Below are 144179 nucleotides of genomic sequence, written 5' to 3'. Positions count from 1 at the left end.
ACTGCAGTGCCACTCCTAGATGGGCCAGGTGTTTGTGTCGGCCACTAGTGTCGCTTAGCTTAGTCATCCAGCGACCTTGGTGCAAATTTTAGGACTAAAAATAATATTGTGAGGTGTGAGGTATTCAGAATAGACTGAAAATGAGTGGAAATTATGGTTTTTGAGGTTAATAATAATATGGGATCAAAATGACCCCCAAATTCTATGATTTAAGCTGTTTTTTAGTGTTTTTTTAAAAAAACACCCGAATCCAAAACACACCCGAATCCGACAAAAAAAATTCGGTGAGGTTTTGCCAAAACGCGGTCGAACCCAAAACACGGCCGCGGAACCGAACCCAAAACCAAAACACAAAACCCGAAAAATTTCAGGCGCTCATCTCTAATATATATATATATATTGGTTAAAAATGAACGGCACTCACTGTCCATACATTCAGCCACCCAGGTGCCCTCCTTAGTAAAGATATGAAAGGTATGGTTCTCTGGTTAGGATTACTGCTCCTGTCCGTACTGCAAAGGTACCAGGCGGCACTCCGGGATTTTGAAAAAAGCCAAATGTGTAATGGTCACCACAAATACATCAAACAGGCATAGTGGTTACACCGACTTTTTAACGCCCTACCGGCGTTTTCTTCAAGGTGCTATACTGCAAGTGAAACACACCAAACTAAACAAAAAAACACTAGCAAGTGACATACCTTAAATAGGTGAAAGAGGTGATGTAGGACAGCCCCCTCCTGCCCCTTGCTGGTGTCTCCCTGGGTCCGGACATCGCCTTCCGTTGCATTTCCGGTCACGGCCGCAGGCGTGCTGACGTCACCCACCCCGTGTTTCCTCTATGCTCGGCTACAGCTCTCTATCCGTTGCCAGGGACGCCGTCACCTGGGGGAGGGCCGGAGGCTGAAAGAAAACAAAGTACTTAAATACATGACTTATGCGCGCTACATGCGCTAATAGTGAAGGTGCCTAAAGTGCAGACAAATAGTAAAACAAGATAAAAACAAAGTATCATTACAGGGCTGCCAAGCATATTTAAGCAATTAATGAGACTGGTCTAAACAACAAGCTATGCATTGTAACACATATACTGTAAATAATTACTCGAGAAATGCATCAGAGGTACCTTCCACTTATACATGCGGAGATCACTGGTAATACCCCTTCTACAGGGTGGTATAAACTACATGGGACTATTTAGGCACTGAGGCTGCTCAAAGGACACCTACTTAGTGAAGACTCATATTTACTGCCGTCAGCCAATCCCATGGCATAACTGCAGCAAATATGCCCCCCAGATGTGACAAACTATATAGATTGAGAAATACTGCTACATCGTATACTTGAATAGACTGCAGTCCAGTTAATGGAAGGTCTAGAGGAATACATTCCACTGGATTTGTTCATTAAGACCCTTCGGGGTCAGAGAGTCTAATTGATGAATCCATTTAGTTTCTTTTTGAGGTAGCATCCTAGCCCGGTCTCCACCCCTCAAAGGCTTTGGTACATGATCTATGATGGTATACTTTAAGTCATTCAGACGATGGTTGGCTACCTTAAAGTGTCTGGCTACGGGTTGGTCTTTCCCTTTTCCCTCCAGTGTGGCACGTATGGCCGATCTGTGGAGTGCCATCCTCTCACGGAATGTCCTTGTGGTCTGACCGACATATATTAGGCCACACGGGCAGACTATCGCGTAGATTACAAATGACGATGTACATGTGACATAGTGTCTGATATCAAATTTTTTACCTGTACCTGGGTGTACAAACGTCTGTCCCGGGGCCATGTAATTGCATGTCTCACACTTGAGGCATTTATAACACCCGTTCTTGTGAAAGATCGTCAGCTTCTTGGTTACATCCAGTTTTACTACCAGATCTTTGAGGTTACGTCCCCTTTTGAAGCTTGGCATTATCCTTTTCCCTTTAAAGCATGGTACTTTGGGATCTGTAGATACTATGGGCCACAAGGCCTTGGTGGCCCTTGAGAGGACTGAACTTGCTGTGGTGAATTCCGTAATGAGGGGTATTCTGTCTCCCTGCTGGTCCCTCTTAGCTGGATTGAGGAGGCTCTCTCGAGATGTCTTCAAAACCTCCTCTTTACATTCATGGAGGGATTTTCTCAGGTATCCCCCTGCATGAATCTGTCCACCACTTTGTCCAAGGCTGGTTCCACTTTCGTCCTGTCACTCATGATCCTAGCGGCCCTCATAAGCTGTGATTTTGGAAGCCCTGCCTTTAGGGCTGGTGGGTGGAAACTGCTGTAATGCAATAGGGTATTGCAATCCGTGGGTTTGGTATACACCTCCTTGCTGTGTCTCCTGTTGTTGATGGAGATATTAACATCTAGAAAATTGATGGATTTCTCACTCCATGTAGCAGTCAACTTGACTGGAGAGTCCCTAGAATCTAGGGAAGACAACAAGTCCTGAAAATCTACAGCCGTTCCAGACCAAAAGAGGAGCAGGTCATCAATATAGAGGAGGTACATTAGTACATTATTGCTGATGGCTGGTGAAGACCTGAAAAAATCATGTTCCACTGAGAACATGTATACATTAGCATACATAGGGGCCACTTTAGACCCAATGGCACATCCTGTCAGTTGAAGAAAATATTGTCCATTGTGTATAAAGTAGTTGTGCGTTAGGATAAAGTACAACAGTTCCATGAATAGCCGGATATCCATAGATGTAAACTCATTGTCCTCCAGGAACTTCCTCATCGCCTCCATACCCGCCTCGTGCGGGATGATGGTGTAGAGGCTTTTGACGTCCATCGTACTCATGATGGTATTCTCCGGTACCTCCTCTAACTCACCCAAAAGGGTCAACAGGTGTGTAGTGTCCTTGAGGTACGTATCTTGTGCAGATACTAAAGGTTGAAGTAAAATATCCAAATACTGAGAGATGGGTTGTGTGAGTGATCCCCTGGCAGAGATGATTGGTCCGCCAGGGGGGTTGAGGCTGTCTTTATGGATTTTTGGAACCGTGTAGAATATGGGAGTGATAGGAAATGGTGTGGTAAGGGCCTTCTGTAATTTAGAATCCATCAGGCCTTTCTCCACTGCTGCTTTAAGGAGTGTGTCCAAGTTCTTCTTAAATCCTGTTGTGGGGTCTCCCCGCAGCTTTCTATACGTATTCTGGTCTCTAAATTGGCTGTCAATCTCCTCTATGTATTTCACTTTATCTAATACCACTATAGCTCCGCCCTTATCTGCAGGGCGGATCACAATATCTTGGTATGCTGCTAGATCTTTCAGGGCTTTGCTTTCTTCCCAGGAGATGTTACTGTAGGTACGAGGTTGGGCACCCGCATATTTGGTGATTGAGTCATCTACTAGTCTAGTAAACGTCCTAACTGAACCAGCGGATGTTGGTGGATCAAAGGTAGATGTCATTAGTTTAGATAGATTGGGATTAAATTCTCTGTTAGGTTGATATTGGAAGAATTCCTTGAGTCTTAATGATCTTGAGAAACGGAATTCTTCTACCTTCCATTTAAACGGGTCATGGGGGTTCGTTGGTATGAAAGATAGACCTCTGCTCAATACTTTTTCTTTAGAGCTAAACGTATCCCGAGGGGATTCCGGGTTAGGAATGTTCCCACCATAGGACAGAATAACCCGGAACCTCTTTCACCTATTTAAGGTATGTCACTTGCTAGTGTTTTTTTGTTTAGTTTGGTGTGTTTCACTTGCAGCATAGCACCTTGAACAAAAACGCCGGTAGGGCGTTGAAACGTCGGTGTAACCACTATGCCTGTTTGATGTATTTGTTGTGACCATTACACGTTTGGCTTTTTTCAAAATCCCGGAGTGCCGCCTGGTTCCTTTGCAGTACGGACAGTAGCAGTAATCCTAACCAGAGAACCATACCTTTCATATATATATATATATATATAAAATTCCTAACAAATTGTAATAGCAGGAGTATGTGTGTGTGTGTGTGTGTGTGTGTGTGTGTGTGTGTATATATATATATATATATATATATATATGAGTATATGGATATATGTGGATATAAGTATATCTTGAGGATGGAAATAGATAATCATATCATGTGTGGGATCATATTGTTCAGAGTCACGTAAACATTAATCTGGTGGGAATAAGAATATTATCATATATTACCACATTAAGTTATTAATAATACCAGATTTATGTATGATTAATGTGATGGGTTTAACAGGTCATGGGGCGGGAACTCAGATGCAAACAACAGAAATCACATCTCAAGTCAGCCATCGTCCACTTCTTGAGCTGACCAATGATCCCCGGTGCACAGGATATGTCCCACCCCCGAACCAATGGAAGAAGAGCACACAGTGTCTATTGTATTATGTTTTGATCTACTGTATAAAGAGCCAGCTGCATGCCAGGTCACTATCACAGACGCTAAAGGTTATCTATCCAGATGACTGAGGACAAGACTGGGTAGCGCAGGCGAAAAACCAAACAAGTATGTACCATTGACTGTAGCCATTATTCTATTGTATTGTATTGCTTTGTTATTGTAACCCCCTTTCAGTAATAATATGTTGTGGTGTCGGAATCCGGCATTTTAAATACAAACTGGTGTCGTGTTTCCTTTCCCTGCTAAGGTATTAGAGTGTATTTTCAGCCACCTGGGCTGCTGCATTGTGCTAACAGCGTATAGGCCTGTGTACGCAAACTGTGTAGTCACTACGCCCTTTAGGCATACATACGCAGAGTACGTACACTGTGCGACTTTGTGTACATAAGGTTTGTGAATAACATAAAGGTGAAAGGTTAATTACTGCGGCCGCAGTTGCTCAATATTAAAGTGTATCAAATGTGTTTAAGGTATATGCTTTTTAGTCCTGTAAGTAAACCAGCATTTACAATTGGTGGCATCGTCCGGTTTCCACATGCTCACAGCCTAACAGGTCATAGCAGACTTTATCAGCAAAGGGCGGAAAGTTATCCTACGCAACCTTTTCTTGGTCGATGGATACGTTGAAAACCCTACTTGTGTGCTGATTAGATGGCGTCTGCTCTGTCTGGTCTGCAGAGGTGCTGGTAGAACCTGTAAAACACAGGAAAAAAGCTATTTAAAAATCTGTGACATTTTTTTTTGCACCAAAAAGCGAACACAAAGGGCACCCATACTTTGCATACCCTCTCACATTGTTGCCACAAGACTCAGATTGCTATATTCCTTTAGATCTGTGTGAAATCGGATACATTTGTTGCTATTTAGTTAAATTTGAAATAACAGTATTTTACGGAAGTAAGTGTAAAGACACAAACGCAGGTCTGCATAAAAGTTCATACAGAACAAGTTGTGTCTAGTGGGCAATAGTAATTAGTATTGTTCACATTTATAGAGTTGTGGGAATTGTTTTATTGTGGACGCACAGTTTTGTACACGTGTCTCAGACAAAGTACAGGACCGCGCATGCAGCGTAAAAGACACGCACGGTCGTGTGTTTACACAAAGTGCATAAGAGTGCGGGCGCTAAGTACAAATTACACAATAGTGTCATTTAGTTAAAGGTGGGATAGTAGCCATGCTACAATAGCAAAAAACTACCCGGTTTGTAAAGCAGATTAGGATAAAACTTTTGTTTAAACTGTATTGCCTCTGGAGGTAAAGCTGCCAATCAGAACAAGTGAAAATTTTCTGTACAGAAAAACAAAGTGTATTTGAGTGAGCGAACATAGGAGTGAGTGGATTTGAACCCCGGAAATCGGGTCCCGTGGTACACCAAGTAAGTGGAGGCTTGGTGGCGTGAGGCGGCTGACTCACGTTAATATAGATTGAAATACGCAAATCGTGAGATTTGCAGAGGAGTGTAATAGGGAATTGTGCAGTGTGTAGTATTGAAGTAAAAAGATTTTTTGTTACGCTCCGACTGAAGGGTCGCAGTTTGTACATCGACCCGTGGTTGTACGGCAGATAGGTAACAAGTACCTATACGCTGTGCGATTGGACCGCGCGTTTGTGGGTGCGATATATAGCGCAACTTGATACCCCTTTTACGAGCTTTTGCGTAAAATCGCGGTATCATTAGCGCTGTGTAGAGCATACGCAAGCGTGATTTGTGTATAAAAAGTGCATAGGGAGTTTTCGCTGGTCTCTCTCAGGAAAATCTCCAGCGGTGGATATTTACTGGAAAATGTAAGTCACTCCTAACACTTCCAGTAAATAGAAACCAATAGGGCCTCACTGGGCACGCGGTGTTCACTAATGGAGTGAGTCGTGGTACTCAGCGGAGAAGGAGCGAGTGAAAGCGCTAGGTGTCTTACACCGGCTATTTGCGGTGTGCATTGGGGATTGCGTTTATTGGCAAAAAGTCCGCGATGGGATCCAATTGCACAAGCAGTGGGCGTTTGGTAGTTAGGGTTCAGGCTGAAGAAGTGGGGCAGAGAAGGTCAAAATTGCGACCGAGAGGGTCAGCAAGGTTTATTATGTGTGAAAAATATGGATCACACACGGAGGCTTTTTGCAATGAATGGTTACTTATGACTGACAAAGATAGGGTACCATTCCCTAGGGTGGGCAGCTTTGAACCAGAGGTACTGCAGAAAGTAAGCAGTAAAATATGTCTTCTTAAATCCAGAAAACAAAGTATTAGACATAACAATTGTTTAAAATTATGGCAACAAGAGGGGGAAATGCAAAGGGAACAAACCCACAAAGCAGGTTCTAAACCTAGCAGGAATGAGAACACAAACACACCATTATTGACACAGGTCGAGAGGGAAAAGATGGCTACAGTCAATGGTATATCTGTGAATGATAGTATAATGCAAGATAAATGTATTAACCCTAATTTTTGCAAGATGTATTCTGTTTTGAAGTCTTTTCAAGGTTATAGGTCACAGGAAGATGAAGAACCCAGCCAAATCGCAGCTCTCATTCAGACAGTCGCCTTGCAGGAAACTCAGGTGGGGCCTGTCCATCCAGTTAGAGCAGTAACAGTATTCCCCACTGAAAGAACTGGTGAGGTCACAGCTACCGGTAAGTGTGAGACGGGTCATTGCACAGAGACAGCAACACCTTACAGCAAACAGATTAGGAACGGAATGGTAGGATTACATCCTGTCTTGGAAATAGTAACTCCTAATGGGGGAACCGATAGTCAGGGAGTAATCCTCACCAGGAATAATGCAATGTATTACCCGTGGTCCAGAGCTGAGCTGCGGTCAATCATTTCAGAATTCCCTGATCCCCGGAAGTATTTAGCCAGATGTCAGACGTTTATCAGAGATCTGGGTAATGCTCTTGAACCAGCTAACAAAGATTGGCGGATACTTTTAAAAGCGTGCCTACCCCCTAATATTGACACCCAAAAAAAAAAAAAAAATTTATCACTGATTTTAGATTAGAGTCGGATGGTCCTATGACTAGCGAACACAAGCAGTAGAATATAGAACAAATTAACAGGCAACTAGAGTTGTGTTTCCCCATTACTGTTAAGTGGAGAAGAATTTTCTCCATAAAACAAAGGGAAAATGAAATGGCATCTGAATATTTTCATCGTTTGCATTATCTATCCATTATTTGCATCCTGCAAATAATGGATAGATACATTGGGATATCAGATACAGGGAACGATGCGAATTACAGGGAGATGGCTGTCTCTGTGCTAATGGACGGACTCAATAAGGCAGTAAGGGACAGGGTACAAACATTTTTGCCTAATTGGAGAGAGGCCACAGTAACTTGTCTTAGAGAGTGTGCAACTAAACATCATAAGAATATTGCTAGGCGCAGAAAACAACAGGAGGAGAAGCTGATGACAATAAGTCCACAGGCTCTGGCAGCAAAGCCTCATCAGCCTAAACCCCAAAACCCTGGTAGTAAGAAAAGACCGAGAATATGTTACATTTGTAAAAAGAAAGGGCATTTTGCCAGAGACTGTAGGAGTAGTAGAACACATAGTCAATATAGACCCCTAGACAGAAAACACAAACCACATTATTAAACACATAGACGGGACCAAGGGACATATAGTAAGGAATCACAAGCCATATAGAAAACACAGATTCGGGCAATGGGAGTAACAGGAACGGTGCAACAATACCCTTTGAGTAGACCTGCAGAGATTACGATAGGGCCCTTGCAAACCAAACATTCTTGTCTGCTGGCTGCATCGGCTCCGACTAATCTACTCGGCAGAGACTTATTGTGTAAAATGCGGTGTGTCATATGTTGTACTCCTGAGGGTGTCTTCTTGGATATACCTGAGAACCATGCTCAAGAAGTACAAGATATACTAGACACCCCTCAAAGGCTAATGTCGCATTTTACTCTTCTAGATGCATGTCCATCACAGGTAGAGAAAATTATCTCACAGATACTGGGTTCCCTATGAACTTAGGATGGACAGGACACTGGATTGATGGCTAGGATAGTCCCAGTAGAGATATGACACATAGATTTTTTTTAGAGTATAGGCCGTAGAGAATCACTTCCCCATAGTGCCCAATCCAGTTGTCAAATTTTATAAAATCCTCTTTGCCTCTACAAACTTATCTGTTACTAACCTCTATGTGATTTTCCTTCAAAGTTTCCTCCTCATTTCTTACATTCACCGACAGGAGGGTACAATACATGGACCCGATCACAGTTCAAACGCCACATGCCTACGCGGTCCTTCAGAGCTCTGCCCAAATCCAGTATATCTCACCAGCACAAGGACATAAGGACACCAGTATTAATGCAGTGTGCTTGGTCATGCACAAAGGGTGAAGAATGAGAATACTGGTGAAGGGAGACTGTGTACAGACACCGATATGCATGATGTCACAGGAGTGTGAGTAGCTTCATACCTTCCATCTGATGTTTGTTACTTTCTTTTGTTTTTAACTTTGCATGTTTTTTGATGTTGGTGCAACTTTTATTCACATTGCGTGTGGATTTTTGTAACATGTTTTTATACGGAACATTTTATGGATTTTTAATCCAATAAATATTGCTTTTTCTGACTACCACGGACCTGAGTGCTCCAGTGCTTTGTATGAAGATTTTCACCAGCCGTGTAAAAGATACCTTTATGGGAGCACCAACACACTATGAACTGTGAGTTTGGGTATGCCATACCTTTAACAGGCCTCCAAAAAGATACCTTGATGTGTTTTCTTCCCCTCCTTCTGTTGTGAGTGTTGGGGTACGCTTCTGAATATTACAAATCCTTGGGTAATACCACTAAACTGGTTTTGCATCTAGAGAGTGAAAGACACCAGAGCGGTTTCTAAAGTGATTGGGGCACTATTTGGTTTTAAAGATACCTTGATGTGTGTACTCCCTCTACCTTTTGTGTGAGTGGGGTACGCCTTTTATTAAGTCTCTAAAACCCCATATTCTTACTCCCTGGTTGTTAAGGATATACTACACATTGTTTTGTTTGTTATCATATCTTTTCATATTTGGACACATGTCCCGGACATACATTATGAGAAAAAGAACCTAGGACAACATTCAACACAAAGATACCTTGATGCGTTTACCACCCTCCCTCTTGCTGTGAGTGTTGGGGTACGCCTTCTAATTATTGTAAGCTGACTACTTTTGGGTAACATCACCTGACTGGTTAGCACTTCAGAGAATGAAAGACACCAGACGGGACTTTTAAAGGGATCAGGGCACTACTCAGTTAAAAGATACCTTGATGTGTATACTCCTTCTATCCTTTGTGTGAGGGGGGTACGCCCTTGAGCAGCTTCTAAAAATCTGTATACTCACCTCGTTACTTGTATAAGAACAAACTACACATTGTATTTCTTTTGTTATAATTTCTTCTGGGGTACCCATTCCAGATATATATCACCTGAAGAAGAATTGGAAATACGAGAAATTCTCTGCACCTCTCCTAAAAAGGGATGTATTAGCTTCTTTCCTATTAAGCGCACCATATGTTATACAGGTCCAAAATTTGTGTTGTGTGAAATTGTGTTTTAAATGTGGTGACATTTATTATTTTGGACCTGAACAAACTGAGCTGCTTTGCGCCACATTGACGCACTTTCCCCCAAAAAACGTATACTTCACACAACTGATAACACACGACAGTAAATTAAAATGAAAAATTTGTGTTCCCTACAGGAAAAGGCAGTCTGGAGGGCAAAGGGGTATGACCAGGAGTCCTCAGGACTGTGGACAGGTGGACACGGTAAGCCAGTAGCCCCCAGAGCATACCTTCCAAGTCTAGCTGAAGTGGCACATGGTCTGACTCATCTAGGCAAAGAGGGTATGTGCAGGCTGATGAGAGCCTACTTGTGTGCGCCAGGATTCTATTCTCATGCAGGTAAGAGATCAATTACATGTTTTACTTGCTTGAGGAAGAATATAGAAAAGACAATACCAACAGAGCCATCCCATATCCCTCCTACAGACGGACCTTTTCAGGTAATACAAATCGATTTCATACAGTTACCACCCTGTAGGAATTTGAAATATGTGTTAGTTTGCATTGATGTATTTTCCAATTGGGTAGAAGCGTTCCCTGCTGCCACAAATACTTCTACGTTAACGGCAAAGAAAATAGTGCAGGAATTTGTGTGTAGATATGGTATCCCTAGAATGATTGAAAGTGACAGGGGTACCCATTTTACAGGTGAAGTCTTTCAGGTCATGTGCAAACTGATGGGAACAAGCTGAGCAGAGTAATGGCTGAAACTGGATTGTTGTGGCCAGAAGCTTTGTCACTAGTGTTGTACAGCATCAGAACCACTCCCAAGTCTCCACTTAACTTATCACCCTTTGAAATTCTTTTTGGTCGACAACCTCATGTAATGATAGACCACCAGGATGATTTGAAATGTAATAATGAAGTGACTGTGAAATATTTGGTTGTGATGAGCCAGCAGCTGAGAAATCAACAACATTTTTTAAAGCTGGTGATTCCTAAAGTACCGAACAGTAATTGTCATGACATTGAGCCTGGGGATTATGTGAGGATTCAAAATTTCTTACGCTCAGGTTGCCTCATAGACAGGTCGGAAGGACCATATCAAGTCTTGTTAACCAGCACGACAGCATTAAATGTCGCCGAAAGAGACTTGGGTCCACTCATCCCACTGCAAGAAGGTCGCTGGCCCGGAGAGAACTCGTGACAAAGTAGTTTGGTAACTGTATACATGAAGGGAGTTACAAGCATACAAGAAGGAACTGATCCAGCACAGGATGGTCCTTAATTATGCCACAGCCGTGACAGGTGGGGACTGTGTTACTCTGGCAACACTATGGTGTGAAGTGCTGTACATATATAACGAACAGCACTGACGACCCAACGGAGATCATCGATCAGAAGATGGACGAGATCTTGCAGTTGAAGTGGGAGTTCAGGAGGAAGCACAACCTTACCTTAGCGACTGTGAGTAATGAACTGACCGGCTGGGTCTCATGGTTGAACCCACGCAAATGGTTCTCAGGTTTAGGAGAGTGGGCTCAAAATGTCATTATGAGTGTGGGAAAGTCTCTCCTTTGTATCCTGGTAGTCGTCATAATTATTGGTTCGATATTTAGGTGTGTCCAAATTCTAACGCGGCGCAAGCACGGCAGAAATTTGATGTGTAAGGAGCGAGGGCGCTGTCATAGCAGCAGATTTAATCTACGATCCATCCATAGAAACAGCGTTATGATAAGGATTGCAAATTAATTTCATGACCTGTTTCTTTCACCCGTTTTTCTTTGTCTCCCCCTCTGCCCAGATACATCCAACTGGAAAAGACGTCAGCCCTACCCAAAATGTTTATGTGAATGTATTTTTATATATGTGTCTTATCTTCATCTCTCCAACCTCCAGTTAATGGAACACATAGTCGACAGGTGATATCCACATATACTAGCACTCACATATGTTCCCCCTCCAGGGGGTATATTTACTAAGGTCCCGATTTTGACCGAGATGCCGTTTTTTCATCAAAGTGTCATCTCGGTAATTTACTAAGCAAAAATCACGGCAGTGATGAGGGCATTCATAATATTTTGGGAGTCCTAGGAAAAAATCACGAATCAATACACCATCGGTCAAATACGCCTGCAATTTGCTAGAAATCGGGAATTTACTAAAAAGTGCAAAACACAAACACTGCCGACAATAGCCAAACACTGCCGTGCTAAAATACAAATCGTGAAAAAGTGCTAAAAAAAAACAGACCTGCTTTTTTATCGCGTGTTTGTATAGGCATGCACGGATCCATGAGATCCGTGCATGTTTTTCAGTGGGAAGGGGGGGGGAAATGTTATAAATTTTCAGAAAAAAATTTGCGTGGGGTCCCCCCTCCTAAGGCAAACCAGCCTCGGGCTCTTTGAGCCGATCCTGGTTGCAGAAATATGGGGAAAAAATGGACAGGGGTTCCCCCATATTTAAGCAACCAGCATCGGGCTCTGCGCCTGGTCCTGGTTCCAAAAATACGGGGGACAAAAAGAGTAGGGGTCCCCCGTATTTTTGAAACCAGCACCGGGCTCCACTAGCTGGACAGATAATGCCACAGCCTTCAATCAAGGGGTCCCCCACCCCAGCCACCCAAGGGCCAGGGGTGAAGCCCGAGGCTGTCCCCCCCATCCAATAGGCTGCGAATGGGGGGCTGATAGCCTTTGTGAAAAGTGATTGATATTGTTTTTAGTAGCAGTACTACAAGGCCCAGCAAGCCTCCCCCGCAAGCTGGTACTTGGAGAACCACAAGTACCAGCATGTGGCGGAAAAACGGGCCCGCTGGTACCTGTAGTACTACTACTAAAAAAATACCCCAATAAAGACAACACACACACACACCTTGAAAGTATAACGCAATTTGCGTATGGTCGCTTCCACGGTCCTGCGCATTAGAGCGTGGTATGAGTAATTACAGTGGAATTTGTACTCGCATGGAAAAGCCACAAAGACATATCATATAGCTAATCCATATATTGCATAAATCCCCCACTGTCTGCTTCCTCTTCTAATATCATGAAGATCGGTCACACATAAATTAAACTCCCAGAGACTCAAATACAATGGCCTTATTTACACAAAGCTTTGAAATTATTTGAAGAAGGCAAACACCTTTGTTTACTAGGGTAGCCCAGTTTCTATCGAAAGCAATAAGTACTGGATTGTCATGGTCTTACCTGAAGACAAGACAAACAAAGAGACAATACCCAGGAATCTAGGTTGAGGAGAAACTCAATTAGCAATAGCTAACAAAAATACAAACCAGACATTTAGAAATCTGAGGTATTAACATTCATAGTCTAAACTCTTGGAGATGTATATATTTGTATATATATATATATATATATATATATATATATATATATATATATATATACACATATATATATATATATATATATAATTCCTAACAAATTGCAATAGCAGGAGTATATGTGTGTGTGTATATATATATATATATATATATATATATATATATGAGTATATGGATATATGTGGATATATGTATATCTTGAGGATGGAAATAGATAATCATATCATGTGTGGGATCATATTGTTCAGAGTCACGTAAACATTAATCTGGTGGGAATAAGAATATTATCATATATTACAACATTAAATTATTAATAATACCAGATTTATGTATGATTAATGTGATGGGTTTAACTGGTCATGGGGCGGGAACTCAGATGCAAACAACAGAAATCACATCTCAAGTCAGCCATCGTCCACTTCTTGAGCTGACCAATGATCCCCGGTGCACAGGATATGTCCCACCCCCGAACCAATGGAAGAAGAGCACACAGTGTCTATTGTATTATGTTTTGATCTACTGTATAAAGAGCCAGCTGCATGCCAGGTCACTATCACAGACGCTAAAGGTTATCTATCCAGATGACTGAGGACCAGACTGGGTAGCGCAGGCGAAAAACCAAACAAGTATGTACCATTGACTGTAGCCATTATTCGATTGTATTGTATTGCTTTGTTATTGTAACCCCCTTTCAGTAATAATATGTTGTGGTGTCGGAACCCGGCATTTTAAATACAAACTGGTGTCGTGTTTCCTTTCCCTGATAAGGTATTAGAGTGTATTTTCAGCCATTGTGCATTGTGCTAACAGCGTATAGGCCTGTGTACGCAAACTGTGTAGTCACTACGCCCTTTAGGCGTACGTACGCAGAGTACGTACACTGTGCGACTTTGTGTACATAAGGTTTGTGAATAACATAAAGGTGAAAGGTTAATTACCGCGGCCGCAGTGGCTCAATATTAAAGTGTATCAAATGAGTTTAAGGTATATGCTTTTTAGTCCTGTAAGTAAACCAGCATTTACAATTGGTGGCATCGTCCAGTTTCCACATGCTCACAGCCTAACAGGTCATAGCAGACTTTATCAGCAAAGGGCGGAAAGTTATCCTACGTAACCTTTTCTTGGTCGATGGATACGCTGAAAACCCTACTTGTGTGCTGATTAGATGGCGTCTGCTCTGTCTGGTATGCAGAGGTGCTGGTAGAACCCATAGAACACAGGAAAAAAGCTATTTAAAAATCTGTAAGTTAACCAGCGTTTACAAATCCTCCACCATTCTTTCAATGTTGACATAATCATATGCATTGACAGTAGACATGTCAGTAATTGTTCGCAGGTCCTTCAGTCCGGACCAGATGTCAGCTTTCGCTACTGACTGCTCTGCATCACCACCAGCGGGTGGGCTAGGAAATCTTATCCTTTTCCTTACAGCCTCAGTGGCGGGAGAAATTGAAGGACGAACTGTTGACGGGTCAAGTTCCGCTTGAGTTGACAATTTTCTAACCAGCAGGTATTTGCACCTCTGTACACTTGTGTCTGCTGGAATGAGAGATATAACATAGGCTTTAAAACTAGGATAGAGCACGGCGGCCAAAATGTAGTGTTCTGATTTCAACAGATTGACCACCCTTGAATCCTGGAAAAGCGAATGAAGGGCTCCATCCACAAGTCCCACATACTTTGCGGAATCGCTCCGTCTTAGCTCCTCCTTCAATTTATCCAGCTGCTTCTGCAAAAGCCTGATGAGGGGAATGACCTGACTCAAGCTGGCAGTGTCTGAACTGACTTCACGTGTGGCAAGATCGAAGGGTTGGAGAACCTTGCACAAGACGGAAATCATTCTCCACTGCGCTTGAGTCAGGTGCATTACCCCTCCTTTGCCTATATCGTAGGTGGATGTATAGGCTTGAATGGCCTTTTGCTGCTCCTCCATCCTCTGAAGCATGTATAGTGTTGAATGCCACCTTGTTACCACCTCTTGCTTCAGGTGATGGCGGGACAGGTTCAGGAGTGTTTGCTGGTGCTCCAGTCTTCGGCACACAGTGGCAGAATGCCGAAAGTGGGCAGAAATTTTTTGGGCCACCGACAGCATCTCTTGCACACCCCTGTCATTTTTCAAAAAATTCTGCACCACCAAATGAATTGTATGTGCAAAACATGGGACATGCTGGAATTTGCCCAGATCTAATGCACGCAGAATATTGGTGGCATTGTCCGATATCACAAATCCCCAGGAGAGTCCAATTGGGGTAAGCCATTCTGCCATGATGTTCCTCAGTTTCCTTAAAAGGTTGTTAGCTGTGTGCCTCTTAGGGAAAGTGGCGATACATAGCGTAGCCTGCCTAGGAACGAGTTGGCGTTTGCGAGATGCTGCTACTGGTGCCGCTGCTGTTGTTGCTGTGGGAGGCCATACATCTACCCAGTGGGCTGTCACAGTCATATAGTCCTTAGTCTGCCCTGTTCCACTTGTTCATATGTCCGTGGTTAAGTGGACATTCGGTACAACTGCATTTTTTAGGACACTGAGGACACTTTTTCTGATGTCTCTGTAAATTCTCGGTATAGCCTGCCTAGTGAAGTGGAACCTAGATGGGATTTGATACCGGGGACACAGTACCTCAAACAATTCTCTATGTCCCACTGAACTAATGGCAGATACCGGACGCACATCTAACACCAACATACTTGTCAAGGCCTCAGTTGTTATTATTATTATTATTATTATTATTATCCTTTATTTATATGGCGCCACAAGGGTTCCCCGCTTTGCAAAAGGATGACTGCTGTCATATTTCATCTTCCTCACAAAGGACTGTTGGACAGTCAACAGCTTACTGGAAGTAGTACAAGTGGTCTTCCGACTTCCCCTCTGGGATGACGATTGACTTCCAGCAGCAACAACAGCAGCGGCAGCAACAGCAGGCGTACCACTCAAGGATCCATCGGAGGAATCCTGGTTAGGAGAGGACTCCTCAGTCTTGCCAGTGACATGGCCTGCAGGACTACTGATGTTCCTGACTGAGGAGGAAGTTGACGTTGAGGGAGTTGGTGGTGTGGCTTGCAGGAGCTTGGGTACAGGAGGAAGAAGGGATTTAGGTGTCAGTGGACTGCTTACGCTCTTACCCAAAGTTTTACAACTTGACACTGACTTCTGATGAATGCGCAGCAGGTGACGTATAAAGGAGGATATTCCTAGGTTGTTAAAATCCTTACCACTACTTTTTACAGATTGACAGAGGCATCAGATGGCTTGACACCTGTTGTCCGGATTTGTAGAGAAATAATTCTACACCGAAGAGGTAGCTTTTTTGGTAGTTTGCCCAGGCATCACAATGGGCTTCTTCATCCCAAGGACAACAGGTGTCTTCCCCGGTGCCTGACTTAAAAAAACCACATCACCATCAGAATCGTCATCGTCAACTTCCTCCTCAGCGCCAGCAACACCCATATCCTCATCCTGGTGTACTTCAACAGTGACATCTTCAATTTGAATATCATGAACTGGACTGTGGGTGCTCTTTCCAGCACTTGCAGGGGGCCTGCAAAAGGTGTAAGGAGTCACCTCGTCCCGTCCAGTGTTGGGAAGGTCAGGTATCGCAACCGCCGTCACACTTGGACTGTCCTTGGGGATTTGTGATACCATCTCAGATTGCACAGTTTTTTTCTGTGCTCTTTCCAGCTTAACTATTTTAATTTTTCTAGCTGGAGGATGAGGGCTTCCATCGTCATGTCAAGCTGAACCACTAGCCATGAACATAGGCCAGGGCCTCAGCCGTTCCTTGCCACTCCGTGTCATAAATGGCATATTGGCAAGTTTACGTTTCTCCTCAGACGATTTAAATTTCTTTTTATGGTTCTTTTTTCTGAACTTTGGCTTTTTGGATTTTACATGCCCTCTACTATCACACTGAGCATCGGCCTTGGCAGACGACGTTGATGGCATTTCTTCGTCTATGTCATGGCTAGTGGCAGCAGCTTCATCACTAGGAGGAAGTGGTTCTTCTTGATCTTTCCCTATTTTATCCTCCAAAGTTTTTGTTCTCCATTATTTTTTGGGAGTTATATGAGACAATCGGGGTCATTCCGACCCGATCGCTCGCTGCAGTTTGTCGCAGCGCATCGATCGGGTCGGAACTGCGCATGCGCCAGTGCCGCAGTGCGCCGGCGCATGGCAGCTTTCGTTACCTAGCGATCGCCTCTGAGACAGAGGCGGTCGCTAGGCGGGAGGGTGCTGAATGGCGGCGTTAAGCTGCCGTTTAGGTGGAGCAGTCCGGCCAACGCAGGAGTGGCCGGACCGTTGGGGGGGTGGGCCGTGGCAGCTGTGTGACGCGTCACGCAGCCGCTGTGTCCAGCGGGAGCGACGAAGCAACTCCGTTACTCCTCAAATACAAAGCAATGCTTTTGTATTTTGCAGGGGAGGCCGGCACTGACATGCGGGGCGGACTAGCCCTGTGCTGGGCGTCCCCCCGCATGTCTGAGTTAACGATCGTAGCTGTGCTATACTTAGCACAGCTACGATCAACTCGGAATGAAACCCAATATGTGGCACAGGAATGACTGATTAGAAAGGACACTAGCACTGGTCTGAAGCAGCACAACACAACAACACTGTAAGGGACTTGTGGTTGTTGTTATTATTATTATACAGCAGCAGTGGACATATAGCAGCATCATATATCGTCACTGGAATGACTGATGAGACAGGACACTAGCACTGGTCTGAAGCAGCACAACACAACAATACTGTAAGGGACTTGTGGTTGTTATTATTATTATTATACGGCAGCAGTGGACATATAGCAGCAGCGTATATCGTCACTGGAATGACTGATGAGACAGGACATTACCACTGGTCTGATGCAGCACAACACAACAACACTTTATACAGCCACACTGGATATATGGCAGCAGAGAACACCAACACTGTGACTGGCTGGACTGATGCAGCACAATACACTGACTCAGAGGCGGATTGGCCATAGGGTCTACAGCAGGGACGTGCAGTCAGGGGAGGCAGGGGAGGCAGTGCCTCCCCTGTCATTAATGACTCAAATAATACAAAGAAGATACTTATGACACAGATTTTGTGTCATAAGTATATTTGTATTATTTGAATCATTTTTATCCTGTAAAAATGTGTTACAGAGGCACCGCTGTCGGTGCCTCACGCTGACAATGTAAAATGGCCGGAAGCGGGGGGCGGGGCCAAGCAGCAGGGAGTAAAATCCCATTGAAAAAAAGCACTATAAGCGGCACTGGTATAAGTGCCGCTTTGACGGGGGCGTGCTTTCAGCCCATATGAAAGCACGCCCCTGTCACTGTTGAGGAGGTGATTGGCCAGTGGGAGTGTGCAGTGCTACGCTGAGCTCCCAGTCCCCAGCCGTACAGACAAGTTCCGCGTGAGCGTTTGCTCTGCCTGCATGCGACGCTGCCTGGGGCACTGGGAGCTAAGCTCCCGGACCTCAACACCCTGCACTGTTCAGGGAGCGGGTAGCCCGATCCCCCTGTGTGCCGCACACTCGAGCCGCCGCGGACCCTGCACTGATCAGGGAGCGGGTATCCCGATCCCCCTGTGTGCCGCACACTCGAGCCGCCGCGGACCCTGCACTGATCAGGGAGCGGGTAGCCCGATCCCCCTGTGTGCCGCACACTCGGGCAGCCGCGGACCCTGCACTGATCAGGGAGCGGGTAGCCCGATCCCCCTGTGTGCCGCACACTCGGGCCGCCACGGATCCGTCCACCCCCCGCCTTCTGATTTCAATAGTCCCGGGTGCCAAGGTATGTGGTTGCTGGAGTGGACGCAGCCACATTGAATTTGAATGTACGGACAAAAGTGTGGGCAAAATAAAAATGAGAATCTTGCTTAATTAATAATAAGTTTACTAAATTATGATGAAAATTAATACACCTAAAATAATCAGTTATATAATAGTGGTATAACTGATTATTTTAAGTATATTAATCTTAATCACAATTTAGTGAATTTATTATTAATTAAGCAAGATTCTCCATTTTATTTATTGATTGAATTAAAACACAATTATACTGATTTAAAGTGTCCACACTATTGTCGGTACATTCAGCGCACAAGGGGTTAACACTGGGTAGTGCTGCTGAGACTCCCTGCATGGAACCCCTGACAATGAGCATGAAACAATGGCAACTATCATGAAACCGCTGGCAACTAGCATGGAACCCATGGCATGAAAACATTGGTAACAAGCATGAGACCCCTGGCAACGTATATGGAACCGCTGGCAATGAGCATGGAACCCAGGACATGAAACCATTGGCAACGAGCATGAGACCCCGGGCAACGATCATGAGACCCCTGGCAATGAGCAGGTAATTTAAAAATAATTAGAGGCCTTACTGTGGCATAATTTTTTTGGGACATTATTGTGTGTGGAGCATAAAATGGTATCTGGCATAACTGTATAATGTGGAATGGGCATTATGGTATGTGGAATACTGTGGAATGGGCATTACGGTGTGTAGATTACTGTGGAATGGGCATTACGGTGTGTGGAATAATGTGGAATGGGCATTATGGTCTGTGGAATAATGTGGAAAGGGCATTATGGTGTGTGGAATAATGTGGAATGGGCATTATGGTGTGTGGAATAATGTGGAAAGGGCATTACGGTGTGTGGAATAATGTGAAATGGGCATTACGGTGTGTGGAATAATGTGGAATTGGCATTAAGGTGTGTGACATAATGTGTAAAGGGCATTACTATAAGGAGAAAAAAATGACAAATAATGTGGAAAGGGGATGAATAGTTTTTCCCCTGTGTTTTATTTTTCCTGTGTTGTATAGGGGGCTCTACCTTGCGTAATGTGTATAAAGGGTACTACTGTGTGGTGTAATGTGACTGACAGACACTACTGTATGGTGTAATGTGAATTGGTACTATTCTGTGTCCACGACCCTTCCCCATGAAGCCATGCCCCTGTCACCCACTGCTGCCACCCTCTCCCTAGTGTCACCCTCTCCCTGGTGTCACACTCTTCCTGACACCCTCTCCCTGGCGCCACCCACTCCATGTCACCAACAACTGTCACCCTCTCTCTGGTGTCACGCTTTCCCTGTCACCAACTGCTGGCTATTTTGTTGTCCAGAACTTCCATTAACTTAATAGTGCCACACCCACGGTGCTATTAAGTTAATGGAAGCCTTGGACAACAAAATTGCTTTCATGTTCTCCTCCCACTCCCTCTCCAGTCCCAAACACAATTTTTTTTCCTATAAAAATTTACAATATATTATCCGCCTGTTCATCACAATATATTATCCGCCGCATTGGCGGCGGTGGCGGCATCGGACTGAGATGCGAATTAGTGGTGGAGGGTCCGGGTAGTTGATGGTGGGTGAGTTTGTAAGCCATTGGCGGTGGCGGGGGTAGTGGGCATCGGCTCAGGGGCAGTAGCGGGCATTGGCTCAGCGGCGGTAGGGGTCATCGGCGGGATTTGGCGGACATTATGGCTGCAGTGCCTCACCAGCCACTGACCACACCGCACGCCACTGGTCTACAGGGAAGATTCCCGGTTGGCCGACGCACCCTCGGGGCCTGTTTTGTTTGAGGACATGTGGTCCTATTTATAGACATAATGAATAAGATGCCAAACAATTTGCATATATAAAAATGACTTTGCCACTTAGCCTGAGATTGCAGATGATCTAGTGCAGAGGTTCTCAAACTCGGTCCTCGGGGGCCCACACAGTGCATCTTTTGCAGGTCTCCTCACAGAATCGCAAGTGAAATAATTAGCTCCACCTGTGGACCTTTTAAAATGTGTCAGTGAGCAATTAATACACCTGTGCACCTGCTGGGTTACCTGCAAAACATGCACTGTGTGGGCTCCCGAGGACCGAGTTTGAGAACCTCTGATCTAGTGTATGCTCTGTCTGCCTGCTTGGCTGACATATAAGATTGAGTGAATAGTGATTGGGATACGGTTGGTGTAATAAGCAAGAAAATATATCTTTCTAGAGAATTATATAGTTTCCTAAATTCTAAAGGTGTATCATATAATGGGCTTATAACATTTAATTTTATTTCCTTTTAACTTCCCCTTGATGCTGGACATCCCCACTATCTGGAAAGTCTTGGGGGGAGGGTGCTGCTGCGATGGCCCATGGCTAGACCTTACACCTCTGGTGCTGCCCAAGTAGGGCCACTAGTACAAATTTTTCTAGGGCCGCTTTTTGTTCCCAATCCGCCCCTGCACTGACTACACTGGACTGAACAGCACAACACCCCACCACTTTATACAACTACACTGGCAGGAGAGGACACCAACACTGTGACTGACTGGACTGATGCAGCACAATACACTGACTACACTGGACTGAACTGAGCAGCACAACACAGCACAAGACTTGCCACCCCACTTTCCCGCCCCCACACAGACACTGGAGGACGGAGACACGTCCTCTCACTACACTCTCCGAGACTGGAGTTAAAATGGCTGCGATGCGCGGCTCCTTATATGGAATCCAAATCCCGCGAGAATCCGACAGCGGGATGATGACGTTTTGCCGCGTTAGGATTTTCGAGTCAAGCGGGAAAACCCGAGCCTGACTCGGATTCCGACTCGAATGGTGAAGTTCAGTAGGGTTCGGTTCTCTGAGAACCGAACCCGCTCATCTCTTCTTACTATTTCAAGGGGCCCTGGAGCCAAAACCATACATAACACAAATGCCCTGAGCAAAGTTAATGGCACTACAGGTCTGATGATTAATAAAGAATGTGTGCAGTTTCTTCCTTGTTACATATATAAGGCAGCTAAGATTAGCTGAAGGCTGCATAAGCCTGAGGCCATATAAGAGCCCATTTTTTTGTGATTGGTTGTTTATGACTAAGCAGTTGCTAGGTAGATTAGTTTTTCTCTGGTATTTTTCCTATAGGATTATAGGGCTGTCCGTCAAGAGTATAGGGGTTGGTCTTGGAATAATATATAAGCCACAGTCATGTGCCTCAGACTTCCTCTTGCCATTTTGGAATGGCCCAGGAAGGCTGAGTACTGATTTCATTATATACTGTTATAGTTATATATTTTTATTTTTTTTGTATTGTGTCCTCACTGCGCTGTGCTGGCTCCCCCCTCCCCCCTTCCACTGGTTTTATCCTTTATCCATTATAGTGCTTGGTTCCTGTTCCCCCCCTGCTGTGCCGCGTCCAGGAAGGTCTGCTCTACTCCCGCCCCCCTGTTGCTTAGCTTCGGCCTCGAGCTTCCGGCGCTCGTTCCCGGAGCGCGGCCTCCCCTTATCCCCGGCCCGGTGCCTGATAGAGCGCTGCGGGGTCGGACTGCTGCGGCCCGCGCTTCTCCCCCTGCTCTCGTCCGGTCGGGGCGCGCGGTGCCCCTGCCGCAGCGGTCCCTGGTGGTGTGCGGCCGCTGTCTCGGGGGTCACCCCCGGTGGCCGTGGGGATGCGGGCGGCTCCGTGCTTCGGCCCGGCTATTCTCCTGTTGCTTCCCCTGCCTCCTACCCGTTATGGCCCGGCTATAGGCTCCGGCGCCCACGTGGTGCCTGGCGGCCCGGGGCTGGCTGCGGGAAGAGAGGGGGCAGGTCCTGGAGGCCGAGGTTTGAGCTGGGGCTGCAGCTGTTCCGGGGTGCCCTCAGCTTCTACTGCACTGGGTGCCGGCAGGGTGTCCCCCATGTGGGGGAGCTGGTTTTTTGTGGTCCCTCACTGGGGTGGGGGGGCATGATGGCCTAGGCGCCCGGGTATTCAGGCGGGGGTCCGCTGGTGGCTGCGGGAGCGGCTGGCGTCTCCCTTGCTGGGGGTCCCCGACCGTGGTGCTCGTGGGGCGGCTCTGCTGTGTGTGACCCCCCCACTTCTCATTCGGACTGTTCAGTCCTCCTCCCTCCCCGTTTCCCGGCTTGCAGGTGCCCACGGATGGGCTGGTTTGGCCGGTGCAGGGGTGGCAGCGCGGTCGTCTCCGGCGGCATCTTTCCACCTGCCTGGTACTATGTTTCCCCGGCTGCGGGTTATTACCCTCCCCCCCCATGGCTTCCAGCCTGCATCATTGGGTACGCCCCGTGGGTTATGGCCGCCCTTCGGCCGCTATTTCCTCCCCACCATGCGGGGGTCCCCGTCGCTTCAGCCCGCTACCCCTTCCCCCCCCCCCCGGTTTGCGGCGTTTTACTTGCCCCCCTCTCCCGTCTGGGCCTCCTGTTTCGCGGTGGAAGCGCGGGCGCTTCCTGTCTTGTTGTCCCCTCTGTTTTGTCTGCTCAGGTGTCCGCGGGTCCGGGGGAGTCAGGCCTTCGGCGCGGAGGAACCGGAGGCCGAGGAGGGATGCGGCTGCAGCGGCAGCGGAAGGCGCACCGCTGAGATCGGTGGCGGTAGAGGCGGCTGATGGGGTTCCAGGTCCTTCAGGCACCGGTGAGCATGCTGTTGTTTTTCCTTATTATTACAGTACTTTTTAACCTTCTGTAGTGTACCTCCGGTTCTCCTTGGCGCCCGCGTTATTTGGCTATGCTCATTGCGCGGCGCGTGGCATTAGGCATCTCAGAAAGGCAAGGCACCGGCGGCTACTGTTCCCTCCGCCCCCTGCGGTTCGCGGAGAAGGCAGATGGGGGGGGGGGGCATTGGGGTGACGACTTTCCATACTTTCATCTGTGGTTACGGTTTTTGGATTTTACGGCTTGTTGCACAGGGTCGCGACCTGCCGAATATTCCCACATGGTGCAGTGTTTGTTTCAGCGCATGCAATTTAAATCCGAGGTTTACGCTTGGGGAGATTACGACGTGAGGTCCATCGTGTTCGGGGTGGTAACGTCATTTTTCTTGGGGTTGTGGTTGGGCATCACAGTGGGGTCCCAGGCCGCAGGCCCCTCGCAGTTGGCGTTTCTGTTTTGCGCTCCTTGGGGTGTGGTTTTTCGCTTATTGCAGGGGCGAGTACACCATAGGTCCACTCCCATTTTTTCGTCACTCCTGCAAATTTGCGAGGCCTGTCTCCCGTCCTGTGACGGTGCCCCAGCCACGAGCGGGTAACCTTAATAAAAAGCCCGTGGTGGCGCGCCGGTGTTGTGAGTCCGCTCACGCTTTCCCGCATCAGGCCCGGCGGACGGTGGACGCAGAACCGGCTTGGGGCTCGTGTGGGCCCTATGCCGTTTTTTCCTCTCTTCCCGACTTGTGCATCTTCCCTGTGGGGTTGGTGCCCAAGTACCCCGGGCTAGTTCCGCCTTATCCTACATTTGCTTACCTTCAGGGGGTTTTCTTTTCATGCTCCATTTCCGAGACCGTGCGCGGGGTGAGTATTAGTCTTTTATGGACTCTGCGTTTTGTTTCGTGAATATGGGCCGGGTACCTCCTTGTTGGCTAACTTATACGTTGGGTCGTGTTTTCGCAGCTTCCCCTGCGCCTCTATCACCTGCTATTTTTCGGGCCTAGGTTAGGTGCCAGTTTCATGCTGACAGGTGGGTGCCCCTGGGTTTTTCTCGCTCATGTGCCTTTTTTGAGAAATTCTGCACTTTCTTGCATTGGTGCGTACTGTCCGTCTCTTGCCCTCCCGGTGTATCTCGCTCCCGGGACTATTTTCTCTTCATGGATCTGGGAGGCATTTCGGTTTGCAGCTATCCTTCTGCAGGGTGCTAGGTCTTTGTTTGGGGTCCTGGGTGTTCCCTTTGCCCCGGTACGTGGCTAGGGCCCTACCGGTTGCCTGAGGTTTCAGGGGTTGGTGCTGGGCACAATTGCGGGTTGCTGTCCCCTCCCCGCTGACAAGGTACCGACACTTTTGGGTTTTATTAACGACTGCTTGGGGTAACGTGAAGTTCGGCTTAAGTGGGTACAGGCGTTGTTAGCTCCTCCCCTTTTGCGAGCAGGTTTATCCCCAGGGGTGACATAGTTTGTAGGGAACCTGCGGGCCGCTGCGGGGTCGGCCAGGTAGCATCCCGCATTTTCCCTTCCCGCGAGATCAAAGATGTTTGGTGGATTTGGTCTTCTTTCCTATAGTCTTATGCGGGGATGTTTTTTATTTGGGCCTCCTCCTCTTTGTTCCCTCCGGTCCCCCCAGGCTTTGCGATGGTTGCGACATCGGCTTGTCCGCTGGCGGTGCAGTTTTACCATCACGCTCCCGGAGTCGGAATGGGTTTGCGGAAGTTTTGTCTCTTTTCAGTTTGATAAGTGACGTGAGTGGGTTCCGGGGGTGGCGGCATAGGGTTTCTCATGCTCGTCTTCTGTCGGGCGGATTGTCCAGGCGGGTTGGCTACTCGGACTAGGCATGCATTGGCTCCTTCCTCGTTGGGGCGTCAGCTGCGTCCAGGTGTTTTTTCAGTAGGTTGGATACAGCAGGTGTGTCCCTGGTAGACGGTTTGATAGTTTTCGTGTTCGAGCATTATCTGGGAGGTAGGTCCTAGGCGGCCATGTATCCTGCCCTTGCGGGCATTTCCTTCCTTTCTAGGCTGCGCGAGCTTGTGGACCCTGCCTGGTCTTTCGCCCCTTTCATGAGCGCTTAAGGGTTGGGCTAGAGTGCGCCCGTGCCTGCGGATACCCGTAGGCCTGCTACGTGGCAACTTTTAGTGAAGTTGCTGGGTGTGCTGCCTCCTGTCGCCGATTCGGTGTTGGAGGTGGCCCCTGTTTAGATTAGCCTTTGCTTTGGCTTTCTTCTGGGTTTTGCGGGTAAGCGAGTGGTGGCGAGCAGCAGGCATTTCGGGATTCTGGGGCCTTTATTGTAACGCGGGTTGCAGGATGGTTGGGTGCTCTGCAGGATGGTGTGATCCAAATCGGATCAAGCAGCTGGGGGTCGCTAGGGGTCCTTGGAGGCCCAGGAGGTGGTGGGTGTCTGCCCGCTGCGCCTGGCGCTTGAGTATAGATGGGCCTCCGGAGGGGCGACCAGTTGCTGATACAGGCGCTCGCTGGTCCTCTCACTAATTTACAGTTTGCTGCTGTGTTTGGGTTCGGTACCCATTCCTTGCGGAATGGGGCGGCTGACCATGCGGCAGCCACAGGGTCAGCCACGGCTGCTGTTCAGGAGCGGGGCCGTTGGCGGTATACTTCTTAGGTCCTATTCCTTGCAGATTGGGGTGGCTACCATGCGGCGTCCACAGGGTCCTCCACGGCAGCTGTTCAGGAGCGGGGCCGTTGGGGGTATACTTCTGATAGGTCCTATTCCTTGCGGATTGGGGTGGCTGACCATGCAGCAGCCGCAGGGTCCACCACGGCAGCTATTCGGGAGCAGGGCCGTTGGAGGTGTACTTCTTAGGTCCTGTTTCTTGCGGATTGGGGAGGCTGCCATGCAGCAGCCACAGGGTCCTCCACGGCAGCTGTTCAGGAGCTGGGCGTTGGAGGTGTACTTCTTAGGTCCTGTTCCTTGTGGATGGGGGTGGCTACCCTGCGGCAGCCACAGGGTCCTCCACGGCGGCCTTTTCAGGAGTTGGGGCATTGGAGGTATACTTCTTAGGTCCTATTCCTTGCGGATAGGGGTGGCTACCATGTGGCAGCCACAGGGTCCTCCACGGCGGCTATTCAGGAGGTGGTCCATTGGAGGTAAACTTTTTAGGTCCTATTCCTTGCGGATTGGGATGGCTGCCGTGCGGCAGCCACAGGGTCCTCCTTGGCAGCTATTCAGGAGGTGGTCCGTGGAGCTATGCTTACTATAAGTCCTTCTGCATGTGGATAATGTTTAATCGCGCCTGTTGCGCTAACCCAAAAACTTGTTTACCCGTCGGTTTTTGAACGTGTAGCGTTCAGGAATCGAGGGTGTGAAGTGAATTTTTAAATTTTCCTCCGAGGGGGCTTAATTACAATTGGCTCATCAAAGGTCCACGGGACGTTTTTTGAGTTTTCTCCTTCACTTGGGTTAATTCTGTTCACTGTCACTTGGTTTTCCTATGTGAGGTATGTCAGTGTGATGATGTTAGGGTGTTTTTCTTTTGCAGCCATCGATGGTTTGAACAGGAGTGGCTGGTTGGCCACTCTTACATTTTTGGGCGGCAGGGCATTCCTTGGCGCGTAGGACAGCTGATGTTTTGGTCAGGGTGGTTTGTTGGTTGGGTGTCCGTGGTTAAGGGATACTGAGGGGTATTTGCACAGCTCCTTTGCCACCGTGAGCATAGTTGGGGTCGTCCTGGCGGTATTGTCCTGCGTTTTGGGTGGCGCTGATAGGGGTCGCGTCGACAGCACCTCAATTTGTTCATTAAGGCTAATTTCATGGGTCACGTTGTTACTGGCCGGAGATCCGTTTTGGGTGGTCAATTAGTCCAGCGTTTTTTCATTGGAGGGGGCGGTGCTTTTCTCAGCTATTGAGAGAGCCCGCCAGATGGTTATTCTGCTGTTTCGTTGTTGTTACGGCCTTTAGGTGGAGTAGTTGTCAGGCATTCTCTGCTTGTACTGCGTCAGCGGCAGTTCTACAAGGAGGATGGGGTTCGTGTTCTCCGGCTGGAGTTTTCGGGTTTTCTTAAATGGGGTTTTGGTCCTTTCCGTTAGCGAATTTTTTCCTGGTTTTTATTGGTTTGGATGGCGGGCGGTTTGTTAAACCTTCGTGGCGGGAAGTTGCTACCAACCAGCGGCCAGATGGGCATAAGTGGTCATTGTGGGGCACCCTCTTTAGAAGGACGGCAGGTGTGTCCTTACCTTGCGGTTGGACATTTAGACGTTCCCCTGTGGGAACCGAACGTTTGCCAGAGAAAAGAGTAGTGAGTCCTGCACAATGCGGGTTATGCAGGGAGGAGGCGGTGTTGTGGTTTAGTCCCCTCCTCAGTTTTTGTGTTTCAATCTAAATGACTGGAGCTGGTGTCTGGTAGCGACTTTTCCTTTGCCATCCTCCAATATAAAATCAATTCAATTACAATTATAGTTTAAAGAACAGGTCAGCGATCAATAAATATCGTCTGACCTTTAACTACAGCTAACCATGTCCGTGTCGTTATTTTAGTGTGTCGTTATTTTAGTGGTAAGCTAGCTTAAAGAAGAAGTGTTTATGTTAATCGCAATAAAATTATGGGCGCCTTAGATTAGCTGAAGGCTGCATAAGCCTGAGGCCATATAAGAGCCCAATTTTTTGTGATTGGTTGTTTATGACTAAGCAGTTGCTAGGCATATTAGTTTTTCTCTGGTATTTTTCCTATAGGATTATAGGGCTGTCCGTCAAGGGTTTAGGGGTTGGTCTCGGAATAATATATAAGCCATAGTCATGTGCCTCAGACTTCCTCTTGCCATTTTGGAATGCCCTCCCGCCCGCCCTGACTATATTTTTTCCTGCATCTTGTCTTTCTCGGTGGGCTCTTGACAGCCAGATTGGTGGGAAGTCGCTACCAACCAGCGGTCAGATGGGCATAAGTGGTCATTGTGGGGCACCCTCTTTAGAAGGACGGCAGATGTGTCCTTACCTTGCGGTTGGACATTTAGACGTTCCCCTGTGGGAACCGAACGTTTGCCAGAGAAAAGAGTGGTGAGTCCTGCACAATGCGGGTTATGCAGGGAGGAGGCGGTGTTGTGGTTTAGTCCGCTCCTCAGTTTTTGTGTTTCAATCTAAATGACTGGAGCTGGTGTCTGGTAGCGACTTTTCCTTTGCCATCCTCCAATATATTCAATTACAATTATAGTTTAAAGAACAGGTCAGCGATCAATAAATATCGTCTGACCTTTAACTACAGCTAACCGTGTCCATGTCGTTATTTTAGTGTGTCGTTATTTTAGTGGTAAGCTAGCTTAAAGAAGTGTTTCTGTCAATCGCAATAAAATTATGGGCGCCTTATACTCTTATTTCTGTCAAGCCCTGGGACAAAGCCTACTGTACTTGAAATTCATGGATAAACTATGGCAAAAGTGGTCATAGTCTATTAGCTTTGCATATACTGTACCTTTGTGTCCATATTAAAGAGTGAATTTAGGCCCTCATTCCGAGTTGTTCGCTCGTTCTTTTTCATCGCATCGCAGTGAAAATCCGCTTAGTACGCATGCGCAAAGTTCGCACTGCGACTGCGCCAAGTAACTTTACTATGAAGAAAGTATTTTTACTCACGGCTTTTTCTTCGCTCCGGCGATCGTAATGTGATTGACAGGAAATGGGTGTTACTGGGCGGAAACACGGCGTTTCAGGGGCGTGTGGCTGAAAACGCTACCGTTTCCGGAAAAAACGCAGGAGTGGCCGGAGAAACGGTGGGAGTGCCTGGGCGAACGCTGGGTGTGTTTGTGACGTCAACCAGGAACGACAAGCACTGAACTGATCGCACAGGCAGAGTAAGTCTGGAGCTACTCTGAAACTGCTAAGTAGTTAGTAATCGCAATATTGCGAATACATCGGTCGCAATTTTAAGAAGCTAAGATTCACTCCCAGTAGGCGGCGGCTTAGCGTGTGTAACTCTGCTAAATTCGCCTTGCGACCGATCAACTCGGAATGAGGGCCTTAGTCTACAGTTTGAATGGAGTAATATACTTTCCTGATTTGTTTTTGAAACTCATGTGGCAAAATTATGTAATAGGTGAAGGCTGTATTTTTTATCAAGAGAGTTTGCCATTGCAAGAGGAGCAGGTTCCAGGTATTCCTGTAAAGACTTATAATAAACAGCTGTGGGTGTTTTGCCTCTAGGATCTTATTTAAGGTTTTTGACATTTTATGACAGTGAATGGTTCCTACTGCTGCTCTGTTATTGGAGATGAGAGGTAGATTAAGCAGTTACAGGTAGTCATTGATCTTTTGCGTATGAGTGTCATCTTTGCTGGAGGGTAACTGGAGCTGTGATACAATTCTATACAGTGTTTGACAAATGCTTGGCAATGTCTCTAGATCTTCATCTTGTGCCAGTAAGTATCCACTATTTTGTCAATGCAAGTGAATTTATATTTATATTTGTACATCTATGAGTGTATGAAGAGACTAGTTTATATTTTAATGATGGGTTTGATGAGAAAGGCATGTAACATTGTAAGCTTGTGATGGCATTCAAAGACTTTAAAGGTCATGGAGTTGAATTTCTTGTTTTCATTTCTTTTTTTACTATTGCACCTTTACCTATAAAAAAAGCCCTCTAACAGTGCTTTTATGAGCCTCTGGTGTGTGAGGCTCTCATTTTCTTGGAAAAAAAATACTGTAGGATAGTTTTGATAGTTCCTCATCTGTTAGCAATGAGACAGTATCTTGTTTCCAGGGAAGACACCTAAGATGGGCACTTCTGGTGCTTGGCCTGTTTATGTTCTATTCCCTCTACTGTATGTACCTATTGAATGTGATGTAACTAATGATGGAGCATAACAGCATAAATCTAGCATAAAGTACAAGTGCTGTTGAGAAAGTATGTAAAGTCGTCAACACCAGATTAAAATCACTTAAAGGATAGAATCAAATCTATAAAGGTGCTATAAAATATGTATAGGCTATATATATATATATATATATATATATATAAATAAGTAAATAAATACATCTGTTAATATATTTAAGATGCTGGCAGGTATATTCCTATTGGGCAAAACATTTGCTGTATAAAGATTTCCTGCCTGAAGTTCTTTCATAAATTTATCCCTCTTATTTATTAGCAAAATAACCTGTCAGCAGAAATGGTATATGGCCCGCTACCATTATCAAAGTGCTTCTGGATTTAATTATATTGTAATGATAACTAAATATTTGTTAAGATTATGGAGATAATTTTGGGCTTTGGTTTTCTTTAAAAGAGCAGCATTTACACATTCTTGGCAAAGCAATGGTACAAACTGGTATTATTTGTCATAGATGATTTAACCTCAAATATTGAGGGACAAACATGGTGTAGCATTTTCCTGTATTGAACCATGATCATTAATTTGAGTTATTGAAATCCACAGAGAGCATAGGTGTTCTACTAACAGGCCTTTCTGAGCAAAAGAAGTCCATAATGGTAGAGGTGGGATGGTATCGGGATCCTGGCACCTGTATAAATACCGACAGCGGCAACTCAATGCTCAGGATGATGACACTTAAGCAGTAAGTTTACTACCCCTAACCTCCCTAATACTCCTTTCTGCAGCCTGACCCTAACCCTCCCCAGTGGTGCCTAATCCTGACCCCCCCCCCCTCCCTGCAGCCTAAACCTAATCCTAACCCTCCCCCCCTGTAGCCTAACCCTCCCCCCGCAGGCTAAACCTAACCAGAGTGGAGTCCCGACTGATCTCGTTTGGTATTCCGGTGTTTGGGATCCTGGCACCGGCATTTCATTCCGTGTTGGGATGCTGGTGCTGGCAATTGAATCCATAACGGGATGCTGGCGATGGCATTTTCAGCAGTGTCGGGACTTTGGCATATTCACCGGATCCCGTACAGGTGAGTGAAATTGGATAAGCAAGTTAACTTCAAAGAAGGAAGAGGAAATGTAATGCAACCATGGTTAAAAAGTGAAAGTTGCTTAATGTATAGTGTAAACTAAAGATGAGCGGGTTCGGATTTCAGGAACAAAAAAGCCCACCCGAACTTTCGGGATCCGAGGCAATATGAGCAGCGGTTCGAGTTTTTCCACCTTGCTCGGATTCCAAAACGAGGTAAAGTGTCATCATCCTGGCGGCTGATTCTTGTGGGCTTTGAATTCTGTATAAGGAGTTAAGGACCCTGTGGTAGAGATGAGCGGGTTCGGTTTCTCTGAATCCGAACCCGCCCGAACTTCATGGTTTTTTTCACGGGTCCGAGCAGACTCGGATCCTCCCGCCTTGCTCGGTTAACCCGAGCGCGCCCGAACGTCATCATGACGCTGTCGGATTCTCGCGAGACTCGGATTCTATATAAGGAGCCGCGCGTCGCCGCCATTTTCACACGTGCATTGAGATTGATAGGGAGAGGACGTGGCTGGCGTCCTCTCCATTTAGATTAGAAGAGAGAGAGAGAGAGATTGACCTGATTTACTGGAGCTTAGGAGTACTGTAGAAGTGTAGAGAGTGCAGAGTTTACTAGTGACTGACCACAGTGACCACCAGACAGTGCAGTTTTATTTAATATATCCGTTCTCTGCCTGAAAAAAACGATACACACAGTGACTCAGTCACATACCATATCTGTGTGTACTGCTCAGCCCAGTGTGCTGCATCATCTATGTATATATATCTGACTGTGCTCAGCTCACACAGCTTATAATTGTGGGGGAGACTGGGGAGCACTGCAGTGCCAGTTATAGGTTATAGCAGGAGCCAGGAGTACATATTATATTAAAATTAAACAGTGCACACTTTTGCTGCAGGAGTGCCACTGCCAGTGTGACTGACCAGTGACCTGACCACCAGTATAGTTAGTAGTATACTATATTGTGATTGCCTGAAAAAGTTAAACACTCGTCGTGTGACTTCACTTGTGTGGTGTTTTTTTTTTTATTCTATAAAAAACTCATTCTGCTGACAGACAGTGTCCAGCAGGTCCGTCATTATATAATATATACCTGTCCGGCTGCAGTAGTGATATATATATATTTTTTATATCATTATTTATCATCCAGTCGCAGCAGACACAGTACGGTAGTTCACGGCTGTAGCTACCTCTGTGTCGGCACTCGGCAGTCCATCCATAATTGTATACCACCTACCCGTGGTTTTTTTTTCTTTCTTCTTTATACATACATACTACTACATCTCTTTATCAACCAGTCTATATTAGCAGCAGACACAGTACAGTACGGTAGTCCACGGCTGTAGCTACCTCTGTGTCGGCACTCGGCAGTCCGTCCATAATTGTATACCACCTACCCGTGGTTTTTTTTTTCTTTCTTCTTTATACATACATACTACTACATCTCTTTATCAACCAGTCTATATTAGCAGCAGACACAGTACAGTACGGTAGTTCACGGCTGTAGCTACCTCTGTGTCGGCACTCGGCAGTCCGTCCATAATTGTATACCACCTACCCGAGGGTTTTTTTTCTTTCTTCTTTATACATACATACTACTACATCTCTTTATCAACCAGTCTATATTAGCAGCAGACACAGTACAGTACGGTAGTTCACGGCTGTAGCTACCTCTGTGTCGGCACTCGGCAGTCCGTCCATAATTGTATACCACCTACCCGAGGTTTTTTTTTCTTTCTTCTTTATACATACATACTACTACATCTCTTTATCAACCAGTCTATATTAGCAGCAGACACAGTACAGTACGGTAGTTCACGGCTGTAGCTACCTCTGTGTCGGCACTCGGCAGTCCGTCCATAATTGTATACCACCTACCCGAGGTTTTTTTTTCTTTCTTCTTTATACATACATACTACTACATCTCTTTATCAACCAGTCTATATTAGCAGCAGACACAGTACAGTACGGTAGTTCACGGCTGTAGCTACCTCTGTGTCGGCACTCGGCAGTCCGTCCATAATTGTATACCACCTACCCGTGGTTTTTTTTTCTTTCTTCTTTATACTTATACATACTACTACATCTCTTTATCAACCAGTCTATATTAGCAGCAGACACAGTACAGTACGGTAGTCCACGGCTGTAGCTACCTCTGTGTCGGCACTCGGCAGTCCGTCCATAATTGTATACCACCTACCCGTGGTTTTTTTTTCTTTCTTCTTTATACTTATACATACTACTACATCTCTTTATCAACCAGTCTATATTAGCTGCAGACACAGTACAGTACGGTAGTCCACGGCTGTAGCTACCTCTGTGTCGGCACTCGGCAGTCCGTCCATAATTGTATACCACCTACCCGTGGTTTTTTTTCTTTCTTCTTTATACTTATACATACTACTACATCTCTTTATCAACCAGTCTATATTAGCAGCAGACACAGTACAGTACGGTAGTCCACGGCTGTAGCTACCTCTGTGTCGGCACTCGGCAGTCCGTCCATAATTGTATACCACCTACCCGTGGTTTTTTTTTCTTTCTTCTTTATACTTATACATACTACTACATCTCTTTATCAACCAGTCTATATTAGCAGCAGACACAGTACAGTACGGTAGTCCACGGCTGTAGCTACCTCTGTGTCGGCACTCGGCAGTCCGTCCATAATTGTATACCACCTACCCGTGGTTTTTTTTTCTTTCTTCTTTATACTTATACATACTACTACATCTCTTTATCAACCAGTCTATATTAGCAGCAGACACAGTACAGTACGGTAGTTCACGGCTGTAGCTACCTCTGTGTCGGCACTCGGCAGTCCGTCCATAATTGTATACTAGTATCCATCCATCTCCATTGTTTACCTGAGGTGCCTTTTAGTTGTGCCTATTAAAATATGGAGAACAAAAATGTTGAGGTTCCAAAATTAGGGAAAGATCAAGATCCACTTCCACCTCGTGCTGAAGCTGCTGCCACTAGTCATGGCCGAGACGATGAAATGCCAGCAACGTCGTCTGCCAAGGCCGATGCCCAATGTCATAGTACAGAGCATGTCAAATCCAAAACACCAAATATCAGTAAAAAAAGGACTCCAAAACCTAAAAAAAAATTGTCGGAGGAGAAGCGTAAACTTGCCAATATGCCATTTACCACACAGAGTGGCAAGGAACGGCTGAGGCCCTGGCCTATGTTCATGGCTAGTGGTTCAGCTTCACATGAGGATGGAGGCACTCAGCCTCTCGCTAGAAAAATGAAAAGACTCAAGCTGGCAAAAGCAGTAGCACCGCAAAGAACTGTGCGTTCTTCGAAATCCCAAATCCACAAGGAGAGTCCAATTGTGTCGGTTGCGATGCCTGACCTTCCCAACACTGGACGTGAAGAGCATGCGCCTTCCACCATTTGCACGCCCCCTGCAAGTGCTGGAAGGAGCACCCGCAGTCCAGTTCCTGATAGTCAGATTGAAGATGTCAGTGTTGAAGTACACCAGGATGAGGAGGATATGGGTGTTGCTGGCGCTGGGGAGGAAATTGACCAGGAGGATTCTGATGGTGAGGTGGTTTGTTTAAGTCAGGCACCCGGGGAGACACCTGTTGTCCGTGGGAGGAATATGGCCGTTGACATGCCTGGTGAAAATACCAAAAAAATCAGCTCTTCGGTGTGGAGGTATTTCAACAGAAATGCGGACAACAGGTGTCAAGCCGTGTGTTCCCTTTGTCAAGCTGTAATAAGTAGGGGTAAGGACGTTAACCACCTCGGAACATCCTCCCTTATACGTCACCTGCAGCGCATTCATAATAAGTCAGTGACAAGTTCAAAAACTTTGGGTGACAGCGGAAGCAGTCCACTGACCAGTAAATCCCTTCCTCTTGTAACCAAGCTCACGCAAACCACCCCACCAACTCCCTCAGTGTCAATTTCCTCCTTCCCCAGGAATGCCAATAGTCCTGCAGGCCATGTCACTGGCAATTCTGACGAGTCCTCTCCTGCCTGGGATTCCTCCGATGCATCCTTGCGTGTAACGCCTACTGCTGCTGGCGCTGCTGTTGTTGCTGCTGGGAGTCGATGGTCATCCCAGAGGGGAAGTCGTAAGACCACTTTTACTACTTCCACCAAGCAATTGACTGTCCAACAGTCCTTTGCGAGGAAGATGAAATATCACAGCAGTCATCCTACTGCAAAGCGGATAACTGAGGCCTTGGCATCCTGGGTGGTGAGAAACGTGGTTCCGGTATCCATCATTACTGCAGAGCCAACTAGAGACTTGTTGGAGGTACTGTGTCCCCGGTACCAAATACCATCTAGGTTCCATTTCTCTAGGCAGGCGATACCGAAAATTTACACAGACCTCAGAAAAAGAGTCACCAGTGTCCTAAAAAATGCAGCTGTACCCAATGTCCACTTAACCACGGACATGTGGACAAGTGGAGCAGGGCAGGGTCAGGACTATATGACTGTGACAGCCCACTGGGTAGATGTATGGACTCCCGCCGCAAGAACAGCAGCGGCGGCACCAGTAGCAGCATCTCGCAAACGCCAACTCTTTCCTAGGCAGGCTACGCTTTGTATCACCGCCTTCCAGAATACGCACACAGCTGAAAACCTCTTACGGCAACTGAGGAAGATCATCGCGGAATGGCTTACCCCAATTGGACTCTCCTGTGGATTTGTGGCATCGGACAACGCCAGCAATATTGTGTGTGCATTAAATATGGGCAAATTCCAGCACGTCCCATGTTTTGCACATACCTTGAATTTGGTGGTGCAGAATTTTTTAAAAAACGACAGGGGCGTGCAAGAGATGCTGTCGGTGGCCAGAAGAATTGCGGGACACTTTCGGCGTACAGGCACCACGTACAGAAGACTGGAGCACCACCAAAAACTACTGAACCTGCCCTGCCATCATCTGAAGCAAGAAGTGGTAACGAGGTGGAATTCAACCCTCTATATGCTTCAGAGGTTGGAGGAGCAGCAAAAGGCCATTCAAGCCTATACAATTGAGCACGATATAGGAGGTGGAATGCACCTGTCTCAAGCGCAGTGGAGAATGATTTCAACGTTGTGCAAGGTTCTGCTGCCCTTTGAACTTGCCACACGTGAAGTCAGTTCAGACACTGCCAGCCTGAGTCAGGTCATTCCCCTCATCAGGCTTTTGCAGAAGAAGCTGGAGACATTGAAGGAGGAGCTAACACGGAGCGATTCCGCTAGGCATGTGGGACTTGTGGATGGAGCCCTTAATTCGCTTAACAAGGATTCACGGGTGGTCAATCTGTTGAAATCAGAGCACTACATTTTGGCCACCATGCTCGATCCTAGATTTAAAGCCTACCTTGGATCTCTCTTTCCGGCAGACACAAGTCTGCTGGGGTTGAAAGACCTGCTGGTGAGAAAATTGTCAAGTCAAGCGGAACGCGACCTGTCAACATCTCCTCCTTCACATTCTCCCGCAACTGGGGGTGCGAGGAAAAGGCTCAGAATTCCGAGCCCACCCGCTGGCGGTGATGCAGGGCAGTCTGGAGCGACTGCTGATGCTGACATCTGGTCCGGACTGAAGGACCTGACAACGATTACGGACATGTCGTCTACTGTCACTGCATATGATTCTCTCACCATTGAAAGAATGGTGGAGGATTATATGAGTGACCGCATCCAAGTAGGCACGTCACACAGTCCATACTTATACTGGCAGGAAAAAGAGGAAATTTGGAGGCCATTGCACAAACTGGCTTTATTCTACCTAAGTTGCCCTCCCACAAGTGTGTACTCCGAAAGAGTGTTTAGTGCCGCCGCTCACCTTGTCAGCAATCGGCGTACGAGGTTACATCCAGAAAATGTGGAGAAGATGATGTTCATTAAAATGAATTATAATCAATTCCTCCGCGGAGACATTGACCAGCAGCAATTGCCTCCACAAAGTACACAGGGAGCTGAGATGGTGGATTCCAGTGGGGACGAATTGATAATCTGTGAGGAGGGGGATGTACACGGTGATATATCGGAGGATGATGATGAGGTGGACATCTTGCCTCTGTAGAGCCAGTTTGTGCAAGGAGAGATTAATTGCTTCTTTTTTGGGGGGGGTCCAAACCAACCCGTCATATCAGTCACAGTCGTGTGGCAGACCCTGTCACTGAAATGATGGGTTGGTTAAAGTGTGCATGTCCTGTTTTGTTTATACAACATAAGGGTGGGTGGGAGGGCCAAAGGACAATTCCATCTTGCACCTCTTTTTTCTTTTATTTTTCTTTGCGTCATGTGCTGTTTGGGGAGGGTTTTTTGGATGGGACATCCTGCGTGACACTGCAGTGCCACTCCTAAATGGGCCCGGTGTTTGTGTCGGCCACTACGGTCGCTAATCTTACTCACACAGCTACCTCATTGCGCCTCTTTTTTTCTTTGCGTCATGTGCTGTTTGGGGAGGGTTTTTTGGAAGGGACATCCTGCGTGACACTGCAGTGCCACTCCTAAATGGGCCCGGTGTTTGTGTCGGCCACTAGGGTCGCTTATCTTACTCACACAGTCAGCTACCTCATTGCGCCTCTTTTTTTCTTTGCGTCATGTGCTGTTTGGGGAGTGTTTTTTGGAAGGGCCATCCTGCGTGACACTGCAGTGCCACTCCTAGATGGGCCCGGTGTTTGTGTCGGCCACTAGGGTCGCTAATCTTACTCACACAGCTACCTCATTGCGCCTCTTTTTTTCTTTGCGTCATGTGCTGTTTGGGGAGGGTTTTTTGGAAGGGACATCCTGCGTGACACTGCAGTGCCACTCCTAAATGGGCCCGGTGTTTGTGTCGGCCACTACGGTCGCTAATCTTACTCACACAGCTACCTCATTGCGCCTCTTTTTTTCTTTGCGTCATGTGCTGTTTGGGGAGGGTTTTTTGGAAGGGACATCCTGCGTGACACTGCAGTGCCACTCCTAAATGGGCCCGGTGTTTGTGTCGGCCACTAGGGTCGCTTATCTTACTCACACAGTCAGCTACCTCATTGCGCCTCTTTTTTTCTTTGCGTCATGTGCTGTTTGGGGAGTGTTTTTTGGAAGGGCCATCCTGCGTGACACTGCAGTGCCACTCCTAGATGGGCCCGGTGTTTGTGTCGGCCACTAGGGTCGCTAATCTTACTCACACAGCTACCTCATTGCGCCTCTTTTTTTCTTTGCGTCATGTGCTGTTTGGGGAGGGTTTTTTGGAAGGGACATCCTGCGTGACACTGCAGTGCCACTCCTAGATGGGCCAGGTGTTTGTGTCGGCCACTAGGGTCGCTTAGCTTAGTCATCCAGCGACCTCGGTGCAAATTTTAGGACTAAAAATAATATTGTGAGGTGTGAGGTATTCAGAATAGACTGAAAATGAGTGGAAATTATGGTTTTTGAGGTTAATAATAATATGGGATCAAAATGACCCCCAAATTCTATGATTTAAGCTGTTTTTTAGGGTTTTTTGAAAAAAACACCCGAATCCAAAACACACCCGAATCCAACAAAAAAAATTTGGTGAGGTTTTGCCAAAACGCGGTCGAACCCAAAACACGGCCGCGGAACCGAACCCAAAACCAAAACACAAAACCCGAAAAATTTCAGGCGCTCATCACTACCCTGTGGCAGTGCAATTTTTCACTGTCCAGTGGCTGCTGTGCTGTGTGTATCCACTCCCTGTGTCCAGTGGCTGCTGCTGTGTCCATCCACTCCGTTTTCATCCACTTTAGTTGCTGTGCTGAGTCCATTGGATGCTGTGCTGTGTGCATCCACTCCCTGCATCCAGTGGCTGCTGCTGTGTACATCCACTCCCTGTGTGGATCCATTCAAATGCCTGTGCTGTTTCCAGTGGCTGCCGTGCTGTGTGCATCCACTTCTTGTGTCAAGCAGCTGCTGCTGTGTCCATCCACTCAAGTGGCTGTGCTGTGTCCATCTTTTTCAGTGCTGCTGACATATCTGTCCAGTGTTCATACACTCCAGTGCTGCTCACGTACGTCTCCAATGTTCATACACTCCAGTACTGCTGATGTATCTGTCCAATAACTATCCCAAAAAGTTTAACGAAAAGTTAAAATGATCAAAAATAAAAAAAGTAAAAAAATAAAGTTAAATAAGTATAAAAAGTTTAAACTTTTTTGTACAACTTGTTTGTGCTGCTCACATAACATATAAGCTGTGTTCACATAATATATAACATATAAGCTGACCTAACTGTTCACATAACATATAAGCTGACATATCGTCCAGTGTCCATACACCCAAGTGCTGCTGACGTATCTGTCCAGTGTCCATACACCCCAGTGCTGCTGACGTATCTGTCCAGTGTTCATACACTCCAGTGCTGCTGACGTATCTGTCCAGTGTCCATACACTCCAGTGCTGCATGTCCTAGTTTTTTAATATTTAACATAAAAGTGGGTGGGAGGGCCCATGGACAATTCCATCTTATAACTTTTCATTTTTAAAGTGGGTTGTTTTTTAGGGATGCATTGGGGTTAGTCTATTTTGCATAGAAAAAACATAACCTCTAATAAAGGGAAAGTTTACTGCTGAAGAATATAAAATTACCAGCACTGAAATCCACCATTACAGAAGTCTCTGTACTTTGTTACATTGGGCAGCAAAGTTCTTCCTCATAGAATATGTAGTTCAGTTTTTTGAACATTTGTCTCCACATTTCATTAGTTGCTACTTCAAATGTTTTTTTTTTTCAGTAGCTTGCATAAAGCAGAGAGTGTGCTTGAAAAAGGTACCTCTTCTCCCTGTAGGCTTAATATAGACCTGATCACAGCAGCAAATTTGTTAGCTAATGGAAAAAACCATGGCCCTCATTCTGAGTTGTTCGCTCGCAAGCTGCTTTTAGCAGCATTGCACACGCTAAGCCGCCGCCTACTGGGAGTGAATCTTAGCTTATCAAAATTGCGAACGAAAGATTCGCAATATTGCGAAAAGACTTCTCTGTGCAGTTTCTGAGTAGCTCGAGACTTACTCTTCCAGTGCGATCAGTTCAGTGCTTGTCGTTCCTGGTTTGACGTCACAAACACACCCAGCGTTCACTCAGACACTCCTCCGTTTCTCCAGCCACTCCCGCGTTTTTCCCAGAAACTGTAGCGTTTTTTCAAACACTCCCATAAAACGACCTGTTTCCGCCCAGAAACACCCACTTCCTGTCAATCACATTACGATCACCAGAACGAAGAAAAAACCTCGTAATGCCGTGAGTAAAATACCTAACTGCATAGCAAATTTACTTGGCGTAGTCGCACTGCGGACATTGCGCATGCGCATTAGCGACTAATCGCTCCGTTGCGAAAAAAAATAACGAGCGAACAACTCGGAATGACCCCCCATGTGCACTGCAGATGGGGCAGATAAAACGTGTGCAGAGAGAGATTTAAGTGGGGTGTGTTTAAACTGAACTCTAAATTGCTGTGTAAAAATAAAGCAGCCAGTATTTACCCTGCACAGAAACAAAATAACCCACCCAAATCTAACTCTCTCTGCACATGTTATGTCTGCACCCCCTGCAGTGCATACGGTTTTGCCCATTAGCTATCAAATTTGCTGCTGCAATCAGGTCTGAATTAGACCCTATGTTATAGCTTCCTCTTGTGTAGGTTTTAATGGCTTGTTTCTGTTCCTCCATTCAATGAAGCATATAAAGGGTGCATTTCCATTTGGTCACTACCTCTTGCTTTCGTTGGTGGCATGGGAAATGGAACTGAAACATCTTCTACATGTGGTTGCTTAACAAATGTCGAAAATGTCCAGAAATTTTTAGGGGTACGGACAGCATCTCCTGCATTCCCTGGTCATTTAAAAAAAAAAAAATCTGAACCAACAAGTTTATCATGTGGGCAAAACATGGGACGTTTTCAAATTCACCCAGTTGTAATGCTCTCACAAAGTAAAATGTGTTATTGGAAATAACTAATCCTGAGGAGAGTCTTAGCACAGTAAGTAATCTTGCTATGACATCCCTGATTTTTCCTAACAGAGTGATACTGGTATGCTGACTAATCAATCCTTCTTTCTTACTTTTACAGTAACTAGGGCAGTATGGATGGTGTAATACTTAGCATTACTGCCTCACAGTTCTGAAGTCATCTCTTCGAATCCCACCATGGCCCTAACTGTGCTGCGTTTGTATATTCTCCCCATGCTTGCATGGGTTTCCTCCGGGTACTCAGGTTCTATTTCATCCCACGGTCCACAAAAGTGTGTGTGTGCACTAGATGGACCAAGTGGCTCTTAGTTGCAATCAAATTGTAAGCTAATCCTTCTCTCTCTTTTTCTTTCTTTCCTTTTCTTTTCTTTCTTTTCTTTTCTTTTCTTTCTAAGGCGATGAAAGAAGAATGTTCGACCATTACAGTCCATAATGTTCCCCCTTGATTAACATTTTTGGAACTACATAATTAAATGAAATTAACTTGCAAATCAATCTTTCCTTCCTTCTGATCTAGTAATTAATGAAAACATTATTGGTTCATTTTATGGGGTTGTACTTTACAGTTTATTAAACTGTCTTCCACTGCACTGCCATTCTGTTTCCCACATGTGCCATGTTTGAAGTTGAACTGCCACATGTTTGTGCCACCCTCTGCTGTCGCCTAGCTAAGTCAGGCCGCTAGTTCGGTGCAACCTTTTGGCCTAAACTAGATGAAAACATTATTGTGAGCAATGAGGTGTTCAAAATTGAGTGGGAATGGCTGGAAATTCATGTTACTGAGGTTAATAATGCCGTGTGAACAAAAAAAGGCCCAAATTATGTGATTTTAGCAGTTTTTATCATTTAAACAAAAAAATACAGATCCAAAAAGTGTGAGGGTGGTTGTCAAAACCAAAACACAAAGCTAATACTGATTTAAAAAAAAAAACACAAAGGTCAGCGCTCATCTCTAGTGTACACTATTACTATATACTGTATTGACAGTAGCAGCAAATGTCCTCAATAATCTAATTCTGTAGATAATAGAGTTACTCAGTGGCAAACACAGGATTTGTAGAGGGGGGTTTCCAAATGGCAGTCCACAATCTCCCACTTTGCGAACATTGGAGTATTAATGTAAATATTTGTCTTTTACTCTTTTTATACACTGTCTACTATATGGAATACACTATTAATATTTAACACTATAGATGGTCTTTAGTATAGGCTGTATCAATAAAGAGGTCAGGAAAAGGTAAAACATACCATAAAAAATGCACAAACATAATTAACCCAGTACTACACTTTCTAAGCACACATTCTCCCGCCTCATGTTAAGGCTTCTGTCTCTTCTTCCTGGTAGCTACTCTCTGGTCCAGTGCACTGATTGAGGACTGAGATCCACACACACAGCAAACTTGGTAGAAGAAGCTGCTCCCACTGGCCATGTGCAGAACCTCTGCCCTGTTCCTTACACTGCATGATGTGGCGGCAACTCTAGTAATCATATTACTGTATATACCATTGCTATTGTTGTCATAATGTGAGCCACTTGTCAAGAGAATGGGAGTTTCTGGGCAACCAGAACCCCCCCCCCCCCCTGCGTGTGCCTATGTTACTGTACTTTTTCGTTCAACTAATGTTTTCCTTTACACGAAAGTAGCCATTGCAGATAATGGGCCTAATTCAGTAAGGATTGCAAATTCTGCTACTTAGCAGAATTTTCAATCCTCCTGAATGCATGTTGGGGGCCGTCCATCGCAGAGCAAGGCTGCCCAGCATGCTGACTGCCGCCTCCCCCTTTATCAAGCAGAAATTGCGATCGCATCGCAATGTCTGCTTGATAGCAGAACTTAAAGATACCTCCCGCTGGCGCAGCTTAGCTGCGCCCGCAGGAGAATCGTGGCCATCTTTCTGATCGCGGCGGCAGCATGTGACGTCATGCAGCAGCCTTGATCACGCCCAAGTCACGCCCCCGTTTGCGTCACCACACCCCCTGTTTTCAGGCCATGCAACGCTCCATCTCAGCCTAGGAAACGGAGCTTTGCCGCCTCCCGCCCCGCAAATGCCTCTGTCTGATTGACAGGGTGGGTGCTGCACATGTGCCTGTTTAGCCCCCTCACAAAAAAGCACTTACTGCCTAATGTTTAATAAAATAAAGATTAAAGACTTGATGCAGATGTGATAGCAAAAGGTGAGCAAATAACTATAAAAAAGGATGTGTAAAATATGCATATTTCAGTCTATACAATATAGGGACATGTACAGTATATCAAACTGACTTTGGGGCAAATCCCACAAAACCAGTAATTTTCAGGGGATCCCTACAAAAGCTAAAGCACACAAGGCCTAATTCATGATTGTATGTACATGGCAATTTTCGCTGCTTCATGACTGCTGATATTAGCAAGTGAGATGCCCAATGGAGCCATCACAAACTAATTTGCAATTGCATACACATTCACAGCCTATGTGCAAAAATGAGGAACATCGGGTCTGTGTGTAGGCCTATGGCTATGCAGACTGGACACGGCGGTAGCGACACAGGCCCCATAAATTTGTAAGTATGAGCCCGCAGCTGACCTGAAAATGACAATGGCATGTCTGCATTTTTGCAACCACTCCCTGTTAATACCTCACTTCCTGTCAATCACTGTCCCATAAAATCCTCATTGCGAGGGGGATCACAGCAGCACCTTAACCGATGCGATCGCTAAAAATCAGTTGCTACAATCAAATAGTTGCTGGCCAGAAATAGAGAAAAATCGCCCATTGCAGAAATTGCGAATGCAACGCTAACGCTGTATGCGGTCTGATCGCAAAAAAACATATGCAATTCCTGAAACAGCAAAAATTGTTCCTGTCTGCGCCAGGCAAGGTCATCCACAATTCTTGCGACACAAGAGGCTGGAAGTGGTCATCGCTGACGTCAGACACCCTCCTTAAAAAAGCCCTGGCATGCCTGTGTTTTTTCAGACACACCCAGAAAACGGCAGGTTTCCACCAAGAAATGCCGGCTTCCTGTCAGTCAAACAGCGGCTGTATTGCCATCATGATGTGTACACAATTTCTGTTGCTATTTTTACTAGTGCATGCGCAGTCGTTCGATGATCAGCTGGATTGTGATTCGCAAATTTTGCAATCCTTACTGAATGAGGTCCATAGGCCATAGCATACAAACTACAATACAATACCACTATACTATATATTATGCAATATTGGTAGTTTTGACCAATCTGTATACTCAATCTATCGTAAACACACGTTGTTCATCGGGTATGCAGTTACCATAATGCCCGTCTGGATCCCGGCAATTGCAATACTGATGCCGTTATCCCGACAGGGTACAATCCCACCACACCCATAAAGGGAGAATATAACCTGTGGCGAGTGAAGCAAGCCACCGTGCCTGCAGAGTGGTGAGCGCAGTGAGCCCACAAGGGGCTTCAATGCACTCGCCCCACTGCTGGATTTCTGGCGGCCGGGATGCCCATATGCCGGCGTTTCATGCCGATCCCGTTCACTGCATCATTCCATCTGATGTGCTGCACGTCAGATTGTACGATACAATGAATGATGTGGTTCACATTTTGTAGTGTACAGGAGCAACAATTAATTGGATCCGATCACCCAACACAATATATCATACATCATATGGCAGATCATGCAATGTGTTTGTGGACTCGATGGAATACATATGTATTACTGGCAAGCGGGATTCTGGCTGTCAATATACCGACAGCGGCATCGCATCTGTCAGTATCCTGGCAGTGAGGCAGCGAGTCCCCTTGCGGGCTTGCTGCACTCGCCATGCTCCAGGCCCGGTGGCGAGCTTTGCTCTCCACAGGTTATATTGGGTTCACTACGGCTGGCCGGCGGTCGGGCTCCCGGCGACCAGCATCCCTGCGCCGGGAGCCCGACCGCCGGCTTACCGACAGCTTGGAGAGCGCAAATGAGCCCCTTGCGGGCTCGCTGCGCTCGCCATGCTACGGGCACGGTGGCGCGCTACGCGCGCCACACTATTTTATTCTCCCTCTATGGGGGTCGTGGACCCCCACGAGGGAAAATAAGTGTCGGTATGCCGGCTGTCGGGCTCCCGGCGCCGGTATACTGAGCGCCGGGAGCCCGACCGCCGGCAAACAGAAGACCACCCGTTATATTCCTACTCTGTTATATTCCCACTCAGTTAGTGGTGTGGACCTACCAACCGAGTGGGAATACCAGGTGGTGATCGGGATTCCGCCTGTCGGTATTTCACCAGCTGTCGTGATTCTGCCATTTGTCTCCCTAACGCCGGTATTTTGACGGCATCCTTACTCGATTTATCATTACCTTGTATCGCTATATATAATTCAGGTGTTTACCGTGTACACAGCTCTAGTATCTCCTGTATGTAACAAGGTACAGTAGGACTGCAGCAGATATCTCTGATATATCAGGTAGCTATAACGTTGCTTCTAGAGATGTGCACTTGAAATTTTTCGGGTTTTGTGTTTTGGTTTTGGGTTCGGTTCCGCGGCCGTGTTTTGGGTTCGACCGCGTTTTGGCAAAACCTCACCGAATTTTTTTTGTCGGATTCGGGTGTGTTTTGGATTCGGGTGTTTTTTTCAAAAAACACAAAAAAACAGCTTAAATCATAGAATTTGGGGGTCATTTTGATCCCAAAGTATTATTAACCTCAAAAACCATAATTTCCACTCATTTTCAGTCTATTCTGAATACCTCACACCTCACAATATTATTTTTAGTCCTAAAATTTGCACAGAGGTCGCTGGATGACTAAGCTAAGCGACCCTAGTGGCCGACACAAACACCGGGCCCATCTAGGAGTGGCACTGCAGTGTCACGCAGGATGGCCCTTCCAAAAAACACTCCCCAAACAGCACATGACGCAAAGAAAAAAAAAGAGGCGCAATGAGGTAGCTGTGTGAGTAAGATAAGCGACCATAGTGGCCGACACAAACACCTGGCCCATCTAGGAGTGGCACTGCAGTGTCACGCAGGATGGCCCTTCCAAAAAACACTCCCCAAACAGCACATGACGCAAAGAAAAAAAGAGGCGCAATGAGGTAGCTGTGTGAGTAAGATAAGCGACCCTAGTGGCCGACACAAACACCTGGCCCATCTAGGAGTGGCACTGCAGTGTCACGCAGGATGGCCCTTCCAAAAAACACTCCCCAAACAGCACATGACGCAAAGAAAAAAAAAGAGGCGCAATGAGGTAGCTGTGTGAGTAAGATAAGCGACCCTAGTGGCCGACACAAACACCTGGCCCATCTAGGAGTGGCACTGCAGTGTCACGCAGGATGGCCCTTCCAAAAAACACTCCCCAAACAGCACATGACGCAAAGAAAAATGAAAGAAAAAAGAGGTGCAAGATGGAATTGTCCTTGGGCCCTCCCACCCACCCTTATGTTGTATAAACAGGACATGCACACTTTAACCAACCCATCATTTCAGTGACAGGGTCTGCCACACGACTGTAACTGAAATGACGGGTTGGTTTGGACCCCCACCAAAAAAGAAGCAATTAATCTCTCCTTGCACAAACTGGCTCTACAGAGGCAAGATGTCCACCTCATCATCATCCTCCGATATATCACCGTGTACATCCCCCTCCTCACAGATTATCAATTCGTCCCCACTGGAATCCACCATCTCAGCTCCCTGTGTACTTTGTGGAGGCAATTGCTGCTGGTCAATGTCTCCACGGAGGAATTGATTATAATTCATTTTAATGAACATCATCTTCTCCACATTTTCTGGAAGTAACCTCGTACGCCGATTGCTGACAAGGTGAGCGGCGGCACTAAACACTCTTTCGGAGTACACACTTGTGGGAGGGCAACTTAGGTAGAATAAAGCCAGTTTGTACAAGGGCCTCCAAATTTCCTCTTTTTCCTGCCAGTATAAGTACGGACTGTGTGACGTGCCTACTTGGATGCGGTCACTCATATAATCCTCCACCATTCTTTCAATGGGGAGAGAATCATATGCAGTGACAGTAGACGACATGTCCGTAATGGTTGTCAGGTCCTTCAGTCCGGACCAGATGTCAGCATCAGCAGTCGCTCCAGACTGCCCTGCATCACCGCCAGCGGGTGGGCTCGGAATTCTGAGCCTTTTCCTCGCACCCCCAGTTGCGGGAGAATGTGAAGGAGGAGATGTTGACAGGTCGCGTTCCGCTTGACTTGACAATTTTCTCACCAGCAGGTCTTTGAACCCCAGCAGACTTGTGTCTGCCAGAAAGAGAGATCCAAGGTAGGTTTTAAATCTAGGATCGAGCACGGTGGCCAAAATGTAGTGCTCTGATTTCAACAGATTGACCACCCGTGAATCCTTGTTAAGCGAATTAAGGGCTCCATCCACAAGTCCCACATGCCTAGCGGAATCGCTCCGTGTTAGCTCCTCCTTCAATGTCTCCAGCTTCTTCTGCAAAAGCCTGATGAGGGGAATGACCTGACTCAGGCTGGCAGTGTCTGAACTGACTTCACGTGTGGCAAGTTCAAAGGGCAGCAGAACCTTGCACAACGTTGAAATCATTCTCCACTGCGCTTGAGACAGGTGCATTCCACCTCCTATATCGTGGTCAGTTGTATAGGCTTGAATGGCCTTTTGCTGCTCCTCCAACCTCTGAAGCATATATAGGGTTGAATTCCACCTCGTTACCACTTCTTGCTTCAGATGATGGCAGGGCAGGTTCAGGCGTTTTTGGTGTTGCTCCAGTCTTCTGTACGTGGTGCCTGTACGCCGAAAGTGTCCCGCAATTCTTCTGGCCACCGACAGCATCTCTTGCACGCCCCTGTCGTTTTTTAAAAAATTCTGCACCACCAAATTCAAGGTATGTGCAAAACATGGGACGTGCTGGAATTTGCCCATATTTAATGCACACACAATATTGCTGGCGTTGTCCGATGCCACAAATCCACAGGAGAGTCCAATTGGGGTAAGCCATTCCGCGATGATCTTCCTCAGTTGCCGTAAGAGGTTTTCAGCTGTGTGCGTATTCTGGAAACCGGTGATACAAAGCGTAGCCTGCCTAGGAAAGAGTTGGCGTTTGCGAGATGCTGCTACTGGTGCCGCCGCTGCTGTTCTTGCGGCGGGAGTCCATACATCTACCCAGTGGGCTGTCACAGTCATATAGTCCTGACCCTGCCCTGCTCCACTTGTCCACATGTCCGTGGTTAAGTGGACATTGGGTACAACTGCATTTTTTAGGACACTGGTGAGTCTTTTTCTGACGTCCGTGTACATTCTCGGTATCGCCTGCCTAGAGAAGTGGAACCTAGATGGTATTTGGTAACGGGGGCACACTACCTCAAGAAATTGTCTAGTTCCCTGTGAACTAACGGCGGATACCGGACGCACGTCTAACACCAACATAGTTGTCAAGGCCTCAGTTATCCGCTTTGCAACAGGATGACTGCTGTGATATTTCATCTTCCTCGCAAAGGACTGTTGGACAGTCAATTGCTTACTGGAAGTAGTACAAGTGGGCTTACGACTTCCCCTCTGGGATGACCATCGACTCCCAGCAGCAACAACAGCAGCGCCAGCAGCAGTAGGCGTTACACGCAAGGATGCATCGGAGGAATCCCAGGCAGGAGAGGAATCGTCAGAATTGCCAGTGACATGGCCTGCAGGACTATTGGCATTCCTGGGGAAGGAGGAAATTGACACTGAGGGAGTTGGTGGGGTGGTTTGCGTGAGCTTGGTTACTAGAGGAAGGGATTTACTGGTCAGTGGACTGCTTCCGCTGTCACCCAAAGTTTTTGAACTTGTCACTGACTTATTATGAATGCGCTGCAGGTGACGTATAAGGGAGGATGTTCCGAGGTGGTTAACGTCCTTACCCCTACTTATTACAGCTTGACAAAGGCAACACACGGCTTGACACCTGTTGTCCGCATTTCTGTTGAAATACTTCCACACCGAAGAGCTGATTTTTTTGGTATTTTCACCAGGCATGTCAACGACCCTATTCCTCCCACGGATAACAGGTGTCTCCCCGTGTGCCTGACTTAAACAAACCACCTCACCATCAGAATCCTCCTGGTCAATTTCCTCCCCAGCGCCAGCAACACCCATATCCTCCTCATCCTGGTGTACTTCAACACTGACATCTTCAATCTGACTATCAGGAACTGGACTGCGGGTGCTCCTTCCAGCACTTGCAGGGGGCGTGCAAATGGTGGAAGGCGCATGCTCTTCACGTCCAGTGTTGGGAAGGTCAGGCATCGCAACCGACACAATTGGACTCTCCTTGTGGATTTGGGATTTCGAAGAACGCACAGTTCTTTGCGGTGCTACTGCTTTTGCCAGCTTGAGTCTTTTCATTTTTCTAGCGAGAGGCTGAGTGCTTCCATCCTCATGTGAAGCTGAACCACTAGCCATGAACATAGGCCAGGGCCTCAGCCGTTCCTTGCCACTCCGTGTGGTAAATGGCATATTGGCAAGTTTACGCTTCTCCTCCGACAATTTTATTTTAGATTTTGGGTCCTTTTTTTACTGATATTTGGTGTTTTGGATTTTACATGCTCTGTACTATGACATTGGGCATCGGCCTTGGCAGACGACGTTGCTGGCATTTCATCGTCTCGGCCATGACTAGTGGCAGCAGCTTCAGCACGAGGTGGAAGTGGATCTTGATCTTTCCCTAATTTTGGAACCTCAACATTTTTGTTCTCCATATTTTAATAGGCACAACTAAAAAGCACCTCAGGTAAACAATGGAGATGGATGGATACTAGTATACTTATGGATGGACGAGCGACTGCCGACACAGAGGTAGCTACAGCCGTGGACTACCGTACTGTGTCTGCTGCTAATATAGACTGGATGATAATGAGATGAAATCAATATATATATATATAATATCACTAGTACTGCAGCCGGACAGGTATATATATTTATTATGTAATGACTGATGACGGACCTGCTGGACACTGTCAGCTCAGCAGCACCGCAGACTGCTACAGTAAGCTACTATAGTAGTATGTATAAAGAAGAAAGAAAAAAAAAAAACCACGGGTAGGTGGTATACAATTATGGATGGACGAGCGACTGCCGACACAGAGGTAGCTACAGCCGTGGACTACCGTACTGTGTCTGCTGCTAATATAGACTGGATGATAATGAGATGAAATCAATATATATATATATAATATCACTAGTACTGCAGCCGGACAGGTATATATATTTATTATGTAATGACTGATGACGGACCTGCTGGACACTGTCAGCTCAGCAGCACCGCAGACTGCTACAGTAAGCTACTATAGTAGTATGTATAAAGAAGAAAGGAAAAAAAAAAACCACGGGTAGGTGGTATACAATTATGGATGGACGAGCGACTGCCGACACAGAGGTAGCTACAGCCGTGGACTACCGTACTGTGTCTGCTGCTAATATAGACTGGATGATAATGAGATGAAATCAATATATATATATATATATATATAATATCACTAGTACTGCAGCCGGACAGGTATATATATTTATTATGTAATGACTGATGACGGACCTGCTGGACACTGTCAGCTCAGCAGCACCGCAGACTGCTACAGTAAGCTACTATAGTAGTATGTATAAAGAAGAAAGGGAAAAAAAAAACCACGGGTAGGTGGTATACAATTATGGATGGACGAGCGACTGCCGACACAGAGGTAGCTACAGCCGTGGACTACCGTACTGTGTCTGCTGCTAATATAGACTGGATGATAATGAGATGAAATCAATATATATATATATAATATCACTAGTACTGCAGCCGGACAGGTATATATATTTATTATGTAATGACTGATGACAGACCTGCTGGACACTGTCTGCTCAGCAGCACCGCAGACTGCTACAGTAAGCTACTATAGTAGTATGTATAAAGAAGAAAGGAAAAAAAAAACCACGGGTAGGTGGTATACAATTATGGATGGACGAGCAACTGCCGACACAGAGGTAGCTACAGCCGTGGACTACCGTACTGTGTCTGCTGCTAATATAGACTGGATGATAATGAGATGAAATCAATATGTATATATATAATATCACTAGTACTGCAGCCGGACAGGTATATATATTTATTTTGTAATGACTGATGACGGACCTGCTGGACACTGTCAGCTCAGCAGCACCGCAGACTGCTACAGTAAGCTACTATAGTAGTATGTATAAAGAAGAAGAAAGAAAAAAAAAACGGGTAGGTGGTATACAATATTATATATATATTATATACAATTATATATATATATTATATATATTAAACTGGTGGTGATTATTAAACTGGTGGTCAGGTCACTGGTCACACTATCAGCAACTTGCAAGTAGTACTCCTAAGCAGACAATCACAATATATATTATACTGGTGGTCAGTGTGGTCACAATGGCAGTGTGGCACTCTGGCAGCAAAAGTGTGCACTGTACGTTATATGTACTCCTGAGTCCTGCTCTCAGACTCTAACTGCTCCCCACTGTCAGTGTCTCCCCCACAAGTCAGATATACATTATACAGTCACACTATCTATCTATCACTTCAGCAAGTAGTAGTAGTACTCCTCCTAATGCTCCCCAAAATTACTACTGTGTCTCTCTCTACTCTAGTCTCACTCTCTTCTCTATAAACGGAGAGGACGCCAGCCACGTCCTCTCCCTATGAATCTCAATGCACGTGTGAAAATGGCGGCGACGCGCGGCTCCTTATATAGAATCCGAGTCTCGCGATAGAATCCGAGCCTCGCGGGAATCCGACAGCGGGATGATGACGTTCGGGCGCGCTCGGGTTAACCGAGCAAGGCGGGAAGATCCGAGTCGCTCGGACCCGTGTAAAAAAACATGAAGTTCGGGCGGGTTCGGATTCCGAGGAACCTAACCCGCTCATCTCTAGTTGCTTCTAGCCAGGGCCATCTAGCTGAGGGTCCCTTCTTTCCAGGGGTACCAGATTTTTGAAAATTTGCCCTGGGGAACCGGAGATATCCGACTTGAAAGCAGTGGTCCCTGAGATATCTGGCTGGGAAGAGCAATTAACAGGCTTGGATAAGCCTGTTAATTGCTCTTCCCAGGCAGATATCTCGGTTTCTGTCTGACTTAGAATTTTTCTGATGGTATACTCCAAAAGCTGTGACTCTCCCCTTTTGGTGGACACTGGCAGTTTGTCTTTACTATGTCCAGAACCAGAGATATCAGCCTTCAAGCAGTTGGTCCCTGCTCCAGCTCCACTTGCCTAATATGCAGTTTTAGATTTTCGTTGGTGAATTGCTTTGGCTCCTGAACTCTGATCCCCAAGTTCCCAAAACCTTCTGAAAGGTGGGACTCTCTAGTATTTTATCCCATTCAAGCTAAGAAATATATTTTCAGGAACTTGAGACATCTGCAGTCAAGCAAGCTGCCCTCCCACCTGAAAATTATAAATATTAAGTCCACTCCACTATCCACCCCTCCCCTACGTATTAAACACCCCACCCCACCCTGGAAGTCATGTACCAGGGCTTCTTAATTCAGCCCATTGCCCCTTCTACAGTTTAGCCCTATCTGTGCAGTAAAGGAGTAATTAGCAGAAATTACTGCTCCAGGTCCTACATGCTGAGCGGAAGATAGAACACCCCCTACCGCCCGTGGGACATCAAAGCTGCCACTGATAGCACCCCCCACCCCTACCACTGGAGGATGGGTAGGGGGCCCAGAGCATTGCTGTGCCCAGGGGCCTACACTGCTGTTAAGACGGCCCTGCTTCTAGCCATCATCGGAACTGATTTTTTTTTGGCAACAAATTTTCTTAAATACAAGCAATGATTTACAACACCCCAATATTGTCACACTCTAATTTTTAATATAGTTTGTGGTAAATATGCCCCTTCAAAATGTTGAAGGGGTCCCCAATACTTTTAGAAAGACACCTCTCTCTGCAGTGCTTTACTGGAGATTTTTATTATGTTGCCTACTGGATGAACTAACCCCTTTTATTCTATCTTCTATATTAAATATCCCCTGTACTTCCAGTTTCCTTGTTTATTTTCCCTACATACTGTAGTTTAATAAATCAGGATAGCACAAGCATCTAAACTTAATTTACTGCATGATGTTTACATAAAATGTTTATTTAAGGCTTATTCTATAATGTGACTATTTAATGCATTCTGGCATTGCTCATCATTGGTTACATGATAACACGGACTTAAGGCACTTAGTAAGTATCCCGATTCCCGAATAACAAAATATCCCACAATACTTTCTCATGTCTCTTACAGTGTCCACCATTAATATAGTAGGTCCCAATAATGTCTCTTTTCAGTAACAGTGTACCCCAATAAAAACACCCAAACCTGCCTCCTAGTGATCCTCCTGTCAATGTGCGCAACTTAACGTGGGCACGGCCCACCATGCCCCCTGTAGCAATGGTGACCGAGGTATTAGCATAAATGGCCTATGCCTTTTGCCTGCTCTGTGTATCTGCCAAGTAGCTGCAAAGTGCATATCCGCCAAGTAGCTGCAAAGACCACATATCAGACAAATACAGTAGCTGCAGAGCGCATATCTGCCAAGTAGGTGCACAGTTGTGCACAGTATTATAGATGGATGGTGCACAGCTGCCAAGTAGGTGCACAGTTGTGCAGGGTATTATAAATGGATGGTGCACAGCTGCCAAGTAGCTGCACAGCTGTGCAAAGTATTATAGATGGATGGCGCATAGCTGCCAAGTAGCTGCACAGCTGTGCAAAGTATTATAAATGGATGGTGCACAGCTGCCAAGTAGCTGCACAGCTGTGCAAAGTATTATAGATGGATGGCGCATAGCTGCCAAGTAGCTGCACAGCTGTGCAAAGTATTATAAATGGATGGTGCACAGCTGCCAAGTAGCTGCACAGCTGTGCAAAGTATTATAGATGGATGGCGCACAGCTGCCAAGTAGCTGCACAGCTGTGCAAGGTATTATATATGGATGGTGCACAGCTGCCAAGTAGCTGCACAGCTGTGCAAAGTATTATAGATGGATGGCGCATAGCTGCCAAGTAGCTGCACAGCTGTGCAAAGTACTACAGATGGATGGCGCATAGCTGCCAAGTAGCTGCACAGCTGTGCAAAGTATTATAAATGGATGGCACATAGCTGCCAAGTAGTTGCACAGCTGTGCAAAGTATTATAAATGGATGGCGCATAGCTGCCAAGTAGCTGCACAGCTGTGCAAAGTATTATAGATGGATGGCGCATAGCTGCCAAGTAGCTGCACAGCTGTGCAAAGTATTATAGATGGATGGCGCAAAGCTGCCAAGTAGCTGCACAGCTGTGCAAAGTACTACAGATGGATGGCGCATAGCTGCCAAGTAGCTGCACAGCTGTGCAAAGTATTATAGATGGATGGCGCATAGCTGCCAAGTAGCTGCACAGCTGTGCAAAGTATTATAAATGGATGGTGCACAGCTGCCAAGTAGGTGCACAGTTGTGCAGGGTATTATAAATGGATGGTGCACAGCTGCCAAGTAGCTGCACAGCTGTGCAAAGTATTATAGATGGATGGTGCACAGCTGCCATGTAGCTGCACAGCTGTGCAAAGTATTATAGATGGATGGCGCATAGCTGCCAAGTAGCTGCACAGCTGTGCAAAGTATTATAAATGGATGGTGCACAGCTGCCAAGTAGCTGCACAGCTGTGCAAAGTATTATAGATGGATGGCGCATAGCTGCCAAGTAGCTGCACAGCTGTGCAAAGTATTATAAATGGATGGTGCACAGCTGCCAAGTAGCTGCACAGCTGTGCAAAGTATTATAGATGGATGGCGCACAGCTGCCAAGTAGCTGCACAGCTGTGCAAGGTATTATATATGGATGGTGCACAGCTGCCAAGTAGCTGCACAGCTGTGCAAAGTATTATAGATGGATGGCGCATAGCTGCCAAGTAGCTGCACAGCTGTGCAAAGTACTACAGATGGATGGCGCATAGCTGCCAAGTAGCTGCACAGCTGTGCAAAGTATTATAAATGGATGGCACATAGCTGCCAAGTAGCTGCACAGCTGTGCAAAGTATTATAAATGGATGGCGCATAGCTGCCAAGTAGCTGCACAGCTGTGCAAAGTATTATAGATGGATGGCGCATAGCTGCCAAGTAGCTGCACAGCTGTGCAAAGTATTATAGATGGATGGCGCAAAGCTGCCAAGTAGCTGCACAGCTGTGCAAAGTACTACAGATGGATGGCGCATAGCTGCCAAGTAGCTGCACAGCTGTGCAAAGTATTATAAATGGATGGCGCATAGCTGCCAAGTAGCTGCACAGCTGTGCAAAGTATTATAAATGGATGGTGCATAGCTGCCAAGTAGCTGCACAGCTGTACAAAATATTATAGATGGATGGCGCATAGCTGCCAAGTAGCTGCACAGCTGTGCAAAGTACTACAGATGGATGGCGCATAGCTGCCAAGTAGCTGCACAGCTGTGCAAAGTATTATAAATGGATGGCGCATAGCTGCCAAGTAGCTGCACAGCTGTGCAAAGTATTGTAAATGGATGGTGCATAGCTGCCAAGTAGCTGCACAGCTGTGCAAAGTATTGTAAATGGATGGCGCATAACTGCCAAGTAGCTGCACAGCTGTGCAAAGTATTATAAATGGATGGCGCATAGCTGCCAAGTAGCTGCACAGCTGTGCAAAGTATTGTAAATGGATGGCGCATAGCTGCCAAGTAGCTGCACAGTTGTGCAAAGTATTATAAATGGATGGCGCATAGCTGCCAAGTAGCTGCACAGCTGTGCAAAGTATTGTAAATGGATGGCGCATAACTGCCAAGTAGCTGCACAGCTGTGCAAAGTATTATAAATGGATGGCGCATAGCTGCCAAATAGCTGCACAGCTGTGCAAAGTATTATAAATGGATGGCGCATAGCTGCCAAGTAGATGCACAGCTGTGCAAAGTACTACAGATGGATGGCGCATAGCTGCCAAGTAGCTGCACAGCTGTGCAAAGTATTATAGATGGATGGCGCATAGCTGCCAAGTAGCTGCACAGCTGTGCAAAGTATTATAGATGGGTGGCGCATAGCTGCCAAGTAGCTGCACAGCTGTGCAAAGTAAAGTATTATAAATGGATGGTGCATAGCTGCCAAGTAGCTGCACAGCTGTGCAGAGTATTGTAAATGGATGGCGCATAACTGCCAAGTAGCTGCACAGCTGTGCAAAGTATTATAAATGGATGGCGCATAGCTGCCAAGTAGCTGCACAGCTGTGCAAAGTTTTGTAAATGGATGGCGCATAACTGCCAAGTAGCTGCACAGCTGTGCAAAGTATTATAAATGGATGGCGCATAGCTCCCAAGTAGCTGCACAGCTGTGCAAAGTATTATAAATGGATGGCGTATAGCTGCCAAGTAGCTACCCAGCTGTGCAAAGTATTATAAATGGATGGCGCATAGCTGCCAAGTAGATGCACAGCTGTGTAAAGTATTATAGATGGATGGTGCACAGCTGCCAAGTAGCTACACAGCTGTGCAAAGTATTATAAATGGATGGTGCATAGCTGCCAAGTAGATGCACAGCTGTGCAAAGTACTACAGATGGATGGCGCATAGCTGCCAAGTAGCTGCAGAGCACATATCTGCCATGTGACTACAAAGCTGTGCAAAGTACTGTAAGTTTCCATTTTGATGAGTTCCTTTCTCCCAGTCTCGCTCTCTAGGTATTTCATGGTGATCCTGAATCAGAAGTTGTTTCTTCTTCTAGTAAGGGGTGGTGCTAAAAGGGGACTTCGCTCAATGCAGGGTTGCCTACTTTCCCGGATACTGCGTGAGACATCTAATTTTTTGTGTAGTCCCCCAATCACCCGGAAGAGTGGGCACCCCTCCCGCATTCTGCCCACTTCCTAGTGAAGCGGGCAGAATGTAGAGGTAAAGTAAATACAGGTAATCCCGCTGTCACTGCCTAGAGGCATGGATTAATGATGCGATTATATGCTAATCGCGTTATTTAGCCCTGTCCCTAAGCAAATATAGGCAAATCGTGGCATAGTCTCCGCGAAGGGGCTGGGCCTAATGGCACCATTAGTCCTGCCCACCCCTTGCAACCACCCATTCATTTTTACTCTCCGGGCATCTCCCGGTGATGAAATCCTAAAAGTAGGCAAGTATGGCTCAATGACCTCTTCAGAAAGCTGCTGAGGCAGTGTGGGTAATGACGGGTTACTTGAATTTTCATGTGAGAGGAGAACAAGCTTCCCAGAGATATCATAGTTTGCAAATTCAGGGTTGGATTCATGTTTGTAATTAAAGCAAAAAAGCAAGCAACTGGGAAAATCCATGCTGCACTGCAGGTGGGACAGAGGTAACATGCAGATACACTTAGATTTGGGTGAGGTGTGTTCAAAATTAAAATTGCAGTGTAAAAAATAAAGCTGTCTAACATTTGTCGAATACATGCACAGAAAAAAGACAAATGTAATTGCCCCCCTTGCATTGCAACATGGTTTGTTCTAGACACAAAGGGGGTCATTCCGAGTTGTTCGTTCGTTATTTTTTTTTTTGCAACGGAGCGATTAGTCGCTAATGCGCATGCGCAATGTCCACAGTGCGACTGCGCCAAGTAAATTTGCTATGCAGTTAGGTTTTTTACTCACGGAATTACGAGGTTTTTTCTTCGTTCTGGTGATCGTAGTGTGATTGACAGGAAGTGGGTGTTTCTGGGCGGAAACAGGCCGTTTTATGGGTGTGTGTGAAAAAACGCTACCGTTTCTGGGAAAAACGCGGGAGTGGCTGGAGAAACGGAGGAGTGTCTGGGCGAACGCTGGGTGTGTTTGTGACGTCAAACCAGGAACGACAAGCACTGAACTGATCGCACTGGCAGAGTAAGTCTCGAGCTACTCAGAAACTGCGCAGAGAAGTCTTTTCGCAATATTGCGAATCTTTCGTTCGCAATTTTGATAAGCTAAGATTCACTCCCAGTAGGCGGCGGCTTAGCGTGTGCAAAGCTGCTAAAAGCAGCTTGCGAGCGAACAACTCGGAATGACCCCCAAAGGGCGTAATTCAGAGTTGATCACAGCAGCAAATTTGTTAGCAGTTGGGCAAAACCATGGAGGTCATTCTGAGTTGATCGCACGTAGCAACTTTTTGCTGCTCATACGAACAACTAGAAGCCTCCTATGGGGGAGTGTATTTTAGCATAGCAAAGCTGCGATCGCTTGTGCAGCCCTGCTATGCTAAAAAAGTTTTGTATGAAACAAGACTAGCCCTGCAGTTACTTACCCTGTGCGATGAATCCAGCGATGATGATCCCTGAATTGACGTCAGACATCCGTCCTCCAAACGCCTGGACACGCCTGCGTTCGCTGCTCCACTCCCAGAAAACGGTTAGTTGATGCCCCGGAACACCTTCCGCCTGTCACTCTTCTTACGATCGCGGCAGCAATCGCTTTCTTCGTTATTTTTGTCGTTGACCAGTGATGGCCGTCGCTGGGCAACGAAGCGCTTGCGCATTGCGGCTGGCGCACATGCGCAGAACCGACCCGTTCGCACTGCTGCGAAGAACCGCAGTGTGCGAACGGGTCGGAATGACCCCGTATGTGCACTGCAGGTGTGACAGATATAACATTTGCAGAGAGTTAGATTTGGGTGGGTTATTTTGTTTCTGTGCAGGGTAAATACTGCCTGCTTTATTTTTACACTGCAATTTAGATTTCAGATTGAACACACCCCACCGAAATCTAACTCTCTCTGCACATGTTATATCTGCCCCCCCTGCAGTGCACATGGGGGTCATTCCGAGTTGATCGCACGTAGCAACTTTTTGCTGCCCGTGTGATCCACTAGACGCCTCTTCTGGGGGAGTGTATATCTGCACAGCAGGGCTGCGAACGCTTGTGCAGCCCTGATATGCAAAAAAAGTTTCCTGTAAAAGAAGACCAGGGTAATAGTTACTTCCCCTGTGCGATCGTTTCAGCGATGCAGGTCCCGGAATTAACGTCAGACATCCGCCCTCCAAACGCGTGGACACGCCTGCGTTCGCCGAACCACTCCTGGAAAACGGTCAGTTGACGCCCACCAGAATGCCTTTCTCCTGTCAATCTTCTTGCGTTCGCCGCTACGACTGCTTTTGTCGTTAACGCCGTCACTGTCGTCGCCATGCAGCAACACTCCTGCGCAATGCGGCTGCCGTGCATGCGCAGAACCGACCCGTTCGCACCGCTGCGACCAACAGCAGCGTGCGAACGGGTCGGAATGACCCCCATGGTTTTGACCAACTGCTAACAAATTTGCTGCTGCGATCAACTCTGAATTACCCCCAAAGTTACTGATTTATTTTTTTCACTATACTTAAAAGGAATCAAGTCCCTAATAACTTCCCCTATTTCCTGAGATATTTGCCAGTCATAGACAAGCACTTTCCTTTGCTTATGATCACATAATTACAGAAATGAGCAGCTCCTCCTTTAATACATGCAGGTTAACAGCAAGCCAAACACAGCCTATGTGTTATATCCCATTGTATAAGACTGAATATTTTGCAGAATCATTTGTAGTCTTTAATTTCGGGTGCATTAAACACATTTGCAGAAAGTAAAATTACCCTATGACATACTTGATCGTGTAGTACAAAGAGAAGTATGACATGACAGTGTAGGGTAGAATATGTTTTCTTCTAATTGGAATTCTTAGAACGCTGTGACCATAATTGATTGAGGACACTGACACAGAGGTCACTGCGTAATCTGCTGTAATGTTATTTCCATAGTTGGCTGCTTCCCTTTTTTTAATTACTCTGAACAGAAACATACATATTTTCAATCTATCCATGTTTATTCATATGCGCTCAAAACCATCATACTCCTTTGTCGTCTTTCCTGAGCTGTTTACTTTTCAGAATTTACATTTCAATTGAGCTCTGAAAACAAATCTAGATCGTTATTTATGTTTTACAGTTTCATAATAATACTAACTGCAGCCAGGCAGAGGTTTGTTTACAGAACACTTCCCTTAAACCACATGCAATAAGTACAATATTACTTCTGCTCCAACAAACATCTGATTTCAGAGATAATTCTATTAGTTTTAGTTATGATGTTACTGATTATATTTATTAATTAATTAATTAATTAATTTATTTATTTATTTATTCATCCTAAGGTGAAATTGGCCTAGGGAGTATCAATTAGCTGCGGTAATTTTTTGCACTGATAAAAAATGTGCTTTTATCTAAATGTTTTCCCCGATGGTCATTACCTGGCTATTCAATATTACCGCAATGTTTTTCCCGATGGTCATTATCTGGCTATTCAATACTATCGTAATTTTTTCCCCGATGGTCATTATCTGGCTATTTCTGTGCATAGGATCCACAAAAAGTAAGAACAACGGAAAAGACGGAAAAATGGTTACTTATCTGGGATTTGGCTCAGGGTGACTCAGTTAGCCGCGGTATAATTGGATACCTCCCTGTCCTAAAACACATAACTGTGCAACCCACAAGTTAGTCTCTCTCTAACACATTTCTTTATACAGTACCTGTATAAAGAAGTGGCAGAGAAATATGAACTAACAGAAAAACAGTTAAGGAATGAGACAATAATAGAGCAATAGTAACAAAAACTGCCTAAGAAAAACATACCATTCATAAAAAGTATACAACAAAGTATAAGAAAAGTTGTAGATAGTTACTCATATGTGCAATCCAGATAGCAATCTAGACTGACCAACACGTTTGTATATTTTTTGGACATTTGAACATGCAGTGAAAATATACAGATGATCTGTTTTAGCATTTGCAAATTATTATCTTTAGCAGTCTCAGATGAATGATTTAAGCTTATTATAAATATTGTCAGAAATATGCGTTACCCTGCAGACTTTAGAAGCCATGTTCAGATAATGTGACTATTGCTATGGTGATTATTTTTATAGGAGATCTGCAGCAAACACACATCTGAAGTGCATTGCTAGAAGAGAGTTTTATTTATGTTCTACCATTTTTTTTTTTTTTAGTTTTCCCAATTTCCAAGTTTCATGCAAGGTCAAAGGAAGTTCAGATCAGACTTGTTGCAGTATATGTCGTGATGGAACAGTTAAGTATGGTGATTGGATTTATTATTGCATTGTTTCACAGTCAGACATAGTATTATTTATTCCTTTTACAGTATGTTGTGGCTATTGCAAGAATTATTCAGCTAATCTTTTATCACTGTTTGACCAGCAGAGCTCTATACCATACCTCCCAACTTTCGACTCTAGAGACCCATGACATAAAAGGAGGCAGGGCCTTGGGAGTGGTGGATGGGGACTCAGGAGGAGGGGCGGAGCCTAACGCAGTGACCCCCGTTTTCGTAATTTTGGTGGCGTGCTCAGCGCTCCCTGGGCACGCAGGGGTCACATACTACATACAGCACACAGACTACACACATGGCAGCAGGGAGCACATAATCACATACAAGGCCGGGGGTGACGAGCACAGCAGCGCACTCACACACACACATAACTGGGTGATAACGCCAGAGACCTAGTTCTATGTAAATAAAGGCCAGAGCGATATGTCGCTTTGTCCTTCAGACATTGTTCTAATGTACAGTATACCCAGGATCCAATATGCTGGCCTGTCATATCGGCTGGGGCCATATCACTCGGTGTGTACCCAGCTTTATTTTATCACTCACCACTTTATCACTCCTAGTACAAGGCTTAGTCAGTGCCAGACTAGGGCAAGAAAGGGTACACCAGGGAAATGCTATGATAGGGGCCCATACATAGGGGTGTGTTCAATCTCCAGATGGGGGTGTGGCCAGCCTCCAAATAGAGAGTGCATGGTCTGGGCCCTTTTCTAGAGATATGTATAGTAAATACTGGTAGTGAATGCATGGTATTGTACCAGATTAATAATAGCAATGTACTGCAGTGAGAACACCATAGCCCTGTGCAGTATAACATATATAAAATGTATAATTCAAGTGCACAGTTTCAGCAGCATGGCATCCCTAGCGACAGCCCCAGTTCTTCTTGTGTGTACCAAAGAGCTGAGTGCGTGCATCGGCATCGTGAAAGTGCGTACAGACGGCATTTTTTAAACGATCTGTAATTCTGAACAGTTGAAAACGGCCAAATTGTTTAAAATCTCGTCCCATGTGTACGCACCTCTAGAATACATCTATCCAAGAGTTTGTTTCTGTTGCATTTCAAACTGCAGTAATTCTACACAACAAAATAAACTGGGCAGCTGTGACACAATGCATTCTAAAATATAGTTTTGCAATAATATTTGCATATCTCATGGCTGTCTTTGGTGATAGAAGAGCTTAGACATCAGTGTATTTTACAGTAGGTACTCTTGAGTGGGTGAGATTTATTAATGGGGCATTTACAGAGAAAACTAAATTGTATAAAATCACTAACAAAGAACAAAATGCTCCTAAGATGCATACAGTATCATTCAAGTAATGATAGTACCATCCTTTATTATCAATATTCATTTAAATTTAGGTCTAAGTGTAGGTTATCAAAAGTATGAATAATGTAACAAGCTGCAACAAAGTATCACTGAAATGTTGGTACCAAACCTGAGCAGTGGTTTGGTACAGTAGTTCTCATCTCTTTAATCTTTTTTATCACATAGATATAAGTAAAGCATCATGTGAAATCAAATGGAAAAGATCAGGGAAATCCCTGAGGTACTGTATCATTCTAAAAAGGAAATGCATCAAACCTTCTACAATGTACTTGATAAATCAAGGGGTCATCAAGGGAAAAGACTCATATTGGAAAACCCCCACCCCCCAATACTTGCTGATAATGATCACCCTTGGTATGCTTAAATACAGCATCAACATTGTAGAAACTAAAATCTTTGTAGAGTGAGGGTAAAACAAATTTTTAGTTGTGTTACATTGAGTGACAATGGGGTATATGCAATTGCGGTCGAATTCCCGAAATTGTCGAATTTCGGGTCATTTTCGACCAAAAAAAAAAATCGCCTATGCAATTCAGTGCTTTCCGACCAAAAAACGGACTTTCAAAATTCGACTTTTTGAAATTCGAATTTTTGCAAATTCGACTTTTCTGCAATGATATAAGTGCTGCAATTCGACCAAAGCATATTCAATTCAAGTTTGGAAATTCGACAGCAGTGCTTTTAGACAGCAAATTCGTCATTTTCAATCCGCCACACTTTGGAGGGTGAAAACAAATAAAAAAGGTTTTTTTTGTGTTTTTTTGGGGGGAATAGCAGATCTATTTATATTAGAAGGGATTAGGTACTTTTTTTTTTTTTTTTGGAGGCACAAATATTATTTATATATTTTTTAAAATATTATTTTTTTTTTATTTTTTTTTTATGCTGGAACGGTGAAATCATAAAAAAAAATGGCGTGGGGTCCCCCCTCCAAAGCATAACCAGCCTCGGGCTCTTCGAGCTGGTCCTGGTTCTAAAAATGCGGGGAAAAAATTGACAGGGGTTCCCCCGTATTTTTAAAACCAGCACCGGGCTCTGCGCCTGGTGCCAAAAATATGGGGGACAAAAAGAGTAGGGGTCCCCCGTATTTTTAACACCAGCATCGGGCTCCACTAGCTGGACAGATAATGCCACAGCCGGGGGTCACTTTTATGCCGTGCCCTGCGGCCGTGGCATCAAATATCCAACTAGTCACCCCTGGCCGGGGTACCCTGGGGGAGTGGGGACCCCTTCAATCAAGGGGTCCCCCCCCCCAGCCACCCAAGGGCCAGGGGTGAAGCCCGAGGCTGTCCCCCCCCATCCAATGGGCTGCGGATGGGGGGGCTGATAGCCTTTTGTGATAATAAAAATATATTGTTTTTTCCAGTAGTACTACAAGTCCCAGCAAGCCTCCCCCGCAACCTGGTACTTGGAGAACCACAAGTACCAGCATGCGGGAGAAAAACGGGCCCGCTGGTACCTGTAGTACTACTGGGAAAAAAATACCCAAATAAAAACAGGACACACACCGTCGACAGTAAAACTTTATTACACACTACCGACACACACATACTTACCTATGTTCACACGCAGACATCGGTCCTCTTCTCCATGTAGAATCCACGGATACCTGAAAAAAAAGATCAATATACTCACCTCAGCCATGGTCCAGAGATAAATCCACGTACTTGTTAAAAATAAAAAAACGCAAATACCCGCTCCATAACGGACTGAAAGGGGTCCCATGCTGACACATGGGACACCTTTCCACGAATGAGACCTGTCAGTGACAGCTGTCACAGAAAGGTCTCTAAGCCAATCAGGAAGCGCAACTTCGTTGCGCTCACCTGATTGGCTGAGCGCTGTCTCTACTGTGACAGCGCATCGCACAGCTCCCTCCATTATATTCAATGGTGGGAACTTAGCGGCTAGCGGTGAGGTCACCCGCCGGTCAGCGGCTGACCGGCGGGTGACCCCACCGCTACCCGCAAAGTTCCCACCATTGAAAGTAATGGAGCGGCTTTGCGATGTGCTGTCACAGTACAGACAGCGCACAGCCAATCAGGTGAGCGCCACGGAAGTAGCGCTTCCTGATTGGCTGAAGGGACGTCAGTGACAGGAGTCACGTGATGTCCCGGCATTCGGGAGAAAGGGGTCTGATGTGAAAGCATTGGACCCCTTTCTAGTCCGGTATGGAGCGGGTTTTTGCGTTTTTTTTTTTTTAAACAAGTACGTGGATTTTACTCTCTGTACGTGGATTTATCTCTGGACGCTGGAAGGTGAGTATAATTTTTTCACAGGTACCCTCGGATCGTCGGAGACCGTGGCAGTCGGCGTGTCAACATAGGTAAGTATGTGTGTGTCGGTAGTGTGTAATAAAGTTTTACTATCAAGGTGTGTGTGTCCTGTTTTTATTTGGGTATTTTTTTCCCAGTAGTACTACAGGTACCAGTGGACCCGTTTTTCTCCCGCATGCTGGTACTTGTGGTTCTCCAAGTACCAGCTTGCAGGGGAGGCTTGCTGGGACTTGTAGTACTGCTGGAAAAAACAATATCTTTTTATTATCACAAAAGGCTATCAGCCCCCCCATCCGCAGCCCATTGGATGGGGGGGGACAGCCTCGGGCTTCACCCCTGGCCCTTGGGTGGCTGGGGGGGGACCCCTTGATTGAAGGGGTCCCCACTCCCCCAGGGTACCCCGGCCAGGGGTGACTAGTTGGATATTTAATGCCACGGCCGCAGGGCACGGCATAAAAGTGACCCCCGGCTGTGGCATTATCTGTCCAGCTAGTGGAGCCCGATGCTGGTGTTAAAAATACGGGGGACCCCTACTCTTTTTGTCCCCCGTATTTTTGGCACCAGCACCAGGCGCAGAGCCCGGTGCTGGTTTTAAAAATACGGGGGATCCCTGGCCAATTTTTCCCCTGCATTTTTAGAACCAGGACCAGCTCGATGAGCCCGAGGCTGGTTATGCTTTGGAGGGGGGACCCCACGCCATTTTTTTTTCGGGTTTTTCACGTTTTTTTACCGTTTTTTAAAATCGCGGCAAAATCCGCCAAATCGGCCGATTTTCGCCCGCGACTCTGGCGAATCCGTTTTTCATTGAATATGGTGAATTCCGGAAGCCACCTTCCGGGATTCACCTGTCGAATTGAGTCGAATTAAAAAACGGCGAAAATTGACGCGAATTCGACCGCAATTGCATATACCCCAATGCCTCCTGCATTTATTTTGTAGTTCTAGGGGGTCTTCTCTTCCCTTACAGGCTCCACTGTATAAGACTTAGGACTCAGAGTATGTATTGCTGCCTTTTCTACACCACCTTATCCACCACAGAGCATTGCAGCGACTATCATACAATATAGAGAGCAGCAGTGACTGCCATAACATGCAAAGAGCATCAGTGTCTGCCTTAAAATACAGAAAGCATCAGACATTACAACAAAATACAGAAGGTATCAGTAATCACCACACAATGCAGAAAACATAATTGACCCTACAGAACAAGGAGCATCAGTGGCCACCATTAAATACAGAGAGCATCAGTGACTGCCATATAATACAGAGAGCATCGGTGACCACCATATAATATAGAGAGCATCAGTGACCACCATATAATACAGAGAACATTAGTGACCACCATAATATACACAGTATTTTTTGATTGCTTCACAGCATAAATCTCTCATTAAAGATAAACCCATCTTTAAAAAAAATTAGCTGCTTCAGTATCACAGTAACAACCTACTGTCATGAATCTGACTGTATTTCTCATGTTCTGTGGCTTACCTCAGCATATTCTGTAACCTGTATCTGCTTCAGCTCAGCATTGTAGACTGCAGTCTGTGTTGCTTACTCTTGATTAGCCACCTGAGTAGGAATTCCTCTGTAATCATCAGGATCCTGTGTGCAGCATTTGATTCTCTACTGTGCTCAGCTCTCTGGTGTTTGGGCTTAAAAGCCAGCATCTGCTGTTTATTTGTAGAAGTTTAGGCTTCAGTGTATTTCTGGCCTGCTAGACCTCACTCTACATCAGAGCCTAACCTGATGTACTGACGTGACAGGGTTTGATCACCTGAACCAGCCCGGTCCAGTCATATCCAGTAACCAGCCCGGTCCAGTCATATACGGTAACCAGCCTGGTCCAGTCATATCAGGTAACCAGCCGGTCCAGTTATATCTGGTAACCAGCCTGGTCCAGTCATATCCAGTAATCAGCCCAGTTCTCAGTTACACCGGTATCCAGCCCGGTCCATAGTGCTCAAGTAACAAGCCCAGTCCAGGCACACCGTTAACCAGTCCAGTACTCAGTTACACCGGTATCCAGCCCGGTTCATAGTGCTCTAGTCAGCCAGTCTGGTCCAGCTTATCTTCAGCCGGTAGCCAGTCCGACCCAGTTTATCCTTAGCTGGTAGCCAGTCTGGTCCAGCAGCGTACCACCAGCTGAACCCCGTTTGTTCTCACCATCCTGTTATCAACACCAAGTCTCTGGTGTTCCAGTGGTCAGGGGACGGCTCCCTCTGCTGAGGCCCGGGTTCGACTCCCGGTTAGTGGTTGCTCCTTACCTGTTCATCACACTGTTTCCCACAGACCAGCCAATTATACACATACTGTAGTCCTCCAGTTACCCGCATGGACTTCACATAGACGCCGGGTTCACAATTAAATATAACATAATTATCCCTTTACAATCATTACCTTTATACTCCATATTAATAATTAACATAATATTAAAAAAATTAACACCTTATTCTTACTGTTACTACCATAATCTGTACCCCACTCCCAAAACTTACTTCAATGTTGGAGTAGATCCGTAACTAGTCATTTTGGTGCCCTGTGCCAAAAAAGCATTGTTGCCCCCCCCCCCCTCCCCCCCATCCATATTGTAAGTAGGGATAGTGGATGGGCTTGTGAGGAAGGGGCATGGCCACACAATAGTACCCGCAATTAAAATTATGCCACACAGTAGTGCCCCTTAGTCACATTACACTGCACAGTAGTGTCCCTTATACACATTATGCCACATAGTAGTAATGCCCCTTACACATTACACCACACAGTACAAGTGCTTCCTACAGGTTTTTCCACACAGTAGTAGTGCTCCTTAAATGTCTAGCCACACATTAGTAGGTCCACACAGTAATAGTGCCCCTTACACATTTAGCCAGACATTAGTAGTGCCAAACAGTAGTAGAACCCCTTACACGTTTAGCCAGACATTAGAGGTGCCACACAGTAGTAGTGCCTTTAAAATGTTTAGCCACACAGTAGTAGTGACCCTTACACATTATGTGCCCCATAAACATTATTGCACACAGTATTAGTTACCCTTATACATTTAGTAGTGCCGCCCTCTTATCTCCCTACCTATATGCAGCCCTCACCCAGATAGTGTGTCTCTACCTACAGACTGTAGCTGGGGGGAGGCCATTGCAGAGGTCAGTGAGGGCTGCTGAGGCAGGGCTGCAGTGAAGGAGTTGCAAGCACCGCTAATAATATACATAGCAGCGGGCATCCGGCAAAAAGACACTGCAGGAGACGAAGCGGGAGCACAGCACAGTCTGAGTCATTCCCACTCCTCGCTGCAATGTATACTTGTAGCGGTGAGCACGGCAGGGATGTAGTCAGGTGAACTGCTACTAATATACATTGCAGTGGGGAGCAGGAAGTGGGGGCACTTACATATAGTGGTGGTGGTGACCAGTTCTGCCTACAGGACATCTGCGCTATAGGGGTCATTTCCAGTTGATTGCACGCTGCCGATTTTCGAAGTGCAGCGATCAGGTAAAAAAACGGTAAAACTATGCATGCATATGCACCGCAATGCGCACGTGCGTCATATGGGTACAAACAGCATTGTTGCTGTGCAATGCTTCTAGCGACGAATCCATTTGCACAGCCGATAGCAAGGAGATTGACAGGAATAAGGCGTTTATGGGTGTCAACTGACCATTTTCTGGGAGTGATAGGGAAAACGCAGGCGTGACCAGGCGTTTGCAGGGCGGGTATCTGACGTCAATTCCGGGACCTCCATCACTGGAATCATCGCACAGGATAAGTAACTACAGGACTGGTCTTGTTTTGCACAAAATGTTTTTGTACCACTCGGCTACACATGCGATCGCACACTTGCAAAGCTAAAATACACTCCCCCGTGGGCTGCGACAATGCGTTTGCACAGCTGCTAAAAGTAGCTAGCAAGCGAACAACTCGGAATGAGGGCCTATGTGCCATGGCATTGGCCGCACCACCTAATTACAGCCCTGTGTTAGAGATCTCTTCTGATCGTCTTACAGCCAAAGTAGCATTCACTATGCAGCAATATATCAGGCCAGCTGAGGCTGAAAGGAGTAGAAGCAGGGAAGACAAGGGCCATGCAGCCTATTACAGCAGCAAATGACCTCTAGGAGAAGATAAGCAGGACTGCCGAGGGAGGCCATGGGCCTGGGTAGAAGCATGGCCAAATCCAGGGAGACGTGACCATGCCCCCTCAAAAATGATCATCCAGTAGAACAGGAGGACATTTGTCCCCCTCAGAAGCACTGCAAAAGGGGACAATGAACCCCTTAGCAGTTGACCTGGGCACCTTCAACAAGCCCAGGCCCTGGTTATTAGCAACCACTCCCCACCTTCATGGTACCAGTGGAGATATGTATATGCTGCTCACTGATCCCTCCCTCCTCACTCCCCTCTACCTCACTCATAGTTTTAAAATACTGGCTGGATCGATGCCATTCCACCTGTGTGGAGACTGGTCCATACAGTATATTCAAGAACTAGGACTAGTTTTTAGTACTGTATGTAATCAGACATAAAATACATAAGTGAATTGAGGGCTCTTTACTATGTATCCAAAATGTTTTGGGTTTAGGACACCTGCTGTCACAAATGCCAATTAAAATATTTGCTCATGGCACACTGTTCTAAATAAAAATAGAATCATGACTAAATATCTGCATATTTGAGGAACAGCTAATTTGTATCATTTACTATTAAAATCTGGTACATATGCCATCTCCAGTGTTCATACTGCTGTAATTGTATTACATTTGTTTTCTATGAAATCGCTCAAGTCTCATAACACCATTGGTATAGCAGCACCAGCCAAAATTCAGGTCTGTCATTCTCTGACATTGTGATAAGTAGCCACAATATGCCACAATTTAATAAGTAGAAAACCCTTCTAATAGCTGATATCTATAACTATAACTAGTAGTAGATGTTGCATGGTGAATTAATTACCTTGAGAGTCTGGATTTCTGGGAGTTTCATATAAACTTATGAAGGAAAAACATGTATTCATTATCTGGCATACAAAATAAGTAAAATGTAGAACACCAAAAATATTATTGCCATATTAGAAACAGCAGTAGAAAATAACAGATTTAGGTCATAAAAAATGCATTAGGAAACGCTATGCTCTATATGTATTTTCAAACTGCTCCTACAACAACAAAAAAGTCAGGAAACCCTTTTGGGAAATAACAAATATTCATGTTTTAAGCTCCATGTTTTTCCCTCTTGATAATGCAGTATGGCATATTTATGTTTAAATGAACGTAATAACTGCCAGCGCTTTGCTTTTAAAGGGTCCACCAGCAGTGCATAGTGAATTAAGACGTTATTATTTGCGCTCACATGCAGCTGAGTCTTTGGATGTTTTGTGACTTCATGTTGGTAGAACTATCATTAAAGAACACAGAATTGTTGCTCTGGTGACTAAAGAAATAGGAGGCTACTGGTGGGAACACCCTGAGGAACCTTTCTGGCATGGTTTCCTGTACTTTTATTTTTATCACATCTTAAATTCTCAGAACTGCTTACAGTATTTGCTCTATGCATTCTAAAAAAGTCAATCAAAGAAACTGTTCCTTCCAGCTATTTATTATTCTTATCTGAAGGAAGGTTTCCCATTTTTTTCCCAAAAAAAGTTTACACCTTCAGCTGTATGTTTATAATCAATTCACTCCGCCAACCAAATATAGGAATACTATCTTAAGTTGCTTTTGATAATGATCACGGTCAGGGGCGTAGCCAGAACTTTGCGGGCCCAAGAGCAACATTTTGAAAGGGCCCCTGTCCCAATGACTCCCTGCAGCAGTTGTTTATTTTATGTCCCATAATAGCGCCCTAGTTCATTTTGTGAACCATATTAGTGACATAGTAAATATTATGTCCCATAATAGCGCCCTAGTTCATTTTCTGAACCATATTAGTGAAATAGTAAATATTATGTCCCATACTAGCGCCCTAGTTTATTTTATGAACCATAGTAGTGCCTAGTTCACTTTTGTCACATTGTAGAGCCAGTACACATTATGCATCACCGTATTCCCAGTTTACATTATGACATCGTGTCCCCACTTCATATTGTGCCACATTACAAGATAATAGTATATAGCATTATAATGCCCTCCAGTTCATTTTATATCACATAGCAATGAGCAGGCCTAGGCGCATACCTAGATATAGTGTAGACCCCAAGGCAAATGTGTGTAAGGGCCTTTATGTACCGCCCAATGTTTAAAATGTAGATACAGTAACACATATAACAAACAATTTTACCAGGGAAGGTGGGCCCCTCTCAGTTCTGGGCCCCATAGCAGCTGCACTCCCTGCACCTATGGTAGCTAGATCATTGTTGATTAAGCAAGTGTCTTCATCTCAAAGTCAGATGACATGGGTTTGTGCTGTAGTGAGGTACAGTATATTTTATCGACATTCATAATGTAGACATGAGAATATCAACATGGATGTAATGTCATCATGTACTGTAACATTGACATGCTTGGTGACACTGATGAAATGTCGACATGATTAGAATGAGGATAAAATGTCCCCGGTGAACTAGTGGTGACTCACCTGATACAATGGATCCGGCAACTCCAGTGGTGCAAATTATGCAGTAACTGTGACTGATCCTAACCCCTAAATCGTACCTTCCCCCCCTAGTGCCTAAGCTTAACCCTCCCTGCTTGTAGCCCAACCCTATCCCTTCTCCACTAATCCATGCACAATGTTAACATTTCACTTGTGAACATGTTAATATTCTGTGCAAGCTTGCATTTTGAATATCAACATTTTTTACAATATCGAACTCATAACTGCCGACATTATGACTACCTTTCATTTGGGCCCATTTACTAAAGTCTGACTAGGAGAAAACCTGATGTAGTTGGCATTGCATGAATGATCCCCACTGTCATTTGAACATCATTAAACATCTATTTAGAATATTAATCAATTACTTTCATTTTAATTGTATCACACATTCATATATTTTGCGCATATATTTTACCAGTTGTACTGATCATTGTAAGCCTGATGGAGAGACATAAGTAAACTTTATTTGCTACAATTTTGTCTTGTAAGGGCGAACTTGCACCTCCAGTTATATATTCACTTATGTCCAGCACTGCATAACCCACAATTGATTTGACACCCCCTCACTCAGCTTTGTCATCATGAGAACATCCCATTACAGGGGCAAACACAGGATTTGTAGGGGGGCTTCTGCATCTCCCATGAATATCAGCAAAGCATGGTGTGTGGGTAATATATATGTGTAATAAAACAATGTATTGGCTGCACCCACATGTCTTAAGTCTCTTAAAGTTCTTAAGATAGCAATTTATTAATAAAAATAATATGCACAGTAAATAAATGACTTATTCAGATGTCATAAACATAAATAAATGTACTGTATGAAAAATTAGATCCGGCTCAATATCTCTCCCAAATGTGACTATATAAACTCCACTTGTATATTTTAAATAGGTTGATCCAGGGGCGTAACTAGAACCTTTGGGGCTCCATAGAAACATTTTGAAAGACCCCGCCTGACCCCATTTCTTCTCCCACAGTAGTTGCTCTTTTCATGATCATAGTTGTGGCCTACAGTAGTTCATGCTATGCCACACTGTGGTGCCCCCAACAGCAGCTGTATTTTTAATTATCTATGAACACACAAAAACATACTAACATTGCAATTACATAAAGGATAGTAATGATATCTGTCACAGGTTTCTATACGAAATGTGTATGTCTGTCAGTGAGGCAGGAATGTCTGTCCCTTAGTAGATTCTCTGCGAGTGATGCTGTTCTTTATAGTTGGGGTTGTTTACAGATGGTCATGTGACAGTTGGAAGTGTGCAGTTACTCTTAAGCTGGCCATACATTAGACATTAGGACGACCAGCATCCATGGCAAAACATCTCACAATTTCTCTTGGAACTCCCCGACAGCTCCCTGATAGTCCCGGCATCACGAGTGACACACGACGTGCTAACAACCCGATTAAACAATCGATCGCGTGCCTAACAAAAAAAAAAAGTCCACGCAAGTGCCACTCAAAATCGTACGACGCATCGTATGTGCATAAAACATGGTACCAGTGGCGTAACTATTGAGGATGCAGGGGGTGCAGCTGCTATGGGTCCTGAGCTGCTTCAAGGGCCTGCTGCTCCCCCTGCAGCCAAGGTTTGGAGTTCACATTCACCCCCGCTAAGAACGGCCGCTGCTGATATCAGAAAGCAAGCCCCCTTGTACAGAGGCAGAGCAGCCACACGGAGGATGCAACAATGGGGGTCTACCCGGCCGGCTCCAAGTCCTTCAATTTGTGAGTATTTAGGGTGCGGGGCCTGATGGTGGGAAGTTGCAACCCCCATCAAGGACCTCTGTTGGACTCGGGTAGTGCTCGCTCCTCCTCCCCCTCTCTCGCTCTCGCTCTCTCTCTCTCTCTCTCTGACACTCTATCCTGCTCCTCTCTCTCTTTCCCTCTCCCTGATAGTCTCTCTTCCTGATGACACTCTATCTCTCCCTCACTCTCTTCCTGACATGCTCCTTCTCTCTCTCCCTGAAACTGTCTTTCTCTCTCTCTTTCTCCCTGACACTTTCTGTCTTTCTCTGATTCTCTCTCCCTGACACTCTCTCTCTCCATCACTGTCTCTATCTATCTCTCCCCCTGACACAGTCTCTCTCTCTCCCTGACACTGTCTCTCTCTTTCTCTGCCACTGTCTCTCCCTCTCTTCCCCCGACACTATCTCTCTTTCTGACTTTCTCTCTCTCTCCCTACCTGACACTGTCTCTCTCCCTCTTTGGCACTGTCTCTCCCTGACACCCTCTCTCTCCCTCTCTCGCTCTCTCTCTCTCTCTCCTACACTGTCTCTCTCTCTCCCTGACACTGTCTCTCTATATATATCTCTCTCCCTGACACTCTATATCTCCCTGACACCATCTCTCTCTCCCCCTGACACTATCTCTCTCCCCCTGACACACTCTCTCTCTGACGCTGTCTCTCCCGCTCTCCCTCTGACACTGTCTCTCTCTACCTGACACTGTCTGTCTCTCCATGACACTCTCTCTCCTCCTTACACTGTTTCTCTCTCCACCTGACACTCTCTCTCTGACGCTGTCTCTCCCTCTCTCCCCCTGACACTGTCTCTCTCTACCTGACACTGTCTGTCTCTCCCTGACACTCTTTCTTTCTCTCTCTCTCTCTCTCTCTCTCTCTCTCTCCTGACACTGTTTCTCCATCCTTCTCTCTCTCTCTCTCTTTCTCCCTGACACACTTTTTCTTCCTGACACCCTCTCTCTCGTACTCTCTTGATCCCCTCTCTTTCCCATTCCCTCCCTGAGACTCTCTACATCTCTCATTCCCTCCCGCTTCCCTCCCTTTCTTGCTCCCCCCTTCTCTCTCTAACCCCCCCCCCCCTCTCTCTCCCCCTCTCATCCCTTTCTCTCTTTGGGGTCCTTCTCTCTCTCTCTTCTTGCTCCTCTCTTTTTCTCTCCCCCCACCCACCTTACACCACTTTGTCTCTGTCTTCTGCTACCCTAAGGGACTTTGCAGTGACAACACCAGGGGGGTCCTTTCAAGATTTTGCTATGATGCCTGCAAACTTCTAGTTATGCCTCTGCATGGTACGATGTGCAAATGATTATGACGGATAATATGGGCTGCATGTATGATCTGAGGATGCGACAATCGACCCTCGGTACTGCGCATCGCATTGTAATCATACCCAAAACATGTACGATGTGCACACGATGCAGCATATGAGGCATCCAAATTGTGTATGGTGACCTAGTGTATAGCCAGCTTAAGAAATGTGCAGACATTGGGAAATAATGTCATGTAATCTAATGAGTCCAATCACGTAACTGAGTTTTCTGTCATTATATATATATATATATATATATATATATATACACATACATACATACACACACACACACACACACACACACACACACACACACACACACACACTAGAGTATGCTGGATGGAACACACACACATGTGCGTGTGTGTGTATGTTCCATTCCATCCAGCATACTCTGCTTATATTTATGAGAGATGTTCACTGATGAAGGTGGAGGGGGATAGTGTCGGGATCCTGGCGATTGGAATGCCAGCAGTCATAATACTGACCGTGGCATCCCAACGCTCATGGTTCTGACACCTATTAGAGAAGAATTCTATCACTAATCCTTCTTTTTCGCAGCCTGACCCTAACCCTTCCCCACGCAGCCTAACCCTACCTAGTGGTACCTAACCCTAACCACCCCTTCCCGCAGCCTAACCCTAACCTTACCTCCCCAGGAGCCTAACCTTCCCTGGAGGTGTCTAATCCTACCCCTTTCTCCCCCGCAGCCTAACCCTAACCACCAACCCACAGCCTATCCATAACCCTCCTCCCACAGCCTAAACCGTAATACCCCCTCAGCCAGTGGATTATCACTCAGAAGCCCCGACAAGCCTTTGTTGGGGATCCCAGTGTGGGATTGAGATCCATGTCCTTATCCCGACACTGGCATTTCAAGCAGTGTTATATTTCCTGCGTTGGTATTCTGACTGCCGGAATCCTAAGTATGGCATCCTGACCAGATCCTGGTGGAGGTGCGGATGGGTGCTCTGCGTTATTAGAATCATTGCATCATTTTTGCCCATCCACACAGAACTGTGAATCTCAGCATTATGTTGTGAGAGGGGCAGTGGCAAGCAGTTCTATCTCAGAGAAAAGTAACTGGACTGTCAATGGGGCTTTCTGGGTAGATACTGTACATAGATGTGCCACTGCATTACAGTTACAAAACAGTTACATCTATTCAGTCACTAGTGTAGATGCGATTGGCATATGTGTATGATTCAGCATCACCCATACTTGCTGCACACAGTGACAGAGCATGTGCAGTGTGGAAACATTCACGCTATGCTCTGCAATAAAGGTATACTTTTAACATAAAAAGTAGTCAAAATGTTGATAATTACAATGCTGGAAATACGTCGACAGTTATGATGCAGACATTGTTAAAAAGTTAGCATTGACCATTTTGGCATGTGCAGCATGGGAGGGTTAGGGTTAGTAATACTTACTGCTGGAATTTCTGCAGGATCCACTGGATGTCCTCAATAGCTGACCACTGGACCCTGAAGACATCACTGGAGCCGTCAGACTTGCCAAACTACATAAGTCACCACTAGACAAACTGGGACATTCTAATCATGTAGACCTTTCATCAGTGTCGACATAATGAATGTCAACGTCATCAATGTGGACACTGCAAGCTTGTTGACATTATGACCTTGTCAACATTCTCATGACTACATGGAGAATGTCAACATGATAAATGTCAACATATATAGAAAAACCATTCTACTCTGCATAAGCTCTGTAGGGCTGCTGAGAGGGAGGTAGCGGGTACAAATTACCCAGGCATGGCTTCTTGGGAGGGGCCCAAAAGCCGCGGCTTCCCCCCTCTTACCTTTCAGCAGCAGCCCAGCACATGCTGCTATGTGCTGGGCTGCTGTGTGGCCATGAAGGGTAGGGTGGGCGGTCACACTGGTCACCCTCCTACCCCACTGGATTTGCTGCTGGCTTGGGGCTCATGGCTTACGGCACTGCAAATACTTTTTTCTTTTTCTAAGGGGGCATCACCACACCTTTCATGATAGGGCCACGCCCCTGAGAAGTATTGGGGTCTGGCACAAATCTCCACAGCCTTGAAGCTCTGCAAGTCATTAGGCAGCACAACAAAAACCCATAAAAAAAGATTTAGTAGTTGTCATTTTCTCAGTCTACTATTAAATCTTTTTTATGCTCTTTCCATGCCTGTCAGGAAGAGCATTTGGGTCTTTATATTTGAACCATTATCTCTAAATAACGGTTATAAATTGAACAACAAGCTTACAGTGCTTAGAGATTCCTCTAGAGCTAAATGTGTGAATAATATAAAACTGTGATACATACAAAATGGCAGCCTGCAGTGCAATACACCTGTTTAGTGTATAAAAATATATAATGGGATACCCAACAGTGTATTACAATCATAAAAATTGCATATTTACACAAATATTCTGTATCAGGTACGTATCTAGAGAATAGGAGGCCCGTGTGCAGGCTCCGGCTGTGCCCTCTCCTATCTAGCCGGCAGCGCTGTGTAGACTCTGGGCACTAGAGTCCCTAGGGGCCTGCCCTATCCCTAGAGCTGTCCCAGAGTCTACAGATCCTTGGGAAAATGGCGGCGTGGGACTCCGGAGGGTAAGTATTCCAAATAATGGGTGCAGGGTGTGCGGTGTGGGCCCCCCTGCACCCATTATAAATACACCAGTGCTCAGTATACTAGAAATAAATGTGTGTTACTGCAATAAACTGTATCCTAGTCTTTGCAGATCCTTTAGGCAAGAACCATCAGTAGGCAGTATCAGCATTGTCATACCTCCCAACTTTCTTGTAGTGCAGATCATGACCTTTGTCAGAACCTTCAGTGCATGCCCGGGAAAGTCAACTTGGTCTTGTGAGAAGGGGCATGGCCTTGTGTGAAATGCTGAGCCTGTGAGTGATGTCCCCTGTTTTCCTTGTGTTGCGGGCATGCCCAGTACTCCGGTAGCTTCTGGGCATGCCCCCCAGTCCCTTTCTTCAGTGCATAGGTGCTCTGCATATGCACATGGAATCTATTCACCACTTGCACTGCTCAGCAAAGCATAGGTAAGAATGGGCATCCCAATCCCATACCCCCACCATCTTTACGGGACACGGCTGCCAGTGGGTGATATATAGGGACAGTGCCCTAAAAGTTGGACTTGCCCACCAAAGTTGGGACTGTTGGGAAGTTTGTATTGTGCCTCAAACTTTAGACAGGTCAAGGAAAAATGATTTTATTTTGTGTATGAAATATTTATGTTTAAATTGAATGATACAGTACTATGCTTGGCACCCCTTGTGTTTTCTAACCAATAGAAATGGCAAGTTCCCACTGGAAAACTTAAAGTATAATTACTCATACAAAAACAATTCACAGTGGCCATGAAATAATAAAATACAGAAGGAGCTAGATTATTTTTTTAAATTCAACTGGAAGGTTATTTGGCATGATTCATTCAGCATGTGTTCTGCAGTTATTGGATCAGATGTACTTGTCCCAGGTTTGTGACCTACAGTACATGTTTTAAAACCCAAAGAAAGAGTTTAAGGGGGTCATTCCGACCCGATCGCTCGCTGCAGTTTGACCGCCGGCGCATGGCAGCTTTCATTACCTAGCAATTGCCTCTAAGACAGAGGCGGTCGCTAGGCGGGAGGGGGCTGAACAGTGGCGTTAAGCCGCCATTTAGGGTGAGTGGTCCAGCCAACGTAGGCGTTGCCGGACCGTTGGGGGGGGCCGCGGCGGTTGCGTGACGTCTCACGCAGCCGCTGCGCCCAGTGGGAGTGACGAGCAACTCCCGGCCAGCCGCAGGAGCTGCGCTGGCCGGGAGTTACTCTTTAAATACAAAGGCATCGCCTCTGTCCGATACTTTTGTATTTGTGCGGGGGGGGGGGGGGGGGCGGCACTGACATGCGGGGCGGACTAGCCCTGTGCTGGGCGTCCCCCCTCATGTCTGAGTTTACGATCGTAGCTGTGCTAAATTTAGCACAGCTCCGATCAACTCAGAATGACCCCCTAAATTGTGTTCCTAAGAGCTTTTGGGCACTGGCAAAAGCCAGCTAAGTGTTCCTGTGGTTGGACAGTGAGGGCAGGCTCTATCCATTAGGCCTATTCCAGGTCTTCAGGGCCTCTAGCCTAAGATTGAGCTAAATAACATTTTCACCTGGGTGAGTGGGATAAAAGGCTGTCAGGCTGGAATGCACTCTCACACTGGCCCTCATTCCGAGTTGATCGCTCGCTAGCTGCTTTTAGCAACAGTGCAAGCGCTAAGCCGCTGCCCTCTGGGAGTGTATCTTAGCTAAGCAGAAGTGCGAAGGAAAGGATCGCAGCACTGCTACAAAAAAAGATTGGGCAGTTTCAGAGTAGCTCGAGACTTACTCCTAGCTAGCGATCACTTCAGTCTGTTTAGTTCCAGTTTTGACGGCACAAACCTGTTTTGACGGCCAGCCATGCCTGCGTTTCCCCAGCCACTCCTGCGTTTTTATCTGGCACGCCTGCATTTTTACACACACTCCCCGAAAACGGTCAGTTACCACCCAGAAACACCTACTTCCTGTCAATCACTCTGCGGCCAGCAGTGTGACTAAAAAGCGTCGCTAGACCTTGTATGAAACTGCATCGGCTTTTGTGAAAGTACGTCGTGCGTGCGCATTGCGCCCCACATGCATGCGCAGAAGTGCTGCTTTTTTACCTAATCGCTGCGCTGCGAACGAAAGCAGCTAGCGAACAACTCGGAATGAGGGCCCCTGTCTGGGAGAAAGAGACTGCAGAGTGAGAGAAACCTGCTACATGGTGCAAGTGAGCAATACTGTACCTGCTGAAACTTTCAAATGAGTTTGTAGTGGATACTCAGGAATGTTTCTGTTTAGTTAGTACTGGACAGGCGAGGTGTTTGTTCGGGTTTTTTTTTTTTTTTCAAATCTTTCTGCTTAATAAAACTGTCTGATAAAAGTTGCACCAGAAACCTTGAAATTTGTGTGATTTCTTGGCTGCTGTTCACTTCTGTCTTCCCCAGGAGATGGTACATGTTCCTATAACCCTGTTATAATATATGTGTGTGTTTGTGGCCCTGAGAAACATGCTTATCATGGCACCAAAACAACTATTGGGAATGAACATTTCTCACTTCATCTTCAGAGTACTTTATTGCTATGTTGCCTTTCTATTTAATTTTTGTGTGCTTTTTATATCTAATGAGGGCATTCATCTAAGGGAAAATTTCCTGATGCCGATCCAATTTGGTGATCGATGGACTCTGATGCATTGACCACTTTTGTGGGGGGATCTGAAAAATCCAGCATATTAAAATCCAAGACTCGCTAATTACGATAATTTTTGGATTGGAATCAAGATTGTTGGATTTTTCTGATGACCTGACCCAGGCATTGGAGAATGGGGAATTGCCCCAATAGATGCCTGATGTATGGGCCACTTAAGTGGTGTGCTGGCTGTGAAGATATATGATTAACTTATCCATATACACACAAGTAGTTTGCTATTGTTATAGCACATCCAGATAACCGTATGAACTCTTAGCCCCTGGCTAGAGAGGTCTTCATCTATAGCAGCAACCTTTCCCATAGAGATTGATAATCTCACTGGTACTTGAGTACCCCCAGGACTTAAACTCAAGGTAGGATGAGTTTACGGGGTCTATTTACTAAGCCTCGGATGGTGATAAAGTCGCTGGAGATAAAGTACCAGCCAATCGGCTCCTAATTGTCATTTTTCAAACACAGCCTGTGGCATAGCAGTTAGGAGCCGATTGGCTGGTACTTTATCTCCAGCGATTTTATCTCCATCCAAGGCTTAGTAAATAGACCCCTATATCGGATAAACCAGATGGATACAGTGGGAGTGGCTTGAGTAGGTCTGACGGCTATACCCAGAGTCAGGACTGAGCTCCAGTCACCAGTTCCCAGTAACAAGGATGGAGTAGGATACAGGAACCAGGATAAAGATGGTCGCCAAACAAATGCAGATAGCAGCAATGAGTAATACTGAAATGCTGGCAGGTGTGCTGCTAAAATCCATTGTTATACTGAGGTACTGTGGTGTAACAAGATTCTGCTGACTGGCAATAACACCGGCTAGAATCCAAAGAGTCACAGCAGTCAGGACAGGAGCATAGGCATGTCAGCTTTTATGCAGGCCAGGGATGCTATAACCGGCAGGGAGGATAAGCCCTCCCAGCTTTTTACCATGTAATGGAGTTAACCAGAATTGCCAGCAGGGACAAGCAACTCTAAACAAATCATGCTGTAGTCATAAGGCACAGTAGAAGTGGCACAGAAGGCATCACGGCTGCTTAGTAACAGCTGAGAACAGCGGCCAGTGCCCCCACCTGGCTGGCTATCAGTGGTCAGGAAGGAGCAGACAGTGTGAGCAGGTAGGGCTAGTGCTCATACCAGCTATCACAAATGAGTGTTGTTCAATACTTCTTCAAGTACACTACACAAACACACTCACGTGTGTGTGGGGATCTGGTTGGGGTCCCGACAGTCTAAATACCAAAGCCAGAACCAGACACTGGTCAGAATGCAGCTCCGGCTTCCCAACTGGGATCGCAATCCCGGCGCCGGCATCCTGGCCCCCCCGGATCCCAAGTGAGATACTGCCGGCCGAGAGGTAAGCTGCATGGGCGGGAAGATAGGTTTATGATGTGGGGAGAGGGGTAGGGTTAGGCTGCGGGGAGGGGGGTTAGATTTAGGCTGTGGGGAGGAGGGGTTAGGTTTAGGCACACCCAGGGAGGGTCAGGGTCATGCTGTGGGTGGGGGTGGGCGGTTAGGTTTAGGCTGCAGGAAAGGAGTGTTAGGAGTACACTGGAGGAAGGTAAGTATACTCAGGATTATCACAATTGGGATGCCGCGGTCAGTATTCTGACTGCCGGCATTCCAAACCCTACCCATATGTATGTGTGTATGTGTGTGTGTGTGTGTGTGTGTGTGTGTGTGTGTGTGTGTTTATTACAACTTTTCTAGTGTGCCAGTGCCATTTTATTTGTACAATATATTTCTAGGCTTTTGTAGGTTATTATAAGACACACACATGTTCCTTATATGAGACATGATATTACTTTTTTCTAGTATATATGTAATTTTAAAAAAAGAACATGGTAAGGCAAACTCGCAAACTTAAAAAATACACATGCAGATGTCAATATGTGCCCTGAGGGCTGCACTCTGCTTCATATCCTCACTAACATTCCATTCTGTGTCTTCACGGGACACAACACTGCATCACAATAGCCTTATTCAGTTTTATACAAAAGTAAGTCCATACAACTCAGTTGTGTTACACAAAATAGTTACTAAGATACACATTGAAAATAAAAGTTTTTATTAAATAATACACTGTAAAGCCTGTGTCAATGATGTTATTAAAACATTGATCTGAGTAAAGATACTGAACTTAAGTTGGGTGAATTCAATCTGCTGATACCCATCCAACATCAACTAGTGAAGATTAGAAAGGAGCAGAGTACTGTGTAAGACAGTAATCTGTTTCTGTTGTATCTGGCCTTTATATTTTATTATTTTATAATAAAAATATGACATCACTAATTCCCATATTACCATTTTATCGACCTTTGCTGGGACAAGTACATGATCATTTGCACATGTTGATAAGACACATTCATATCAGTTAAAAGAAACAGGGCTGTAATAATATATAAGACTAATAATACTATGCACAGTCATTTCAGTATTTACAAAGCAAAACTCTGGGCACTGCGATATTAGGAGCCAGGACTGACTTGTGTAATGCTACAATCACTGATATCTTCCAATGATGCTGTCCAGACTACAAGGGACAAGAGTGGGGTAGGGAGTGGTTGCTGTAGGAGGAAGCAGGCGGAGACTGTCAGTGACTGATGTGCTAGTAGTTGACTAGAGGTTTTCAGACACACACATACCAGGAGAAAGGTCTGAATTGTTCATTACACTGATGTCCACTCACACATTTCAGAAGATTTTCTGCCTCGTATAACTCCCCAGGACAACTCACAAGCTGGAGAACTGTGTCAGTTGATGTATTGGCTGCTTCACTACTTCACACTACTAGTAGCAGGACATATAATTAAGGTACTTTTTTTGCATCATCATTATTATTATTATTATTATTATTATTATTATTAGCAGAAGTACGTTTAAATGTATGTTTTCCTTAATTATTTTGTGATAAACACTTTGCGATAAATAGCAGATTAGTATTGATTTATTTAATATTTACTAAGAAAATTACTCCCAAATAACTCATATGAAGAGCTACTACACACACACACACATATATATATATATATATATATATATAATTTATAGTAGATAATTAAAAGCAAAACAATGATAAAAGTAAAATATTTTTTTTGTGTAGAATTCTGTATATCAAATGGTTTCAAATTGTATAATGCATTTTTAAACTTGCTAATAATTAACTCTGATTTTGGCTAATGAGATATTACAACTTATACTGCAGAAAATGAGAAAAGTACATACTAAGTAGTACAGATACCGTATTTGCCATTTTTTATTTTTATTTATCTTTTTATATAGGTATATACAGTAATTGCCAATTTCTGTAAATATCCCCCAATTTTACAACCAGAAACACCATGCATTGTCTACGTATGGTGGCTTTGTTGCTAGCTACAGCTGTTGTCTTTGGAGAAGAGAATGACCCATCCCTTCAACCATTATCTAATGAAAGGCTGTCCATTTTAAGAAGTGTTTCTACTACAGTTAAGTCAACTGATTTCAAGACTTCAAATGCTAATATATCAAACCACAGTACATTTCAAAATATAATGTTTCAATCTGGAAAAAACAGAGAACCTCCAAGATGTGATGGACAGATTGAAATCTATAATTCTTTCAAATATATTAACACATTGGTATCATGCCTGATATTCCTAGTTGGGGTTATTGGTAACTCAACACTGTTGAGGATAATTTATAAGAATAAATGCATGAGAACTGGCACCAACTTGCTGATTGCCAGCCTGGCACTGGGAGATCTACTCTACATCATCATTAATATCCCAGTCACCATATATAAGGTAAGGACAGATATACTTATCATAATGTACTGACCTATGTTTCTCCGCACCAATTGTTTTTCTTTCGGATTTTTATCATATACAAGCTAAACATGACAAAATATTTTAGCAATTTTGGATAATAATGTTGCATATTTCACCTAGGGGCATATGTATCAAAGCTTGACAAGCAATAAAGTAGAGAGAGATAATGTAACAACCAATCAGCTCCTGTCATTTTTCAAACACAGCCTATAACATGGCAGTTAGGAGCTGATTGGTTGGTCATTTATCTCTCTCCACTTTATCTCACTGCAAGCTTTGATACATATGCCCATAAGTGTAAGTTTATTCAGACTCATAAGCAACTGACATATTGGTAAATTAGGGTGAAGCACTAAAAGTGGATATATGGAATATAGGATTGGAATTTTGCTACAGAAGAAAGATTTATCTTAATTACTTATCACCTGGCTTTCCCAGAGGCTTCAACTGAATTATGGCATGCAGCAACTGGGCATATTCACTGATAATGCCTCAGATAGCATCATGTGTACTTATGCTGATTGTATTAATATGACTGTTAGCATCTTGGATCAGATTGCACTAATGCAGAAATAACTTGGCCAATACAACAGCATGCTGGACTGAGTTCCCATCACTTTATAATAAATAAATAACTTTTTATGCTGAGAGATAAAAACAGTTACCATTGTATTTGAACGCAAACTGATGTAAGCTGGGGTTCCAGTAGTAGCAAAGGAACTGATGAAGTTATTCATCATAATTTGTTTAATCTTATATGTCATGATGCTATAAACTTTCTATACAAGAGGTAAACAGTATTGTAGCGCATATGAAAATATTCTCATTGAGAAATAGTCTGTGACTTGTGTCCTGATCTAACAGGAAGGAGTAGGGCATTGAGGGGTACATGTATGAAGCAGTGATAAGAATGGAGAAGTGAGCCAGTGGAGAAGTTGCCCCTGGCAACCAATCAGCATTGATGTAATATTTATAATTTGCATACTATAAAATGATACAGAGAAGCTGATTGGTTGCCATGGGCAACTTCTCCACTGGCTCACTTCTCCACTCTTATCACTGCTTCATACATTTACCCCTGAGTACTGTACTGTACATGCACTCAGCCTGACATTGTTGTAGCAGAGAGGAAATAACCTTAGACAAGTCATCTATAGTGCGGAGCATGAATCATATTACATAACAGGATTAACTCTGCTAACTATGGCCCAAATGTACTAAGCCTTAAAAAATGACAAAGTGGAGACGGATAAAGAGTAATAAATGACCAGACAACCAGCTCCTGTCATTTTTCTTAACACAGCCTGTTACATGGCAGTTAGGAGCTGGTTGGCTGGTCATTTATCACTCTCTATCCAGCTCCACTCTATCACTTTTTAAGGCTTAATACATGGGACCTATGCATGAAAATAAGGGTGTGCAATGCTTACTGTGATGTCATGGATTTTTTTTGTATTGTCAGTATAAAAAAATTATTATATAATAACAAAATAGGTAAGTCAAGGTCATTTTTGTCCCCATTTTTTTATTTTCTATGCATTCCATGCAAAATGTATATATGGCCCCGTGAGTGTGATGATTGTTAAAGTAATTTCATTACCATGCTTACAATTGGTAAGTATAATGCAGCATAAACCTTATTCGATTGAAATAATATAATTTATTGTAGAAACAATAATGTAGTATATGATATATATATACACTTTATAGGCACATGTTACATTCTAAAATGACTATCAAATATTTTAATAGATAACAGCTATTTATCACCTATTAATTAAAAGCCTCTTTTTTTATATTGTCCCTGCAAATATGTATGTGAAAAAAAAAGTTTCAATAATAATGAAATGTTGACTTATAATGGGATAGTTCATCCATGTAGTATAAAAGTAACAAAAGCGCAGAGATTTAATTAACGCACCTTATATCCTGGTTGTAACTGCTCAGCATAAGCCTTCTATGTACAGACACTCCAGAAACACAGAACAGAGCACAGCGAGGTCAACTTCAGATAACAGTACCAGGATACCTAAAATATAAGGCAGGCGTTAGAAACGGAAATTAAATAAGTTTGAAATATTTTTTCATATCGGATTTACCATGCTACACATACAGTATATAAATAGGTAATCAGTTTCTTTGTCACACTATGAAGAACTGTAAAGATCGATCTAATATTTTGGGTTAAATATTTAATAAATAATCTACTTGTATAAATGTAAAGAATAGAATCTTAACAAGTTATGTATAATACAATTACATAAAACCAAAGAAAAATAAGACATTTTTATTTATTTTATTAACTACATTTCTGAGATATGACCTCTATGTATTTATTGATTAAACTTTTACAAATCATATTCATAATTTTAAGTTATTATTTCCTCTGTTAATTTGCAATATGTTCAGAACTTAATTTATTTTTTTAATTAAATATGGTTTAAGGCACAAATGATGGTATAATTGATTAAATCCTTTTCTTAATATTATGTTAGTCTAAATTGTTTGGAAATTGTACAGCAACTTTTGAAATTAATAGAAATTCATTATTTATAGTTGCACATTGTAGAAAATAAAACAGACATATCATTAATTTTGTCAATGAAAAATTTGACAAAATTATATCAGTCAACACCCTTCCATGTCATTTATAATGGAAAATATCTGATATAGCCATAAACCTACGAAAATTGGGATTGTAAAAATTAAAAATGGAAAAGAAATTAATAAAGATTAATATATATGTTTAAAGAATGTTTTAGAGAAACGTAGACTAATCATTTATATGCTGTTTAACCATGTGCATCATATTTTAGAATGTTACTTATATTTTTTAGCTGGAAACAAATGGACTAGGTATAATTAATAATTATTAATCTGGGCAGAATTACACCGGCTCTTTAGAATGCAAGATTTCCAGACTGAAAACACTGGTTTCAGAAAGCTGATCTAGAGACACCAATGGGAGACACTGTTTTCCTATCATACACAAGACATTGGAAGTATGAGATTTTTATTCAGGCTTTTGCGTATGATAAAGGTGGATGTATGTAGTTTGACAGCTTTTTCAATAGTAGAAATATCTAGTCAGCTAGCTTCTAAGATTGTTTTCTTTTAATTGCCTCAATGAGAGAATATGACACAATTGTACACTTGCTCTATTTAGTTATGGACCAAGTAGGGAAAGGTACAATTACCTAGCTCTCTGTTACAGCCATTTGGGTTATGTTGGGCATCTAAGATTTAACTGACAGACAGACTGGAGGGAGCCCATGGGCAGTTGTTCATGACCTTCTGTGAAAAAAAAATGGTTCTGGTGCATGCGCAGACTCTTTGAAAGACTCTGGTATTGTGCCAGAGTCTTCTGTGCATGTTTAATTTTCTGGTATTGTCTTCAAATATATGGCACCAGTGCCATATTTCGACACATAACATCACAAGAAGGCAGCAGGAGGCAGTGGACAATGTAGATGCAGGGGGTTGGGATTGAAAGGCCGGCGGGTGGGATGCCGGGAGTCAGAATAAGTACCAGGGCATCCCGATGATCAGAATCCCGACATGGGAAGGTAAGTATACTTATCTTCCCCCACTGGCCCCCTATCCCTCGCTTCTAGCAGCCTGAACCTAACCCTTCCACCCCCGCAGCCTATCCCTCACTGGGGTGCCTAAACCTAACCTCCCCTCCCTGCATCCTAAACCTAACCCCTAAGGGCCACAGGGCCTCCTCCTGCTGCCTATACCTTACCTCCCCCATCCAGCGGCGTACCTCTTCGGCGGATGCTTGCTCGGGATCCTAGCACCAGGCTGGTGACCCTATTTGAGATGCCAGTGTCTGCACTTTGAGTAGTGTTGGGATTCCGGGATAAGTATTCTGACCGCTGGGATCTCAGACCACCGGGATCCTGAGCAGATCACGGTCCAGGTATGTGGGGTGATTCTCCTGTGCATGCCACTGACTCTGAAGCATGTTAGTGTAACTAAGGCTGATGCTTTTGCCCACTTGCAATGCAGACATAATACACACCAAATGTATACAATTTTCAGACAGTATTAACATTTTGCTTTAACAGCATGCATATAAAAATAATAATCAGATGAATGTAGAATGTCTTATTTTATATTATGGGCTCATTTAAAAATGAGCAACATATTCCCTTAAGAGCACTTGCTAAAATGGTTGATATGCTTTAAAAGTATACAACATACATAAACACTGAAATAAGGCACATGACAACAGACGTTTCCAGAAAAGTTGTTACATTTTTTAGTTGATTTAATTTCTTTCAAATTATTAAAATTAATATTGTGGCGGGAAACAAGAACAGACAACTAAAAACAAGGCAGTCATGCTTCCAAACTCAATCACTGGTGTACAGTATTCCAAGATTAGACACATCTGGATGGGCAGTGTCAAATGTCCTTACAGGACAATCATCATATTGTATATCATTGGCTGAGGAGGTCGCACCCATCTAAGGAATAAGTGACAACACTTAGAAACAGCCATTTAAATTGTCGGTCCAAGGAGACCATCTTCGGCCATCTGGATCTCCAAGCCGAGCTCCTATAGCAGCATGATGTCCAGCATCATTTGATAGACCTGCAGTAGAGGAAATATAGGCTACAGATGACTTCCAATAGGCTGGGGGGATATAAATTAAAAGAAGAGACCCCAGTGGCCTGATTAGCTAAAGCCACAGTAAAGAAAGAAAAAAGGATACCTATGACTAAAAAAGTTGCACCACTAGGGGAGCAATCTACACTTGCATCATCACAAATATGGTTGCAGCAGTGGGTTGCATACCAGAGATTGCCACCGATGAAGCAGGTATCTAAGCAGACAACAAATGTGCCAAAGCACCTGTTAAAGCGACCAAAGTGTTGGCCATCGCCATGGCTTCAGATACTGGAGGAACAGTAATAGATGTAGGCAGTGCATTTGTACTTAGAGCAAGCATCACTTGGGCAGATGCAGCAACAGACTATACCAGACACCACAGCAAAACCCAGTTACGCAATGAACGGGGCATGTTGCATGCCCTGAGATAAAAGGAAAGCCCTTGTATTATCACCTTGACCATCCATAAATGCAGCAAGCAATGCAGCATCAGCAATGACATTACTGTAAAGAGAATGAGTCAGGTCTTAGACCTTACCCGCTCCACCCAGACTACAGTATTTACAAGGGAATAAAGATGCTGAAGCATCAGCAAACCCAGCTGAGGGAGCGGTAAAATAAGCAACAGGCCAGGTAGCCTGTTTGCACTGTGACCCACCCCAGGAATGCGAGCACCAATAATATCCATGACTGAAGAGGGTAGCAGTTCAGTGACTGACGCAGGTGACTGCAGGTATTCCCTTGCCAGCCATCTGTAACTCCCCTGAATGGCTCCAGAAGAAAGGCAAAAATAGTAAATAAAGGGTTTGGGGAACAGGAAACAAAACCCAAATGAAAAAAACAAGTTTGATGGGATGCAGATGGAGTACAGAGAGCACCAGGTATCAAATAAATATATGCAGGAAGGGGGTTGGAGAAACCCTTGGGAGAGTTTGGATAAAACAATAAGGGGGAGGGATAGAGGGAAGGTGGGCTGTAAATTGATAACATGTAGAGGATTATTCCATATCAAAGTCAGGGCTGCAACTATGGGGGGCATGTGCCCTGGACACTGGCTTTGAGAGGACCATAAAAAATGGGACTGTCCCGCCAAAATCGGGACAGTTGGGTGGTACGGGTATATATTATGATTACTAGAGCTGCTGCCACATCATGCAGTTTTAGGGACAGCGCAGAGCTGCTGCACATGCCCAGTGGTAGCATCTTCTTCTACTAAGTTTGCTGTGTGTATGGATCAGAGTCCTCAATCAGTGTCCTGGACCAGTGAGATGAGCTATCAGGAAGAAGAGACAGTAGCCTTGCAATGAGGTCGGAGAATGTGTGCTTAGAAAATGCAGTACTGGTTCTATTATGTTTGTACATTTATTATGGTATATTTAACCTTTTCCTGACCACTAATTTATATTATTTAAATGATCGATACAGTATACTATAGACCACCTATAGTGTTAAATATTAAAACTGTACACCACACAGTATCCAGTATATAAAAAGACTAATGTTTACATTAGTAATGTCCAGGGTCGTTACTAGGTTCTTCCACCTCTCCCCTAGACTCCTGCACTTGCTCCAATATTACACAAAGTGGGAGATTGTGGACTGCCTTTGGAACCCCCCCCCCCCTAGAAATGCTGCGTTTGCCACTGCTGATTAATATATATATATATATATATATATATATATGCAAAAAGAAGAAGGTTGTGCAATCAATGTTATACGTCCTTAAGAGTCCATATACTCCGTATTGAGTTTCTGATGTCGGTGCTGGCACTTCTATACAGTGTAACCACACTGTTAGAGTTAACTGGAAAAAAATGATGAAGGCGCACTCAGTGAATCAAGGTATAAAGTAGATTTACTACAAATAACAAGCTCACATACATCAAGGTTTAAAATCACCGGCTCATGGAAATCGAAAACGCTGTATCCAATGCTACTCGCAGCGGTCCGTCTCTCAGATTGCCGGCATGCAGTATTACTCAGGTCAGCGTCTCAGCTTACGGAACAGGTGTTCATGAATGGAACAAACACGTCCTTGTTTAGGCCACGCCCAACGCGTTTCGTCACTGTATGACTTCGACGAAGTCATAGAGTGACGAAACGCGTTGGGCGTGGCCTAAACAAGGACGTGTTCGTTCCATTCATGAACACCTGTTCCGTAAGCTGAGATGCTGACCTGAGTAATACTGCATGCCGGCAATCTGAGAGACGGACCGCTGCGAGTAGCATTGGATACAGCGTTTTCGATTTCCACGAGCCGGTGATTTTAAACCTTGATGTATGTGAGCTTGTTATTTGTAGTAAATCTACTTTATACCTTGATTCACTGAGTGCGCCTTCATCATTTTTTTCCATATATATATATGTGTGTGTGTGTGTATACAGTATATATATATATATATAAACACAGTAGTATCTTTATCTCGCGCCAACCTGGGAGCGGCACAATGGGAGAGATCTTTGTTGGGAGACCTCAAAAGCATACAAGAAAAACACAAAATTCCCAAGTGCGCTAAAGTGAAACGTAGTTACACAATTCTTCCAGTGTTATTTTCGTAGATTGGAGGATGTTTAAATCTGGGGACCTGTAACAGACACCCCTCCCCAAATATTCAGCCAGACAAGAGGCCAACAGGCCAATTAGTAAAAAGTTATTTTAATAACAAACAATTGAACATATGAATTTTACACAGTTCAAAATTTAAAATTGTATCAATAAAATACAACCAAAAAAATTCACAACCAACACGTTTGTTAGATGGATTCTAGGTACTCCCTCACCTTTTGCAAGGTGCGAGCTCGAAAGGGAGTATCTTCACAAACTAGGTTGCGATTTTCTGACTGACAAATCCAACGTGTTTCGTCTTATCGACTTCATCAGGGGTAACAAATATGGAAAAAAGAGGACTAATTTGCTCTCGATGAGTTTATATATAAAGGATCATAACCTCAAATGTAAGATTAATCAAAATCTCCTATATCGGGACTTAGTAGATGGAGCTCTTATATCGGGGCTCCTGATTGGAGCTTAGATGATCCTTCTTGGAAGTGTATTTTGTTAAAAATTGTGTTTTTTGCAAACCACCTTAAAACTAATTAGACATAATTCCTTATAGAGTCGCCTAGGGAAACTATTGATTATAGTCTCCTTGGAGTGCTGACAACCGTATATCAGCGTTTTTGCAAACTGCCTAAGGTGTGGTGTCCAACTCTTAGAATGAAGACTATTTCATTATAAGTGGGTTTGTCAGTCAGAAAATCGCAACCTAGTTTGTGAAGATACTCCCTTTCGAGCTCGCACCTTGCAAAAGGTGAGGGAGTACCTAGAATCCATCTAACAAACGTGTTGGTTGTGAATTTTTTTGGTTGTATTTTATTGATACAATTTTAAATTTTGAACTGTGTAAAATTCATATGTTCAATTGTTTGTTCTTAAAATTACTTTTTTACTAATTGGCTATTTACTATATATATACACACACACACAAGTTGCTGTTATTTAGCAGGGTTTGTTCGTTGTTCAAGATACACATGTTAAAATACAAGTTTTGCAAATTTGCTCTTCATGCATGCTAGTATAGTTAGTATGGTTTTGTACTTTCTGGCATAATTATTAAGCTAATTACTGTAACTGCAGCCAGATGATTTTGAGACACTCTTATCTTTCTTGTTCTGTTTCATCTTTGTAATAAGCACTTTGTTGCAATGTTATGACTTACATAAGAACAGTACTAATAAAACGTGAAAAGGGCATGCTTCATCATACTCGAGCAATTATTAACCAATGGGAACCATCACTCTTTTGTGGTTCACTTAGAAGTCAGCAGAAAACATAAGCTATACTTTTGAATAAAAGTTAATGGACCAGCAAACTCTTTCAAAATAATTTATTTCATCCACATCCCCTACCCTTCTCCCCTTCATTAACATTGTTTGCACAATACAATTTCCTATATTTTAAATGGTACTTTATTATATGTTTTGAGTTTTTATTTTTATTTTTAATTTGTTTATGTTTTACTTTGGGTTTATGTTAGTTAAACGCTGAAATTACTTTATACTATGCTGTTTGAAAATGGAATTTGGAATGACCTTGTAGTTGTAGTAGATAAATATTTGAGAAACGAGGAATAACTGCTCCACTGTAATTATATTATAAAAGATGAACTTCAGCAAGTAGATTCTGCATAACTTATTAAGAGCACTGACACTTAGCATTCAGTGCCAAGTTAATTACTGTGTACAGTATTTTCAAGCTGTTCTTTTTTTTCATGACATATTGACATTTTCTGAAATCCAGTTTAGGTTCCTTGCGCGTTGGTATATCATTTACTAATAGAAATGAAATACAGTAAACATTCAACATTGAAAACTAGGATGTAGTGTTACATATAGTATTCCATAATATTCTAAATATTCTCTTCCACTTACACTCAACTGCAATAGATTTCACTTGGTACTATAATTCAGTCACCTATCTGCAGCTGAATCACTGCTAGTTTAAAATGCCAGGCAGCCATCTTCAGGAACATATCTGTCTCTTACCTGACTCATAGAACTGCCTCTTGGGTACATGGGGAGCTGTATTTGGGTGAGTGTCCATTGTTTTTGTAATGCCACAATTACAGCGTATTTAGGGGGTCATTCCGAGTTGATCGCTAGCTGCATTCGTTCGCTGTGCAGCGATGAGGCAAAAAAAGGCACTTCTGCGCATGCGTAGGCAGCGCAATGCGCATGCGCGACGTACTATTACAACGAACTATGTGGTTTCACACAGGGTCTAGCGAAGCTTTTCAATCGCACTGCTGGTCCCAGAGTGATTGACATGAAGTGGGCGTTTCTGAGTGGCAACTGACCGTTTTCAGGGAGTGTTCAGAAAAACGCAGGCGTGCCATAAAAAATGCAGGCGTGGCTGTGCAAACGCAGGACATGTTTGTGACGTCAAAACAGGAACTGAACAGTCTGAAGTGATCGCAAGCGCTGAGTAGGTTTTGAGCTACTCTAAAACTGCACAAGAAAACTTTGTAGCCGCTCTGTGATCCTTTCGTTCGCACTTCTGCTAAGCTAAAATACACTCCCAGTGGGCGGCGGTATAGCATTTGCGCGGCTGCTAAAAACTGCTAGAGAGCGATCAACTCGGAATGATTACCTTAGTAAGAGCCATCTTTTCTGTGAGTACGTCATTATTAACATTTAATAAACAGATGCTTTAAAATTACAGTACAAATGCTTGTTACAAAAATCATGTGTAAGTGCCTTGAGTCCTGTTAGAGAAACAGTATAAATAAAATTATTATTATTATTCTTAGTAGTATTATTATTATTTAACGTTTAGACAGCTGTCAGTCAATAGCAGTAGCAGCTATTTTGTAATACTATACATTACAGCTCCCAAACCATTCTTCTAGTCAGTCAAGACGCTCTCTGCTCATGCTTATTTTTACTCACTGCAATATTTTACTAGCAAAGAATTATTCTTAGGTCTTTATGCTTGCCCTACATATTTAAGACCCCCCCAGGGTTGAACTGGCCAACACGGGTACGGGGGAATCCCCCGGTGAGCACTACTGCATGGAGACCCATCTCCTACTCTAGAGATTAGGTTCCAAACCGTTCAGTTGATTTATACATTACACATACTGTATGTTCAGTGGCGTCGAGAGGGGGGATGGCAGATTACCCAGGCATGCCAGGTTACTATTCCTAATTGTAGTCCACGTGGAAGGAAAAGTATGAAAAAGTAGAAAAAAATGAAAAAACAAATAAAGTGTATCTACCATGTGTGTCGACCATTGTCATGTTGACCTTTTGATCCCTTTGACCTTTTCACCCTGTCGACCTGTCTACCATTTACATATTGACCTTTTGACCCTGTTGACCTGATACATGCCTACCATTAGTGGTAGACATATTGACTGTAGACCTTTTTTAGTGTATATCTATAGACCAGATACCATATTTTCTCAGGACCGACCAAATTGTGGCTAACAAAATGAATGATACCCCCTGATTTAGTAAACTGACGTCAGCCAACTGTGGACTTGGTTTGGCAGATTTGGGGCAGGGTCACATTTAATCACACATTTTAAGCTTTCAGTGTTGGAAGTTATGCTATTACAGCAGGCCTAGCAGTTCTATTGGGAATAATAAAAACATGAATCTTTTGATTCAGCAAGATTGATCTATGGTGGTAATTCCGAGTTGATCGCTCGCTAGCAGTTTTTAGCATCCGTGCAAACGCTATGCCGCTGCCCACTGGGAGTGTATTTTAGCTTAGCAGAAGTGCGAACGAAGGGATCGCAGAGCGGCTACAAATTTTTTTTGTGCAGTTTCTGAGTAGCTCTAAACCTACTCAGCGCTTGCGATCACTTCAGACTGTTCAGTTCCTGTTTTGACGTCACAAACATGTCCTGCGTTTGCACAGCCACGCCTGCATTTTTTATGGCACGCCTGCGTTTTTCTGAACACTCCCTGAAAACGGTCAGTTGCCACTCAGAAACGCCCACTTCATGTCAATCACTCTGGGACCAGCAGTGCGATTGAAAAGCTTCGCTAGACCCTGTGTGAAACCACATAGTTCGTTGTAATAGTACGTCGCGCATGCGCATTGCGCTGCCTACGCATGCGCAGAAGTGCCTTTTTTTGCCTCATCGCTGCACAGCGAACGAATGCAGCTAGCGATCAACTCGGAATGACCCCCTAAATACGCTGTAATTGTGGCATTACAAAAACAATGGACACTCACCCAAATACAGCTCCCCATGTACCCAAGAGGCAGTTCTATGAGTCAGGTAAGAGACAGATATGTTCCTGAAGATGGCTGCCTGGCATTTTAAACTAGCAGTGATTCAGCTGCGGATAGGTGACTGAATTATAGTACCAAGTGAAATCTTTTTTTTCATGACATATTGACATTTTCTGAAATCCAGTTTAGGTTCCTTGCGCGTTGGTATATCATTTACTAATAGAAATGAAATACAGTAAACATTCAACATTGAAAACTAGGATGTAGTGTTACATATAGTATTCCATAATATTCTAAATATTCTCTTCCACTTACACTCAACTGCAATAGATTTCACTTGGTACTATAATTCAGTCACCTATCTGCAGCTGAATCACTGCTAGTTTAAAATGCCAGGCAGCCATCTTCAGGAACATATCTGTCTCTTACCTGACTCATAGAACTGCCTCTTGGGTACATGGAGAGCTGTATTTGGGTGAGTGTCCATTGTTTTTGTAATGCCACAATTACAGCGTATTTAGGGGGTCATTCCGAGTTGATCGCTAGCTGCATTCGTTCGCTGTGCAGCGATGAGGCAAAAAAAGGCACTTCTGCGCATGCGTAGGCAGCGCAATGCGCATGCGCGACGTACTATTACAACGAACTATGTGGTTTCACACAGGGTCTAGCGAAGCTTTTCAATCGCACTGCTGGTCCCAGAGTGATTGACATGAAGTGGGCGTTTCTGAGTGGCAACTGACCGTTTTCAGGGAGTGTTCAGAAAAACGCAGGCGTGCCATAAAAAATGCAGGCGTGGCTGTGCAAACGCAGGACATGTTTGTGACGTCAAAACAGGAACTGAACAGTCTGAAGTGATCGCAAGCGCTGAGTAGGTTTTGAGCTACTCTAAAACTGCACAAGAAAACTTTGTAGCCGCTCTGTGATCCTTTCGTTCGCACTTCTGCTAAGCTAAAATACACTCCCAGTGGGCGGCGGTATAGCATTTGCGCGGCTGCTAAAAACTGCTAGAGAGCGATCAACTCGGAATGATTACCTTAGTAAGAGCCATCTTTTCTGTGAGTACGTCATTATTAACATTTAATAAACAGATGCTTTAAAATTACAGTACAAATGCTTGTTACAAAAATCATGTGTAAGTGCCTTGAGTCCTGTTAGAGAAACAGTATAAATAAAATTATTATTATTATTCTTAGTAGTATTATTATTATTTAACGTTTAGACAGCTGTCAGTCAATAGCAGTAGCAGCTATTTTGTAATACTATACATTACAGCTCCCAAACCATTCTTCTAGTCAGTCAAGACGCTCTCTGCTCATGCTTATTTTTACTCACTGCAATATTTTACTAGCAAAGAATTATTCTTAGGTCTTTATGCTTGCCCTACATATTTAAGACCCCCCCCAGGGTTGAACTGGCCAACACGGGTACGGGGGAATCCCCCGGTGAGCACTACTGCATGGGGACCCATCTCCTACTCTAGAGATTAGGTTCCAAACCGTTCAGTTGATTTATACATTACACATACTGTATGTTCAGTGGCGTCGAGAGGGGGGATGGCAGATTACCCAGGCATGCCAGGTTACTATTCCTAATTGTAGTCCACGTGGAAGGAAAAGTATGAAAAAGTAGAAAAAAATGAAAAAACAAATAAAGTGTATCTACCATGTGTGTCGACCATTGTCATGTTGACCTTTTGATCCCTTTGACCTTTTCACCCTGTCGACCTGTCTACCATTTACATATTGACCTTTTGACCCTGTTGACCTGATACATGCCTACCATTAGTGGTAGACATATTGACTGTAGACCTTTTTTAGTGTATATCTATAGACCAGATACCATATTTTCTCAGGACCGACCAAATTGTGGCTAACAAAATGAATGATACCCCCTGATTTAGTAAACTGACGTCAGCCAACTGTGGACTTGGTTTGGCAGATTTGGGGCAGGGTCACATTTAATCACACATTTTAAGCTTTCAGTGTTGGAAGTTATGCTATTACAGCAGGCCTAGCAGTTCTATTGGGAATAATAAAAACATGAATCTTTTGATTCAGCAAGATTGATCTATGGTGGTAATTCCGAGTTGATCGCTCGCTAGCAGTTTTTAGCATCCGTGCAAACGCTATGCCGCTGCCCACTGGGAGTGTATTTTAGCTTAGCAGAAGTGCGAACGAAGGGATCGCAGAGCGGCTACAAATTTTTTTTGTGCAGTTTCTGAGTAGCTCTAAACCTACTCAGCGCTTGCGATCACTTCAGACTGTTCAGTTCCTGTTTTGACATCACAAACACGCCCTGCGTTCGCCCAGCCACGCCTGCGTTTTTCCTGGCACGCCTGTGTTTTTCCTAACACTCCCTGAAAACAGTCAGTTGACACCCAGAAACGCCCACTTCATGTCAATCACTCTGCGGCCAGCAGTGCAACTGAAAAGCTTCGCTAGACCCTGTGTGAAACTACATCGTTCATTGTAATAGTACGTTGCGCGTGCGCATTGCACCGCATACGCATGCGCAGAAGTTAATTTTTTGCCTCATCGCTGCACAGCGAACGAATGCAGCTAGCGATCAACTCGTAATTACCACCTGTGTTTCTATAGACTTTATCACTGTTCACGAAGATTAGTAAACAGCGGTACTGTAGGACAAATTCAAAGCTATGTGATAAATGCAGTGTCAGCCTTCATGACACTATATTCTGGAAAAATTAGGTTTAAAGGCCCATATAGACGGGAGAGATGTGTGCTGAGCGAACCGCTCAGCACACATCTCTCCCGCCGCAAGGCACAGCGCGATGTGTGCTGAGCGATGCGGGGGAGGACGGGGGCCGCTCATTTCACCCAGCGGGTAAAATGAGCAACATGCTAGATTGGCTTGCATGCATAAAGTGATAAAGCGGTGATAAGTGCAAGGTGATAACGCAACAGCCAATCAGCTCCAATATGTAAATTGACAGTTATGTACTGATTGGCTGCTGTATTATCACCTTGCACTTATCACTGCTTTATCACTCCTTTATGCCTTCTCCAGGCTTAATACACCTGCCCCATAGTAATCAGAAGTCCCATTTCAAAACAAACTTGCATACAACTCTGAACCTAATTAGCGCAAAGTTACAAAACTAATGCAGATTAAATGGTCAAGAAATAGCTGGAAATGTAACATGTATTTTCTCTTTTTGTCAATTTAAGCTTCTAACCCAGACATGGCCCTTTGGAGTTGTAATTTGCAAATTGGTTCCATTCTTGCAAAAATCTTCAGTGGGGATCACCGTTCTGAGTCTGTGTGCCCTTAGTATTGACAGGTAATGTTTTTTTTCATTGCATGTTAAAACATATGAAGCTTGCTGAGCTGCCAAATATTATCTACATCTGGCATCTAAAAGGGATGAGTTCAAGTATTTTTTTTTTTAGCATGCACAAAACTGTATAAGTCATTTTACTTGTATTTTTGTAAACTGACAAAACAAATGTCATTGAAATGAATGCGAAGATGATGTTAACTTAGTTTACAGACACTATGTTTTGTTCATATAGGTACAGAGCTGTCACATCCCGAACTCGTGTTGGTGGGAATGGAATTTCTACATGGAGTATATTGGAAGTCACTTTAATCTGGGTTGTATCAATCGTGATAGCCGTCCCCGAGGCCATAGGATTTAGGATTTATCACCTTGAGTTCAATGGACATAAGCTGGAGACTTGTATACTTCACCCAATACAAATAACATCTTTCATGCAGGTAAGCTGCATTTTACCAATACTAAAATTTTGTATGTAAATTTACTCATTGTGCTAAATACCAATGTCATTATTTATAATATAGTGATCTGGTTATAAAGGCTAACATTACATAAAAAGTCACCTTATCCAGCTAATATACAGTAATTAGATGATTGTATACAGGGATGGACTGGTGGCTGAAATCGGCACACAAGAGGGGGGGGGGGGGATACTGCGAGTCAGTGCACCCCCTATTTCCATGGAGATGGGCGGGGGCGAGCAACACGCACATGGGGGTGTGCCACGAGTCAAGGGGCATGGACTGGCGGCACGCCTCCGTTTCAATGGAGACAGGTGGGAAGGCAGGTGCAGCCAGACCAGAGAGCGCAGCCCTCCCGACTCTCTGTGTGACAGGACTGGCCCACCAGCCCATCGGCTGATGAGCAGTCCGGCCCTGATTGTATATATCTACACAATAAAGATGGATACACACCTATACAATCGTTAGCCCCGTCTTCCAATACCAGGGAATGGTCAACGATTTTATAGGTATGTATGCTGTGACAATGAATTAGCCTATAAATGGCTTATAACGCTCCTGCCAGTGTAGGCACTGGATGGCTTGTGGGCGCTGGATGTACTGTGGGGACAACTGTCCTGGGCCACAACACCAAGATTTTAGGAGGGATATATTCAATAGTATGAAGGAGGCAGGAGCAAACAGCACCCCCCCCCCCCCATCTTCCTGCCAGGACCACAGTCCGGCGGCGGCCGAGAAGATCCACTAACGAGCATAACTCCTGACAATGAACAGGTACCATGGAAGGAGGGGGCTGGGGTGGAAAAGTTGTAGTTACGCCATTGACTACAGCAATGGTCGGGATCTGGAGGTTGCATCTTATGTGCTGTAGAGCTGATCTCCGATCTCCACAGAGAAGCCGCTTACTTCACTGTAGTTGCTGCCACCTCACTGGGAGTCACGGCTAGTTAGAGACGGCTTGGCTAATCAGGAGCATTTAACCAGATTAACCAAGAATCGAATATATGTGTACCCAGTATAAGACTTGCTGGAACAATTGTGCTTTATTTGGGAATTTCAGGTCACTGATTTACTCATTCTTATTTTAGTTTTACCAGACCTATAAGGACCTGTGGCTCTTCAGCTTCTATTTCTGCCTTCCTTTGCTTGTTACTGCAATATTTTATACTCTGATGACATGTCAGTTGTTACAGAAGAAAAGTGGAATGGGGATCGCTCTAAATGACCACTTAAAACAGGTAAAGTTTACTCCACTCCTTCCATTATTAATCTGTGATATCAGCTGGTGCTTTCCAATAGTAACCAACAAAATTTGCAGATACCCAGTCGGTGGCACTCAGGGCTCCCATAGGAAAAGATAAACCACATAGCAGTTGTGTCAACGTTTCAATGTTATTGTCCTGACGAAAATGTTTAAATAACATTGAAACGTTGACACAACTGCTATGTGGTTTATCTTTTTCTATGGGAGCCATGAGTGCCGCCGACTGGGTATATATATATATATATATATATATATATATATATATGTTGTATGTGTATATATATATATATATAATTCCACATGTAGAAGGGGATCTCTATTAGTTGTTGTATTGTTGCCAATTCTATATGATATGGAAAAATTATATATCTTTAATAATGCTAATAAGTGTCTCACCCTGTCATACCAAGCTGAGTGAATGCCAATATTTTTATCTCGGGAGGCGTGTCGCCGACCGTATGTCTATCTATCTAAATAAGTATGATCCAGACTTCCGGTTCCGGCTCCCATGTGATCGGGAGCCTGGCGTGAGAGCTCCGTTGCTACCCCAGCCAGCACAGCAAGCAGAGCCGCAATCGCGGACACAAACCCGGCGGTTCCCGCAGCCTCAGTGAGGGGAAGGTCTCCTCCACCATATGGAGAAGTTTTTCACCTCTTCCATGCCGGCAAAGCAGCAAAGATCCCGCTCTGAGCGGCGCCGGGCAGAATCCATTATGGCCGCCGCACCGGACACACAGGATGGTCCGCAGCTGGATGATGGGTCTCGGCCTGCCTCTCCCGACCCTGCAGCCCCAGTCTCATATGAGGATGTCGTGAAAGCTATCAAGGTAATGATGGGGCCCTTCATGGACACACACGCTGCTAAGTTAACGCAGGTGGCACAGGACATTAAGTCTCAGATGAAACAGCTGTCCCAGAGGGTATTAGTCACGGAGTAGAGATTGGGGGAAGTGTTCCAAGATGTAGCAGAATTGAAAACGAACGCTGACACTATGCAGAAATCTTATTACCAAGTTATGAATAAATTAGACGACCTGGAGAACAGATCGAGGAGGATAACCTCAGGCTCATGGGCCTAGCAGAATCTCTTAAAGGGCCAGACCTATACCGTATTCTACAGAAGTCTCTTCCAGAGTTGCTGGACATTAAGGATACATGTGCAGACATGGTAGTGGAGAGGGCCCATCGTCTCGGACCGCCCAGGACGGGTCAGAACGCGAGGCCACGCGTGGTAATTTTTCGTTGTTTAAACTTTCTGCATAACGAAGCTATTTGGTCTGCTTCCAGGAGACACAGAGCTCTGGCATGGGATGGTAGGGACATTCGTCTCTTTCAGGATTACTCCGCAGAAGTCTCCCGAGCCCGCAAGGATTTCTCCCAGATTTGTTCCCGCCCGGTCCAGGAGGGCAAGAAATTTGCACTGCTGTACCCTGCACGATTACGGCTCTTTGAAGGGGAATCATTTTGTGACTTTTCTAATGCGGCTGACGCAGCTGGCTACCTGTCTGAAGGAAGAAAGTCGGGACACTCATCCTCTCCTGCTTCTCCACGTTCCGCATCATAGGCCCTGTGCTGAGAGATTCACGCGTTACTTGATGAAAGGCCTGGAGGTTCTGGATGGGACTGCTTGCATGCCTGCTATTTGTATGGTATCAATATGCGGGGAAAAAATTGCTTAAGTGATACTCATCCAGTTTACAAATACTAAACACCCTCTTTTCCTTAATCTCAGTTTAGTTTGCTCAGTTGGGCTGGGGGGAAACTGGGAGTTTCATTTTTTCATTGAAGGTAGCTATTGACCAGGGTGTGCTAGGGGTAAGCACGCCATGTTTGAAGTTAACATTACGGATTTCTAAATGGCGGGAAGTCCTTATTTCTTGGATGATGGAGGCGAGTTGCAGCCTCCTGTCCCTCTCTGTGTCTTGTCTAGTCCCCCCTGTATGTTTGCTCAAGTAGGTGGTGGGTGGAGCAGCGGTAGCTGGATCGCCATTGCATTTATGTGCTCGTCATTACTTCACTGGGTCTATTTAGATTGGCTGCATGTCATCTTTAACGATTAGCACATGGAACGTGGGGGGTATTAACTCCCCGGCTAAGAGGAAAAAAATTCTTATGTATATGAACTTGCTCCGTATGGATATAGCTTTCCTGCAGGAAACGCATCTCCTTCCTCTAGAGATGGCCAAACTTAACACACTTCGGTGGTCAGTGTTGGCCTCGGCCCCATACTCCTCTAAGGCACGGGGGGTAGCCATATTGATTAGACAGTCTCTTTCTTATACTGTTCATTCTGTAAAGGTGGACCCGCAGGGTCGGTATATTATTGCAGACGTCACAGTAGACTGCACACGCCTATTGCTATGTAACATATATGCTCCGAATAATCGCCCCAAAGGGTTTTTTCTAGAAATGCTGAACAAACTGTATGGTCATATAGATTCCAACATTGTGTTAGGGGGGGATTTCAATGTGGTTTCGTCTCATGTTATGGATAGGAATGTGGCTTCCAGTCGAGGGCTTAGTGACCCTAAAGTGGGGGTTAACTATATAACCCGCCGGCTGCGGGTGGTGGATGTGTGGATGGCGTGCTATCCGCTAGAACGTGATTATACTTGCCTGTCAGCTGCATATGGTACGCTCTCCCGCATTGATTACTTGCTGTTGTCAGAACATATGTTCCCTAAGGTTATGGATGCTGGGATCGAAGCTATAAGTATCTCGGATCATGCCTTATGTTGGATTAAGCTGGCGGTGCAGGTGAATAAGGGTCCGGTGCGGCAGTGGCGGTTCCCGACACATCTAGCTAATTCATTGAAATTTCATAACATGTTGGAGGCGGCGTGGCTAGATTATAAATGTAATAACGCAAGTTATGAGTCTGAGAAGCCTCTGACATTCTGGCAGGCATCTAAACCCGTCATGAGAGGGGTAATTATGTAGTACTGCGCACACAGGGATAGGTAATTAGACGGCTCATACTTGGAAGCCCAGGCAAACTTAACGACTTCCTTTCAGAGGTTTAAGCATTCACCTACTCCAACTAATAGGGCTGATTATAATAACAAAAAGGCCGTTTTTGATAATATTCTGAATCACTTAGAAGCCAAGCACACTTTCTATAGGTCTGCTTCTTTTCACAGATATGGTAATAAACCGGGGAAATTAATGTCCTTCTTATTGAAAGGGCGCCATTCTTCCTCAGTAATAAAATCCCTCCGCACTAGTGATGGTACTAGGGTCAGGTCTAATGCCAAAATATCGGAGGTACTGACACCCATCTCGGGGAAGGAGGTGGAGAGGGTGATTAAGGCACTGAAGACTGGAAAGGCACCGGGACCGGACGGCCTCTCCAATGATTACTATAAAATCCTAATGCCCCATATCCGGGACACATTGCAGGTATCTTTTCATGAATTACTCTCCGGTTGGGCCCTGCCAGGTTTCTTTAACTCAGCGTTCCTCAGGGTGTTGCCGAAGCCTGGCAGGGATCCGGAACTCCCGGAATCTTATAGGCCTATTTCCCTGCTTAATACGGACTATAAGCTATTTACCAAGATATTGGCTGACAGGTTAAAACTTGTATTGCCCTCCATTGTCCACCCAGATCAGTCGGGATACATTTGGGGCCACCAGGCGGTGGTTAATATAAGAAAAGTCTTAACAGTAATGCAGAGGTTACAGTCTTCCTCAGATACGGGCACCAATGTAATTTTATCACTTGACGCCGAAAAGGCATTTGATATGGTGACTTGGGACCATTTATTTGATACCCTACATAGGTTCGGGGCCCCAATGTTGGTCCGCCTATACACAGACCCGGCCACGCAAGTATTAGGCAATGGCTATATTTCTTCCCCCTTCTACATCCAGAGAGGCACCCGTCAGGGCTGTCCTCTATCCCCTCTACTATTCGCCCTGGCCCTGGAGCCACTGGCGATATCCCTCCGTGGCGCGTCTTCCTTTAGAGGCATTTTGGTGGGCAGGCTGGAGGTTAAGATAGTGTTGTTTGCTGACGATATGTTGCTATTTATCGCTGACCCCAGCAGGTCGATAGGACCTATAGTCTCCATCATTGATAGCTTTGGATCCTTTGCGGGTTACAAGGTTAATCTTTCCAAATCGGAACTCATACCTCTATCGGGAGATGCGTCCTTCTTTAATAGGCACCCGATATTGTACCAGTTCCCTAGGACCCAGAGGGCTCTTAAGTATTTGGGGATAATGATACCCACATCACTGGAAATGTTGTATACAGTTAACGTTGCCCCGGTCCTGATGGCTGTCCGGGTTCTCCTAGATGGGTGGGTTAATTTGCCCTTGTCCTTGCTGGGAAGGGCCACGGTCCTTAAAAGTGTAGTGTTCCCGAAACTCTCATATATTTTGCAGATGCTGCCATAACGCCTTACAAAAAAGACTGTAGGTCTGTAAATTCCATGTTCTCTAAATTCTTATGGGGGGGAGGAGGAAACCAAGGATTTCTTATGCTAAACTTCAGATGCCAAGGGCGGAGGGGGGGCTGGGGATTCCAGACTTGGAAGCGTTTAGTAGAGCGGTGATGTTCCGCTATGTCACAGACTGGTTATGGCAGCGTTCTTGTTTTACCAATTATACATTGGAGGAGGAACTGTTTGCCCCCTTCTCTCCCAGCGCCCTCCTTCACACCCCAAGGAACAAGCTGCCGGCATCACTCAAGGCGAATATTATCCTTTCAGATACTCATGGAGCCTGGCACTATTCCAATTCAAAATTACATAGAAACCCGGCCTCCTCCCGTTACACAACTTTCTGGGGGAATCCCTGCTTCAGTCCTGGGCTGGAAAATGCTAACTTTAAGCAGTGGCGGAGCGGGGAATTTCGTCTATTAGAGACGTATTTGACCCTGGGGGAAGGCATATGCTCTCCTTTGAGGTATTAAAGTCCAAATATGGTATAGCAAACTCAAATTTTTATATGTACCTGCAAGCCCGACATTTTGTCATTACTATGGCTGTCCCTATGACCTCGCCAGACAAACAGGATCCGATAGCCACTCTCCTCACTCTCACGAATGCCTCGGCTTATCGTTTATCTTATTATTATGACCATTTACGGGTGATACAGACGGAAAAGCTATGGAAACGTACGGTTTCTAATTGGGAGGGGGATGTACCGGACTTCCCGGCGCAACCAATTCTACTGAAATCCTGTCAGTATACATTTAAATATCTACACTCGGCTCAGCTTCAGGAAGTGTACTTTAAGTTATTACACAGGGCTTACATAGCCCCGGCCCAAAGAGTGCATATGATCCCGGATGGGAATAGTGAATGTTTAAAATGCCACATGTCAAGGGCCTCCTTTTTTCATTGTTTTTGGACATGTAGGAAGATTGCCACGTTTTGGAACAAAGTTATTGTATTTATTAATAGAACTCTCTCATTGAGGGTCGCCAGAGACCCCATAGCTTGTTTATGCAACTGTTGTGAGGGTTGGCCTCTTGGCCCGGATAGGAAGCGAGTTACGCCCATTCTCACGGTCATCCTCACGGTGGCTAATAAGGTTATTTTGAACCATTGGACGAAGAAGTCATCTCCCTCTTTGGGGGAATTAAAAAATGTTCTTTTACGGGTTCTCTATTTCAAGCGCCAAGCCACCTTGCCAGACATTGAGAGGGGAGTCGCTCGCTTTTACTCGAAATGGGAGCCTTACATTGACAGTCTAGACATTGATACACAGGGCCACATTGAAAAGCTCTTTGAAAATACCTTCTGGGTTCTTCACAAACATGTAGATGCTAATTGATATGAGTTAATACTTTGCTATATTGAGGTTGGTGGGCACATGGAATGGGGTAATGTATGTATGTATGCCACGCGACTAAGGAGTGAACTGTCTTGTCTTGTCTCCCCCCCCCCCCCCCTTCCCTTTTCCCTTCTTGTGTTCTCCCTTATTATTTTATGATGTTTATAAGTGGGTGATGACAGTTTACAGTGTATAAGTATAGGATATGCGAAATTAAGTGGTACGAGTTGCAAGGCACAAGACACTCGCAGTACTGTTAATGCTGAAATGTATGTATGTATCTTGGCCATTCCTATCTTTTTTCATTTTGACTCACCACTGTATGTAAAATGTTATATTATAAAAATGAGAAAATAAAAACAGTTTTACAAAAAAAAATAAGTATGATTCCAAACGTAAAAGGGGATCTCTAGTAATTGTTGTATAGTTTCCAATTCTGTATGACATGGACCTATTATGTATATATATATATATATATATATTTACTTTGAAAATAATGTTAATAAGTGTCTCTCTGTCATACCAAGCTGAGTGAATGCCAATATTTTTACCTGTACATATACTGCAAATATCTAAATAAAAAAACACTTTCATGAGTAGGAAAGACAGTTTCTTATAGACTGTAATTCTTGTAATGTGTCATCATTACTTCATAGGAAATCCCATCAGTTGATGTTTAGTTAATGATTAAAAACTGATCCTTATGGCACCATCCCACATCAAGCCCTATCTGATTTATTTTACTGAGTATTTCCTGCTATTATCAGGTTAGCACCTGTTTCTTATCAAACATCAGAAAGCAGCAGTAGTTTTCAGTACTATAAATCCTGGTAATAAAACAATCACTTATCTATCAAAGACACAATGTCTCGTCTTCACTCATCAAGTTAAGTAGACAAAATAATGGGAAACTACTGTAACAGATTTATCTATATAGTTATATGTGTGTACAGGTATATATATCACCAATAGAAAGTTTCCGTGTAAATTGTTTCATCCTGTTAGGAAAACTACCAGTGTAGGAGTAATATCTCTAAGCATTTTATTATTTTGGTACAGCAGTTTGTTTTAGAAAGTTAGAAAGTGACTGTCATGCATTTCACCATTGTACACTATACAAGTGGGCCAGCTCTTTGTGCATGCAGACATACTGTAGATGTGTGAATGAAGAATGCATTTCACAGTACAATGAGTTCCAATAGTCCACAGCAGATAGCTTATGTAGCAGAACCTACAGTAAAGTCTGTTGGGTATACAGTACGTATTAAGCCTTGGAGAGAGATAAAGTACCAACCAACGAGCACCTGTAGTTTTCAAAAACAGCCTGTAACATGGCAGTTAGGAGCTGATTGGCTGGTACTTTATCTCTCTCCACTTTATCACTATCCAAAGCTTAGTACATCTCCCCCTGTATCTGTGGGAGGTGATTGATAGACAGTTACAAGGTCGACAGTCAATAGGTCGACACCATAGGGTAAACAGTTAAAAGGTCAACATGGTCAAACGGTCGACATGAGGGCACTTTTTTTAGGGTTTTTTTCATGTTTTCACAACTTTTGCTGCATTTACTATCCATATCACAAACCATTACCTTTAGTAACCACCAATCCCGAAGCGTGTCGAGTGAAGCGAGCCTGCAATAGGATGCATTTCCCAAATTTGGGTGAAATATGTTTAAAAATACATAATTATTATTATTATTTATTTATTAGCAGTTTCTTGTATAGCGCAGCATATTCCGTTGCGCTTTACAATTAGAACAACAGTTATAGACCAAAACTGGGCAAAAACAGACAGACAGAGGTAGGAAGACCCTGCTTGCAAGCTTACAATCTATAGGGAAATGGGCATTGATACACAAAGAGAGATGCTACCTATTGCGTAATGGTCCACCAGATTGCTAGGTTCTTAATGGATTGTATGATATGATCACCCAGCAATGCTGGAAGGCAAAATATGTGAGGTTATGTGGACTGTACAGAGAGGATGTAATTGGATAGGTGCAACACTGAAGGTTATGTGGGTGGGTCTGGAATTTGATAGGCTTGTCTGAAGATGTGAGTTTTCAGGGAACCTTTAAAGGTTTGGAGACTAGAGGTGAGTCTAATTGTGCGTGAGAGGGCATTCCACAGAGTGGGTGAAGCGCGGATAAAGGGGGTCATTCCGAGTTGATCGCTCGCTAGCTAGTTTTAGCAGCCGTGCAAACACTATGCCGCTGCCCACTTGGGAGTGTATTTTAGCTTAGCAGAAGTGCAAACGCATGTGCAGCTTTGCTCTGCAAAAACGGTTTGTGCAGTTTCAGAGTAGCTCTGAACCTACTCAGCACTTGCGATCACTTCAGCCTATTCGTGTCCGGATTTGATGTCATACACCTGCCCAGCGAACACCCAGCCACGCCTGCATTTTTTCAGACACGCCTGCATTTTTGCAAACACTCCCTGAAAACGGTCAGTTGACACCCAGAAATGCCCCCTTCCTGTCAATCTTCTTGCGGCCGACAGTGTGACTGAAAACTTTGCTAGAACCTGTGCAAAACACCAAATGCCTTTGTACCCGTACGTTGCGCGTGTGCATTGCGGAGCATATGCATGCGCAGAAATGCCAATTTTTAGCCTGATCGCTGCGAACAACGGCAGTTAGCGATCAACTCGGAATGACCCCCATAGTCCTGTAATTTTGAGTGGGAACTAGTAATACATGTGGATGAGAGACACAGATCTTGTGCAGAGCTGAGAGGTCTGGTAGGGAGATATTTTGAGATGAGTGAAGAGATGTATGATGGTGCAGTTTGGGTAACAGCCTTGTATGTAAGTAAAAGTATTTTATATTTAACACAGTAAAATACCGGTAACCAATGGAGGGACTGACAGAGCAGATCAGCAGACGAAGAACGTCTAGCGAGGAAGATTAGCCTTGCAGCTGCATTTAAAATGGATTGTAGTGGTGAGAGCCTATGTTTGGGAAGACCAGTAAGGAGACTATTACAATAATCAATGCGGGAGATGATGGGTGCATGGATTAGAGTTTTTGCAGTGTCTTGCGTAAGATAAGGACGTATTTTGGATATGTTTTTTAGGTGCATGTAACATGATTTAGAGACAGATTGAATGTGTGGAATACAGCTCAGAGTTAAGGATGATGCCTAGGCAGCGAGCTTGTTGGGTAGGGTCGATAGTCGCATTGTCAACAGTTATGGAGATATCAGGTTGGTAACTTCTCTTGGCTGGTGGGAAAATAATTAATTTTGTTTTGGAAATGTTGAGTTTGAGGTGGCGAGATGACATTCAAGATGAAATGGCAGACAGGCATTCAGTGACACGAACCAATGCAGATGGTGATGAATCTGGGTAGGATAGGTAGATTTGAGTATCATCAGCGTACAAATGATACTGAAATCCGAAGTAGCTGATTAGTTCACCAAGAGATGCGGTATAAATTGAGAACAGCAGAGGACCCAAGACTGAGCCTTGCGGTACTCCAACTGATAGAGGTAGAGAAGAAGAGGTAGAATCAGAGAAGTGAACACTGAAAGAGCAATAAAATAGGTAGGATGAGAACCAAGTAAGGGCTGTGTCCTGAAGACCTAGGGATTGTAGTGTTTGTATGAAAAGAGAGTGGTCTACAGTGTCAAAAGCAGCAGAGAGATCTAGAAGAATAAGAAGTGTGTAATGGCCTTTCAATCTAGCAGTGACCAGATCTTTCACTACTTTGGTCAGTGCCGTCTCTGTGGAGTGTTGGGTACAAAAGCCTGACTGAAGTGGGTCCAATAAGTTGTGGGAGTTAAGAAAGTGTGTAAGGCGAGTGTAGGCAAGTCTCTCAAGTGGCTTGGAGGGACATGGTAGCTGAGAAATGGGACAGTAGTTAGAGAGTGTGTTTGGGTCAGAGTCGTGGTTTTTTTTTAGAATGGGAGTAATCACTGCATGCTTAAACAGATAAGGAAAGATACCAGTAGAGAGAGAGATTACAGATATTAGTTAAGGTTGGGATAAGCACAGGAGACACAGTTTTACTGACTTGTGAGGGTATAGGATCAAGAGGAGAGGTAGTGGAGTGGGAAGATGAAAAGAGTGTTGACACTTCATCTTCACTTGTCGGATCAAATGAAGAGAGGGTGCCAGAGGTTCAGGTAGGGATGATAATAACATAATAATATTAAAAAAAATGTATGTCGACCTAATGCTGTCAACCTTTATAATGTCTATCTTCTGTATCACGCCTGTATCTGTTCCACTGCTGGTTGCTGAATGAACAAGAGTGCATTTATCCTCTACTCCATCCCACTGAATGTTGTCAGCAGGATCAAAAGGATCACACCATTGTTTTGGAATTGACATTAAACCTTGATTTTTTGGATTTATATTTCCCTCTACAATACTCTGGAATAAAGAGGAGTTTATAGTAAACACGGTTACTGTATTGTTAGATGGACAGAGCCTGTGGCTGTACAACAACTGCATCAATTCACCATCCATTCACTGCTGTGTTTGATAGTTGGTATGGGGATCTTGTTAGGGTTATCTAATTATGGCTCCTTGGTTTTGTCTGTCCAGAGACATTGTTCCAGAAGTCTTGTGTTTTATTCAGACCCAGTGACAGATGTACTTAGCCATGGAGAGAAATAAAGGGGTCTATTTGTGAAGCAATGAAAAGATTAGAGAAGTGAGCCAGTGGAGAAGTTGCCCATGGCAACCAGTCAGTGTTGAGGTAACATTTATAAAGTGCATTCTATAAAATTATAAGTAGCAGCTGATTGGTTGCCATGGACAAATTCTCCACTGGCTCACTTCGCCACACTTTTCACTGCTTCATGACTAGACCCTAAAGTGGATGAAGATAAAGTACCAGCCAATCAGATTCTAACTGCCATGTTACTGGCTGTGTTTTAAAAATGACAGTTAGGAGATGATTGGTTGGTATGTTATCGCTCTCCAAGGCTTAATACATCTGCCCCTCAGTGTGCACACATAAGCAGTGATGTAATGATTTACTGAGGGATTAGGAAGGGCTTTCTCCTGGCTTCCTTTGAATAGCCACACTTGTTCATTTTGTGATGGTGGACCCATAAACTAAGGGGAGATGAATCAAACCCTTGAGAGAGATAAAATAGAGAAGTTGCCCATAGCAACCTATCAGCTTTTGTATGTCGTTTTATAGACTGTGCTAGATAAAAGATACTGTAGGTAGAAGCTGAAATTGGCAACTTCTCCACTTTTATTTCTCTGGAAGGTTTAATGCATCTCCCTCAAAGCTGGATTTGCACTATAAGATTATTTGTGACATTTTTCCAGTTGGAGCGAAAACCTATGGGAGCAAATGACAATTGACAATTTGTTCCCAAACACTAGAAAAATAAGAGTTATGGTAAAACGAACCCTCGTTAACTCTTTTTCTTTGAGGTCCATGGGATCCACAGGGTTAACATTAGAGTATGCTTGTTGGTGACCAGGATCAGTCCCCGAACAGCAAAGCTTTTGAGCCTCCCAGGATGCACTTGGTCCCACTCCCCTCATACCCAGCCCACAGCTCAGGCTCTTCAGTTTTAGTTAACAAGCCCAAAGCAGGAACTGGAGAAGAGAGAAGGAAGAAGGGTACACACAGGAAACACACTTTCACTTGTAGGAGAAGGGAACTGGTGACCAAGAAGAGTAACCAATTGAAGCTAGGTGCATCAGGGTGGGTGCCATGTGGATCCCATGGACCTCAAAGAAAAAGAGTTAATTAAGGTAAGTTTTACCATAACTCTTATTTTCTTCTTCAGGGTCCATGGTCTCCACAGATTTGTCCCAAAGCAGTTGTAATAGGGATGGACTGCTCCTAAGCTGAAAGGAGGACATTGCGGCCAAAGGCTGCATCCTGAGAGGCAAACATATCAAAGGCATAGAACCTAAGAAACATGTGGGCAGAAGATCACATAGTGGCTCTGCATAGTTGTTCAGCAGACGTGCTACGGCAGGCTGCCCATGAAGGACCCACAGAGCAAGTAGAGTGAGCAGAGACTGTACTTGGAATCGGAAGTTCAGGATGCATTTAATCCTGTGAGATGGTCATGCAGAGCCAACGTGCCAATGTTTGTTTATTGGCTGGCCAGCCTCATTTGTGGAATCCATAGAGAATGAATAAAGAATCTGTTTTCCTAATGGAACTAGTACGAGCCACAAAGATTTTTAGAGCACAAACCACGTCCAAAGAAAATTCCTCTTTTGAAAGGCCAGGTTCTTGGAAGGCCAGTACCGCAATTGACTCGTTGATATGGAACTTGGAGACCACCTTAGGTAGGTATCCCTGCTTAGTCCGAAGACAGCCCTGTCATGTTGAAATATCAAAAAAGAGCTGGTTACAGGTGATTGCCCCCAAGTTAGAAACTCGTTGGGATGAAGCAATGGCCAAGAGGAAGAGAGTCTTTGCGGTCAACCATTTAAGGTCAACAGAATCCAGTGGTTCAATGGGAGGTTGTTGCAAGGCAAAAGAACCAAGGACAAATCCCAAGGAGCCACTGGAGGAACAAAGGGAGGATAAATCCGGAATTCCCCCTGCGGGAAGGTACGGACATCAGGAAAGGGAGCAAGTCTTTTCTTAAACCAGACAGACAGAGCAGAGACCTGAACTTTAAAAGAAGCAAGTCAAAGTCCAACAGTAATGCCCAATTGTAGAAATGCTAGAAGTCTAGGAATCCAAAAAACCAGAGGATCATAGTGGTGATTAGCACATCACTGAAAGCAAGAGTTCAAGACACGGTAATAAATTCGAGCTGATGTTGGTTTCTGAGCATGAAGCATGGTTTAAATAACCGCACTGGAAAACCCTTTATCCTTTAGGATGGATGACTCAAGAGCCATGTCATCCAAGACAAGCGAGCTAGGTCTGGGTGTAACCAGGGACCTTGTGATAAAAGGTCGAAGAGGAAGCGAGGAGATCTCGTCTATGGAGAGACACTAAAGATATGTGAACCAATGATACCTGGGCCATGCCAGAGCCACTAAAATGATCGTGCCACCTTCCTCTTTGAATTTGCGTAGTACTCCGGGAAGAAGAGATACTGGAGGTAAGAGATACTGTAAGTCAGACGAAAGATCCATGAGACTGTTAGTGCATCCACAAAGGTTGTGTCTGGATCTCGTGTTCTGGCCCCGTACACGGGTACCTTGTGGTTGTGTCTTGAGGACATGAGGTCCACATCTGGAAGACCCATTTGTTCACCAGAAGCTGAAAGACATCTGGGTGTAGAGACCACTTGCTGGCATACACATCCTGTTGACTGAGGAAGGCTGCTTCCCAGTTGAGGACACCCCGGGATGAATATCGCGGAGATAGCCAGAAGATGGGTTTCTGCCAAGGCAAGAATCCATGCTACTTCCTGCATCATTGGAACACTGTGAGTGCCCCCTTGCCAATTGATATAAGCTACTGTTGTGGTGTTGTCTGACTGTACTTGCACGGGAGAACCGTAAAGAAGGTCCCTGTAAACTTCTAGAAGTTCCAGGACATTTATTGGAATCTCTGTCGAGGACCAGCCTCCCCTAAAGGAGAGACTACCTGTGACAGCTCCCGAACCGTGGAGGCTGGCATCCGTGGTGAGAAGAATCCAGGGTGGAATTCCAAATGAGCAACCCTTGTCCAGGTTGGGAGTGTTTAGTCACCAGGAGAGGGATGTGTGGACTTCCTGAGGCAGAACCATTGTCTGAGAGTTAATATGCTGGGTTTGTCCACTCCCCCTGGTGAGTATTAGGCATTGGAGAGTCCTGGAGTGGAATTGGCCGTATTCCACCATGTCAAAGCAGGATACCATGGAGCCCAGGGTCTGGATTGCTGAGTGAATAGAAACCCCGTGACTGTGTAGGTTGCATATGCGCAATTGTAGTGCTGCAATCTTGTCTGGAGGAAGAAAGATGCATTGTACATGAACATCCAGCAGACCTCCAAGATGGAGCATTCTCTGAGATGGGATAAGAGAGCCCAGTTGTTCAGCCAGCCGTGACTCTGTAGAAATTACACTGTCACCTGGAGATGATGATGGAGGACCTCTGGAGAATGTGCTAGAAGAAGGAAGATGTCATCCAGGTAAGGGAATATACATATTCCCTGTCGTCGAAGATGAGCAGCCATCACTGCCATGAGTTTAGTGAACACCCTGGGAGCTGTGGAAAGCCCGAAGGGTAGAGCCTGCAACTGGAAATGCTGAAAGAGGACAGCAAATCAGAGATATTGTTGTATATCCAGGAAGACCATAAAATCCCCAAGCCGCATAGTCAGAATAATGGAATGAAGAGTTTTCATTCAAAACCTGGGCACTTGGAGGTATCTGTTCAGTAACTTTAGATTAAGGATGGGACAATAAGACCCATTGGGTTTCTGAAGAGTGAAGAATAGAACCCCTGGCCCGGTTGAGACATGGGGACAGGAGTAATTACACCCAATTGTAGAAAAGAATGAATGAATGACTGTCTTCAGTGCCTTGGCTATGTTGAGGTCTGCTGGTGGATGGGTAGGAAAGTATTGTCTGGGAGGACACTTCAGTAAGAGAGAGCATATCCATGAGAGACCACTTCTCGAACACAGGCATCTATTGTGATCTGACACCATGCATAGGTGAAATTATAGAAGTCAGCCTCCCACCCTGGGGAACTGATTCTGATTCTGACCCTGGGGAACCCCAGGGGGAGGCCCGTCCCATCAGGCAGATCGTTTATCCTCTGGTTTGATAGTTGGGCGTCTAGCCTCCCAGGCCTGCTTGGGTTTAGGCTTAGAGGCCTTTGTTTGGTGAGATAGTCTAGGGAAGGTCTGACCTCTGGCCTTGCCCTGAGGGCAAAAGGACTGAAAGAATGACGTCTTAGGCCACGCAGAGGAAGCTGATGGTAGGCAAGCTGTTTTAAAAGTTGCCAGGTTGTTGACAATCTTGTCCAATTATGGTCCAAAAAGAAATTTGCCTGTGTCTTGAAGTGCTTCCAGGGCTTTCTTAGCACCAGAGTCTGCCTTCCAGGAACGAAGCCAAACAATGCTGTGTGCTGCCACAGAAGCAGCTGAAGCTTTGGAGGACAGTAGAGCTGTATCCAGAACAGCCTCTCCAAAGTAATACAACTATAAATAAAAATATTGTGGGCGCTCTGAAAATTGATGTAATAACAGCTGCTGGTTTTGTAAACACAATGGTTTATTCATAAAGTGCTTTAAAAATAAATTAAGACAATAAATTCATCACAACATGTCATAAAACAATTAAAACAAAACTATGGACACGTGTCCTATGACTCAAGACCTGCAGGTCTTGAGTCATAGGACATATGTCCATAGTTTTGTTTTAATTGTTTTATGACATGTTGTGATTAATTTATTGTCTTAATTTATTATTAAAGCACTTTATGAATAAACCATTGTGTTTACAAAACCAGCAGCTGTTATTACATCAATTTTCAGAGCGCCCACAATATTTTTATTTATAGTTGTGTATACATTTTGGTGGATATCCAGATTCCCCAATTGTGGGCTGCCAGAAAATTATAAACGTAAATTTATTAATTTAGAGTGTTTTTATTTTAAATAGCGCCCACTTTTTCTACTTTCTCCAATGTAATAGGCAGCATCGCTGATGTTAGCAATTAGTGACAGTTGTTCCTTGGTTGCCTCTGAGGGGAAACTGTTGTTAAGGGCATCAGCCCTGTTTTCAATAACCTTAGCTACCCATGCCGTAGCAGGTCTGGCCGTGGCACCTGTAAGTGAATATAAAAATTTGAGACACATGTGCAATTACCTATCAGGTATGTCCTTAAGGGGTCTACTATGGTATGCCAACACTTGGGATCCCGGCGCCCAGCATACTGGTACAAGGATCCCAACCGTCGGTATTCCGTCAGCGGGACGAGGGCAAAAGAGCCCCTTGTGGGCTCGCTGCGGGCACGGAGACGCACTACGTGCAGTACACTATTTATTCTCCCTCCAGGGGTGTCGTGGTCACCCCAAGAGGGAAAATAGTTGTCACAATGCCGGCTGTCGGGATTCCAGCGCCGGTATGCTGAGCGCCGGGAACCCTACAGCCGGCATATCAAGCGCCACCTGTCCTTAAGTGAGGACGCTGTCGGAATAGAAAGAATGGAACTTTTAATTAAACGTGTCACATGGGCATCCACAGTAGGTGGAGTTTACGATTTTGTACAATCAGCCATAGGTAACGGATAAAATGAGTTCAGTCGTTTAGTTACAGTAAATTTCCTGCCACGATTTTCCATGCTTCACTCATAGCATGAGAGAAATGATCAGAGTGTGGAAGCTCAGCCACTACTACTTATTGGCATTTACACAGAGGGTCTTTAGATTTAGATACTGGTTCAGTATCTTCTAACGGAAATGAGAATTTAACTGCCCTAACTAAAGCAGCTACATTAAATTTGGTCTGCATCTCTTCTTCTGCATCAGAGGATTCAGCCTGATCTGCTGCATCAGAAGATTCCTAAGAATCTGATAGTGGCTTGGACTGTGAACATGGTACAGCATGCTTGGTGGCAGTAGGATCAGGTATTGTCATCTGACCCTACAATATATTTTGAAATGCAGCCGATGAAGCAGACAGACTCGGTATAGAGTTATAAAACAAGTCCATCCAGGAAGTCTGGCCGGGTGGGGCTGGAAAGGGCTGATAAACAGGCTGTAATGGCTGTGGGAGACTCATAGAGGGAATCACAGACTGGGCTGCAATATGGTAAGCAATCTTAGCCAGCATGTTAAAAAAATTAGGCCCATGGAGGGTCCAGTGCTAGCAGTGGGGGAGCTGATGGGCCAGGAGATACAGAACAAGAGGCACACTGACCATCTTGCAATAATTCATGAGGTGAAACCTCTGCTGCACAGGTCCTACATGAAATTAGAGTAGGAGCTCCAGCTTCTTTATCTGCCTTGCCTTTGTTAGAAATAACTGCAAGGAGAGTACACACACAATATGGTAATGTTCAGTGTGTAACTGAAGACAGTATGTGACATTGAGCCTGCACAAATACAATAATTTGCAATGTGTGGCTATGTAAACCATGTACACACCAGTATCTTAGAGTTACTGTTAAAGAAAGAAAGGAACAGGGAAAGCAATATATTGTTGTACAGAGAAAAACAAAAGTACAGACAGCAGAACTAGCGTATATACGTCACATACAATGCAGAAAATACAATGTAACTGCAGTGGGCACTGATATCAACCATCCAGCTATGAGAGCTAGTAGGATGCAGCGCTGTGTATAACCTGACTCCAAGTAGAGGTATACAGGGTGACCAAACCCAGCGTTCCCAGAGAACTGCAGAGCTTCTGTAATGGCTAACCAGCATTTCTGTGAGGAAAGAGGGTGTGGGAGGAGCAGCAAAGGACGGGAAGACCTCAGTGGAATGACACCCTGGGCTGGGGGAGGGGCTGCTGAGGAAGTGCGGCTTCCCCTTGCTGACATCCACCATCGGCCTTAGAAATACATCTCTTATTGCCAGTACAATATGCCCTGGTGGTCTAGTGAAGCCCAAGGTCACACAATGGTCTGTGTCCACGTCGGCACCACTGGTCCGTTTCCCTTAACTAGCAGTATAGGACTGCCATGATCGTGGGTTCTGCATATGGGAACTCATCTTACCTGTCCCCCATGAGTCCGGACTGCTGTTCGGGGAGTCTCCTGTCTGCCTCTGCTAGTGTCAAGCTGAAGGGTCCCGCCGAAATCCCCTACCTGAAGATGGCATCGCAGAACAGGTGGGGGTGTTAGAGCAGCAGCGCTGGCATCCTAGGGACTGCCTAGTATTGCCTACTCAGTTGAAAAAGTAAAAATATTAAAATATAAAAGTTTGGGCTGTAGCATGCAGCCCCACTGTTAATCGTTGACCAGCTCTTGCTGGAACCAGAACAAAACTGAAGAGCCTGAGCTGTGTACGGTGCATGAGGGGAGAGGGATTCGGTGCATCCTGGGAGGCTAAAAAATGTGCTGTTTGGTGCCTGATTCTGGTCTCCACCAAGCATACCCCAAGGTTAACCCTGTGGAGACCATGGACCCTGAAGAAGAAAAAAAAGACAAGAAAGAACATTTGATTTAACAAATTTATCAGAATGACCATTTTTGCCCATTTCTGGCTTTTGGGAGCAAATGCTCAATTGTCATTTACTCCCATACATTACAGGATTGTCGCTCCAACTGGAAAGATTGGACAGAATCGTATAGTGGCCCTCATTCCGAGTTGTTCGCTCTGTATTTTTCATCGCATCGCAGTGAAAATCCGCTTAGTACGCATGCGCAATGTTCGCACTGCGACTGCGCCAAGTAACTTTACTATGATGAAAGTATTTTTACTCACGGCTTTTTCTTCGCTCCGGCGATCGTAATGTGATTGACAGGAAATGGGTGTTACTGGGCGGAAACACGGCGTTTCAGGGGCGTGTGGCTGAAAACGCTACCGTTTCCGGAAAAAACGCAGGAGTGGCCGGGGAAACGGTGGGAGTGCCTGGGCGAACGCTGGGTGTGTTTGTGACGTCAACCAGGAACGACAAGCACTGAAATGATCGCACAGGCAGAGTAAGTCTGGAGCTACTCTGAAACTGCTAAGTAGTTAGTAATCGCAATATTGCGAATACATCGGTCGCAATTTTAAGAAGCTAAGATTCACTCCCAGTAGGCGGCGGCTTAGCGTGTGTAACTCTGCTAAATTCGCCTTGCGACCGATCAACTCGGAATGAGGGCCAGTGTGTATTCAGCTTAAGTGTGCAAACAGTGGCCTGGAAATTTCTGCATGAGACTTTTGGGTTCACATGAGTTCTCAGCAGGAACATATGGTTTGACCTCTGGGGAATGTATTGGGATACCCACTGCTAGGTAGATGGGCGACGCTCAACAATTGCTCCTCTGAGATCACTGCATATGTCTTTTCTACTTGACAAGAACCTGAGTGCTCCAGACTGAACTGTCAGATGATCTGCTATTACATAGACGTGATAGCTCTTCCCAATAATTAATTTAATCTATATATATATGTGTGTGTATGTGTATATATATATATATATATATATATATACTGCTCAAAAAAATAAAGGGAACACTAAAATAACACATCCTAGATCTGAATGAATGAAATATTCTTATTAAATACTTTGTTCTTTACATAGTTGAATGTGCTGACAACAAAATCACACAAAAATTATCAATGGAAATCAAATTTATTAACCCATGGAGGCCTGGATTTGGAGTCACACTTAAAATTAAAGTGGAAAAACACACTACAGGCTGATCCAACTTTGATGTAATGTCCTTAAAACAAGTCAAAATGAGGCTCAGTAGTGTGTGTGGCCTCCACGTGCCTGTATGACCTCCCTACAATGCCTGGGCATGCTCCTGATGAGGTGGCGGATGGTCTCCTGAGGGATCTCCTCCCAGACCTGGACTAAAGCATCTGCCAACTCCTGGACAGTCTGAGGTGCAACGTGGCGTTGGTGGATGGAGTGAGACATGATGTCACAGATGTGCTCAATTGGATTCAGGTCTGGGAATGGGCGGGCCAGTCCATAGCATCAATGCCTTCGTCTTGCATGAACTGCTGACACACTCCAGCCACATGAGGTCTAGCATTGTCTTGCATTAGGAGGAACCCAGGGCCAACCGCACCAGCATATGGTCTCACAAGGGGTCTGAGGATCTCATCTCAGTACCTAATGGCAGACAGGCTACCTCTGGCGAGCACATGGAGAGCTGTGCGGCCCCCCCAAAGAAATGCCACCCCACACCATTACTGACCCACTGCCAAACCGGTCATGCTGGAGGATGTTGCAGGCAGCAGAACATTCTCCTTGGCGTCTCCAGACTCTGTCACGTCTGTCACATGTGCTCAGTGAGAACCTGCTTTCATCTGTTAAGAGCACAGGGCACCAGTGGCAAATTTGCCAATCTTGGTGTTCTCTGGCAAATGCCAAACGTCCTGCATGGTGTTGGGCTGTAAGCACAACCCCCACCTGTGGACGTCGGGCCCTCATACCACCCTCATGGAGTCTGTTTCTGATCGTTTGAGTAGACACATGCACATTTGTGGCTTGCTGGAGGTCATTTTGCAGGGCTCTGACAGTGCTCCTCCTGTTCCTCCTTGCACAAAGGCGGAGGTAGCGGTCCTGCTGCTGGGTTGTTGCCCTCCTACAGCCTCCTCCACGTCTCCTGATGTACTGGCCTGTCTCCTGGTACCGCCTCCATGCTCTGGACGGACACTACGCTGACAGACACAGCAAACATTATTGCCACAGCTCGCATTGATGTGCCATCCTGGATGAGCTGCACTACCTGAGCCACTTGTGTGGGTTGTAGACTCCGTCTCATACTACCACTAGAGTGAAAGCACCGCCAGCTTTCAAAAGTGACCAAAACATCAACCAGAAAGCATAGGAGCTGAGAAGTGGTCTGTGGTCACCACCTGCAGAACAACTCCTTTATTGGGGGTGTCTTGCTAATTGCCTATAATTTCCACCTGTTGTCTATTCCATTTGCACAACAGCATGTGAAATAGATTGTCAATCAGTGTTGCTTCCTAAGTGGACAGTTTGACTTCACAGAAGTGTGATTGACTTGGAGTAACATTGTGTTGTTTAAGTGTTCCCTTTATTTTTTTGAGCAGTGTATATATATATATATATATATATATGTCTAGAGAAAATAGAATGATGGGGGGCGCCAATAGTGCATTAAAAGATGACAATTTATTAGCACATTATAAAACACAGGTCTAAAATTGTAAGCGTTCCAAAGATAGTGTTACAATCACTGCGAATACATTTTTTTAAAATCAAAGATACAAGATGGATTCACCACTGCATGTTGCCTTGTTCAGCGTCCATCCATATGGATCTTTGGTACGCTTAAATTTTTAGACATGTGTTTTATGATGTGCTAATAAATTGTCATCTTTTAATGCACTATTGGCGCCCCCCATCATTCTATTTTCTCTAGACATAATCTTTCCCCGTTAGGAGACGGGAGAACGGGGTGGACGACAACTGCTCTAAACGATTATGCAGCCAGATTATTTGGAGATTTTTACCTGTTTCAGTTTAGATCTAACAATCTGGACTTGGACTTGTAGTTCCACAGACGTTCTCCATTCAAACTCGGTTTGCGCTCACACCTCAAATTTATATATATATATATATATATATATATATTGACAATGCTAAATTCCTTTGTCGTATAAACAACCCTTTATGAAGCTAAGAACACTGTACGCTGTTTACTTAAGAAGTACCGTAATGGTACGCTAGTTGCGTAACGATCGCTCAGCCGTAGGCGAGACGCTCAAGCGTCACGTTCGCTCACGGCCCAGGGATCACAGGACACGTTATTGGCTATGACTAGAGTAATGATTCGCTATGGCGTAGCTTACGCTCGAGACCACGAGGAGGTCACCAGCGGCGCAGACGCTCACAACGCTATACCTTAATGTTTAAACCTTATACCAAAGAATTACAAAGAATACCTTAATGTGAGTACAGGGTGTAAGTGCAACCTTGTGTAACCTAACTAACTACAAAGCTGCTTGAGCGTCACTGACGCTCAAGTGAACACTTAACGCTATAGAAAACACACAGATACTGGTTTAGGTTCCAAAGCCTATTAACTGTATTATATCTAATATACTTGTAAAAGGGGATAACAGTACAAATGATACACTACAATATAACAGAGACTTCCTAACCACAGAACTAAAATACAAAAAGACAATACTACTCTGACCTAAATGAAATACAATACAATACTATAATACTATGGGAGATATAAGAGAAAAGAGGAGAGAGAGGGAGAGAGAGGGAGAGAGAGAGAGAGATAGAGAGAAGTTGGCTCACAGAAAGACAATGATTACGGAGAGAAACTTACGCACAAGGGGAAACGATCGCATGCGCCTGGACATCCAGCACCCGATTTTCAGCAATGAGAACCGTTGAAGAGTGAGAGCTGGATGTGGTCGGCCTGCCTATTTATGCCCCACACACAATGCAATCTCCTGGTCCTACAATCCCATTGTCCATTGGCCGAAGGAATTCGGCCCTGTATCATAACAAAAGGTCATAGGGTGATTCATACAGGTGGGCTGTGACGATTTCCAACAGCTCAGGTGGGTGGGAAACTGGGTTTCCCGCCGCATACCTGAGTATGTGTAAATAATAGAAATGGACATAAACTTCTTATGTCCATAACTATTCGCACGAGCGATTAATACGCTCCAAACCAACACCGGAATATTGCTAATTAAATACTCTTCCGATGGGTACCAAACACTGCTGTATGATTCCTGTTAGACCCTTCGTACGATATAAAGAGGGATTCCTCAGCTCTGGGACATTGTATTTTAACCAAACTTTCAGAATCTATCAAAGGGACCATGATCTATAAACTACATTAATTGTGAACATTTGTAACGAATGAGTCGCACGCTACGACTACATAAACTCTACCGTAAATACGCATACCGCGCCTGCGAGTGCACGCTATTGCGGGTATGCGCCTTCACGGGAGAGCGTACGCACGCGCAGCGCGGACCAGTGTGCGGTGCAAATATGGCAACGTGCATTGAGACATTTTTCTGACTTTGACAGTCCACCCTTTGGCAGTCAATAATAACTGCCACAAAACATTTAAGGAGAAAAATGCAAGTCAGGGGTTAATTGATTTCCATGGTTGGGTAAGGGAGGAGAGAGGAGAAGGTGTGAAGAGGGTATGACCTAGTGAGATAGCAGAAGCATGTGTGTATGAATCCATGTTTGGGGGGTCATGTATCATCGTGCCGTACGTGTTGTAAATCAAGCTTCGAGGTATTGCGAAGTATACATTTGAATTCCTTCTTATCCTGTGGTACAGGTCTGTGGATGGGCTGTCAAACTTTACCGAGCTCTTTTCGGATTTTGAACAAAATGGGGAGCACATTTTAGTTGATGATACATGAATGGGGGAGGTATGTGGTTGCTGATATCTGTGCCTGTATTCCCTATCGTCTATGTGTGTCATTACCTGAGGGTTGTAGAGATGAAGATAAAGAACACTTATGGAAAATGCAATGATATTCTATGTCAGGGAAATGTACATCTGTCGTCGAAGTTGTGTTCGGTATCTGTTGAGAGTCGTCTTCTTTGCGCTGTATTGCTCCTTGGGCATGAGCAAATAGCTTTGTCTGAGCCATCAGATTTACAAAAAATGTTGGGCTAGCGTGAGTTTAAAAGTACTAGGGAAACTGGGGATCCATGGCAAAGTTCATCAAGTGTCCATATTTAAAGTTGTCAAATCTTCTTCTTTGGTCAATCCGTTGTCTGTATACATCTCGTCTCGTCAGCTTCCTCGTCCAAGGGGGTCTTTGTATCTTGGAGAAAAAGCAGAAAAACAGGTGAAAGAAACGGACCGTATAATCGCATTTTCATCACATCCTGGTTTCTATCATTGGGTCATAAATCAAATCCAGGTTAATTACGGTTTCCTCACTCCTCAAGCTCATCACTTTTGTACTTTGTTTGCACCTCATTAAAGCCTGCCCGCATCTAAATATCAATCCAATCGATATAACGATACCCAAGATACATAGTAGAAACTTTCCAACATCCATTATGACTCCTTGAGCCCAGTCTCCCAAACCGGAGAACCAATTTCGCGGGTTCAACCATGACACCCAACCAGTCAGCTCATTACCTACAGCAGCAAGGGTGAGATTGTGTTTTCGACGAAATTCCCACTTCAATTGGAGAATATCGTCCATCTTTTGGTCTATGACCTCTACCGGGTCCTCGGTGCTATTTGTGATATACGTGCAACACTTTATGCCGTACTGTGTTGCCAATGTAACACAATATCCGCCTGTTACTGCTGTAAGATAATTAAGAACCATCCTATGCTGAACTAGTTCTGTTTTGTAAGCTTGAAGTTCTCTTCCAGTGTATCTAAACGTGTCATCATACATTTCAGTGATATTATCTAACAAATTGGCGAGTGCGGAAATGTATCTATAATTCATCACTCCTCGAGCGGTACGAGTGAAATCTAACGCTACCAGAACCTGAATCCCGGTGGATTCATGGATAAGATCAGAGGCCGGATGCTCTAACCTTTCTGACAGTTGTCTTTTAACTCGGTGCTCGTAATGAGTGTGAGTATAAGGAGCTTGGGCACCACGGTGTATGTCCTTCATTTTGTCATGTGTTACAGTCATCACTTCAGGCAATACTTTTCCAATATAACACAATCCTTCAGAGTTTGGGGCAAGCCACTTGTACGCCTTTCTCCCGCATATGAAATATGCATCATCGGGGAGAACATAAGGGACGGAGAAGGACATGATCATGTTACAAACCTTCCAGGTGAAATCTCCTGACCCTAATTCTTCCATCTGCTTAATGCACGTATCGGTTTGTACGATATGTGCACAGTATCCTGGTGATACCTCTCCAACTCTAGTAATCCTATTTCCTAAGGTATATCGATACCGGAAAGATTTTCCTCTACTGGCTATGTGGCGTACGAGCTCTGTATCTGTAGGCATTCTATCTGCTCTGTGTGAAAAGGTCATGGTAAGGTTGCTCCATGACACTTCCCAATTTCCCGGTTTTCTGGGATTGGAGATGTTAAAACATAAGAGGGACCTATCCACATGGTATTGGTGGAGCTTCAAACTAGGAGGGCTGGAGATGTTAAACCTCCGGTCCACCGGTCTCCCACCACTTAGCTCAAGTACCTCCCCTAACGTTAAAGGAAATGGTACTAGCCCTGATTTACTGTGACCCTGAGGTACTTGAGAGCATACCCAACAATCTGTTTGGTTTAACACGTTACCCACTAGAGAGTGATAGTCACTCAATGGATGCCGGTCCATATGGATATTAAAACTAGATTGGCATTTCTTTATGCATCCATCTTCAACCAGATTATCACAGAGCCTACAGATACAATTTTCTTCAGCTAACAATCCATCACAATTTCTTCTATCGGATCGTTTTCTGATACTCGCCTTTGCTTGTTGGTTTGGTTGATCTTGGAAAACTACGCCTCCATCATCATAATCGGAACCCATTCCAGAACCTCTCTCAACCTCTATGGTACTCTCGCCGGAACAGACTGCTCTGGTCAACATCATGGTTAACATCAAAATCCGGATCACAGTCTCTTGGGGCAAGTCCATCTTTGAGGAAAAAATAGAGAAGAATGAGAAGGGGGAAAAAGAAATCTTAAGGGAGAGGGGCTGGGAAGTGGAGAAAAACAATAAAAGGGAGAAGGGAGTCGACAACTGCTTTCGGTCTTCAAGGCTCAGGTGCCGCCTCAGTCCTCCTGGAACAGACACTCCAGTGATACAACCTCTACCGTCTGTTCCTTATCACGGGACTTCTCTGGATCGGCAACCTTTTTGCAGTGGGATGAATGGACCCAAGTCTCTCTCTCAGCAACCTTCAATGCTGTGGTGCTAGTCAATAAGACCTGGTATGGTCCTTCCCATCTATCAATAAGACAACCTGAGCGTAGAAAATTTCGTATCATTACATAATCCCCAGGTTCAATGTCATGACAATTACTATCTGGTAAATCAGGAATCACCAACTTCAGATTATCATTTTGATTCCTCAACTGTTTACTCATGTTAATCAAGTATTTTACAGTTACTTCATTGTTACATTTCAAATCATCCTGAGGGTTAATCATGACATGCGGTTGTCGACCAAACAGAATTTCAAAAGGGGACAGGTTAAGAGGGGACCTGGGAGTGGTTCTGATGCTATACAAAACAATGGGTAAAGCTTCTGGCCACGTCAATCCTGTCTCTGCCATTACTTTACTCAATTTATTTTTAATAGTGCTGTTCACTCTTTCGACCTTCGCACTCGCCTGTGGACGGTACGGAGTGTGCAGCTTACTATCAATTCCCATCAACTTACACATTCCTTGAAAGACATCACCTGCAAAATGGGTACCCCTATCACTTTCAATGATTCTAGGGATACCATATCTACATACAAATTCCTGCACAATTTTCTTAGCAGTAAACATAGCGGTATTTGTAGCTGCTGGAAAAGCTTCGACCCAATTCGAGAAAACATCTATACAGACAAGTACATATTTCAAATTTCTACATGGGGGTAATTGAATGAAGTCAATTTGTATTACCTGGAAAGGGCCGCCGGCAGGTGGGATATGGGATGGTTCTGTAGGTATTGCTTTTCCAATATTCTTTCTCAGACAGGTAAGGCATGACATTGCTCTTTTACCCGCATGAGAGGAGAATCCTGGGGCGCACCAGTATGCTCTTACCAATTTGCACATCCCCTCCTTGCCTAGATGAGTCAGCCCGTGAGCTGCTTCAGCCAGACATGGAAGGTATGCCCTGGGGGCCACTGGTTTACCATGTCCATCCGTCCAGAGCCCTGAGGACTCCTGGCCATATCCCTTTGCCTTCCAGACTGCTCTTTCCTGTGTGGAACACAAATTCTGCATCTCACACAACTTCTGTGTGTTGATGGTATTAAATACCATCAGTTGTGTGGTGTCTGTCTGTATGGGGGTAGCAGCTGCAAGCTTTGCGGCTTCGTCTGCTCGGCTGTTACCAAGGGATACTGGGTCTTGGCTATATGTATGTGCTTTACATTTGATAACAGCCACTCTATCGGGTTCCTGTATCGCTGTTAGAAGCCTTTTTATGTGAGCTGCATGCGCTATCGGTGTACCAGCTGCCGTCATGAAATTTCTGAGACGCCATAGCGCTCCGAAATCATGTACTACCCCGAACGCGTATCTAGAATCGGTGTAGATATTGGCAGACTTACCCTTAGCCAATTCACATGCTCTGGTTAGGGCGACCAGTTCAGCAACCTGGGCTGAGTGAGGTGGGCCTAGCGGTTCCGCTTCTATGGTGTCTTGGTCATCTACGACTGCGTATCCAGTACACAAGTCTCCCGAGTCTGACTGTCTGTGACAACTACCGTCCGTGTAGAACGTGAGTTCTGCATCTTCCAGTGGATTGTCACTGATGTCAGGCCTTGCGGTAAAATTTTGGGTCAAATATTCCATACAATCATGTGTATCTTCCTTTGCATTAAATCCTCCTTCCCCATCACTCTCACCTTCCACCCTTTGTGTCTGACCAGGCACACCTGGGAGAAATGTTGCAGGGTTTAATGCACTGCATCTTCTTATGGTGATGTTTACGGGGGCCATTAATGCCAATTCCCATCTTGTAAACCTTGCTGATGAGACGTGTCTGGTTTGGGCAGAATTCAATAAGGCAGATACCGCATGCGGTGTATGGATTGTGAGGTTGTGGCCTAGCACGACATCTTCGCTTTTTGTCACTAGCAATGCTATCGCCGCAACGCTACGCAAGCATGTGGGGAGGGATCGCGCTACCGTATCTAGCTGAGCGCTGTAGTATGCAATTGGCCTGCTGGCATCACCGTGTTTTTGTGTTAGTACACCTGCTGCGCACCCAGCACTTTCTGTTCCGTATAGTTCAAAGGGTTTCCCATAGTCTGGCATACCTAGTGCTGGTGCCTGCGTTAGACACTGTTTGAGTCTCTCAAATGCTGTTTCGGATTCGTCTGTATGCGAAATCCGATCAGGTTTGTTTGAGGAGACCATTTCCTGCAAAGGTAGCGCCAATATGGAAAACCCTGGGATCCAATTACGGCAATACCCACACATTCCTAAAAACGTCCTGATCTGTTGCTGGGTTTGTGGCAGTGTCATGTCTCTAATGGCTTGGATTCTATCAGCGGTCAGGTGTCTCAGTCCTTGTGTTAGACAGTGTCCCAAATATTTTACCTTAGCTTGGCATAATTGCAACTTGTCTTTGGAAACCTTGTGACCTGTGTCTGAAAGATGAAACAGGAGCTGTTTCGTATCCTTCAGAGATGCCTCCAATGAATCAGAACACAGTAGTAGATCATCCACGTACTGTATCAACACTGATCCACTCTCCGGTTGGAAAGACTGTAAACAATCATGCAAAGCCTGAGAAAATATACTTGGACTATCTATGAAACCTTGGGGTAACCGAGTCCACGTGTATTGGACTCCTCTGTATGTGAATGCAAACAAATATTGGCTGTCAGGGTGCAGAGGTACCGAAAAGAAAGCGGAGCAGAGGTCAATAACAGTGAAAAATTTGGCAGTGGGAGGAATTTGCATTAGGATGACAGCTGGATTAGGCACTACGGGGAACTGACTCTCAACTATTTTGTTAATCCCCCTTAGATCCTGCACTAGCCTGTAACCCCTCCCCCCACTCTTTTTAACAGGGAAGATGGGACTATTTGCGGTGCTGGACGTTCTTACTAGAATGCCCTGTTGCAGCAAGCGCTCTATTACGGGAAAAACTCCTAGCTCCACCTCTGGCTTCAGAGGATACTGTGGGATTTTTGGAGCTATCCTACCATCTTTTACTTGCACAACTACTGGAGCTACGTTTGCCATTAATCCAGTGTCCTGTCCATCTTTTGTCCAAAGCGACTCTGGTATCTGAGATGTCATCTCTTCTACTTGGGATGGATTCCTATTTGTCATAATGGAATGTGACATTAATTTTGATGGGGAGTCTAGCATGTCTCGTACTTCCTGAGCGTGATTCTCAGGAATGTCCAAGAATACACCTTCAGGAGTACAATAAATGACGCAACCCATTTTACATAGTAAGTCTCTTCCCAGGAGATTAGTTGGTGCAGATGCAGCCAGCAAAAAGGAATGCTTGGTATGCAAAGGCCCTATTGTAATCTCGGCTGGTTTGCTAACAGGGTAGTGCTGGACTACTCCTGTTACTCCCATGGCTGGAATTGTCCTACCAGTGGTTCTCATGCCCACTGTCGAATTTATCACTGACTTGGCCGCCCCTGTGTCTACAAGAAAGTTTAAAGTTTTACCAGCCACATTGATTGCAATCTCTGGTTCGCTTCCAAGACTGGCAATCAACTTAACTGGCTGCAGATTACAGGTATGGCCATACCCCTATTGGGTATGCTGACCTCCCTGAATCCCATTGGCAGCAACTACTTGTGGGGGAGTTAGCTGGGAACTACCAGAGGCATGCCAATCTCTGTTCGGGGGATATCTTTTTGTTTCCCCTGTATGTGGCTCAAAACTCCGCCTCTGTGGACCCTGCTCCCAATGTCGTGTGTTGTGTTGTTGTCTAGGGGGTTGAAAAGATCTTTGTACATTCTTTGTTCTACATTCTCGTGCATAGTGTCCCGGTCTGTTACAAGAAAAACATGTTATTACACTTGCCTTACCCACAGGATTCGGTGGTACATACGCAGGCTGCCTTGTGGTCAGCGCCTGTATACTTACGGACATCAACTTATCACTTTGCGACTCTCTGTGCCTAGTGATGTTTCTGTCGTGATCAATAGCAGCCTCTCTCAAGCCGGACACTGACAGACCTCGCCAGCATGGTTGCGTGGTCTGAACCCTAGTCTTTAATGTTTCCTTTAAACCATCCATCAGTACAGATACTGCTACTTCCCGATGGTTTGGGTTGGTCTTTATGTCTTCTATACCCGTGTACTTTGCCATTTCTAATAGTGCCCGGTGAAAATATTCTATTGCCGTTTCGGACTCCTTTTGCTTAATGGAAAATATTTTATTCCATTTAACAACGGCTGGGAAATACTCTTTTAGCTGTAAATTTATCCTTTTTACATTATCCTTGTTGTACACGTCTGTAAGCGGTACATCTTTATCCAATGCACAATCAGCTAAAAATTGAGTTGCGTCAACATTGGAAGGTAAACAAGCTCTTAGCAGTATCTGCCAATCCTTGTTGTTGGGTTCTACAGTGTTACCTAGATCCCTGATGTATTTTTGGCTAGCAACTAAATCCTTCCTGGGGTCAGGAAATTCGGACACTATTGTTCTTAATTCCATTCGGGAAAATGGAGTGTACATGGCAATGTTCCTTATGGGAGTGGCTCCAGACACATCTGTTTTTCCATTGGGAACTGCTATTACCCTTACAGGAGCAATTCTAACAGCCTCTTCCTGTGTAGATTCTACTGCTTGTTGTGGTACAATTGTTTCAGTGTAGTGCATGGTGCCGTACTTACCCGTTGACACGACCTCACCTATCCCTCCGCTAGGGGCTTTCACTAATCTCGTGGGTGTCGCTGTGCCTACTGTGGTCTCTGCTATGGTGGCTGCAAGGGAGAGAGCTGAAATTGTTGCTGAATCGTCTTCTTGATCACACTCCTGAGGAAGGTTCAAAACAGGGTACATCTTGCACGGGTTAATACTTGCATGAGTTATTTGGTTAACGTCATTAACATTTACAGGGTTACTAAGAGTTTGTGTTTTACAACCCAGTGCGTTTCTCTCCGCAATCAACTTCTCTCCTGCAATGTATGGTGGAGGAGGAGCTGTGGCAATCAACTTCCTGACTGCCCCAGATCCTGCCGCCAGAGCCAAACCTCTCTGTATCTCACCTTCCTGGTGCCATAACTGTAAACAATCATGATGTTGAATTCGTCTCTTTGTTGATTTTACGAGACATATCCTCCTCCTTAAATTTTGTAACACTTCTGGACTGAAGCTACCTATTCTTGGGAATTTGTCCCTGTCTTGTACAGTCATTCTCTCCCATTCATCACATAAAACCTCTGTGTGACTACCGTATTTTTCACACATTACATATCGTGCCGACCCAACTGGTCGGTTCTCTGAATCAACCCGAACCGAGGTTGATCGCCCCCTACCTGAACAAATGGCCCCCATAATCTGCAGGCGTTGCTTATTCCTCCTTGGATCTTTATCTCAAGGTTTTCAGCGAACCCTTACAAACAAACCAAGATGTCCTTGGGCAGGCCGGCGGTGGTGGTTTATCAAGTACCCCACTTACTTCTCGCCCACGTTGGCCAGTACTGCAATCACTGTAACCAGAGCTGCTGTACCCAACCTAGGGCCCCTGTGAACCTTTATTTACTGGGGCGCGTTCCCCAGCAAGTATCGGTTGTTGGATAGTTCCTGAGTGACCAGCGAACTTCCCTTCCAAAAATAAAAAATTACACAAATCACGTCAGAATGTACAAATAGCGTTTGTGACCACTTTACTCTAATGGTATTAGGTCAGATTACTAACTACTGCACACAATTACGTGCGGTCCAATCGTTCAGTACACGAGCACTACTTGTCATGTACTGAAAGATCAATGGAATCGATGTTTCTGGCCGCGATTCCTTCAGCAAGAGCTTGTATGGCCTATATGGGTTCTGCACCAACACCCCAGGCGTTGTGCCACTGGACTTTTATAGCGGACCTCTTTGTCTATTTTACCTGTTACCTTATGACCTCCTGGTCTGTTACCTTATGACCTCCTGGTCTTGTTACCTTATGACCTCCTGGTCTTGTTACCTTATGGTCCGCTATACTCTAATGCTCAAATATTATTTAACCAGGGATGCCTCCCTAGCCACCGTATATGTCACTTACACGTATGTCCCTTGACGAGTACCCGGCTTTCCTTTTGGTTCCACCTTAAAGTTATATAAACTTTTGTATACAAAACACACTCACTCAACACATGTACACTTTTGTTTCTATATCTATTTCTGCGCAGAAATTGTCTTTAGGCCAAAAGTGTTACCAATTAGGAGCAGGATCTGTTAAACTAAATTTCAGATTTTTCCAAAAATAGATTTGCGTTATTTACCGCGTCGCGTTATCTACCGCTGTGCGTTAATTATTGCCTTTGCGTTACTTCACTTTATCACAGCTTGAGCTACGTGGGCGTAACCGGACGCTACGTTGCGTAATGAACGCTGCGTGCGTCTGCCTTTGGATTGCGTACGCTAGTCTTTGTTAGCGACACGTGTACGCAATATAAAGATCCACCGTAACACAATTTCTATTTTTATCAATGTAAATGATCCCTGATCATCTACCGCAATCCACACTGACTGCCTTGTATCTCAGACAAACCGTGTGTTTGTTCTATACTTTAACTATCACCTCTACTATGAAATAACAGCAAATCTCTTTTTAGCACTTTCTATCAACTATAAAATTTGGCAAACAGGAATAGTGATATACGAAAATGAAACAGAAAATGCAGATATATGTATGCGTGCGTGTATACGCAAGACAGAAGAGAAATAAACAGTTTTAAAAGACACAAGCGTTTTGTTCTTACTTCCGGTTCCCGGATTCCTTCAGCACTCTTTATCTAAGCGAAGCAGACGCTTATCCCGTCAGCACTGGGAGACAACCTCCCACCCTTTGCTGGGGGATAATGTCTGCTGATCTACCTAGTGCAGATATGAGAAGGATAGGACGAGTCCCCAATTGACAATGCTAAATTCCTTTGTCGTATAAACAACCCTTTATGAAGCTAAGAACACTGTACGCTGTTTACTTAAGAAGTACCGTAATGGTACGCTAGTTGCGTAACGATCGCTCAGCCGTAGGCGAGACGCTCAAGCGTCACGTTCGCTCACGGCCCAGGGATCACAGGACACGTTATTGGCTATGACTAGAGTAATGATTCGCTATGGCGTAGCTTACGCTCGAGACCACGAGGAGGTCACCAGCGGCGCAGACGCTCACAACGCTATACCTTAATGTTTAAACCTTATACCAAAGAATTACAAAGAATACCTTAATGTGAGTACAGGGTGTAAGTGCAACCTTGTGTAACCTAACTAACTACAAAGCTGCTTGAGCGTCACTGACGCTCAAGTGAACACTTAACGCTATAGAAAACACACAGATACTGGTTTAGGTTCCAAAGCCTATTAACTGTATTATATCTAATATACTTGTAAAAGGGGATAACAGTACAAATGATACACTACAATATAACAGAGACTTCCTAACCACAGAACTAAAATACAAAAAGACAATACTACTCTGACCTAAATGAAATACAATACAATACTATAATACTATGGGAGATATAAGAGAAAAGAGGAGAGAGAGGGAGAGAGAGGGAGAGAGAGAGAGAGATAGAGAGAAGTTGGCTCACAGAAAGACAATGATTACGGAGAGAAACTTACGCACAAGGGGAAACGATCGCATGCGCCTGGACATCCAGCACCCGATTTTCAGCAATGAGAACCGTTGAAGAGTGAGAGCTGGATGTGGTCGGCCTGCCTATTTATGCCCCACACACAATGCAATCTCCTGGTCCTACAATCCCATTGTCCATTGGCCGAAGGAATTCGGCCCTGTATCATAACAAAAGGTCATAGGGTGATTCATACAGGTGGGCTGTGACGATTTCCAACAGCTCAGGTGGGTGGGAAACTGGGTTTCCCGCCGCATACCTGAGTATGTGTAAATAATAGAAATGGACATAAACTTCTTATGTCCATAACTATTCGCACGAGCGATTAATACGCTCCAAACCAACACCGGAATATTGCTAATTAAATACTCTTCCGATGGGTACCAAACACTGCTGTATGATTCCTGTTAGACCCTTCGTACGATATAAAGAGGGATTCCTCAGCTCTGGGACATTGTATTTTAACCAAACTTTCAGAATCTATCAAAGGGACCATGATCTATAAACTACATTAATTGTGAACATTTGTAACGAATGAGTCGCACGCTACGACTACATAAACTCTACCGTAAATACGCATACCGCGCCTGCGAGTGCACGCTATTGCGGGTATGCGCCTTCACGGGAGAGCGTACGCACGCGCAGCGCGGACCAGTGTGCGGTGCAAATATGGCAACGTGCATTGAGACATTTTTCTGACTTTGACAATATATATGAAAGCCCTCACTCACTCACTGACTGGCTAACTCATCACTAATTCTCTTACTTCCCGATATGTTAGGAAGCTGAAATTTAACATAGGTATTCTACAGGGTGGAAATACTACGTAATTAGAATCTTAAATAACCTCCCCTTAAGGGATGAAAAGGGGGTTGACATAATGACATCATTACCAATGCGTGGCTTGCGTTGCATGAACGATAACGTCCAAATGGACAATCGGATTAAAATTTGGATTGCACCTCCAGTGTGTAGAATATAATAAGCTACAAAAATGGTCTGATCACGTTTTACCGTATCTGCTACTGGCAGGGCAGTAGAGAGCCTGGCTGGACCCAAGTACTTTTTAGGGGGCATGGCCTTATCACAGTAGGTGTGGTCATGCACTCTTAGAAAAACTCCCAGAAAGAATTTGTATTTAATCACCTCCCTGTACACACTGCAGTCCAGCACACAGCAACGTGTGCTGAGCTGAGTAGAAGAGCTCCAGCTGCTGCTGCCAGGTAAGGAGGGAGGCCCAGTAATTTGTACCCCCTTCCCACACATACACACACACACACACACACACACACACACACACACACACACACACTCACCCCTTGGCGCCACTGGCTATGGGTGGTTCTCTGGTAATGCCAAGAAATATGGATTAATATTTATTTACATTAAGACGTCTCAAATTTACAGCTCTCTAGATTTTTTAACACTCATTATATTTACAACCATGAAAATCAGAAACTTCCGTGTGGAGAACAGCTAGTCATTTATAAAGTGCATTTTTCTAATAGCAACACCTGGCTCAAATGGGGATGGAGTCAGCATCCCAACAGGATGCTGAATGTCACAATACCGATATATTCCGCCAGTGAGTATTCCAGTTAGGCTGTGGGAGGGGAAGGTTAGGATGCAGGAGGGGGAGGTTAGGCTTAGGCTTCAGGAAGGGGAGGTTACAGTTAGACTTCTGGAGGGGGTGGTTAGCAGTGCCGTTTCTAGCGGCGGGCGAGCCGTACAACCGCACGGGGCGCCCGCCGCGGCACTTTGCGTGTCCTTTTCTCCCCCTCCTCCCTCTTCCTGAGCACTCCTGCTCGGGGGGTGGAGTTTCGCGGAATGATGCATTTGCGTCGTGACGTCACGACGCAATCGCGTCATTACGCGAAACCCCGCCCCCCAAGCAGGAGTACTCAAGAGGGAGGAGGAGCAGACAAGCCTGGAAGGTGGAGGCGGCCGGCGCGAGGGAGATGAAGCGTCCTGACTCGAAGAGCGGGAAGATCTTCAATGTAAATAGTCTCTCTCTCTCTCTTTCCCTCTCCCTTCCTCCCCCACCACTAGACACCTGCCTGCCGCACTGTTTAAAATGGGGACACCTGCCTGCCGCACTGTTTAAAATGGGGACACCTGCCTGCCGCACTGTGTAAAATGGGGACACCTGCCTGCTGCACTGTGTAAAATGGGGACACCTGCCTGCCGCACTGTTTAAAATGGGGACACCTGCCTGCCGCACTGTGTAAAATGGGGACACCTGCCTGCCGCACTGTGTAAAATGGGGGCACATGCCTGCCACACTGTGTAAAATGGGGACACCTGCCTGCCGCACTGTTTAAAATGGGGACACCTGCCTGCCGTGTAAAATGGGGACACCTGCATGCCGCGCTGTGTAAAATGGGGACACGTGCCTGCCGCGCTGTTTAAAATGGGGACACCTGCCTGCCGTGTAAAATGGGGACACTTGCATGCCGCGCTGTGTAAAATGGGGACACGTGCCTGCCGCGCTGTGTAAAATGGGGACACCTGCCTGCCGCGCTGTGTAAAATGGGGACACCTGCCTGCCGCACTGTGTAAAATGGGGACACGTGCCTGCCGTGCTGTGTAAAATGGGGACACTTGCCTGCTGTAATGTGTAAAATGGGGACACGTGCCTGCCGTGCTGTGTAAAATGGGGACACCTGCCTGCCGTGTAAAATGGGGACACCTGCCTGCCGTGCTGTGTAAAATGGGGACACTTGCCCGCCGTAATGTGTAAAATGGGGACACCTGCCTGCCGTGCTGTGTAAAATGGGGACACTTGCCTGCTGTAATGTGTAAAATGGGGACTTTTGATATTTATATTTTTTTCCCTGTGGTGGCCGTGATGATATCAGATGAGACCACGCCCACTTTAACAAGACCACGCCCGTTGTAATCAGGTCACGCCCCCTTGTAGGGAGCGCACGCGTCTTCGGCACGCGCATGCCTTTTCTTTTAATAGCTATGGGGGGGGCGCATTTTTTTATAGCAATGGGGGTGGGGCACATTTTGAAATCTTGCACTGGGAGCCAAATTGGCTAGAAACGGCACTGGTGGTTAGGATAAAGGTCCATACAAATGGTGAGATTCGGGTTCAGCCCGATTCTCACTGTGCGACATGGACTGTGGTCAGTATCGCAAGCAAAAATCACTGTGCTTGCAATACCGATTTTGGCTACGTGACAATTTTGACTATCTTTTACACGAGATAGTCAAAACTGACTTGCCTGCACAGTATATTTTTGCTTGCGATGCCGATCCCGCGGGACTGCACATCGGCATCGCAAGCTGTGTACACACGGTGCAATATGCACTAACTTTCAATTTTGACTATATAGTCAAAACATACATGCCGACATCCTGGCTGCTCTCTCCGGGAGAGAGCAGCCAGGTCGGCTCAGCAGGGGGGCGGGGCGGGGTTATGACACGGATAGGGGCCGGGGCAGAGGCAAAATGGGGCAGGCGGAGGTGGAACAGGGGAGGGGTTACCGCGGCACTTCATTTAAGCCACGCCCCCTGCTATGTAATGCCGCGATTACCGGCATTATACAGCAGGGGGCGTTGCTGAATCGCGTCATCGACTGCCCGGACCGCCCACTTTACTCACTAAGTGGGCGGCCGGGCAGGGGGGTCCCTAAAAAATCGGGAGACTTGCCTGCTCTTCCGGGGGGGCGGTAGGGTCACCCGATTTTCGGGAGCCTCCCGCCCATTCCGGGAGAGTAGGCAAGTATGAGTCAAAATCGTATGAAAAGTTACGTGCATATCGCACAGTGTGTACACACCTTTAGAGTAAAGCTCTATCTACACCATTCTCTTTTCTTTAAGGAGTTGTATTAGGGACAGTAATCTGTAAAAGAAATAACAATATAATATACACATACATTGTCTTTTAAAAGAGCAAGTTCAACTTCTATATAATGTGATGCCTTCAAAATTTGCAAAATTTAGAAGCAGATAAAGAAAAGTTTAGATCTGAATAACCGTTGTGCATCTTGTATTTATCGTTATCTTTTAGAGACGTGATGTTGCAAAAACTGTGTTTTGCTTAGTGCTTGTGTTTGCGGTTTGCTGGCTACCAATACACCTCAGTCGGATGATTAAGTTTACATTGTATGACCCAGAAGATACAAAGAGATGTGAACTACTAAGGTAAAATAATAACTGCCTATAGACAATAGTATTTTATGTTTGTTTGTTTTAGCTCAAAACAGACTACTGAAAAGCACACAAGTTGGAAATAGATCTTCTTTAGTTTATTATACGTGCATTTAAGGTCCAAGGCTTCTATATATAGTAGAGTGCTCTATGGGGTTCGGTATGGATGACCAGCAGACGGTATGCTGGCTGTCAATATCCTGACAGCAATATCCCGCCTGCCAGAATGCCAGCATAGGGGCGAGTGCTAAGAGTCTCCTTGCAGGCTCGGTGGCTCACTGCGCTCTCCATAGGATCTATTCCCACTCTATGGGTGTCGTGGATACCCACGAGTGGGAATAGCCCTGTTGCGCCGGGAGTCCGGCTGTCGGGATTTCGGCATCAGTATCCAGACCTCCGGGATCCCGACAGCCGGTAAATTAAACGCATCCCATTCCATGAAAGAGTATATAGTATATATATATTGCTTTCATCTGCACATTAACATATTTGAAATATATGTCCTCTCTCTATCACAATTATGTTAAAGGTCTAACGTATCTGTTTACATAAACTACAATATATATATATATATATATATATATATATATATAATATTTTTCAATACTTTATACATATATTTTCTTCCATTTGCAGTTTTCTTCTTATATTGGACTATATTGGTAAAAATATGGCTGACATAAATTCCTGTATTAATCCAATTGCACTTTACTTGGTTAGTACAACGTTTAAAAGTGGCTTTAAGGTAAGACAAGCCTATTGTACTGTTATATTGTTATTGATTATAAACACATTCTGCGAGTTCTATTAAGTGTGGCACTATAAGTGGGTGTATATTATATAATATACAGTACATATTTAGAAATAGATAGATATGATAATACTATAGCATGTTATAGTAACTCATACTCTAGCAACAGTGCTTTATGTTAAAAGCAAAGTTAATAAAATAGTACTGTACTCTAGGCCTGATTCAGGTTTGTTAGCAAAGCAAAAAAGTACACAACTGGGCAAAACCATGTTGCACTGCAGGTGGGGCAGATGCAACATGTGCAGAAAGAGTTACATTTGGGTGGGGTGTGTTAAAACTGAAATCTCAATTGCAGTGTAAAATAAAGTTGTCTAACATTTGTGCGCTACATGCAAAAGCAACCATTATTTACCCTGCACAGAAACCAAATAGAAAGAGCATCAGGAGTAGGGGACATAGTACTGATGGGAGACTTTAACTATCCCGGGATAAACTGGAAAATCAATTCATGTGATACTGCTAGGTGCAATATGTTTTTAAACACGCTAAATGATATTTACTTAGTTCAATTAATCGAGGAACCAACTAGGTACAATGTAATCTTAGACCTGGTATTAACAATGGGGAATTGGTATCAAATATTGAAGTAGGAGAGCCCATAGGTAACAGCGACCACAATATGGTCACATTCAATATCCGTTTTCATAAGCAGTCCTATACTAGGTCAACTAGGACTCTAGACTTTAGCAAAGCTAACTTTGACATGATGAAGGAAGCGTTAAGGGACATTGAATGGGAAATTCTGTTTCAAGGAAAAAATACTACAGAGAAATGGGATGTATTAAAATCACTGCTAATTAATAATACTCGTAAATGTATTCCCACCAGCAGCAGAAAAAGGAATAAAAACCCCAAACCAATGTGGTTTAACAAAAATATAAAGGAATTAATGGACAAAAAAAGACGAGCATTTAAAAAATACAAATCTGAGGGGATGCGGAGTCATTTCAACACTATAAGAACTGTAACAAAATATGCAAAAAAGGAATAAGAGCGGCTAAAGAAGAAACTGAAAAATTAGTAGCAAAGGAAAGCAAAGCGAATCCCAAATTTTTTTTTAAGTACATCAACAGCAAAGAGACTAAAGAAGGAGCGTATAGGACCTTTAAAGGACAAGAGGGGAGTCTTGATCAAATATTATAATGACATAGCAAACAAACTAAACAAGTTTTTTTTTACAGTATTTACCAGAGAGGACCAAATGCTGGGTCTAACACAAAATCTCAACAAAGATAATGTCCCACTACTAAATGCTTATTTATGTGAGGAGGTAGTCTGTGACCGATTTAAAAAGTTAAAGATTAATAAGTCACCTGGTCCCGATGGAATTCACCCGAGGGTTCTTATGGAGCTGCACGCTGAACTAGCAAGACCTCTATGTTTAATCTTCATGGATTTGGTTAAATCGGGTATGGTTCCCAAAGATTGGCGTATAGCGGAGGTAGTGCCGATATTTAAAAAGGGGAGCAAAGCTGAACCAGGTAATTATAGACCAGTTAGTCTTACATCTATAGTGGGGAAAGTATTGGAAGGTATTCTAAGGGACAGTATTCAAAAGTTCCTTGAAGCAAATAAGGTCATTCAAAGGAACCAACATGGATTTGGGAAGGACAGATCATGTCAGACCAACTTACTTGGCTTTATGAAACAGTAAGTGCGAACCTTGATCAGGGTAAGGAGGTGGATATAATCTTTTTAGACTTTTACAAAGCTTTCGACAATGTACCACACATGCGTCTTATCTACAAGCTACAAGAAATAGGGCTAGGGAGCACAATATGCACTTTGGTCAGTAATTGGTTAGATAATATGGAGCAGCGCGTTGTGGTCAATGGATCATTTTCAAATTGGACTAAAGTACTAAGTGGTGTGCCACTAGGGTCTGTACTTGGACCACTTTTGTTCAACATTTTCATCAACGACCTAACAGTGGGTCTAGAGAGCATGGTATCAATTTTCGCAGACAATACCAAATTGTGTAAGGTTATAAATACGGCGGGGAATGCTGAGTCTCTTCAGAATGACTTAACTAAACTGGAAGCATGGGCAGCAAAATGGAGAATTAGATTCAACACAGACAAGTTTAAGGTAATGCACTGTGGGGGCAAGACCAAAAATAACACCTACATACTAAATGGGGTAATATTAGGGGATTCTGTACTGGAAAAAGACTTAGGAGTTCACATAGATAACAAATTAAGCAGCAGTACCCAAATTAGGAGTGCAGCAAAGAAGGCTAATAAGATATTAGCATGCATAAAACGGGGAATTGATGCAAGGGACGAGAGTATTATACTCCCATTATATAAATCACTAGTGAGGCCTCATCTTGAATACTGTGTGCAATTTTGGGCACCATATTACAAAAAGGATATCCTGGAGCTAGAAAAGGTTCAGAGGCAGGCGACCAAACTAATCAAGGGCATGGAGACGCTGGAATACGAGGAAAGGCTTGCAAGGCTAGGCATGTTTACATTGGAAAAGAGGCGACTAAGAGGGGACATGATCAACATCTACAAATATATAAGGGGTCAATACACAGAGCTTGGGAGGGATCTGTTTTCTAGAAGATCAGCACAGAGAACACGTGGTCACTCGCTTAGGTTAGAGGAGAGGAGTTTCCGCACATTGAGGCGAAAAGGTTTTTTCACAGTAAGGACAATACGTGTTTGGAATTCCCTGCCTGAGAGAGTAGTAACTGCGGACTCAGTCAACACCTTTAAGAATGGGTTAGATAAATTCCTATTGGATATAGATATTCAGGGTTATGGTCCGTTGGGCACGCATTATAGTTAATATAACTAGTCCTAACAAAAAAATAACTAGTCCTATAATAAGACTGCATAGGAGACCACAAATAGGTTGAACTCGATGGACAATTGTCTTTTTTTCAATCTTAGTGACTATGTTACTATGTAATATAACCCACCCAAATCTAAACCTCTCTGCACATGCTATATCTGCCCCACCTGCAGTGCAACACGGCTTTGCCCAGTTGAGAGCTATTTTGCTTTGCTAACAAACCTGAATCAGGCCCTCTATCAGCAGTTAGCAGATGCCACACCTTCCACTGCTCTTGTTAAAGAATATAAAATTGAGAGTCTATTGACAAGTGTCTATGACCATTTTTGTTATCAAACATTATATTTTTGTCCAAGGGTATCTTTTTTTGACATGTGCAAGAATCAAATAGCGTGTAACCCAGGGTTGGCCAACGAGTCAGAGGGTAAAAGCCCAAAAATATCTGTAGTCAAGTCAAAGAGCTGGTATCATGCACGCGCAAACAAATGAGCATGGCCTAACTGCCTCAAGGCCACGCCCAATTTTTGTGTGCCTGCCTTCAGTATGACGTTTGTATGAGCATGACTATGTATCACACCCCATTTTTAGTCACACTGGGGAGAGAAACACTGAAACAATCCAGGTCCACATGAAATACACTGTTGCAAGCCAGCCTTCCACCTTCACTTTGTGCCTCTCAGCCTCCCACCCTTCACTCTGTGCCTCCTAGCATCCCACCTGTGTCTTTCAGCCTGCCCTACTTCACTCTGTGCCTCACAGCCTCCCCACTTTACTCTGTGCCTCTCAGCCTCTCACCCTTCACTCTGTAATCTCTTATCCTGTCCTCCACTTTATTCTGTGCCTCACCCCTTCACTCTATGCCTCTCAGCCTCCCACCTGTCAATCTGTGTCTTTTAGCCTGCTCCCCTTCACTCTGTGTCTCTCAGCAATCTCCCCCTTTATCTCTCCCCTCTGGTCACTGGTAGTCGACCTCACCAGTATGACAGTCAGATGCTCACAGCAGCTAGATTAGTGAGCTGATCTTTTGAAACATAGTGACCGGTCTAGGCAAACACATAAAGTCAGGACAAAATAATTATTGGTATTCCTCCCCTTTTCGAGGTCCATGAATTGGGATTTTCCTGCCAAAATTGGGGATAGCTGGGAACAGTAGCAAAATTAGCAAATGGTGGGCCCATTTGCAAAAATATGCATTTAGCCCCCTCCCCCCCCAACACCCAAAACAAAACCTGTGGACACAGGAGATTACAAATGGAATTTCACTTACATTTATTACACTATGAAACATATAGGGGGGAATTAATGCCACACACAGGAAATTTCTAATCTCCTGAGTAGACAATGAGCACAAATTGACTGCCCTCCTCACAGCTCACTACCCCCTTATAGCAAACACTGAGCACCTTACAGCTCACTGCTCACTGCCCACTGTAATGCACAAGCTGCACTGCCAGTAGTTCTGCCACTGACTGAGATGAGAGCAGAAGATTCAAGACAAGCCGGTGGCCATAGATAGTGAAAGGTACCCTAGCAGAACAGATTAGTGACATACAGATGGGTCCATGTTTATCTTGGCCTTTAATCGGATTTACTGAGACTGGGCAGTCGAATTTAATCCCCTGCTGTAATGACTTAATCCCCTGCTGTATTGTTCTCTGTATTGTTTTGCAGCTGAGAACAATAGATGAAGGGTTTATGTAAATAAACCATGGTGTGCCTAGGCGCAGCAAATAAACCAAGATAACCGTGTATCTATCTGTATGTACAACTTGAAGCATTTGGAACTGGGGACAGAGGGTGCAGCCAACTCACAATGGGCACATCATCACATCATAAACAGGCATAATAACACCTACAGTATTTAGCTGTTCCATACACCACTCGCAACAGAGCAGCCATGAATGCTACATATTTCACATATTTTTCTGACCAGTAGGACAGAACCCTCAGGTCAGAACTGTTCTTCCTAAATCGAGACAGTTAGCAGATAAGTTATGAGTTTGTGAGATTCCCATCATATAAACACAGAAAGATTATGGTGTCAAATGCATCTGTATATGTTATAAGTTTAAATATCCAACTTAGTGTTTTTAAATTTTTATTTTCAGTCATGTTTATGTTGCTGGTGTCAACCCAAAGACCTAATGAATGTGGAAGATAAGCAATCCTGTATAAAGTTTAAAGGTCATGAACATGCATATGAGACTATCACTCCTGTAAAAAAGGCCTTCCTCTGTGAAACAGAAGATGTATCGATTTAATTTTGTTTAAAATAATATTAAATTGACCAAGAGCAAATGTACAGTAAGAGGATTATATATCTGAGCCGGTCACCTGAAATTTTAGTGCTCGTGTTACAAATCCATAAGAAATCACTCACTACATACAGTATTGTACAAGCACTTAACTCTGACATCCTCATGATGGGGGTAATTCCAAGTTGATCGCAGCAGGAATTTTGTTTAGCAGTTGGACAAAACCATGGGGGTCATTCCGAGTTGTTCGCTCGCAAACTGCTTTTAGCAGCTTTGCACACGCTAAGCCGCCGCCTACTGGGAGTGAATCTTAGCTTATCAAAATTGCGAACGAAAGATTAGCAGAATTGCGAATAGACACTTCTTAGCAGTTTCTGAGTAGCTCCACACTTACTCGGCATCTGCGATCAGTTCAGTCAGTTTCGTTCCTGGTTTGACGTCACAAACACACCCAGCGTTCGCCCAGACACTCCTCCGTTTCTCCAGCCACTCCCGCGTTTTTCCCCAGAAACGGTAGCGTTTTTTCGCACACACCCATAAAACGGGCAGTTTCCGCCCAGAAACACCCACTTCCTGTCAATCACATTACGATCACCAGAACGAAGAAAAAACCTTGTAATGCCGTGAGTAAAATACCTAACTGCATAGCAAATTTACTTGGCGCAGTCGCACTGCGGACATTGCGCATGCGCATTAGCGACTAATCACTCCATTGCGACAAAAAAATAACGAGCGAACAACTCGGAATGACCCCCCCATGTGCACTGCAGGGGAGGCAGATATAACATGTGCAGAAAGAGTTAGATTTGGGTGGGTTATTTTATTTCTGTGCAGGGTAAATACTGGCTGCTTTATTTTTACACTGCAAATTAGATTGCAGATTGAACACACCACACCCAAATCTCTCTCTCTCTGCACATGTTAAATCTGCCTCCCCTGCAGTGCACATGGTTTTGCCCAACTGCTAACAAAATTCCTGCTGCGATCAACTTGGAATTACCCCCGAAGTTCCTTCGAAGTTTAATAAATCCGAATTTTAAAGGCCCATATAGACGGGCCGATGCGGGAGAGATGTGTGCTGAGCTAACCGCTCAGCACACATCTCTCCCGCCCCTCAGCACAGCGCGATCTGTGCTGAGCGTGCGGGGGGAGACGGGGGGGGGGGGCGCTCACTTCACCCAGCGGATGAAGTGAGCGACCCGCTAGATTGGCCTGCACGGCAGGCCAATCTAGCACCAGCGAT

The 144179-nt window shown here is 44.6% G+C and overlaps 1 protein-coding gene across 1 annotated transcript; it reads left to right on the top strand.

Annotated features, from left to right (window-relative positions):
- Window positions 1–82578: 82578 nt before the first annotated feature.
- On the top strand, window positions 82579–143977 carry EDNRB (endothelin receptor type B). The gene is made up of 8 exons (XM_063957120.1): window positions 82579–82756; window positions 83225–83727; window positions 98303–98415; window positions 98648–98852; window positions 99962–100111; window positions 136929–137062; window positions 137705–137813; window positions 142790–143977. Exons 2-8 carry the CDS (start codon window positions 83284–83286, stop codon window positions 142940–142942), a joined length of 1308 nt encoding a protein of 435 aa, XP_063813190.1. The 5' UTR covers window positions 82579–82756; window positions 83225–83283; the 3' UTR covers window positions 142943–143977.
- Window positions 143978–144179: the final 202 nt, after the last annotated feature.

Source organism: Pseudophryne corroboree, chromosome 2 (genome assembly GCF_028390025.1).
Source record: "Pseudophryne corroboree isolate aPseCor3 chromosome 2, aPseCor3.hap2, whole genome shotgun sequence".
Taxonomy (NCBI): Eukaryota; Metazoa; Chordata; class Amphibia; order Anura; family Myobatrachidae; genus Pseudophryne; species Pseudophryne corroboree.
This window is presented reverse-complemented; position numbering and strand designations above follow the sequence as displayed.

Coding starts and splice junctions, on each gene's coding strand:
- EDNRB (XM_063957120.1), top strand. CDS start 83,284: ATGCATTGTCTACGTATGGTGGCTTTGTTGCTAGCTACAGCTGTTGTC. Junction 100,112..136,928: donor TAAATGACCACTTAAAACAG/GTAAAGTTTACT, acceptor GTTATCTTTTAG/AGACGTGATGTTGCAAAAAC. Junction 137,063..137,704: donor AAGAGATGTGAACTACTAAG/GTAAAATAATAA, acceptor TTCCATTTGCAG/TTTTCTTCTTATATTGGACT.